General features: G+C 43.2%; 1 protein-coding gene across 4 annotated transcripts; it reads left to right on the top strand.

The window, feature by feature from the left end:
• Nucleotides 1-73,968: 73,968 nt before the first annotated feature.
• Nucleotides 73,969-143,620, top strand: F13A1 (coagulation factor XIII A chain). Of its 4 annotated transcripts, none has more exons than XM_072851373.1 (15): nucleotides 73,969-73,974; nucleotides 83,302-83,450; nucleotides 89,241-89,429; nucleotides 100,772-101,023; nucleotides 107,716-107,834; nucleotides 113,356-113,463; nucleotides 115,993-116,167; nucleotides 119,896-120,034; nucleotides 126,455-126,558; nucleotides 127,367-127,455; nucleotides 128,436-128,589; nucleotides 129,739-130,026; nucleotides 134,055-134,215; nucleotides 137,250-137,386; nucleotides 141,405-143,620. In XM_072851373.1, exons 2-15 carry the CDS (start codon nucleotides 83,303-83,305, stop codon nucleotides 141,547-141,549), a joined length of 2,208 nt encoding a protein of 735 aa, XP_072707474.1. In that variant the 5' UTR covers nucleotides 73,969-73,974; nucleotide 83,302; the 3' UTR covers nucleotides 141,550-143,620. The 4 variants fall into 4 exon arrangements, with proteins under 4 accessions (XP_072707474.1, XP_072707473.1, XP_072707475.1 ...); XM_072851372.1 differs by lacking the exon at nucleotides 73,969-73,974 and adding an exon at nucleotides 82,226-82,358; XM_072851374.1 differs by lacking the exon at nucleotides 73,969-73,974 and adding an exon at nucleotides 82,257-82,362 and having other exon boundaries at nucleotides 134,139-134,215.
• The last annotated feature ends 559 nt before the right edge of the window (nucleotides 143,621-144,179 follow it).

The raw sequence follows: 144,179 nt of genomic DNA, 5'->3' as shown, positions 1-144,179 counted from the left end.
CAAAATTATGCCTACTTCAGCCCAGTGCTTTCCAGGTATTTCCTTGTGCTTATGGAAAGCTTCTTCCTCTGGTAAGTCTTACTAAGGGACTTGTGAGGGGAGGGTTCTTCTCTCTTTTCACCAACAGATGTCATTGATGAACTCCCCCCCCCCCCCCCCCCAAAGTTTTGGGCCACCAGGCTTAAACAGACTGCAAATAACCACTACGTCAACATTTAAAATGAAATAGAGAACTTGGCTTAGGTCTCGAGGTTGAAATGAGGATCCATGCTTTGGATCATCCAAATGCTGTTTAGTCCATACCAGCATATCTGAATAGGATACAAGACAAACAGGAATTTTTATTGAATTTCATTTTTGAAAAAAATCTCATCTCCTATTCCATGGGAGAAAAAATTACAGAGGACTATTTGTTTGCAAGTCTTCCATGTCTTCAAAAGATCATAGGATAATTCAGTTTGGAAGTGATCTTGGGACATTTCTAGTCCTACCTCTTGCTCAAAGTAGGGTAGGAAATAAGGTTAGACCAAGTTACTCAGGGCTTTATCCAGTTGGGTCCTTAAAACCTCCAATGACAAAAACTGTACAACCTCTTTGGGCTATGACTCTTCCAAAGAGGTCAGTTTTTCCAAATTTTCTGGAAAAACATTGGTAAGATGAAGCCCTAGTTCAAAGGAATATGTCACATTGTCAGCAGAGAACTGTGAGCAACGTAACTATGGCTTGAATAAGTCATGAAAATGTTCTCCAGCTTTCCCTTTGTAAAGTGGATCCAGTAGCACCAGAGGTGCCAGAAAGACTGTGTCCTAGTTTGAGTTGCAGCTGAGCTTCAATGCAATCACAAGTGCTGGCATTCTCCTTGCCTTCAGCCATGGAACTAATCCAGTTCTGGAAAAAGTCACGGTGGCCTTAAAATCCAGAGCTGAACTCTGGAGGCAACATGGGGGTGGTTTTGTTAATTTGGAGTGAATGAGAGAAACAATTGCTAAAGGGCACTCTCTTGTCAGCAGCCAGTAAAGTAAGAAAGTTCAGGATTTCTGTTTGAGATCTCATGCAAAGATATGTTAATTGTGAAATTTCTTTGCAGAAGCTGCTGTAAGCTGGGAACATGGCAGCATATGCCAGCTTAGCAGAAAGATGCTACAAGTTACTGAGTTTGACCCAGGAATTCCTGGACAAAAGATTATGGCCTGCACTCTCTGGGAAGCCAGACAACTGCCAGGTTTTGGATCAGCAAAGTTCCTGAGCACTGCGTGAGCACTTGCAAAGTCCCTTTGGTGAGTCCCCAAAGTTGTCTTTGCTAAACTTTTTGTGGTTGCAATACTAGGGCCACTTCATGAGTGAATGGATCTGTGACGGGAGTGTAGAACAGTGTGGTTAACTGTGTCTAAGCTAACATCAGTCACAGAAGCTTTTTTGAAGCATCTGCTCCGAACGCTGACAAAGACTAGCTAGTTTTTTGATACGATGGAAAAGTTTCTTGTTTCTTTGTCTCTATCCCCCTTTCTATACACTTGAACTTGATGAAGCACCTTTTCTGGGTCAGCTTCAACAGGATAGATGAATTTCTGGCATTTATCTTGATGGCCTAATACCAGAGGAGAAAAAAAAAAATCAATAATTAATAATTCTGTTTTAATACAGCCCTCCTGTGTCCCTGCTCAGAATATTCAAGGTCACCGAGTGCTGTTCAAAGGCATGGGAACAGTAAAAGCTGTGCTCTGAATGCTATAATATACTGTGTGTCATTAAACTCATAGGTTGCTTTCAGGGACTCCCCATGACAGCATATAATAGTAATCTTAATTTGACATACTCAGGTTGCTTCCTTGTTAACCAAGCAAGTACAAGAAACAGCTTGTTTGAACGGACGCACGTGTTTTCCTTTTGATAATGATGCCCTCCATCAGCCTATTAATAGTAGAAGCAATGTCTAATTAACAGCTTTCCTACAGCCCCTGTTCCCCTCCAGTCTGGCTCTGAGCTCTGTCATAGTGGCTTTCTCATTTGTCCATTGCCATAGAGGTCTCTCTTTTTCTTCTTCTAGAAATAGATGCCAAGCTATTGTTCGTATTTTGGGATCAGTTAAGGAGATAAACATGTAAGACAGTCCCCAGCCTGCTGAGTTTACTTCACTCAAAGGGAGTGAAGGAGTAAAAATCATCAGAAATGTGTAAGTGACTTAGGCTCCAAATTTAAGGAGGCTGGGGTACCTAGAAGCCCAAACTTCACTGATAGTTAATGAGACCTAGACTCCCAGATTTTTTTCAGGATGCAGATGTTTCCTTTGCACTCTCTAATCACAGGACAATACAGACAAGCTTAGACTTGTCTTCCACAAGACGCAAAGCCCTTTTCAGCACTGGTTTAATTTCGTGGTGTAGACTAAGTGTTCTGTTTATTTTCTTGCTTTCAAACTGTTCTGTTATATATCCTATACGGTTCTGGAGGTTGTTCCATCTAGGGGACGAATCCTAATGATTCACGCAGCTTAGTGCATACATGGTCATATTTTACCCCTTGTTTGGGTCAACTCTCCCGCTTTTTACTTTCTAGATTGTGCTCCAAGTTTCAGGGATGTTTGCTATTTGTATCTATGCTGGTCCTACTTTTAACTTAATTTTGCATTGCTTTTTTCACTACCTCTTCCAGATAATCTGCTAGCAAAGTTGCAATTGATAATGAGCAGATAAAACCTCTCATTCTACTGAGGAACCGTAGGCCTTTATTTATGGCTTCACATGCAGAGAGCTGTGTTTTAGAACCACCAGTTTCCATGATGAGCAACTTTTTCCATGTTGACACTGCAAGTAACAGTTGAAAAAGTTTGGAGACCTTGTCTCTGCCTATAAATACACCAAATGAATCTTTTTTAGCCTCTTCTGAGGTCTTGTAACTTAAACTATGTGGTAAAATCCAACCACTGAGGATTTATGAAGCTTGGGTAATAGTAATTTATTGACTTCAGTGTTCTTGCTCATTTACAAAGACAGTCAGCTGAAGGAGAAGCATTCATACTTTATTACTCTTCCTTGAACAATGACATTTTTATTTTCAAGAATTGTTTTTCTTTTTCATTTTAATTTAAAGGCAAAACACAATTTCCTTTCATTTGACACATAACAGAAGATTGGCCTGAGATGCTTTGAATTCCTTTTTTAATAATTACAAAATTCGCTGTCCAATCTTACTTTCTAATAGCTGTAGGATTAAAAGTTGAAAAACAGACTGCTCAAGAAGAATAAAAGTCATTGCTGAGATGTCATCCTTACATTTTTTTTCTACAATAAAATAGATATTTTTGACTGCTCCTTCACAAATCGTCCTAATTCCAGTGGATGCTCTGCTATTACTAATAATACCTCAACAAAATAATAGAAACTGTTATGAGAATAGCAGAACTAATTAAACCTGGATGCCTATGAGTTTGTGTCCTGAACCATACACCAGTGCAAAACTACCAGCTCTGGCAAGAGCAAACAGCAGCGATGCTAGTCTGCCACCGAATGTGTAAGGGTTTGTTGGCTGTCTCAGGCTAGCTGGAATATATAGCATCTGAGTTTTGCCTGCTTTCCCTTAACGGAAAGCACTAATTTTGGTCTTTCTTCTCTCTCCAGCTGCCAGATCCCTGAAACTTATAAAAATATAATTATCTGTGAGACTCCAGCCCTTCTTTCAAATTTGGTTAAAATTAGCTAAAGAGAAAATTCAACTAAAGGGAGCTGACAGACAGGAATCAGGCCAAAAATACATCAGCTATCATGTCAGTTGTGTGTGTCATGGGTAGCTGTTAACTTAATACTGTGTTTCTCCCAGACCAGCCTGTGGGGATAGCTACTCCGGTGCCCAGGAGCTGTGATTATTCTGTGCCTGTTTCAGTGAGGAGCTCCTCAGAAATGTTCAGGTCCATCCCCTCCAAGAACTGCTCAGTGCTGAGTGTCATTGCACGCTCTTGGAGGGGGCTTGGAGGTTTTCCACTCCTTATGGATTTGGGGGCACAGCAGACAGGCAGGTGGAGCTGCCCCTACAGGTCTGCTTGTGGCTAAGGGCTTTAGGTAAGAGCAGCAACCAGGCTGTAAAAGTTTGGGACTCCTCTCTGGAGGAAGACCTGAGCTCTCAGCAGCACCAGCCCTCTGTGCACAAGTTGGCATTGCTCTGTTGGCAGAAATAACCTTTCTCTCTAGATCAGAGCTAACGCAGTAAGTCCCCTTGTTGCAGCTGCATTTTTGACTGTACAAGACTCAGTCCAGCTCTTATGTTTTGAGCCTGTGCAGAGTAAGGTGCTTTCAAGTGTGCAGTAAGTGCTGTATCCAAGGTACAACACCCACTTGAGTTTGGCACTGTCACCCCAATAGCATAATATCTTGCACAGGCTCTGTTCAAGAGCTAGTTTTCATTGCGTGGGGGGGTTACCAATTTTAGGCCCTACTGCTGCAGAAGACCCATATGCATGGATTTAACTTTGTGCCTGAGAGCACTTCTGTTGAAATTGGTAGGCATATTCATCTATGCACAGTTAAGCTGCATAGGTTGTCCTGGCTGGGGTCTTTCTGCAAAGTATATTTTACACCCTACGTCTGCAAGGGTACCACAGCCACTATTCCACTGGTATAAAGGAGGTAGTAGTGTTACCTGCCTTTTCAAGGTGCCCTGCAAGCTGAAGACTAAAAAAAGTATTTCTCCATTGCCCACTGAAATTTGGTGAAGAGATTTCAGAGAGCTCTAAACTAGTTAGGTGTGAGTACTGTAAGCAATATAGCTGCATTAGCACAGAGCTCAGCTGGGTAAATTAGCATTGTGCAGCATAGACATACCTTAAATTTCTGGTATGGTTTCCTCAGTGACACTTTTTCAAACTACAGCTTGAAAATAAAAATTTTTTTTTTCCCCCCTCCAAAACACTGTGCTAGGAGAGCTTGCATACATTTTTCTTTTTTATTATCTCACTATCTCCTGTTTTAAAATAAATTCTAACCCGACTGCCTCATTTTATTTCATTCTATTTTTTTTTTTTGCTTTTATTGGTGGCATCCTCTCATTCATCTGAGCCTGGATCCCCTGTAACCAAAGCTGTTTCAGCTGGGGCACGGAAAATACTGCTTCTGCATTATAAAAGCTATTGTTTCAGTTCCCTCATGATGGAAGGCTAGACATGATCAGAAAAGGAACGGAGATCTATCATTATATGCCTATATAAATCTATGCAGTTCTGATCACACCATCTCAAATAGGATGCAGTAGGACTGGAAAATGCTCTGAAAAGGGCAAGAAGGATAATAGATGCTGTAGCTTTTATAGCATGAGACTAAGTCATGTTCTTCAGTCTGCGGGGAAAAAAAGCGACTGTGGGAAGACAGTTGTGGGGTGCCGTGGATGTCTGCCATGATGACTGGCATGGAGAGAGTGAGTAAGGAACTGCTATGGGCTGCCACAATGCAAGAACACCTGGGGAAATTCACTGGGGGAAGAGGTTTAAAGGTCTTCAAGGAAGGACTCTCCTCACAGTGATTGATAAGCAGTGAAACTCATTGCCACAGCATATAGGCAAGACCAAATGTTTAAAAGGAGTTAAAATGATGACATGGATGAAGGTAATTACCTTGATAGTAGTTCTGCAATGATTAAGGGGTTTAGTAGGTGGAAATAAGGAAGGTAAGGATGGGTTATTCATCTCAAAGGGAGACTAAGAAACTATTATCCTTTGTCCTTCTAGGAGTGGTTGCTGGCATTACGGTGTAACCCGCAGGGTTATTCTAGGTACTAAGCTTGCTCTACCTGTGACAGCAAAACTGCCATTTTGCACAGTGTAAGTTCTTAAGCTAAAGCATTGAAGAGCAAGGGAGAAAGACACAAAACGCTACTGGCTGAGGTGTATTTGCTCACTCAGTCTCCCAGAGGAAGAGTAGCACCATACCCATACCTGTTTGAAAAGGCTGTAAGATAATGAAAACTGCTGTGGTGTGTCAGAGATTGATGCCTACCCTGACATACCTCCCCTGCATCCCACAGTCAGGTGCTTAGGGAATTCCCAAGATTAAAGTTACATCAGGATTGCTCTGTTTAATCAATTACAGTGGCTATTTTAGACCCTGTAAATTGGAAATAAGGGCAGGGGAAAAAACGAGATACAGCCAAGATCATAAGAACCTATATGAGACTTCAGTTCTGCAACTGTTTAAACGTCCTGTATAAGGTTTTCTTTCAAGCAACTTTCTAAGGAGATGGTGTTTTTGCAAGAGAAGTCTTGGTTCAGTAGAAAATGGACTACATTCAGTATTTGTCAAAGTGTTATATAGTTAACTTCTTAACAGGTTGTAGTTTTCCGTGGCATTTGTTTAACAGCTACGTGATGATTTTCTTCTTCGTGGCTCCACCACCCCAAGAATGTGATGAATGAATGGAGTGAAAATCATGGACTATTGGCATTTTTCCATCCTCCAAAGTGGTAGGAGACAAAGTTTTAAGCTTATGGTTGATATATGGATTTTTGGAGTTGGTTGCATATTTGGAGGAGTAAATATGAAGGTTCTGGGATCAGATAATTTCTGCCCATCTGAATGCTTATTCTGGGGCAGAATGATTACCAGAAACTGGACTGCAGGCAGTAAAACACAGGTTTCAATACACAGAGTCTGGAGTTGGCTAAAAAGATAGCGTGACTGACATAAGAAATCTGATCCCTGATCTTGGTTATGTGCGAGCAGTCAAAAATAGTGTTATTTTTGCTAGAAGAGTTTGTTCTGTCTCTGCCTTTATACCTGGCAGAGAGGCAGTAACTCCGAGGCACAAATCAGGAACTCCCACGCGCAGCCCTTGATTGCTTCTTTTTCAACTCACCATGCAATTGCCATATGTGAATCTAGCAAGTGACACTTCCTAATGTAAAGCACTATCGCTTTCCTAAAAGTACAAGCTTAAATAGACTGTATTATTGTGTAAATGAAATCAATACCAAGCCTAGAATGTGAAGAAGGATGGACTTCTAATAGAGGACAAGCGCTCTCTCCTAATAGCAAATGGTAGCTACTGATATGAGCGGCAAAAGGCCAAGAATTCAGATGTCACAGAAACCTGGATTCCTGTGTGTATGCAAAATGAAACCTAGTGAATGACATGTATATTGAAACTCTGCAGTAGTGGTCAGGTTGTCCCCATCTTTTCCTGTTTTCATTCTCTGCCTGTTCTGCTACTGAGATAGTCAACAGGGCAGAGCAGCAGGTAATCACATCTGATCCTTCACTTTTCCAGTATTTTAAGGCTTGTCTTTCACAGATTCTCTGAGCATCCCAGCAATATGCACACAACATATAAAGGCTGTTTGCAGAGAGTGGAGAAAAAAGTGAGGCAGCCTGGGAAATTTCTGTCCTAGTCTCCTCCACATGGAAACAGCAGCGCTTCTTCAGAGAACATCCAGAGCCAGCACGCACAGGCGCTGCAGGGGTAAGATAGATGGATTTGGGTCTGGATCTCCAAAGCACCAACAGGTAAATTACAAAGGGCAGAATCTTCATTACTGGTGATTTAGGAGGCATAAAGAGACACGATGTGATTTGTGGATACCAAGTGGCGTTTTCAAGGCTGACAATTAATAATATGAAATTGACTTGTAAACTGAATGAATCTGACACAGGGTCATGGAGAGAAAATTAAATTTGGAAGCACTAGTGCCATTTTTCTAGTTACTTGTGAGAAGAGTGTGGAACTGTGTTTGCAGATACCTTTCTAATTCTCTCCTTCTGTGCTTTTCTCCTGCCCTCCCACCCCAAAATTCAAGCCTTTCTTTGGGGATTTAAGTATTTAACTTCTTAATCTTGTAATTTGAAGTAACAAGACAGTTGGGTGACATTTTACAAGATGAAAACCATTGAGTCAGCCTCTCATAACTACACAACTGTTAAAATCCCCATATGACTAATCTCTAATTCCCAGCAGTCTGCTGCAAATAAAATCATATATTGAACTGTGCTACTTTAATATCCCAAATAAAGCTCCCACATGACTTCCAGTTCAGCTCAGAGCTTGGCTAGCCTAATACCATGGTGAAGTTTATACAGATCACAGACTGTATTAAATAAAAGTCTCCCCATAAACGTTTGTGGGAGATTATATTAAGATAAATAGTCTGTGAAATCTCCTTAAAAATGCAGGGTGCTTGACCTCCTGTGAAATAGTATTTAGGAAGATTAAGCCCCAACAGTACCTCTGAAAGTGTATCTTTACTCCTCCACAACTGAAGGACTAATCTGGAAAAAAGATTCCTTTGCCTATACTGGTTTTCAGCCCCATCCTTTCAAACTTGCATACAAAGGGCCCTTTGGGAAGCAGCTTTCTTGGTTTGCTCTCCAGACACAGGTTTCTGGGCCCAGGAGATCTCATTTGCTCTGATTCCTTTCCAAGTAGCTGCTCACAGGTGATATTAGGGGATGTATGATATTTGTACTCTTTCACAGTTTCTCCGTTAACTTTCAAAGTGATGGGACGATTTCTGAGTTGGAGGCAAAGGGAAAGACAGCAAGAATCAAACCTGTGCGTTTGCAAAGAAAAGATGGGGCATGGTCCATGCCTATTTTTAATGGCTTCCAACCCGGGGCGGGCAAGAAGCCGCTTCTGGGCTTCCTGGGGATTGCAAATCATTGAAGTGCAGATCTGCACAGCACAGGAGCTTTCTTCTGTGTGAGAGCAAAGCATGGCTCCTCTGCCTGCTTTTGGAGGGACAGGCAGCACCCCGGGCAAGAGCTGTGGTAGGGCTAGAGTCCTCGAGGCCCTAAGGTGCAGAGAGTTTTGGGGATGGATCCAGGGTCTTGGACATGGAGGCATTTGAGGATGAGGTCCTGGCTGGGGGAGGCAGAGCAAGCAGTAAGAGGGCTGGTACATGGTAAATGAAGATTTTGCTATGTGGCTGGCTTGCTAGATCAGGAAGTCTGACCCTTTCTTTTACCTACCCTTCAAAGAAGGGCAGTAGTACAATGCTGGTATATTCTGGCTCTGTAATATATACTGTATTTTCAAAAATGGCTTATATCTTTGCTAGCAGATGTGTTTCACTTAAACTGAAGTTTCAACACTTTGTAAAAAAAAAAAAAAAAAGAACTCAAGTGTTACCAATTACTGTGCCGAGGAAGCTTCCAGCGTGCAGTCAGAGCTGCCCTGGATGATACAACGTTAGGCCTTGCATGTTTCTCTTCACTTAGCAAACACTGCGACTTGGAGGATGACCTGTGCCACTGTGGATTTTCATAGTATTTTTATTGTGAAACACACAAAAGATGATCTCGGAAGTGCTGCGTGATGTACAGCCTGTGTGATTGCTGTCAGTGATATGTTCCCAGTACCCGATGTGGGAAAGGGAAATGCAAATGAAACATTTGTCTCCTCGGAAAAGGCTCTGAACTGCTTGAATTGGAGGGACAGGCTGAGGCTGCTCTGCAGATCAGATCTCTCCTCTACTCATGCAGCGGAGAGCAGAATCTGCCTTTGCACTTCTCGACTGTTGGTACAAATTCGTGGTGCCTGCTCGCCAGCTGGTAACATGAGTTGGTGGCTCCTGCCCTGGCCTGGGGGGGAGACCCTGCATAAAATTAATCATGGCTGCAAGCTTGGCACCTTTCAGCAGAGCCGCTATCAAGGCACTGGCTCTGTGTCCGACTCCCCCCCCCCCGCTGTGGTCCCTTTGCATCGGGCTGGTGCAGGGGGGCTGCGCAGCACTGCCCACTGTGCTGCAGCTGCTCTGGCTGCGGCGACGCGCTGCTTCGGGGTTGTCAGTCCAGCAGCTGTCGTGGTCCCTGTGTGGATGCAGACTTTTAAAAGGAGCTGCAAAATGTCAGGGATTTTACCTGTGTGACCTGCCCCTGCTGTGCAGACCGGAGTTGATGCACAGCACAGAAATGCAAGTAAGATAATGCAAATAAGCACACACACATTAGAACTTTTGCTGGGTTTAATTGCAAGAGGGCATTTATTTTTAGGATGTATGTTTATTTGTGATGGCTGTGCACATGCCTGCACGCAGTGGGCTTTCACCTCCTCGTGACAGACAAGACCCTTGATCTATCCAGGGTAGCGGCAGGGTTTTCATTCACTCCTCTACTTTGGGCTGCTATTTTAGTATTTTTGTCTTAGCACCCCACCTGGTTACAGTGCCCAGCTGGAATTGCGTTCTCTTGTGAGCTGTCTTGCCACCACTGTTCTGCAGACAAACAAGGCAGGCAGCAGGACTACAGCTTGGTCCCCATTAGACCTGGAGAATAGTACCTCTTCTCGCATCAGATGTAAAAGTCTTAGGAATCATCTTTGCCATGATACCATTCTCCCACAGAACAGATCCCAGCTTAATGGCAGTTGTAGTGAAATGCTGAGATGTACCTGCAGAAAGAAAGGAAATACTTTGAAGGCTGAAGTGACATAAATATTTTGGTTCTGGCCCTTTCAGGTTTTTACTTTGTTTTTGTCACTCACACGTTTTTCTGAGACTATTTATGCTGCCAGTGAAAATCTAACTCTATCTTTTTCTTGGAAGGTACATATAGCCTAGTTTGATCAACACTGGTCAGTTGTTTCTTGTTAGAAGAGGAATGGAAAAGGAAAACTCTTTTTTGTTATATAAAACAAGTTTTGGTGTCCCCTACCCTCTGGCTTTTTAACAGCTAAAATGGTTTAGAGCAGGAATAAATTATTTGGCGTGAATATATTCTTGGAAGAATAGTACCCTGAGGTTTCCCAAGATCCAAAGTTAGCTTTTATGTGGTAGAGTTTTATTACCTGTGCATGTGGTGCGTTTTGTGGGATATCAAGACTTAGGTCTGTGTGCACACTTCCACTTCCTAGACTCAAAGATGACAATCAAAATTTTGCCCCTCACTTATAGGCTTCTGGCTATCGCTTCTGATTTCATTGCAATTGAAATTTAGGGACTGAGTGTATTGCTTGTTGACCTCATGCCGTTGTGGCAAAAGGTGCAGCTCGTCCTCTGCAACTCAATAGGGTGCTCATGCGAAGAGTTGTGGTTCCGCTCTTAACCTGCTGCTTTGCCTACCCCCAAGGGCAGGGACCTCTCACCCTGTGGCTCCTTCTTGTCCTTCCAAAAACTAAGGACTGCCTATGTCTAGTCATGACGCTTTGCTCTAAATTGTCTACAAAGCTTGTGAAGTTAACAAATAAACAAAGCTATCGAGCTTCATGTATTTATTTTGACTATATAGCATGGACTTCTGGAGCTATGTTATTTCATTTGACTTTCATGTGTCTATTTTTAAAAAGTAAGTTTCTGATGTTAGTAGCTATAAAGAAGAGTTTGAGAACCAAAACTCATCAACGTCAAAAATCTGAAGACAAATCTCCTCAGAATTCATAATTGTTTAAAAACTGTTCTATTTCTAAAGCAGTCTGATGAGGAACAGTGTCATTAATTTTGAATGCTCATGGCTGGCGAGTACTGGTGAGAAGGCTGGGTATGCACTCCAATGAATGAGACATGGCTGAGTTTACTATGATCAGAAGATCTAGAAACATTAAGGAAAATTGCTGCATGTTTGGGTTTTATTGTAGGAAACCCTGCTATTACACTATTGAGAAGCTTTTCAGCTAATGAAGTGCGTGGGACACTTTCATGGCATCTAGCCAAACGTGTAAAATACTCTATGAGAGAATAGGGTAAAGGTAGGTAAAGACCGAGAAGTTGTTAGTCTTGCATCTACATTTCCTGGGGCAGCTAAAAGGTAGGCGAGAGATCCCCTTTTGCTCTTGCCTGTGACTGTGCTAGGCTAAGGCATATGCCTAAACAGCTCTCAGTTTCTGATATTTTTGAGCACTGCTTTTTAAAATTCTTTTTATAGTTTGCACATTCTTTTACCTGATTCTTTGCAAGCACATGGGGCCTCAAAGGCATGTAAACTAAAGCTCCTTCAAGTTTTTCATCATTTTTTCTTCAAAATAACAATAGAAAATACCACAAGGAAATCCCATCTTGTGAAGTCTTTGCTTCAACCCATTTGCTGTTTCCTGATACATTTGGTGAGGAACTACTATGAAGCATCTGATCACATCAAAGTGTGTTTTCCAGCAACATTCATGCAAAGGATCCCGAGCAGAGATAAGTGTGCCTGATTTTCTGTGCTAAGATTAACAGTGCAGAATAGCAGCCGCTCCACAGTAAAAGACTCTTTTGCATTTTTCCCACGTTTTCCCACATATCTTTGAAATGTAGAAAGTCATACTTTTGAACAAGTTGAGAGCCAACAGATATTGTAACTGAGATGTTTGAGGCCAGTGCTGTTAGAAGCATTAACCTACCTGAGTGTCAATGCAGTACTTGCTGTACACAGGTTCCATAGAGTAGGTTTTCTTAAATTTTAGGGTAAACTTTGTAGTATAGATGTAATATGGAGAATACATTATTCAGATTGATGAACTTAGTCTGGATAGCAGGATAAAGGTAGTATTAAGGCCTCAGTTGGAGGGCCTCCAAAATCTTCCAGCATGCAAGGACTAGGTCAAGCGCAGGGCAGAGGGATGGAAACCCAGGAGGGAGCTCCACCATGGTAAGTCTAGCAGGATAAAAGCAGAAAAAGAAGTGTTTTGGAGATCAAGTGCTCGTAAGGAGTGTGGGGATGGTTATACAGATGTTATCCCCTACCTAGGCTCCCAGGCAGAATGCTGAGCATGCAGTACTTCTTGCAATCTGTTCTTCTGCTCAAGAATGGTCTTGGCAGAGATGCCATAGGCACAGCATTGTATTAAAAGTAGGTGTGATTATTTCTTATGGCAATAGTAGAGCAGTAGATGTGGCAGTAGGAAGAGACACAGTGAAATGAGTGCAAATGGAAGCTCATTTCAGTGGATGTTCCTATTCCGCTGCTGCTTTTGCTGCTGGAAGAAAGGTGGCTGAGAGATAACACAGACGACACAGCAGCCTGTCAGCTACCTTTCTTCATTAACTTGGACTGCAATAAAACACAGCTTTTTAAAACAAAGTTCAAGTAGCCAGAGCCTCTCTGTGGAAATTAATTTCCTCTGGAAGCTAGTTTCACATAACTCATCACCTACTTCACTGAACATTATTCAGCCCTGCCACTGGTGACAGAAGTGCTTGACAGAGCTGCTGGAAACTGGGTCATGTGGTGGATAAAACATAGCCCGCTTTCCCAGGCTGCTTTTAGCGTGGACCTCCTGAGATCGCAGTAAATAAAAAATACCTGCAGGCCACCGCAGGCACTTTGTGCAGTGCTGCAGAGCTCATCTTTGGTCCGTGAGAGGAGGAGATCATGTAACGATATGAACCCACAAAGCAGGCATGCAGAGAAACTTTTTGCCACCAGTCTCTGTTTCTGAGCTGTTACTGTGCTGACTTTTTTTTCCTGAGTATGGGTAGGTGTACACTGTCGGACGATGCAATTTCTACCTTTACAGGCCTGCTTCCCAGGTTGGGGATGACTTTTGAGGACTTTGTTGGTGTGGTGGTAGTAGCTGCTGGTAATCGATGCCTCACCAGTCTTGCTGATGAGAGGAGCCCTGTGGGCACTGCCCCTGGGTGAGCACCCACCTATGCCTGGTTACAGGGGGAGAGGTTTTGGCTGCGAGATCAGCGGTTGCTGCCAGAACAGCCATTGCATGTCTCCCCCATAAGAAAAGGCTGTGGGCCACATGGAAGTTAATGTCCTTAAGTCTTTATTAAAAGTGCAAAGCAGTGCTGTTACAGGCTTTTTAAGTCACATCCTTTACTTGAAAAGGAACCTGCAAAGAACTAAAAAAAACCCAAACAGTGATTTATTTTTGTGGTGTATAAATATCTATTCCTTTCTCTCCCTCCCCCTCTCCCCTTCCCTTTCCCTTTTCTATTCTTCCCTAGAAAGGTTAGGAGTTTTCCCAGTTATTGTATAACAACTTGTTATCTAGCCTGTAAATTCTGGATTTCAGTGCTTCCTCTCACTGGAAGAACCAAGGCACTGAATCATTAACAAGCCTATCCTTTGTGCCAAATGTTTGTTTGTGATTAATGTTAAGCAGATTTAAAAAAAAAAAAAAAATTATCCTCTCTACTAAAATACTCATCCTGCAATTTTCTGCCACAAAAATGTATGTTTAGACAACTCTATTCATACACATTTTTCTTTTTTCTGTCAGAGTGTACTCTAAAGAATTTTTACCCTTCCTTCCTCACCACTCTGCTTGGATGCTTTCGTAGTGACGGGAGACAACATCCATGTGATCCCAAAGGTGAAGCGGCATGTTATGGCTGAGTCTTACAAACTTATATCTGCTGAGGGAGAGAGATCCTCTTCCTCTTTGTCTTCCCTACCCTTGCTTTTGCTCTCAGCTATGCATCTCGTGCTGACTCTGCAGCTTGTAAAACTTCTTACTGAACTGATTTTTGCACCTATCCTGGCAGAAAACTAAATTGCTTTTTCTGAGATAATTTGCTGCTGGATTACTGGGTTGTATCAATTCCCAGAGGCTCCCAGCAAGCATCTGAGCTGGTGGAAGGTAAGCAAGAGAACATGTCTGAGTGATGTAGGGCGTATAGGACTTCCCCCTTTCAACAGTGGCAGCAAAATGTTGGATGGTCTCAGCTGTCCTGTGCTGCTTCTCCACTGAGATGGAGTCACTCATCACTTGAGCTGTAGTAATTCACTATATGTGAATTCTCAGCCTGCCTCAGGAATGCAAGGTGGATGTGTTCACATAGAAATACTATCCTGAACGTTCAGGTGAGACGAGTGTTCCTGCTGTCTCTCAAGCCACGTTTCACCAGGATGAGGGCTGCTCTTACAGCAATTGCTCTCTGGTAGCAGTGTATCCCCTTGGTGTGGGGATTGGGAGTATTCCTTCAGGGGATTTCTCAGGGTGGAGAGAGATGTGGATTTTTTCCTTCCAGGGGTTTTTTGATAGTGATTGGTCCATGGTTAGCCTTGAGGTGATGCTAGTCAGAGGAAAAAAATGAAGAGACCTGCCCATGTTGGAAGCAGAAAATTGAATTAGCAAGTACAAATTGCAAAGGACTTGCAGAGGTATGAAAGACAATGTCAGTGGATTAGCTTCCATTAATCTTGCCACGCTGTCAGCATTTCATCTCCATTGCCTAGCAGTTACATGCAGGTGTCTCCCAGTTCCCTCAGTGCAGGCAAGCGAGGACATGGAGATCCCTCCTGGGAAATGACACCTTTGTTAGGCTTCCGTCTCAATTGGTGCTACGCAAAAGAAAAAAGCAGGAAGGGCTTTAACAGCAAAATAGAGAGCCCCAGCAGTCTGAGCAGCGTGAACATTATGTTGGTAGATGGGCACTGTTGCCTTTAATAGGTTATCTTTTTCCATTAGAAGACTGTTTAAATTTTTAAGTGGTGCACAAGCTCATAAGGGCTTTTACTGTGTGGTTCTGATTTTCATGTGGGTTTTGAATGTGTGGGAGAAGCTGATGCATTAAGAACTGCTCATGAATCTCCTCTATTTCCAGTCTTCCCCCTGGGAACTATTGATGGTCATTTCATCTTTCTTATGTGACTTTTAAGATCCTAAAAGAAAAAAAAAAAAAGGAAAGAAAGAAAAAGGAAATGGTTTTCTGGTTACTTCCCAGTGGCTGAAAACAAGAAGTAGAAAATAAATTCCAAACAGCTTAGATTCAACTAAACCCACAGTCAGAATCCTAAAAATTTATTTTGACATAAGTTCCAAATAAAGTTAAAGCCCTGGAAAAGTAAAGAAAAAATTAGCAGAAATAAATGACAATTTTTCTATTGTTATTTGGTTAAGAGTGCTTAAATAGTTGTGCTGATGCACAATATATCCAGTGATATGACTGGCTTCCAGACGGGAGGTGGGGACCTGTATTAATGAATTATGGGTCTGACGAAAGGTCATTTTTTTTTTTTTGCTATCACATAGACTTCAAATCAGTCAGTGTGTCTCACTTGCTCTTTCTTCTAATCAGAATGCTGCATATTCCAAAATCTCTTTTCCGTGGTGTTTTGCAGATGAAGTAATTTCTAATTTGCTTTAAAACTTGTTGTAGGTATGGAGAGAAGCTTAGTCGTATAGAGAAAATGCTTCTCACTTTGAAGATCTTGTTTGAAGGGCTGATGGAGAAGTGCCCTGAAATTAAAGGTATTTTCAGGTTCAGAGAACAAAGGGGGGAAGCACACAGACCCGAGAAAGAAAGGTAAGCAACTTATCTATTGGAGAAATTGCCTTGAAGTAAGTGAAATTATTTCCCCAGAGATAATTTGGTCTTAGCAGTCAAATTGTCACTAAACAAAAAGCCAAATCAAGAACAGCAAATTGATTTTGCTTCCAGTGTCTTTCCTCCATTTTTTCCCTAATTAAAAAGTGAAGAAGGATGTGATAAATCCAACTATTTTTTTCCTTACTGTTGCACTCTGCCCTGAAGAACCTCTTCACTGTATCCATTTTATTGGGGGGTGGAATGAAAGCTTCTAGGTTAAATTTTTGGAGGTGAGCACCCACCTTCAGTTTAATTGGAAAAGCAATGGATTTACAGACAGCAAACACCTGCCTCTCTGCCTATCGTTAGGGAAAGTTGTATGTCCAGCATCTATGAGAAGGGGGTCACATGCACAGATGTGAGGTGTAAGCACTCGGGTCTGTGGTTTTGGTCTGAGTGATCCAGTCAAACACATACAGAAAGTCATGGTGGGAAGGGGAAATGAAAAGCTTAAAAAAAAAAAAAAAAAAAAGTTAAAATAAAGGCGTTCAAGTCTGTTTCTTCTTGACAAAAGTTTGCGTGCGTGTCTCTTGCAGTCATCTGTTTCCTCTCCCAATACATGCACGCATAGAGACTGCATGTTTCTTCCTGCTTTTTGGACTTGCATAACTTTCCTTCACTGCTCCTGGACACCCAAAGCACTTTGCACAATACTTCCCTTTTGGCTTCATATTTTCCCATATCTGATGCTAGCGTTTCTCACCAGGTTCCTTCTTTCTGTTATTCATTTATTAAATGAACACTTTCTCCCCTGAGTTCATCTTTTTTTCCTGGAGAATGGATGACAGGGGCGCACAAAACACATCCAAGCGTTGCTTGCATGTTTGGAGAGAAGAAAGGCAAGATGCCAGCTCTAGGGGGAAAGCTCAGGGTTTGTGCTGTGTAATTTATGTTTAATGCTGCAGCAGAATCTGTTTTTTGTGTCTGGCTCTTCAAAGATGTAACTTCTGTGACATGTTTTGCAGCTCTTCTTGTGTGTGAGAGAGTAAAGGACACTTTGACTCACTTGAGATCCCTAGAAAATGTTAAAAAAAGAAAGGGAAGAAAAAAGTACAAGAAGACACACTCATGGAACTGCTGAGGTGATGTAACCAGGTGTCTTTTCATGTGTATCCTTTATTTTCCCTTCTATCTCATCAAATTTAAACGAGCTAATCCTATGAAGGATTAAAGCTGTGATGTCTTCATGCCATGTTTCAGTGTTCTGGGCTTTTCTCATGGGTTAGCATTTAAAGCTGTAATGAGCTTTGAGGTTTGGTGGAAGCAGAGGATGCAGCTATTTACGCATGAAATGGTAGAAGGTAGTGCCTTTTCCTTGGTGAAGGGATATTATTCTTACTTTCAGCCACAATGAAATCCCTTCAGTCAGTCATATGGCCCCTTAAAGCACCTAATGGGAAATGGGATGTTTCATTTGGGTTCACAGAGACCTGATTTGCTCTTTCTGGGCGTGGGGGAGGAGAGCTGATGCTGGAGGAGAGATGGCCTGGACACAGTTCCTCTTCAGGGTGCCAAAACCAATTCTGCTCTGCAGAGGCAACCTATGCACCTCTGTGTGATGGCATGCAGAGCTCAACGGTTGCTTCGTTAGGACTGCAGAGGGGCTGGCACAGCTAGTGCTCAGGCTGGGGCAGCTGCAGCCTTCTTCTACACTTGCTGTCAAAGAGAGTGGTGTTTGAGTCCAGTGGGAACAAGGAACAGCCTGGGGAGAATAAGAGAATTATACAGAAAATTAGTGGACTATTAGAGATGTGGAGGACATCATGCAGTGACCTGCTCTGGGAGAGAGCAGAAGAAACTCATGCTGATGGAAGAACCAGGAATGCTGCCATCCCGCGAGATGAAAAGAGAATAAGAACAGCATTTGGGCAGACAGGCAATGGTACCTGTGTTTTGTGGAAATGCGAAGCAATTTGCTGTGGGACTGGTTGGCTTGATTTTATCCAGGCAGGGAAGCTGGCATCTTCTGGTGGTATCAGGGTTGGGAAGCTTCATGTTGTAGCCTTCCTGTTACTACATGATGGGCTTCATGGTGTTTGCTTAGGTCTGGCATATCTGGCAAAACAAATGTGAAACCTGCATGTGGAAGATATGGGGCTTTTTGGCAGCCCTGCCGTGCAGTGCATCTGATCTCTGCCCCAGTGGTTGCCCAGTTGCTCCTCCGTTTGGCCGTGCTGGGTGCCTGGGCAGCGTGCACGGAGCAGTCCTGATTTGCCAGGCTTACACCAGGGTGGTGGCCAAGGCTGGCTGCATGCTGCCAAAGCCAATGCCTCTGGCCAGTGGTTTCCCTCTGAGTTGTTTCCAGGCCCATCATGCTAAGAGGAGAGGAAGTCAGGAAATGTGTGTGTTTGCCTGTTGTCGGTTAATGTCTTTTATTTTATAAACACCTTGGGCTCCATCCAAATCACACTGAAGTCAATAGGATTCTTTTGAGTCTGAGGAGCTGGACCTGGCCTGTTTGTAGCCACATACTATGAAAAACCAAAAAGCCAAATTCAGGGTGCATCTCCCTGGCACTCTAATACTTATTCCCATTATGCATTTCATTCAGTGTGTCTCTGCTTACAGCCATGATAATTTGGCCCATGGTCCCGGCCTGAAGCCCTTTGCAATCCAGTACTGACTTAGTAATTTCCTACTGTGACCAATAGTTCTAAGAAAACATGCTGGGCCTTAATCTGTCCTCTGTCCCCCACTGTTGGGTTTACTCTGGGTTGAGATTGTCCTGAGTGTAAATGGCAGTTGGTCATGAGGGGTCTGAACAATTCTCCATAACGAGAGATGGTTACCTCCTGCTCTGTATGGTTAAATGTTCACATAGGAAAGTCCTGGAATTGAAATCCTGTCTTCCTGCAAGTGCATAGCACAGACCTTGGCATCACGGGCTCCTTAACTGCTCCAAGCAGGAAGAAGAGTTCGCTCCTTGTTCATGGCCCTTATAGAAGCAACTTGCAAAAAGTGACAGTGAGTTCTAACTGTAGTGTACTTGCATGTCTGCCATGGAAAGGACTGGCTCCTGAAACTGGCTTTTAAAGGTCTAACTCACTCTGATCTGACCTTCCTAGTTATTTGCAAGCACAGTTTGACATTTGGATAATTAAGCACATAATTTATGGCTGAAAAGGGAGTGCAGTTTTTTTTTCCGGGGATCTGACCCAACATGTGGGTAGGTCACGCTAATAGGAGTCCTTATATGTCTGTCTTGACTTCAGTAAACTCACCTTGAATAAGGTTATAAAACTTATATCAATAAGTCTTGGCTCTGAGAGATAGCAGCTATGGACAGTCCCTACTGAAATGAGTTGGTACTGTTGTAGTTAGCGTGTTTCAGGGTGGTCTCAAAAGGGACCTGCTATCCTTTCGTCTACATGAAGATAATGCCTGTATTAAATATTTATATGGGTGGAAATATTTTCTTTGTGGTTGGCACTGTGGTTATACTCTAGCAAGATAACCCACGCAGTTCCTGTGAAACCACTGGTCTATCTAACTGACACAATATCCGCTGGGCTGAATAATAAGGATGGTCTGAATCTGAAATGGCTTGACAGGCCTTACTTTATCCCTCATGGCATGAGCACACAGCTGGGATGAGGGGATCATTTGAGGATGGGAGCACAACAGTGCAAGCAAACAAGTACCTCTGTCATCATGAGAAGTCAGGTTTCTTGGAGAGAGCTTTCCACTTGCAGAAAGCTACCTTTTGCTGTATTTCATAAGTTTCTGCATTTTCTGTAAGTTCAACAAGTATACATATGCAAAGACAAAATCAGTCCCTGCTGTAGCTTTATGGGAGCAGCGAAAGAAGCTTTCATGAATGATGAGCTGCCTGATACACAACTTACCCAGCCACGGCTGCTGCTGGCATGCGCTTACCCTTTTGTGTCAGCATACTGGTCAGTAATTGCTGCATGGCACTTGGCTGTGATATGGCTAGGACTTTTGTCTCTGAGCACCCTGGGTGGTGCAAGGGGCTGGCAGCTGTTGTCCTGCTGGAGTTGGATGTAGCAAGTTGAAAAAGAAGGTATCTACATTACACTTGTCCAGAAAAAGCTTTCTTGCTTACAGCTTTTTTTGTTGAACCCTATTCATATTAGTTTAGATTACATTTGTGCTGCTTGCCTGTTGTAAAGGTGGGGTGTGTGTGTGTCTGTTGGTGAAGGAGGGGATGGGTGACTAAAGGTTGGTTCTAAACGGGACCTCTGGATCCAAACCCCATGAAACTTTGAAGAAAAAGTCTGAGTCCCATATTGAGCTCTAGGGCTCTGGGTTGTGGCTGATGGGCAGCTCTAATGCTGGGCTACAGGATAGATGCACAAAACCCAGATGTGCTGTCAGTTTGTTTCTGAACTGTATGACTAGCTAATGCCTAACGTAGAGGCCTCTCAGACCGGCTCTATAATGTGCTGCAATCTGCTTATGAAAGGGAACTTGGAACTAGTTCTTGTCTTGGAAATGCTCTCTAGAGCTTGTAATACCAGAGCTTGCTTGGGTATGACCTTGTGCTTTTTAGAACCAAATTTTCCAAACCTCAAGTCTATTGTTTAAAAGGTGTAGATGTACTTGAACACCCAGATAGCTCACTCTGTGCCCACAGCTCAGAAACACATTCCTGTCACCACTTTACAGTAGCTGTGTTTTTCCTGAGACCCTGTAAATTTCCTGCAAGGACATCTAGGAAGATTTCTTGGTTTACTTTAGATGGTATAAATAGCCCCATAATGGCAAATGCTCTGTTTTGTGATACAGCCTTAGGCTGGCTGTTATTTCGCATGTTTCCAGTGGTGCAACTGGTTCCCCTTTCTGCATATTACAGTGAGGAACTGGTCTTGTAACATTTGCTAACACAGTTTCTGTTTTCTCACTAGGATTGTTTCAAGTGAAGGAAAAATGAGCTGGTTTAGGAACACAGGGTGTTTTCCGCCACTCTAGAGGTGGAAAAAGTTCCTGCCTTCCATAAGTGATTTTTTTTGTTAACCTGTTTGAACCTCTTTCTTGACCTGTCAGTGCATAAGGGTTAAAATGGAAAGAAAAAGCAATGACAGAACAAACCTTCTTGGCAGTATCCATTAAAGCTACAGCCTGGCCTTCTTGCAAATCTGTGCTTTGCTTTACGGGACCTGAGCCTTTACTGACATGCTGAACAAAGATGATCAGGTCAAATGAAGATGAGGCTATAGCTCTTCAAAGAGCCATTTGTTTTTCAGGGACGCTGAATATCTAGGCCTCAGATGAAGGCTATTTTGAAGCATGCTGGTCTGGAGAAAAAAGCACAATAGTTTCTCTCTTTTTTTCTTTTTTGTATATGTTTCATTTCTTGGATTTCTTATCACCTGAAAAACAGGCAACCAGCTGAATAGTATTGAATGTTTTTTAGTCTCTAGAACTGAAAACACTCACTGTAATTGATGGTTTGTTTTAAGACCACAGGAAACTACTTGTCACTATCCATTAATGAGCACTTTGCTAGCTGTTTGCCATCTTAAGAAAAATAGATTATGAAGCAGAAAACCCCACCATCCACAGTCTGCTATTTTATCCCTCCGTCAAACTAATACTGAACTAACTCTCCACATAAAGCACCATTTTCATTATCTGTGCTCACTATTTTTTCCCAGCCTCATTAAAACCTTCCAGAATAAGAAAAAATGAGCTAAATCCACAGTGAGTTCATTCTGTCTTGGGAGCAGGGAGGCTGTTGCTCCTCCTGATGGTGGCCAAGTCAAGGCTAGACCCTATTCAGTGCAAGAGGGTGAATAACTACCTTGGCACATCAGTAGGCACCTGTGGTGCAGGATTGGCTGTTTGTCCTAGCTCGTATGGGAAAAAGTGGTGGAGAAGACAGAGGGGCAGAGACATTGACCCATGCTCACAACCTGAGCGTGCAGGCAGTGTGGCAGCAATGTCATCCCCACCCAAGGGGCATGTCTAGCTGCAACAGCAATGTAAATAATTTAACAGTGAGATTTATGGGCTTCTTTCTCACTGTCGTGTCTTAGATTGTATTTAGTCACATTCAGCAAGATAATTGCCCTGAACTCATGTGTTAATGGCATGTTAATGTGTAAGAGCAGAGCTGACATCTTCAGATTACTGATTAAAAGAGAAAGCCTCTCTTCTCCTTGAAAAAACTGAAAGACTATTTTTCTCTTTTTTTAATTTTTTGGGCAAGTTTTCAAAGGCACAATGGAATGACTCTCTACAGGTTGAATTGGCATCTGTTCGAATTCAAGGCTCTTTGGCTGTAAAAGTTCATTGTTTTGCTCATTCTCACAGTAATCAGACCAGTGTGTCAGACTTGATACGTATACTCCATACAGAGGAGGATACAGCAATTGCTTTGTGAGGAGGGAAAAAGGGAGCCATTCCTTGCAGGTAACCTATTTCTTTTTAAAAATTGGAAAAATTCCCTTCTTGTTTATTTGCTGCTCTGAATAATTGATGTTTTTCTGTTTTCCACAGCCATTTTCTGACATGCAAATAGCAATTTATTTTTATGTGGGATAAATCCTTCCTGTGTGCTTCCCACTCTGTGAAATGGGGTTGGGGGGAAATACGCTTTTATCCATGAAAATACTAATGACTGAATTAAAGCATGACTCAAGTGGGCACTGTTCTAAGCAATAATATCAAAGTTGTCACAATTGTGTGTGGGCTTTAACGTTCCTGGATGGCACTTGCAATTAGTCTGCAGATCCATGAGTCAAGGCAACTGTTAAAATCTCTCTGAAACTTAGGTGGGGCCCAAATGACTTATTTTGGGGAGCTAATAGAGTCATTTGAAGACATAACAGAGAACTGACTGCTAAACAGGGCCAGCTGGGAGCATAGGTGATGTAGGCTGTTGCCTTAGGCGGCAGCAGCCTGCCAAGGGCACAGCAAAATGGTCATGTCTTCATTGCTTGCTCTGCCTCTGCCAGTGCCCAGGGAAATCAGGTTTGCTGCCGCTGCCAGGGCAGGGATCAGGATGTGTGAGATTGGGGCCAGCTGCTTTCAGCGGTCACTGCTCCTGCCTGGCGATTTACCAGCAGGAGCTGCCTGAGATGAGATGTATGGGGTCATGATTTAAGGGGATGCATTTTCCTGGTGAACGTAGAGACATAATCCTTACCAACCATGGTGGCATGTTCAAATCCTGCAAGATTTGTAGCCTGTGTGAGCATGGGTAGAGTCTCTGCTATGTCCCTGCTACCAGCCTGTGGTGCAGCCCAGCTGGAGGCCATAACCCTCCTCATCCTCCTCTGTCCTCTGAGCTGGATTTTGTACAAGTGCCTAGTGTTCCCATGGATGGGATGTGGCCACGCAGTTTGGAGCTGTGACAGCTCTGCAGTGCATGCAGGGTGGTTATATTTTCCCACACATGGTGGTATGGATATTGTCAGAACCTTTTATAGTGAATTTCAATGTAAAAGTAAATTTTATTACAGTACCTAGAATTTATGTCGTGAAGAAAACTTTATTTAAAGTTCAGGCCCCCAAAGACGTGAGTCTGAGGTTCTGGAGTCAGTGTTGCTTGTAGCTGACAGGCTCCTTATTGCTTTGACCCTCTCTGTCTACGCTGATAAATCTTGATAATTAACTAAGTCAACTATTTGACTCCCCTGTACAAAATGGTTGTCTTCCATGATCTTCCACAACATTGGGACTGTGCAGCAAACTAGAGTTAAGGGAAACCTCCTCGTGGTTTCTGGAGACAGACCCTCTGCATAACATAAGCATCAGTTCAGAGTGGCTTTCTAAAGGATGTGTCCAACTTTCACCATCTCATTTCATGACTTCTCACTTCAGTAAGGACTCTTAGTGAAACAGAATTACAGTCCCAGCGGTGTACTCGGAGGCTGAAGCAGAGAGCTAAACAACTGGGCAGAAAATGTTATGTTCCAGATGGAAAGGTGTCATTTTCTGGTAATCCTCACCCAGTGCCTACACATACTCTTCAGGCAGTTGTATTGGAAACAGTTGTGGATACTGCAGTATTGATTGGTTTCAGGAACAGAATGGAAAGTATTAACAGAATGGAAAGTATTTCTTTGAGAGTTTGAAAGCCAGAAATAATTTTGCGGTTGGCTGTAGGATGGATGCTATTACTTCTGAAAGCAGCAGCACAGGGCAGTGTGACTGGCTTGGAACAAACATCCGGGGCAAGGCTTCCTCAGGTGGTGATCTTTCTAAGCACTTCCTCCCTTTTTTCCCCTATAATTAGAGAAGTATTTGTATGGGGGAATATGTTGACCATTTTTAAACTGGATTCCACTAATTAATGTCACAACAGTCACCTGGCACTGCTATAGTGGTTTCACTGGCAGAAAGTGGTGGCAGAGTACTAGAGGCTGGCAAATACAGGTTTATAAGTGAATTTCTTCTAGCAGCTATAAAAGGTAAAGGTTTCTCCTTTGCTGTTCGAAGAGACAGCATTAAAGACAGTGTTGTCTTTAACCATCTTATGCATCTATTTTTAGATATATTTCTGTACAGTTGCAAATTACTAGATTATTGTGGCTGACCGAGAGAGCTCTCATCAGTCAGCTGAGTTGTGGCTGCTGAATGCATGCCTTCTTGTAACCTATCCCAACTGCTAAGGAAAACACATTAGCATAAACTGCTCCCTGATTATCTTTGGTGTAGTAGCCTTCATGTGGCACTTTAGATATGAAGAGAAAAATCCAGGTTGCTGGAGCTCTGTTGTTGATTGTGGTGAGATTTCAGATGTAAGTGCTTCAAATTCCCTGTATTTAAGCACTTGAAGTAAGACCTTGTTCAGTTTTGGTCCATGAAATTCAACTCCCTACTTTTGTGTATGACTGAGCAAGCCCCACAGGAAAAAAAAAAAAGAGAGAGAAGCTTTGGAAAAAATATTTCTGTAGAATAACTAAAACTTGGCAGAAATATTTCCAGGCTTTCCAGCTACATGGTTAGCTCAAAGTCCAGCACAAAAGCAGTATCTTCCATTGAGACTGTATGAAATGTGTATTAATTCACTGGTACTTCAGTAGTGAGTGAGGCAGTATATGTTTTTAGCTACATCCTTTTTTTTTTTACATAAAAAGGATCATATTTGATCTCTTCAAAATTTGGGATTATGGTATGCAAGGTGGGTTCATACTTTTAAATATGCAACTGTTTTATGGTAGGGAGTATCTGTCTCAAGGCGGTTCCTCAAGAAAGGGGATGCCTCCTCTTAAAAAGTCTGTATAATACTGATGGATGTACACAGTGCCTGCAAACCCTTTGGAGTGCTGCAGATTGAAACTTGACTGATCCTAGGAGTGAACTAGATGACTGTAGCACCAGAGGCTTCAGTACCTGATGGTGAACTTTAGGTCAAAGTGCTGCTTAAAATGAAAATCAAGCGATTTTCAAAATATATATTCCTGGCAAATAAGTTGCAATTTATTGTGTTATTGCAGAGAAAGGTACTCTCAGTAATTCTAAGGCACTGTTATCTAAGCACTGGTACTGCCACTGCATTGTCTTATGGCAGCAGGAGCAAACCACTGAATGATGAATATTTAATGAAAAGGTTGACATGTATCTACAGTGAATCATTTGCTACAGAATTGTAAATAAAACAGTATTTTTAATTCACTGCCTAAGGCTGTTTAAGTATACCATGTATGAGTTATGTCCACATGGGAGAGAAGCTAAGGTTAGGGTAACCTGGGCTGCAAATTTGGTAGCATATGTTTTTATCTGGTGAAAGTAGGAGGTGTCTGGATCAATTTTCAACATAGCTATGTGTGTGTTTGTATGTCTGTGCACTGAAAGCTAAATGTTCAGGTGTGCCTGATTTAAATTCAGCTGTCCAAACCCCTGATTTGTCCCCTCATTCTTTTCCTCTGCTCTGTGTGTGTTTGCATTAAGACAGTCTTCAGGTAGGTGGTCACACTGTATTTTCTCACTTTGGACTTCTCACCTCAGTCAAGATGGGTGGTGCTTTTTCATTTTCTTTTGTTCTCCTTTACATTACTTCATACACATCCTCTGAACCCTGCACTGAATACAGACTTTCCTCAGGGACTGCAAATACTCTGATCATAGTCTCTAAGCTGTTCATGAACGTGGGTAGATTTCTGCCTGCAGCTAGCACTCCATGAGGTGATGTGGTGTTAGCCCCATCTTGTATGTGAGCTTCTGAGATGCAGATGTTAAAGCCCTTACTGCCTGATGTGCCCACTCATTTTGGATTCTGTATCTGGGATATGGGGGACCAGAGTACTTAGAGTTTTGTTCTCTTGTATTTGCATTTAAAGCACAGCTCCCATTGACGTTCAGTGGGAGCTGGGAATTCTTATGTGTTATCCATGTACCAAATGTCCCAAACTGGACACCTGGAACATGAAACATGGCTACGTTTAGGATGCCAGCTTAGGAAGGGTCTTGGGGAACTCTGTGATGTAGGAAAGCTGTGCCCAAAGAAGGGTGAAAATCTTGTTTTCCAGGGTGGCACAGAATTGCCAGTATTACAAACCCACGCTTTCAAGGCAGCTTGGGAGACAGCTCAATCTCTCTCAGTTAAATCTGCTGTTGGAATTACAGCTTGTCCCCATGTCAGGTGTTTTGGCTGTGCCCCTCTCTCTGATGGTGACTGTGTGGGCACTTTTTACTGTCAGCCCCTCTCTCCACTGCTCAGTTTGAGGATGAGGATCTCTGGGCCTGAACAAAAGAAACTCCTCTGCAAAACCTAAAGCATTTCCATATCTTCCCTGGGGACTCCTTTCACCCTTTTACAGTCAGCCCCAGAGGTTACTATCTACAGGACTTGGCACATATAGGCAGTTTTTCCTTCCTCCTCTGCCACACTCTCCTAATGACCTTGCAGGAAGGGATTTAGGGCAAGAAGAGGGTCTCTTGGTCTACACTATGAAGTCTCCAACTCCTGTGTGGGAATTCAGGAAGGCAATCCCTGATACTTTTCATTTGCAAAGCCACCTTATCTCCAGGTTTATCATCAAAGGGAAGCACCACACCTCTCCCAGCTTCTGTGATTGTGAGTCCACAGCTCTACAGTCTGCCTGAAAAAATGGGTCTTTGGTTCTGTTTTTTTGCTCTCTGTGGTTATGTGATTTCTTAAGACTGACTTTATTCCTGAACTTGAGCACATTCCTTGACAAGTAGCCTCACAAGTTCAAAGCAATGTGCTACAAAACAGCACTACTATGGAGATCAGTATCTGGCAAGATTGACTTTTTTAAGTGCTGTAGAAAAATAACAAGAAAAATAAGCATATGCGAGACCAGAAGGCCATTTATCCTACTAGCAATTCTCATATGTGCTCACTCAAACTTGCTGTGACATACCCTGGGGACTCAGCCTAATGGTAGAAACATTAAACTTTGGCACTAAGGGAATGGACTGTGTAAGTTGGTTGGAAGGGTACCCAAGAGGTGTTGTTATTTTTGCCTATGATATTTATGGTGAAGCAGCTTCAGTTTTCTAGGAATACATCTTATTTCATTTCCTTCTGAGACTTCTCTGTTATAAAAAGTGTTGATTTAAAAAAACTATGCAGAAATAAGTAAACAGTAAATTTCTCAGAAATGTTTCCATTCTGTTTTTCCAAATGTTGTAGGCATCTAAAAATCTCACATTGTTCTGAGAGACGGAATGAAAACAGAGCTGAAGATCAGTTTGGGGTTTTGGCAAACAATACATATTCATGGGGCCAAAGAGAGTGAGAATAACTTGATATTGTACCAGCCAGGGCTCTTAGTGTGGCATGTAGACACCCGGTTTGTTAGGTGAAGAGGAAGCAGGTGAGATTCAAAAGCCAGAATTTCAGAGTAGTCTAGCAAGTGAGAAATTATCTTAAGATGATCAAATCCTGCTCCTATTTCATTAGAAAGGAGAACCCTGGTCTTCAGTGTCCCAGATGAATACCTTCATTGTTGGAACTCATGGAAAAAAGTCAGAGACTTCCCTGCCCCCACCTGCCACTGACTTGGCGTGAAGCACACGTGTGAAAAGTTTCCTCTCCTCATTTTCAGATTCCTCCTGCTTGGATTCAAACATTAAGTCTGATCCCAGATTTATTCCATTTCCCTTTCTCCTGAATTTCGAAGTCTTTTCGAGGGGGGTCCATCCCAATGTAACTGACTATCGCTTCCTCAAGCCGCTGACACAAGCCATTGCAGCGCGATTCCTTGCAGGGCTGGCTGAGCCCCGAGGGGGTGGCAGCGAGGGAGTCAGCCAGAGCTGCCTTAGACAACGCTGCCTTTGAGCTGCTACTGCTTCAGCTCTCAGCCTGACAGAGAAACAAAATGGAAATTAATCAGGAGCATGAACCAAAGTGGAGGTGCTCCTGGTATTGGTGGAAGAGGCAACACAGAGGCCTTTGGCAAAGGGTAATAGATGGCAGCTTTTGTGTTTCCTTGGTGAATGAGTCGCTGTACCTGTGCATTTTCCCTTTTTAAGCATTCACAACAACATTTTTTTCCCTGTTCGTATGACTACTTCCAAATCCTAACTTCAGATACGTCCATGTGGGCTTTTGCAAATCTGCGTGAACTCCCTTTGCTTTGCTGGATAGAAGCCAGCTTTGACCCAGCAGCTGTTTAGCCATGTTAGCATGGTCCAAAACCTGGCCTGATCTCTCTGGCGGGGTTTAAAAGATCAAGCTCAGATTTTGCTAGCTGGCTTTCTGTTATAAGAGTGGGTTCTTGTGCAGATGGATCAAAATAGAGGCAGACTGAGTGTGCAGTTACTTGCAAAGTAAGGCTGACTTTATCCTATGAATTTGCAGTACAAGAAACAACAAACCTGAATAGCATGTCAGTTCCTGACTCCATTTTTTATTGCTTCTCTTGTTCTGGGAGAGCTGCTACCTTGTCAAAATATGATATGTACGGGAGAAAATACCAAAAAGAAAATCAAGCAACATATGGGATGTTCTCATCGTATTGAATTTTGCGGTGGAAGATAGGACTGTTCCCTGTGATGCTACGTACTAGAGATCACACTGTGGTATATAACTTTAGTTTGAACTTTCTTACTGCCAGTTTTGTTGTGTCAATGCTCGAGTGCTCTGCTGAGTTGGCACCGCCGGATGCAGGTTGTTCCTTATCGAGTGCCAACAGGAAACGTTGCACCAGAAGGGTGGACACAGAGCAGGGTGACTGCTGGGTGCTTGCAACAGGAGATAATTTCCCCAGTGGCATGAGACACTGTGGTTTGTTCATCATGTAAAAAGCCCAGCTCTCGTGGCATTTTCCTCTGACTGCTAAGTCCACTGCAGAAGAGTAAAAACATGACACTTAAAAATAGGATATATCTTGAACTATTGCAAATGCCATCTGTTCTCAAAGAAACAACTGGTGGAAAAAAATAACCTTGGGTTGAAACCTTGCATGAAGTTGTCATTTAAAATAAGCGGGGTTGGCTTTGTTATTTTTATTTTTTGGAAGTGTGGAGAAAGGGCTGTTTGGCAACTGAAGGAAAACAGAAATGTGGAACTAGAGTGTACGTGTTAGACATGTAGAGAAGTCGTGTCATGAAGACCTGTTAAAGCAAACTCTGGGATCTAAAATCATGGTGACACTGAAAGGGCCCCATGTACTGTTTTAAATCAGCTCATGCAGATGACTTCAGTAAGGTGTCTGCCCACCACCAGAAGGTGGTTTCTAGCGAAAATGTCTGCCTTACGAGTCATAAAACCTAATAAGGTCTAAGATAAGACCTAATTTTCTAGTTGGGCCCAGTTTTCTGGTGAATGGTATGGCTTCCTCACCCATTCAAACCCATCCAGTCTGGCAGTGAGGGGTGGATAGCAGCTTAGGGAATACCGACTCCATCCCCCTATGCTGCTTCCAAATCACACCCAGAGGTATTGCCTGTGGGAACATGAGCAAAGTCACTCTGGCTGTTCCCAGCGGTCAGCATTGCTTCTTCTGGCCCCATCAGGGTGTGATTACATGATTGAAAAGAACTGAATTTTCACAGATGAACAAGTTGCTGTCCCCCATGGAGCTGCAGTAACCAGCCATGCTACCTGCCCCAAGTCTGATGCAAAATCCTGAAACCCCATTAGCAGTCTTGGTCACTTGTGCTGTTTTAGATACCCTGCTGCGGAGTAAGGTGGGATAACTTTAGTGTATTCCCATGATTTGCTTTGGTACTGGAGGTTTGAAGGTTGAACAGTCAGTTACCAAGCTGAGGAGCAACTCGCCTCCTTTTACGTAAGCTCATGGCTTCAGAGCATCTGTTGGGCTACTTACAGGTGTGGTAGCATATGAAATTGGCAGGCCACAGGAGTCAGCAAGCAGCCTGCATCTCAGGAGTCTTACACTGGTTACAGATCTGAAAATGGGATGCCTGCATTTCAATGAGTTTACCCGTGTTCTACACTGATGTGAAGAGCAGCAGACTTGTACCAAAGGCATGTGCCAAGAAACTGTGCGTGAGGTAAAGGGAAGGAACACCGCATGGTGTTTGTTCTAACAGGATAGTCGTGTTCCAAAAGAGTGTCCTAACCTGTCAACCTCACTGTTTTTGCTAATCCCAAGTGGGACAGTGTGGTGAAGTAAGAAAAGGGTGTCCTAATGAATAGGTTTGATAGTGATATTTCTGATTCTTTTCTTTTTTTACATCTCACAGCCCAGGAATAGCTGCAGTGATGTAATGTGCTATTTAGAATTTTTTCAAAGCACGTTTTGAGTTTGATGTCTGTGGGATTGATAATTTTACTTTGGAAATGAGTGCACCTAAGGTAAAAGGCTGTGTACGTGCATTTTCAGACTCTGTCAGTCTATCTCAATTTGGCCCGCCATACTTCCGATCCCCTTATCTCCAGTCCGAACATTGGAAGTTTTGGACAGTACTAGCTTGTGCTCAGCCTTTGACAAGCAGCTGAGGGATGGGACAAATCTGCTAATCATATTAACTGCTGTGTGGGGGAATAAAGCAATAACCTGCTTGCCAGTGTTTGGTTCTAGTAGACCTAACTGCTGAGGTTAAGACCTTTTGGTACTTGCCCCAGGGAATGAGTAATTCTTTTGTGGTGTGCTGCTACAGCACACTTCTGCGTTCCGGGGATGTGCCTTCACTGAGCTGCAGCAAAACCTCACCTCGTTGCCTCACAGTAGAGTGACAAAACACTGCGACCTCGAGGGTAAAACTCCCTGGAAGCATGAGAAGTGATGTGGCTGGCGTAGTTCACAGCGGGTGGGAGACCAAGCTTCTGATTTCATGAGTGACAACAAACCAAAAACCTCAGTTTTGCAGGAACTCTGTTTTTTTTTGTTGAAAGTAGTTTCATCATGGAACAGTGCAGCTAACTTACCAGCCCACAGAGAGAGGTAATGCTGAGCCCTATTTAAACAAAATACACCATTCTTGCAGCACAGCTTTTATTTCTAGTTTCAAGCTTTGCATGTGGGTCAACTATAGTTAATGTTTTAACAATCTAGCAATATTTCAAAAACACTCTGCTTTTGTCTACCAACTTTTTCCATCTCTTGGCAATGATGGTCTTGATCTCCCATGGCAGAAGTTCGATATCTCTCTAAAGTAGAGGTAAAATCTTCTGTACTCTGAAATGTTAAATCAGCCTCACTTTTTTTTTTTCCAGCTGTCAAACTTAATGCATTTTTAAAGCATCCTTTTACTTTAAGGTACAGCTAAAGTTGTGAAAAGTGAATATGTAATGATCCATATATATTTACTGTATGTGTATCTGTTTGTGAGAGACCTGGACTGAAAAATAAATTCTGCCACGCCCTAAATTTCATGGAAGTTCAGCCCTGCTCACAAGTTTAGATCTATCTGTGAAGTTTGTAGCTTTGTGGATCTTTATAATGGGTTAAATGAAAACTCTATTTTTAGGCATTACTAAATTTTGGCCCAAAACGTGTGAGTTGGCTCGGAGTACGTTCCTACCGTGGGCTTCTATGTCTGTGTTCTATCATGTTCTCTTCTGTGATTTCCACCTCACTTTTGCTGTGATGCCTAATATTTAAACAATTTCATTAGATACGTCCGTGTTTTAAAAATATAAGCTGCATTTTTCAGGCTATGGACCAACATGTTAAAAACCATCTGTGATATCAGTTGCTCAACTTATGCTCTCAGAAGAGTCTGCTTCACTTAAGGCAAGTGCTCTGCACTTACGGAAAATTAAGATGGTCATTAAGTACCTCAATTCACTTTTGAATATTTCAGCTGAGACTCTACCATTACAGCTTTTATTGTACCTAACCCTATGGGCTCTTTTGAAAATGTGGCAGGGTTAAGGGCTTCTGTCACTCATCCCAGTTATTTGTGAGCCCAAATGTGGAGTTAGGTAACTGATTTCAAACACATAACCTTGAAAACAGGTGATGAAAGTGGTGAGTAAAAACTAAATTAAATTCCACAGCCTGAGGCTTAGGCAAAATGTCCCTTTGGCTGTTCAGGTTAATGTGATTACCAGAGCATTCTTTTTTTCCTGAAGCATTTATTCCAGATATGTTTCTTTAGCCCTCTGCTCTGCTTGGCTAGCTGTTTGTGGCCTATCCTTGCTCTTCTGTACATAAATAAGTCGAATTGTTAGATATCGAATTAGGAATTCTCTTCTGCTATCAGAATGGTCTCTAAAGAGGGTAAGAATACTTCTGAGAAGGAAAAAAAAAAATACAGATTTTTTTTACCTTGGATTTTGTAAGCCACGCTGGTATGACCATGCTGGGGTTACCTAAAATTGTAGCCCTGTAAAATGCAGCAAAGCTGACATAAAAGTGCAGGGGGAAATGTGTGTCGCACAAAAATTCTGTGTTTACAGAGTGACCTTCTGCACTGCAGGGATACTTTAAAGAGGAACATTAAGGGTGATAAACCTTAGTTGTAGAGCTCTTCTGAATTTTAGTCCTTTTAAAGATATTTGATGATCAGTACCTTATGCCATGTGGGAGCAACAAAGGACTCCTCAAAACAGCAACACCAAATACTGCCAACTTGAGGTAAAAAATCTCTAACACGTTCTCATTTCTTGCTCAGTATGTGTTACTTCTGCCCTCAGACACTACAAGTGGTGGGCATTTTGATTTAACCATTCAAGTAGGCAGGTTTTCTGCAGGTCACTGGTGGTTTCTACTCTGTCGTTTAGTTCAGTGAAGAAAAAAACCTCCCAACCCCCCTCCCCAGCATGGGCTGTGAGCTTTTCAGACTAATACTTGGATGTACCCCTTGGCTAATATAACCCTACGTTCAGGTTCTTCAGTTGTGTCTGTCTTTCTGTCCAGAATTTGAGGACTTCAGACTTTTTCAAGGATTCCAAGTGGTTTTGTAGCCTTGTTGGAGCAAAAGCAATTGCAGCAGCAGAAAGAGCTATAATAGTTCCAACAAGACTGCGGTCCATGTGGAAACCTGGTGCGTGTCCCCTGTGGATGTGCAGACCCATTGTATAGCACCAGCGCTGTTGCTCCCAGGTCTGTCCGGGTGCATCTCTGAACATCCTGGAAGTGTTGGACTCACAATGCATGCCTCATATTGTGTACATACATGTACTTCTGCCTGGGGAAGCTTTACCCTCTGCCCAAGCTTCTGAATATATGACCATCAACAGCTGTAATTGCCTATTATAAATTTGTTTTCTCATATTACAACTGCTACAGTAACAATTATTAATTCACTGCTGATCATGACTGACTGTAAAGACTCAGTTCTTGTTTGTATGCAGACCCTTTTCTATCCGCTTGATATGTCATCATCAAGAGATAAGGCCCTTTGCCCTTTGCAAGGATGCTACAATGGGTTTTGACATACATAAGAATCAGGAGCCGAGTATCTCAGAGCGATGAATGATTGATGAACATACATTTAGTTAAAGAAGAGATGACCACAGCATTTGCTGTCTTCCTAACGCATATTTTTTTGCATTCAGAGAGTAAAATGTTGAATGAAACACGGTGTCTGAGGGCACATCTACGTAAATTAGGGCTGACAGCCTCACCTTCTCTGCTCATGTTGAGAGCTGCATAAATTCCACACTGCTCCATGCCCAGCCAACGTGGAGTATGGACAATAAAAAGTTTAAGTCTGCATCAGTCTGTGTACATGTGCCCTTCTACATTTCCCAGTTAACATCGTGGCCTGGGTTGTTCTCTTGCAAAGCTGCTGTCAGGCACTCAAAGTGGCCAGTTCTTCCAGTAAAGATTTTTAGATGCCCAGATGCTTGTCTTTTGTTAACTGTTGCTTCTTGCAATTCTGGAAAATTCCAGTATCTTCATGCAAGACTATTGACCGTTAAGGTTTGCGTAAGATGTTGAATCGTACCGTACAAACTGTCTTTGGTCATGTAAGCCCTTGGCTGTTCACTGAACTTTGCTCAGACATCTACTTCCACCAGTTTCTTTCTCAGAACTCCTCCTCAGGTTATCGCTTTGGTCAAGCAAAGACTCCAGGCTTGCTTCTGTTCTTCTAGCTCTTTCTAAAAATACCCATTTTTGTGTTTGATTAGTCTGTGATCAGTGTTCTCTGATTCATTGTTAGTACCTTGTCATGCGAGACCAGCATTTTTTTTGGCTCAGTTTGGTCCATTGCTGATAGAATACAAAAATTAACGCACTAACACGAAGCAGCTCTGTGCCGGGACTGGGATAGTCCCCACACTTCAAGTTAGTGTGGTTGATTTGTATTTTTGTAGAAATATCAGTTGAAAAATTTCTATGAGCCTTACTTGTTTTATCTCTTACTCGCTACATTCATTTCTAATGTTTTAGTTTGGATCACCTTAAAAATTCCCTTTTCCTACTGTGTTCCCAGCTTACCATGTGAGTATATCAGCATCCATAATAAGATACAAAGAGATCATTTACACACTTTTTGTTATAAAATAGTTGGGATTGTCAAATTCTGACGGTACAGTTGGTGGCTGAGTTACCAAGATAGCAAAGTTTCTCCAGAGCAGAGGTCTGCTGCTGTGCTTGGCTGATTAGCTCTTGCATTTTATGACTGCATGGTCATAGGTGAAATTAAAAAGCTAAAGGAAAAATTTCCTCCTTCACTTAGTGAGAGCTTGTGACAGAGTTAATCAGCTGCATGGAGTTGGTGCATGGAACGCAGAAGGCACAACTGCTCGTTGTCACCTTTCAGGCCAGTGACTCTGTAGAGACACAAAACGTTATTGCCGATAATGTTCCCACATTTGTTGCCATTATCACATTAGCTAACTATGCAAAGATGGTCTGAATTGTGTATGTAGTATCCTGTATATTGAGAGAAATGTCAAACTGAACAGAAACACAAAACCCCTTGTATTAGCTGATGAAGTTGCCCAAGGTTCCCAGAAGGAAATGGGAATCTGAAAGTGTAACTTACTAAGGAGAAGAAAAACCGTAGGACTCGACTCATGCTCAGCTATGCTTTACCTAAGCAGCTATTTCTGTTTCTACTTTAGTGCTAGAAAAGCAGGTTCTGGATAAAGATCTTAATTTTTCAAACAAAATTTTTTTTCCAGTAAAAATCTGTATCCTTTGAAATTCAGATTATTTGATACAAATAAAGTTTCAAAAAAGTATACAAAATAGTTTTTCTTAAATCAGCTTTGTTCCCTTCCAAATATGAATAAAGGAAATCATGTGTTTTTGATGAAGAGACGTGAATAGGGCACTTGGCTGAGGTTGAATATGGTGTGGAAGCCTATTTCAGTAAAAGCATAAGAAAAAGCGTACACTCAGCTCCTAGCCAGGAAAGAATGCCTTTACAGAGAACCCTCTTTCTTTTCAGGCTGTAGTCTACAGTTTCAGATGGTAATAATGACTTTCTAATATTTCTGGCTGAGAAGTGGAGACATTAATATTCTCCTAGAGACCTCACAGCAGTGACTGTAAATTATATGGTACTCTGGAAACACAGCAGGTGGTGTTTCCTTCCTTGGACAGTTTAATACAGGGCCTTCACCCCATAGCCTATTAGCCATATTTAACTTGTATTTTGAGTAATATCGTCGTGTCAAATAACAGTGTTATGGAAGCTGTTGCACATCTCCTCCTGGATAGAGGGCTGGCAGGAGCGTCTGTCCGTGCAGGGGAGCTGTCCCTTGTGGTCTGTGGCTTATCCTGACGTAAGGTCTGGGCTGAAATTTTCTAGGGATTTCTAACTCTTCCTAGGGATTTACCTACTGTTTTTAATGAGATTTATGAGGACTAACCCCTTCTCAGCCTCGAGAAGATCTACTCTATTGCCTTTGCTCACGGTGATGTCAAAGGTTTTGAGAAGTTTCTTTTGCTTTCTCTGGGGCCATTGGTTTGGGTGTGAGATGTTATCATTGGCAGTATGGGATTTTCTCTAAATAATCATAGTATCTGATTAAACACTTTGTGGATATTAAAGAAGGACCTTCTCTGAACGTCCTGGGTTCAATCCAAGGGGAGAACGATATGTTCAGCTGGGATGTCTGTTTTACTAGGGACGCTTCTAGGAGTTGTTTCACCTAACAGCGGTGAATAGTGATGACTGTTACTTAATCAGGACACATTAAGATACGTTTGCAGAATGAGGATATATTCAGCTGGAGCTAAGTCATTAAGTGGTGCTTAAATTCATATCACAGTCTAAAATTTTGGAAGTATCTAAATAAGCATTAAATGAAGATGCAAGGCAACAAATGTAATTTGTAAGTAAAATGTAAGTTGAGGGTTTTCTTCTGTGGGCAGTTTTTCTGCACATTCTTGCAAAAGCTGCAACACAGTAGTGTTGCCTGATGTCAGTCACCTGGTTACTGCAGGCACGGGCTAGAGCAGTGGGTGGAGGAGGCAATGTTCTTGGGTGCTGCCCTGTGCTTGGCGTGTGGTCCCAGAAAACAGTACCTAGCCTTTTGCTAGCATGGCACTCATCTCTGAGGTGGGTGGGGAGGGACCTCAACACATGTGGAAATAGAGGCATCAGAGTGCTGGGTTTGGGGGAAAAAAACATCAGAGAAATGGACGAGTTGGTGGAGCACTCCGTATCTTCTTGAGGAGCTGCTACAGGGGTGGGACCTTCACCAGTGCTACTTCTGTATTTCCAAGACCTCAGCAGCATGCCATCCCCATGGGGACAGGAAGGAGGTCTGAACGATGAAGTTGCTCAGCATTGTTACTGGTTTGATTCCTACCGGAACATTGCCTGTGAAAAACTGCATCTTCCTGACAAGAAATCAGCTGCTGCCTGAAGCGTTTGACTTTGAGATAGAGAAACCCAAAAGTTGTGTGGGTACTTGCACAGGTAAGAGAAGGGCTGATGGGTAATCACAGTCTGTGTGATAAAATAAGTTCAAAGAAAGATTACTGCAAAAAGCCTGACTTTGAACAGACCTGTGATGTCTCTCAAGCAGGATGTTCAGGTGACAGATAGTTTTAGCCACAAATTTTCTCGTTCGTGTTCTGGATCAGGTGCATTGGTTAATCATGAATGAGAACCAGAAAACATTGTTTAGAAGATCATATGTGTACTTAGAGGAAAAGAGCTAGAGTCTCTGCCACCTTAGATCAACAGCTTTATTTTGAAGTCACACAAGTACAGCTCTGTGCCATCCTCTGAAACATCAGTCTCCTTTGGCTAATCTTACTGAATTAGATAGTCTTTAATTTGCCCTCAGAAGGTATTTGGTTTGGTTTTACAAAGAAAAAGTTGGTAGTTTTGATAGATGGATATGCTTGTTACATCCCTACTTGTATGTCAGTGAGGACTTGAAAGCATTTACCCTTCTTATCTTTTACATGGTCCTGAGACAAGGGAAAAAAGATTTGTATCAAGCATCTTCATGGCTCTCAGATCTGAGGTCAATAGTGTTCCTATTTTTATTTACTGTGACATAACACTATAGAGCCATCCCAGCTTTGAGGGTAAAAACGAGGAGCCTGAGACCTCTACTTTGTCATTTGCCTCCCTGGTAGGGCAGGGCTGGGTTTCCCCATGGTCTGGGAGGATGCGCACAGGGCAATTTTCCCAGCCTTGCTGCAGTGTGTGGTGTCTCAGCTGGCAGAGCAACATGTTGCCACAGGGCAGCAAGCCAGGTCTGAGGGTTTCCATGTATGCTTTCGTTCTCAGCCTGTGCATTCATTTATGTGTGCAGAGGAACCACGGCTGAGTGCTGCACAGCGGGTGGATGTGGGGGCTCTCTGGGAGGCCACAGAGGAAGGCAAGCAGGAGCCCAGGCATGGCTCTGACTGTACACCAAAAAGCCAAGCTTCTCAGAGAGCCAGGATTTAGACCTGTGGCTAATACATGAATGAGACCAATAAATAAATGACTTCCAGCTACCTGTGATGGGCAGCAGCTGGTTTCCTGCATTACCTTGTTTTTCCACCTTGTAGTCTCTCTGCTGTGCTGCGTGCTGCTGATATCAAGGACCACGAAGCAGAGCAGGGGTCATTCTCTCAGCTAGTTGTGTTTTAAATGCAGAGAGAGAAGTTTTTATCTGTCAAAATACCTTAACTGCTTCCTGGACAGGCTCCCTGAAATGCAGGAATTTACCTTGCTTAATGCATGTGGAATGTGGCACTTAGCTTAAAATGGAGACTCCTCTTTCTCCTCAACTGGAAACCTCTTTAAAATCTCAGCACACCCACACACTGAAGGTCGGGCTCGTTTGATGCATGCCCAAGATGTCCCTGGGTGGTACAACACATTGCTGCCTCTGCACAGCTTTCCTTTTAATCTGCTGTGCTGGGCTTTCGGCAGTGAGGCTATTGTCTCTCAGAAGCACTTTACACTATTTCTGTGGGAAAAAGGGTGAATTTTAAAAAAGGACATACCGCCTGTCTATCTAAACAAACATGGAGTTTCGGTCGTAATGTGAATCTGTAGCTTTTGCTGAAGTATGTGTTGATATGGTAGATATATGAAGAGAGATATTTTTCTTTATGAAACGTATGCTGTCTTTAATTCTCTCTATTATGGTAAACCTCAAGTCCTGTTCAAATTCATATTTTGGTTATCCAGCCTACTTACCAAAAATGGCATAATGCGGAAATACAGTGGAGGCAAATTATTTTGTAGCTGTCTGGAGAGCTGTGTGGAGGACTCTATTAGCACAGTAATGATGTGATGATTCCTAGTTAGTGGAGTCAATACCTACAGGGCTGAATTATAGCCCCGTTTGATAATACCTTCAAAAAGTGGATGGAGGACCAGGAAATGCCTTTATTTGGGGGAATTTCTTGCCAATCCTCTTTGCTGGAGGAGGATGATCTTAGTACCTGCTGTTTTGACTCAGTTTCATGGCTTGCTTCTCCATAGTGCTATCTCTCTGTTGGTGTGTTTTGGCACTATTAGCTGAGGTAAATACTTTATGGAAGAGAGAAAAGGAAAATGTAGCTGCTAGGGAACTTTGAAAATGCATCAAGTCTTTAAAGTGAGTAAATCATGGAGAACAAAGAGTTACAGAAGACAGAAGTGAGCAGAGTGGAAAAAGGTGATTAATTAAGGGGTTTTATGTTATACCCAGGGTCCACTAGATTCTGACCACATCAGTTTGTCTCCCTTGCTCCTTCACGAGTCAGAATGAAGTTCAGCCAATGACTTAAAGACTTAAGAGGAGCCTACTAAAATGAAGCCTAAATGACAAAGGTCATGAAAAGAGGGATTTCTGTCCTTCAGTATATCAGGATCTCCTTTTGTGTCCAGATCTATTTCAGGTCACACCACTCACAAACCCAGGTCCCATTCTCAAGGTGTCTAATTACTAGGAATCAGTGATGTAAATTTCCTCAGTCTGAAACTTTCTTGAAACCTGAGGGCAGTGCTTGGTATTCCAAGGTCTTTGCTTTAACCTTTCACAAGAAACTCATTGTATTGGCAGTCTTTGAGTAATATCTGTACTTACACTGATTGAATATTTAGATATGTTATTGCTGGACAAAAAAAAGTGTTTTTCATTTCTGTGCCACTTTTCAGTTCACTTGCAATGGTGATCCTTCTCATGGTGGCAAAGGAGAAACCAGCATCCTTTATCCTCTTTCTCAGATAAAGAATGTCTTGTCAGACTAAAGTACTCATGAGGGAGACCCATGGTAAAGTTCCTGTTCTGCTGCTCTCTCGTGTCTTAGATGAGTTCTCTGAAAATCAGCAAATAACTGCTGCTCTAGAACTCGGGAAATCTCACATGATAAACCTTGATGATGATTTTGTCAGAATTGGCATTTTCCTCTGAAATAGGATGACCTTGATGACCTTGGTGATTAGAATATGCCACCTTAGTGACCAGTTTGGTATGTTTTAATAACAGAGCTTGTTCTGGATAACTTTTTGGTAATCTCTTATATGAATAGCTTGTATAAAGAGTCCCAGCCATAACTGGAATGCAAGTTATGTTCAAGGGGATGACAGATGGATCACAGTGCTTTTGCAACAAGTTAGAGGCAAATGTCCTGTACTCATACCAAAGCAGACCTTTGCAATCCCAACATTTACTCACCTCTGAAGAAAAATAACCATTACTGTCCTTCTCAAACTCTTGTTCCACCATGGGAGTGTATCTCTAAGTAATGCAAACTATAGAAGGTCTGAGTGTATCTTCAAACAATATCATGCAGCATTGCCCCATGGAATAGCTGTGATTCAATGGTGGCTGGTTTCTAATTCAAGTCTCAGATCTTTTAAAGATCTTGGCATCACTGAAGATGAAGGTTATAAATCATTTTGAGAGGAACACATTTAAAGTAGAGAAATTTTCTCTGAAGAGACAAATTTAGAAACATACATTTATTGCGGTTTATCAATTTTATCTGAAATGTCTGAGCATATCCCATTCAATTTCCTCTTCTTGTATGAAGTATAATCAAGAGCATTTCTTGTTTTTCCAGAAAACTGTAGCTAGATTAGAAAGCACCACTAGGTCAATTCTTAGTCTGATAATAACATAACAGCATGAAGTCCCAACGCTGACCACTGAAGTGCTTCTTCAAACATCTCTTTTGAACAGTGCTGGCTGTAATTACAATAACAATCACACTTAGAGGTCCACGTGAGGAAAATATGTCTCTGTAATAGGTCAAATTGGAGTTCTCTTTCTTGCATCTCTTGTAAATACACATTAGAGCAATAGTCACTGGGTAAATTTATTATTATGATCTGTTAGTAAGAGCCTCCAGATTATTCATGCAAATGGTGCTTTTTAAGGGCAGCCTTGTAGGGCTAGGTCTCTGGTTGACTAGATGATATTGTGTTAATGGAAACAGTTGTCTTTAAAGAAATTGCATCTCTTGGCCTTTTACTGAGGAAAATAATAGGCTTCAAAGATTAGGCAAAAAATGCAACCATCGCAATGTGCAAGACTGCACTGCTTAATATTACAGTGTTCCACAGCTGGAGAAAAATGACTGTGATGGTTTGCTGGAAAAAAAAAAAACCACGGACCTCTATCACCTCTTCTGATCAACAGTCATTTTTATAAAATCTCAGACAGGCAGAAAAGTTGTTTGGCTCTAAAAGCTGAAAGAAAATAAGTGGGTGGTGAAAAGAGGTGGCTTAGGTTTTCTAGAATTCTGTGGAAACACTTGTGTCTTAACCATTAATTTTTAAGCACCATTTGTCCAATCGCGTTGGGCAGCACCCCATTACTGACTCAATAAATGTATTACTGGTGCTGTTATGCCTCTCCAGAGCAAAGGCACCTTCACACACTTCACACGTTGGTTGCAAGTGGTGACTGTGTGACACTATCTACAGCTGCAGCCACGACAGGCTTCCCACAACTCTTACTAACATCATGCAATTCAAAAGGTATTGGTGGTCTTTCAGAAGCCGCTGTACTTCCAGGAGCAGATGCAATCTTTATCTAAATGGTTAAGATCAGCTGGGTCACACGTGGGACTAAGTGTTGCTGGTGCTAGTGTAGGCAAAAAGTCTCTGTACTTTCTCACGTCCCTCCTCTTAACCTCTCGCACTGGGTTCTACTTGGTTTCTGACCAGCTAGCTTTCTTGGTGACTCTGTTTCCTTAACTTATGCTCTTGTTTTTGGCAGATTCCAGGCCTTTTTCCTAAAATGCCTTTCTTAATATAGCATGTCACTGCTTTCCTTCATGTCAACCCAAACTCTCAGCTCTCGTGTGCCGCGTGTCCAAACTCTCTTACATCTTTGTGTTTGCTCTAGTTGAAGCTGAGCAGCAGGTGTGCCATAGGCTTTAATATTCTTGCTCTTACAGGGCAGAACTTTTATTTGGCATAGCCCACCTTACGTTACAGAGCCATTTCCAGAGATGGCCTACGTAAGGAATCTTATGAAGAATTTGAAAAAGCATTTGACAGGGTAAAGTGAAAACATTTCATGCTCTTTTGTGCAACATGTTGGACTATAGCTGCTTTTTTTTTTACAGAGAAGACGTTATTTTAAAAAGTTTTACTTTCTATATCTTTGGATACTTGTATTGAGAATCAGTCCAAAAAATTACCTGTCTCTTAAAAATAATTCATTTTGAATTTGAAAAACTATTTAAAATCCCATTTTCCCTTGCTTTTTTCCCCGCTCACTCCTCTTTATACATACATACACACTTATATAAATATGAAAATGAGAAATGGAAAAATAAGCCTGAACTGTTTTTCAATTTGAAGGAATGATGCCCATTTGAAAGGATATCTATTAAGCCAGGAACTGGTAAAAAGGAGTATTTCACCTTATTAATTCAAGTTCTGCTCATAAGAACATGAAAGGAAATATTTTTATAGTCTAGAGATTTTGTAAAAGCTTGTTTTTACAAATTCTGAAGAAATGGGTAGCACTAATTTAGCAATATTTCTTCAAAATTGAAAAGTTGAATGGATAAAAATGGAGTTATGTTATCTTTGGGTTTTTACTGTTACTTCATTTAGATATTAATATATGAAAATCAGTTACCTTCAAAAGGCTTCACAATCATTATCAATTGCTCGATTATTGTTATATTAACTATTCATTTTGGCAGACGTTAGTTATTGTCCAGTATCTTGTCTAAACAGTACCTGAGGTTATTAAAAAACAAAGCAAAACAGAGATCCAAAACTTAAAACCTGGGTGTTTTAGGAACTGAAATTTCAGTTCCACAGGGAATTCCATTATTTCTAATGCATTTGTTTGAACTTCAAAAGAAAAGCCAAATACTTTGTATTTCTTGGAAAACCAAAAATTGCTTTGTTTTCAAGTAAAGAGTGTGAAAGTATTTAGATATGACAGGGCCAAATAGATCAATCTTTTTTACAGTGTTTTTATTCATTCTGTATGCATTTACTTTTAAATTATAGCAAGTTATCAACAACATTAGATGTATGGTAATGGAATGTCCTAAATTAGGCTCTTTAAAATCAAAACTGTGTACCTGCTTTCCCAGTGCACTTCTTTTAAGGATGAGGATCTATAGAACCAGCCTGGCCTGGGACTTGATCTCACAGGTATCAGGGACAGAAAAAGGGTCTTCCCACAGACTAATGACATCTGGGAAAAATCTGTGGCTTGTAGCAGAGCAGCAAGCAGATAGCCACAGCCCTGGAGATCAGGAAGGAATTTGACATACACATGGACTCATAATATGGTCTTTAAAATGACATGTTCATCCTGAAGTAAAAGAGACTTTTCCATAGTTTGCTGAAGAAATAGCCCCACTTTTCCTGCTGTAGAGTACCTGTAAATCAGCACTTTCTTATTTCTATGTGTCTTTTGAAATTTCTCTGTTCAGAACATCCTGCGGCTGGAAAATCACAAGCGTGCCTGCAACCCTCCAGAGGAGACAGAGTGATTCAAAGGCCCTTCTTAGACTGTGATGAGAAACGGAGAACCATACTTCAGGGGTAAACTGGAGAGGACTTTGCTGCCAGCAAGATGCCCTTTGAGGTAGTTGCAGCTCAAAAGATTGTTGAAATGAGCAGAGCCAGAGTTTGACTAGAAGCCAAGAAAAAGAGTAGCTCAGGTCAGTTAATCTACCATGTTGTATGTGGGGGATCTGTGATATGGTACTATCTCTGCATGCTCTGAAATAGTGTAGTTGAAGGGATAGAGTCTTCAAACGTATCCTTGCCTGAACAGTAGCTGTTAGGGCTTGCTAGACACCACTGATGTAGGACTCGGGAAACTACCCAGAAAAACCATGGAAGTGGCAAGAGAAATAGTTGTGTAGCTTGTAGAGCTCACAGGGAGGGGTCTTTGGGGAGGGATAGGAAAAGTACAGAGAGGGAGAACAAGGTGTTCAAAGGTATGAAACAACTTCTGAAGCAGCAGCTGAATAGAGTTGGACTCTTCAGCCTGTCAGTGATGGACTGCCATGACAGAGACTGATAAAATCATAAGTCTGAGCTGAAAAACAGCAGGTGACTTCAGATTTTGTTATTATTCTTAGTCGCCATTTAGACTCCCCAAAGCCTGAGCAAGCCTCCTGTGCTTTGCATGCAGCTTTCTCAACATATTTGAGCCACAGCTGCGGGTACTTTGCAGACACTTATAAAATCGTGTTGGGAGGGGATGCAGAAAGTGGAAATATTCAAAACTGAATGGATGATGGAGCTTGGAATAACAAGCATTCAGAGGGGAGAACTGAAATCATGGGCAACACGTTCACCATCGCCTCTCCATTTTGAAGAGAATTTCAATGCCGAAGTGGTGATATTTCAGTATTCCGCTGATATGACAAAAACAAGCAGAGAGAACTGTAATTATTGAAAGATAAAATATCACGAGTAAAAAAAAAAATAAAATCTTTCACTTTTTTGGAAATGATCCCCTCCATCTTTTCCCCTCTTTCCATCACACACACACACACTCACACCTACCCATAGTCTCATAGTCTCCTTCCCCCAACTCCTAAAGGGCAAAGTCCTCAGCGGGTGATGGAGAAATTAAGAAGTCTTAGCCCAGCTGCACAAGAGGATATTAGCTGATGTCAAAGTTCTTGTTTGGCATCCCAGCAAGGGTACAGTGTTGATGTATTTCTGGAAGATACCTCTGTGTTTTTCCTTTAACCTTCTCTGACTTCTGAGAACTCTTGTGTAATTGCTCATTTCACAAATCTCTAGCTGTACTAGAAAAATTTGTTGCCCTGAGGTCAAGATTCAGTTGTGTTGTGTCATCGTTGAAGCCTGTTCTCATTTCTGGTTCTGGCAGGCTGGCTACCTGGTTTCAACGAAGGTGATCTGTGTGAACTCCAGTCCAGATCTGAAGACATAAGCAGAAAATTCACAGTGGCGAAACTGGATTGTTTGAATGCAAAACTGAACATCCTAAATACATGCCTGTAGCTTCTTCCACAGATTTTGGAAATGATAGAAATTTCTACTGAAAATTTCAGCTGATTCATAATGATTACTGCTGCACCTAACCAGGTTTGGAGTGGGTCTGCTGACTGGATTTGTTGATCCCTTGAGCAGTAAGCCTTGCAGTAGAAACAAGCAGAAAGCAGAAGGATTCTAATGGAATTTCCACCTTGAAAATTTCATTTGAGCGTAACCCAGGGAGACATGCACAGCGGTGGAGAGCCTGATCTTGCAAACACCCTAGTCCCTGATTCCCTCTATTGTATTTGATGGCACCCAGCACTTCGTACAATCCTGTGCGTGATCAGGTAGACTTGGATTTCTTCATGTCAGTAAGAGACTATGCCAGCAAAAATTTTCCTCCTGAAGCAGGCAAGGCAGCTCAGAGGCCAAAATTAATCCCTTAATAACTGAATGAAATGAAGTTACTCTTTCAACACTATTGTTACTGATCCTGTATTGGTGAAACAATCATTTGCTCTGAACGAAATGGCTCAGCTCCTTCCAGAAAAAAAAATATGAGCTCTGGAGCTGAGCTCTGCCTGCCCCCTGACATGCTAGGGTTGTTATGGTGTCACAACCCAGGGAGGAGGTAGAGACACCTCCTAAATAATTTGGTGGTAAGGAAACTGTTCTCTTATCATAAGGTTTTCCTTAGCACTCTAGAACAAGCTGTATCTGTCTGACAAATAGTTGACTTCTAGTTTAAGAGTTAGAGGCAGGCTTATATTTATTTTATTAAAATTCTTTTAAATATAGTGCAATTTATATTTCCAGTGCAGAGCTAGTCAGAGAAGGTGTGTTGCTTATGAGATACATTTATTATCCCAAGTCTCCCACCCTTGGGACATGTTAATCACATCTGGATTGAATTCACTTGGACTTTTCTCCTCTGGGAATACTGGACCACATCACACCGAAATGGCAACAGCTGGAATTACATTTGATTTTCATCAAGTATATTTGAATGATCTTATCTTGGCAACAGTATCAATGCTCCTTGTCAATCCTTCCAAAAGCAGTTTCTCCTATTGTGGTTTCATGGCTCTCTTAATTGCAAGTTAGGCTAGGCCAAGTTCTTACTCAGCTTTCATTTGGGAAAAGACTCCCAGAGAAATGTCTTCGAGAACTTGTATAAGTGAGGGCTCTGGAAAAATGTAATCCAAAAGGTTTGGTCTGGTTAAAGAGTTATAGGAAACTGCATCTCTCAGTAAACACATGCCTGTGCTATCACTGGTTTCCCCAAATTGCTAATGATGAGCTTTTTTTGCACGTCCACTGTTTAATCTCTGCCATCCTTTAAATGCCTTCGTAGGCTCAGTATCAAGCTGAAACTTCTCCCATTCAAGACCATTTACTACTACACTGCTGCTGACATTACTGACTTTCCGTCTCGCTAAATACCCTGCGTTGAGCAACACTTACATCCTCTTCTTGGGTGCTGTATTTGTAGGTCTCTTCTGGACATTACAGTCCTATTGAAGGGCTGTGTGAGAAGCCGCTGAGGAGTGTCTCTCCGTGACCTTGTAGCTCTTGAGTCCTCTGTATTTTTTCCTTGGTGGCTCCAATTAGGGTATGCGACAGCTTTTTTTTCATGTGTGCAGCAAGGACTTGTGGAATAGGTGGCATCTGTCAGGATAGAAAGGTGTTCGGCTCTCTTTGGGTGCTCCACTCGGGGTGCCCTGAGCTCCTGAGGCACCCTTAGCACCATCGCATGGGTATTTCTCAGGAGGACCCTGAAAGAGAAACCAAGACATGGCTGTGTGTTAGTCACCAGTCATGCATTCATATGTGATCTGTATGGGAAGAGTATTGATGCTGGAGTACTTTTGTCCTGTGCATGTACGTGCATGCAAACACGCTCAGTCACCCAGGGACTCCACAGTGCTGTGGTTGGTGTAGGATCATACGTATTATTTGGGCTGTGACTTTGCCAGTTGTACAGCTTATAAGCCATGTGGATTTTCCTAGAATGTAACTCAGTAGAAGTAATCAAGAACTGTTTTAGATGGATTTGGAAAATATGTTGGAACTGGTTTTATCTGTTCATAAAAACAAATGCTTTAGTTAGAAGTTTGAATTTTTAGCGTCAAAAGGTGACCATAAAATCCCAGAAAAAGTTAAATAATCTCATGACACTAAGTGGAAGACTTGGGACTTGCCAGGGCTTCAACTAAGTCCTTTCTGCTCCCTGGAAAACCTGAAAATTCCCCATATCCTTTGTCACAGAGCTCTTATTTCAGTGTGGGCAGGATGGGAAAAGAGGAAACTATGAAAAAGTCCTGAGTCTCGGGCTGGGGTGTAGGCAGCTCAGAGCAAGAAGGAGAGAAGCTTTACCAGGTAGGTTGATTTATAAATTGCTGCTGTTTGGAGTTACCTGTAGGATTGGGGTGTGCTATCCTATAAATCGCAGAGAGATGGATGACTAGACAGAGGACAGCAGAAGCCACAGGAGAGAGTCACTTATTAAAAATCTCTACAATTTATTGTGTTGTGATCCCAGCTAACCCAATGGACATCACTCTCACATGGTAGCAAGGGTCACATAATATACAACTAAAAGGTTCCTGTAAATCTGCAATAGACTGTTACTGGCCATTTTCCTCTCTGATTTACAAACATTTGCCCAAGAAAAGGAAGTAAAGCTCTTTAAGTGAAGCGCTTTTATCTGTGGCAAAATATTTTAAGAAAACATGTCGGGGGCAAGTGCTGTTCTAAATCTCCCTGGGCTATTTTCTTTCTTGTTTTGTGAGATTAGTTTGTTGTCTTCATGGTTTTTTATCAGTATAATGCTCGTGGTTGGTGTGAGGGAAGGGTCCTATGGTTAATATTTTATTCTGGCAAAGCTCAGATCAATACATTGTGGTCTCTTTTTTAAATTTAATTTTATATAGGCTGCTGCTTTTCCGGGATTGGGAATTTCCTCCACAATTTTTCTGTTTACAGGTCTTTGAAACTGATGTGAATTTGTCTCTCACAACTTTTGACTTAATATTGATGTTGTGACTTGGAACGAGAACTCTAGGAGAGGGCAAGACGAGGTGTCCAGCCTTTATTTGCTGTGCAGCCTTTTTTGGCCTGTGAGTCTCAGCTCTCGTAAACTATGCGGACTCCAGCTTGACAGGAAAGCTGTAATGCTCCTGCACATCCTGACCCCCTCAAAGAATACTCAGGAGGAGGCACAAGTAGGAAAAAAGAGTAAGGAATTTTTGAAGGGCACAAACATGTGACCTAGTTTTCACTGCCTTTGGTGAAAAGTGTTTGTCTGACTGCTTTTTCTAAGTTCATAATACTTTTTTCCATGAAGTAATGGTCTGAATTGTGTTACAGAAAATCTCTTTTCCTGATGCCTCCTTGTACACCTACCTGATGGAAAACTTTCTGTTGCAGTGTTCAGCTGACAAATTGAAATGTTTAGCAGAAACATGTATTGCTTTATTGACATTTTTATTTCAGATACATTATATTCCATTCATTTATGTAAAAGTCAAAAAGATAATGATTTTATCCAAACAGTCCTTTCAGGCTTTCTGAAAAGCATTCACATGAAATATTTATAGAGGATTTTGTTTCATGAAATATTTGGAAGTCTTGACTTTGAAAAGTTGTTTTTAAAGATTTTTTTTTTTTTGGTCTTGAATAAAATCTGGATGTTGGTATCTTGGAATTTATTACATGATGGAAAATTCATCTTTTAATTAGCGATATTTGTAATGAGGAAATTTCCCGTCTCTCTTTAATAAGAATAATAGTGTTCCCTCCAGCTAAGTGACTAAATTCCACTCTGCAGCTTTCCGGCTGTAAGAAGCATTAATTGAATGTGATATTCTTCTTTGCTTCTTGATCTACGATTATGTGTAGTCAAACAGCAATGCTGTTTTGCCCTCGAGTTGCATGCATTTTAATTCCAGATTAAATGTCACCATTCTACATGGTGACACAGAAATGTTTGTATTCTATAGGTGTTAAGAATACTGATATAGTAAAATGTAGAGTTCTGTAATTATATGCATTTATCCTGCACCATTAAATACCTAATTTCTACGCAGTCTGAAACCTGCTAGGTCTCTCAAGAGTATCTAGAGCAAGAGCTAGAAATTGAAGCGTAATACTGCTGAAAAGAAGAGATTACTATCATTACATGCTGTACAGCTTTTGTTTCACACTAGATTCTGAAATGAAAACCTGGTTTAGCTCATTTTTGGTGATGTTTCTTTTATTTTCTCCCTCTTGCTCCTTCTAAGGTCTGCAGAGTTGGTAAGACAAGCAGCATGTTGCAGAAATCATCCCAGTAAAGCAGAGGCAATACTCTAAAAAAACTTGCTTAGCTTAGTTCTTCCAGTTATATATCTGGAATATGCGTATAAATTGGGGGGCAGCTTAAAAGCTTTGCTAGCTGGTTTGGGGTGCCTTTCCTAATGGGTTGCAATCCTGATGAGGAACAAGATCAGATATCAAACTGATTGCCAATAAAATTTTTCAGGGGTTCCTGGTCTCAGGGACCACTACTGGCCTGATGCAATGATGACCCTGTGGCCCTCTGCATTGTGCTACAAGAAGAAGGGATGCTGCGGGATTCCCTTTTGCTGGGAAGGTACCACTGAAGAGAATCCCACTGTGAAAAAAACTGAGGACTGATGCTTTCTAAAACCCCAAGCAGTGTGTCTGAAGAGATTGGAAAGCTCTCAAGAATGTAGGTCTTGACAGTTTTTGTGGGGTTTTTTTCATCATAAAGAACAGCTTTGTAGTTTTCAGAGGATGACCTGCACGCAAGCAGATGTCACGAACTGGCAAATGTTTGCCTGTGACTTTCCTAGGTAAACCTCAGGCTGGGCTTCTGCCTGTGCTTCTGAAATGGACTCTGCTGGAAGAAGAGCTAAAGGACTCTGCTTTTCTTCCTGATTTTTATCTGGTTGCTGGTTTTGTCATTATATGAGGATCTTTCATGCAGATTGCACTGCCTTGCTGCACCTCGGTGCAGCAGGAAGACCAGGACAGGCTCTCAGACCTAGGCTGCTGCTCATCTTGTGCCTTGCTCTCCTCGGAGCTCTGAGGAGCAGCCCAAGAATGTCCAAAGAGTGTCTGTGGCTTCATCTATGTGACAACCTGTGTTGTGTAGACAAGCTGATGAGACTTTAAATAAATGAAGTGAGTGCAGGTAATGATTGTTATATTTAGCTTCCAAAGACCATTACAGTAAGAGCAAGATGCAAGAATCAACAGTTTTAAAATATTTATACTCTAAAAGAACACAGGTATTTGTGTGCTGAAAGGAACCGGGAACTTAAATGTTCGCTGATATTCCAGATATCCCTTGTAAGGATATAAAATACTTAACTGGAATGGATCCTGATCCTTGGCTGCCACTGAATTCCCTGGAAGCAGGTTTGAGCTTGTGATCTGGAGCAATATGCGAGGTGGGCTTTTAAGCCAGGGATAAACTGCAAATTTATCAATTTCTTGGTTTCTCTTCTTTTTCTTTTTTTCCTTGCTTCCTGACAGACTCATCATGGATAGACTCTCTCTCCCACCACTGGCAACATTAGGAGCGCAATGAAGGCTGCTCCTTCTTCAAGTCTTCTAGTAAACACAGGGATTACTCATTAGAAATCCCCTCCCCTTCTGCCCTTCCCAGTGGATCACACGCAGCACTCCAGTAGGAAATACCTCACTCTTGGAGGTCAAGTGGGATCCCATCGTTCTCATGCACGTGGCCAGGCTCTGCCCTTTGCTTTACTGTTGCCTTCCACAGCACATCATGAGTGGCCTTTCTTTTGCTCACTTCATGAATGATAGCATGATCTTACTAACAACTATGTGTGGTAACTCAGCCTGGCGTTGGTTTGTTATTTCAGTACTTACTTTTTCCCCTGCCAGTATGGATAGTCTGACAACATATTTTGGTGGTCTGTCATACAGACTCTTTTTCATGTTTGCTCAGGAGGCTAGGCATTTATTGATTTGTTTGGGGTTTGTCACAATAACAGGGGAAAAATATTTTTAACAGTATTTTGGACAATGTCTGCCTGAAAAGCTGTACAAATTGGCAAGGGGAATTAAGAGACCTGAAATAACTTCTAACTCTATTATCAGGATATATCCTAAACTGAAGGAATATCCTTTTAAATAGACTTGTGAAATCAGGAGAGAAGATTTAATTCTTTTGCATTTATAAGTAGGACTTCTTGTCAATAAAGATACGCAGTCTCTGACTTGACTGTGCATTGCTTAGGTTGGACTTGGAAGGACATAAAGGAAAAATGAGACTGTAGATGTGGACATCAGTAAAGTCTTCAAGATTCCTATTTGCATGCCTGGTAAGAATAGTACTCCTAAGGATAATGAGCAGAGAGAGAAGAATCGAGGGGAGGAGGAAAGAATATATGAGACTATTAAGGAGAAGCAGGCTTGAGAAAAGGTGAATTTGTTGATTTACGAAGGAGACCATCTTTTCGCTGAATGAAGGTAATATATAATATTTTTTTGGTTGTTTTGAAAATTGGGGTTGGGAAATTGAGGATCAATCTAGACTTATCTCTTTTTATTAATGTTATGTTTTTGTAAGAATATATAGAGATTTCTTTCTTATAATAGGCTTTCTGTATTACTTGGAAAACTATCAAGAAAAGATTCCCTGCATACAGAAAACACTTTCCGAACTCAAGGTTCACTTGGCAAGGAGCGAGAATCAACTGGTGCTGTAATGACTTCCTGATTCTGAAAAAAAATTGGAAGGGCATGGTGAACAAAGAAAGAAATGTTCATAAATCCAAGGTGTCCTTGAGGAAAACAAGGCTTCTAAAGCTTAGAAGATAAAGCAGCAAGCTCTGAGACTCACAGGGGCAGAAATTAATGGCAAACAAGAAAAGAATTAAAAGACTTCAATTGTTAGTAGTTTCAAAGGAACTGTTTCCTTTGTTTTTCTTCCCTTCAATGGGGGCTGATGTGGATCCTGGAGAACTAGGCTTAACCTTGATGCAGAGTCTGAAAAGAAGTTTGAAAGAAACATTTGTGGCTGTTGACCCAAATGATAACCTAACACTGAGCATGATGTGGCACAGAACTGATGTCAGCCCTGCAGACCAGTGCTGAATATGCCCTTATGGTCTTCACAACCACCTGAGGACACCAGAAATCACCACCCCCCCACCCCCTTCAACTTGAAAGTGATAATGGAAAGGAGAGGACATCTGGACTTCCAGAGGAGTGAAGGTCTTGATCAGTCAGTCCCTGTATTTCAGATCTTTATTATTCGTGCTGTAAGGGTGGCACTGCCGAACTGTAGCCATCTGAACATTCAGCTTCTCATCTTGGAGCTTGCAGCCTGACTTCCTGCTCTCTATAAGGTGATGCATTGCCCCCTCTCTGGCATACCTGAATACAGTGGGATGACCAGCCCTCTGGAGCTGTCTCCATTTACTGCAGAGAAAACACAGACAACTGATTTAGGCTATGCCAAACTCCTAGCTGGCTGTGGTGAGAGGAGAAGTATCCTAACCCTTGCTCACTTGAGCTAGGTCTGAGTATGACACGGAAAGAAAAAAAAGGAGTGAGGGCTACAGTGAAGGCAGTTGAGAAGAAGCTAAGCGGAAATAAAGACGGCAGATCCTTACTGCAGGCTCTGTAAGGTAAAATGCGATGTGTGGATGTGACTGGGTTAATGGCACTTGCTGTGATACCATTGCCTGCTGAAACCTGGCTATTCCAGAGGACAGCGATACAACTGGTGGAAGAGTTATTCAAGGGGCTAGCAGAGGATGATATGAATGGCCACCGCATCTCATTCCCTGGTGTCACTGGCTGTGGTGAGCTCCAGGATGGGTGTCTAAGAGAAAGGAGAGTTGTGGGCAAAGAGGAGACAGAGGTCTGTGCTGAGCAGGAGGGTGGACAGGATGAGAGATGGCAGAGTGAGGAAGTGTGTAGTGAATTCAGGGAAGTAAAAGGGTGCAGCCTTTCCTGAAGAAGCTTTCTTACAGCATGGAAGTTTAGGCATGTCCAGCTGAGGGGAACCATGTTTGTCTCGTATCAGGCCCCTAAAGTGACTTCATGAAAGAGAGAGACGAGATGTCAAACATGTTTTCAGAATGATGTGGCGTTGACATCTGGGTTATTGGGCTGAGCTCCAAAGAGCTGAGCCAGCTTCAGGAGAAAACAGGAGGTCTCTGGCTTCAAGTTCCCACTCTTTTCACAAGGGTAGCAATATATGAAGGGAAGACAGTGCTTCTCCCTGGGAGAAGCAAAATTTGGCCAACCAAGTACCTTGATGCCCTGTTAATTTCTGTCCTTTTCTTTGGCCTGTGACCTCTTCAGACAGTTGCCCCTTGAAACATGTTGTGCTGCTGTTTCATTCACTTTCTGTCCTTGGAGGTGGAAGATGCGCAAAGCCTGTTGAAGAATACATGCATTCCAGAGGTTTAGGTAGCACTTGTGAGCTCTTTGGTCATTTTTTGTATTTCTGAATATAGCTACTTTTGCAACCATTCTACAAACTGAGAGAAGTGTTTATAATTCTCAAGCAGCAGGGAGGTGGAGTGGCCAAAAGATTTTCACAGAGTTCATGCTATACTGAAATAGGCCAGTGGGAGGCTATGTTGGGGACATCTAGCAGTTTCTATTCTAATTTGGAAACAGTGTCTCTATATCTGATTGCTCTAGTCCAAAATTATTACCTTGGACAAGAACCAAGATGGCTGGTGATTTGACATCAGCTGTATCTCTGTGAGTGGAAAAAGTAGATGAGGGTGGTTTGGGCATAGCAATCCCTGAATGCTAATGAAAAGAGAAACATATTTGGTACCATTACAAGTCAGGCACTCTGAGCATTTCAAAATTGTGTCCTTTTTTATAACAATGATAAATTTGTCAGTTATGTGGGGAAACATTGTGAAAAATGAATGTCTTTTACTGCATTCAGAGCTGTTGCTCCAAATCCAGCGAGATAATGGCCAATAAAACTTTGAGCTGGGAGGTTGAGTTCTGCATTGCTAAAGCCTTCATTATGTCTGGTTTTAGAAAATGTACACATGTGCCAGAGTGTCTCATTGTTCTTTTGCTGTTTTATTATTTTGTCAGTATGAAGTGGCTCTGATTCCAGCTATGAAATGTAAGTTTATCTTATATTGATCCTGCTGTCCATGTATAGGTCCTTAGCAGCTTTGCAGGATGCTGTTAAGAGCAGTTAGGTTTTATTTGCAGCCGAACCATACTGTACTCTGTTCCCTATCGAAACAAATTGTGTCTCAGTCCAAATGTACTTGATTTAATTTTTTTTTTGTTTGCATTGTAGACGGTTGTAATTGAGACCCCCAATTATTTTGAATGCTTAGAGGGAGTCAAGAGCCAACCTACTTGGGCATCCCAAGGGGAATGTGACTTTGCGGTTCCCAGAACTGCATTGTTAAATGGCAGTCTCTGCTGTGGGCCCATAGCATAGCATCCATAGTCTGACCAGACTAGTCTTGTCTTTATAGCATAGGCCAGATTCTTCATTAGGTGTTAGGCTGAAACTCACCATTAGTTTATCTGCTGCAGCTTCTAGGATAACACGTTTCCTCTACATCTTTGACAAATCCAGTAACTCCTTGTTTGACAAAAGTTTATATCTGGCCAGGCAGGAATAAAATTAGGAGCTTTTCTATAACCAGGTTGAGTTTTCAGCACTCAGTGAAAGTACTCCATCTCTTGAGAAGTTAGTATCTGAATCTGTAGGTACGTCACATTACCAGTCCACTTGTTGGTTCTTTAAATGTTATAAATCCAATTCACAGTGATACTTCCCATGTAGTGCCTTTTTTTCTTAACTGGTGTACAGTTTAAAAAATTATATATATGTTAGCACCCTTCATCAGATCCTTGGAGGGACGGTGTTACAGACACAATGATTTCAAACAACATTGAAATACTGCAGCCTTTAGGGTTGGATATGTGAGGTCTATTTGTAGTGCGACCAATGCTGTGCTAGGAAAAATGTAACACCTCAGGCTGGAACAAAGCCAACAGACAAGGACATGTGCTTGCATAAAAACTCTACCCAGACAAATCACAGAATATTTTAAAATAAATAATGATGTGGTACTGAATAAATGAATTAAGAGACTGTTGGTTTAGCATAAACCAGGCAATGTTCTGGCAACACCAAGGGTCTTACAAAAGGCTATGAGGACTGCGTATTAGTGCAGCATCATTGATATATCTCACCAGATCCAAACTGAACTAGAGGGACTGTGCCATATACTTTCTCAGCATAGATGGAAAAATGCTTTATGAAATGATGTTTGTAGACAGCATCGAGCCTTTGGAGGGGAGAATGGGCACAAAGCATGTTAAGAGTAAGACCTTATCATTTAAGACACTATGCTGGCAGGAGAGTGGCAGGAGAGTTGGGGATGGGCTGGCTCCCACCATGCTCTGCTCCAAAGGACACCTTTCTGGGAGGACAGCAATGTATTGATTGTGGGCCCTTTATGTAAGGGAAGCTCAGTGCTGACAGTGGCATCTGCCAGAGGATCAGGAAATGGAAATTGTTATTCTCTGCTACCTCTTTACTGTCTCTGACACCTTGTCTGTGGTGCATAGTTTTAGCACAGTATTATCACAGGTATGGGGCTGTGTAATGGGTGTGCTGTACCAAAAGAATGTAGAGAGATTTGCTGTTCCCCATAGCAGGTTACAGCACAGAGGTACCACTAGGAAAACTCTTCCTGAAGTCACCCAGCCAGATTTTGCTGCTGGTTATGTGCATTTGGAGGAATGCCATAGCCTTCAGTACTGTCCCTTGGATGTATACAGCCAATGGTGGAGGATCAGACCCTTCTTTTAATCTGAGGAGTCAGAGGCAGTCAGAGGATTTTAAAGGAGAGAACTGAAAACAGAGGATTACTTTTGTTTTGTTTGGTTTTAGAGACAGACATTAAGGTTTTGAATTTGTTATATCTGGCTGTCAGATGCAGTCAAGTTTACCATGGTTAATTTTAGAGAACTAAAATATAAACCAAAATCATTTAAAGACAGAACCAACTTTCATCCTTTCCCAGCCAGCATGTTTGTAAACAGTACAGTATTACAAAGCATACTTCTAATGGTGTGTTACTGTTTCTCCTGTAAGAATGAGCAAACATTTGCACCCATGGGGAGCAGCATTCCACTAAATATTTGAAGATCAGCTGCAAACCACAGAAAGAGGTCCAGATGGTTCCCTGATGTCCATGTGATTTTTGATAACCCAGCGCACTCTCTCCTCTGCGGCCAGGGAACTCCTTCCTTAGTCTTCTGCTCCTTCTCCTACTGCTGGCCACCAGGCTACAAACCAAGTGTCCCCTTCCAGTTCACTCTGTGTTTGCTGAAAACTCTGGTAAGTCCACTCAGGCCAAGTGCTGCCAGAAGTAATCTCTCTCCTTGCCCCCTCATCCCCATACTCCTTTCTGGGGACAAACACAGCCACTTAAAGGGCTTCAGTTGCCTGTTACTGTGGCTTGCCATGTTGTACAGCCCCAGCTCAGGAAATAGCATCTGTAGAAGAGTGTCACTGAAGTCCTGTCAGATGTTTTTGGCAAAGAAGCAAAGGAGAAGGCTCAATTTGAGCGTGGGAGGTTTAGAACTTCTGTGCTGGTCTCCAAAGTCTCTCTGGGACCAGAGCACTCAAACAGGAGCCTTACATGGGGTGGGTAGGCTTTGATCTGCGTCAAGTCACAAGAGTGAGTGGTGAGAAGATGGAGAGGGCTTCAGCTGGGGGCATGCATTCTCTGTAGCTCACTGTGGGTTCATTATTTTCTGATGGGAGGTGAAATGTTCAGCCCCTTTCCTTTTCTCTTTTTGCAATTGCTTTTCCCACTGCTAAGTTACATCTCAGGCATAAAAGAAATCTTTGCGTTCCAATGAAAAACATAAAGCTTCACTCTAGAGGCGATTAAAAATGGACAAAATATTATAATATACTGAACAATATTCAAATGTTTTTTAACTTTTTCCAGAAAAATGTGTCTGCAGATCTGTGTGCCATTGCAGAGATTTTACAGGGGTTTGATCCATCAGATCCTACAGTCTACAGGGATTTGATCCATCAGACAGAACAATATAAAGACTGTTGATCTTTACTGAAGTGGTCAGAGAGTGGAAATAAGAAAAAAAGAAGAAAAGCAGCACAGAAGATAGAAATTGTGAATACACCAGGAATTTCTAGAACATTTTACACTTCAAAAATATGCACGTGTGGGTTGTGAACTGCTTCATAATTGTTATAGGACCTGCCTTGAAAAATCTGTCAGAAATGCCAAGGGACCCAGACACTTATTTCTTTTTAGACCAGACTCTGACAGTAGAGCAAACCCAACAGGAAGGTTCCCAGGAGTGTTTTATAGACATAGTGGCCACACTATGAGCACACTAGAGCACTGGTGCTATAGGTATCATTCAAGTGTCTCCAGATATGATTCTGTGCTGGTTTTGGCTGGGGTAATTTTCCTCATAGTAGCTAATATGGTGCTATGTTTTGGATTTGTGCTAGAAACAGTGTTGATATCACACTGATGTGTTAGTTACTGCTGAGCAGGCCTTTTCTGCTCCTCACCCCACCCCACCAGTGAGGAGGCTGGGGGTGCACAAGAAGCTGGGAGGGGACACAGCCGGGACAGCTGACCCCAACTGACCACAGGGATATCCCATACCATAGGACATCATGCTCAGCATATAAAGCTGGGGAAGAAGAGGGAAGGGGGGGACGTTCAGAGTGATGGTGTTTGTCTTCCTAAGTAACAGTTATATGCATGATGGAGCCCTGCTTTCCTGGAGATGGATGAACACCTGTGTCATGGTTTAACCCCAGCCAGTAACTAAGCCCCATGCAGCCACTGGCTCACTCCCCCCCCAGAGGGATGGGGGAGAGAATTGGAAGAGTAAAAGTGAGAAAACTCATGGGTTGAGATAAAGACAGTTTAACAGGGAAAGCAAAAGCTGTGCGCACAAGCAAAGCAAAGTAAGGAATTCATTCACTCCTTCCCATGGGCAGGCAGGTGTTCAGCCATCTCCAGGAAAGCAGGGCTCCATCACATGTAACGGTTCCTTGGGAAGGCAAGTACCATTACTCTGAACGTCCCCCCCTTCCTCCTTCTTCCCCAGCTTTATATGCTGAGCATGACGTCCTATGGTATGGGATATCCCTTTAGCCAGTTTGGATCAACTATCCTGACTGTGTCTCCTCCCAACTTCTTGTGCACCTGGCAGAGCATGGGAAGCTGAAAAGTCCTTGACTAGTGCAAACACTACTTAACACATTGTTGGTTTAGTTGTTGCTATCAACATTGTTTTCAGCACAAATCCAAAACGTAGCCCCATTCTAGCTACTATAAAGAAAATTAACTCTATCCCAGCCAAAACCAGGACAACGTTCCTGCTCATGGGAAGTAGTGAATTAATTCCTTGTTTTGCTTTGCTTGCATGTGTGGCTTTTACTTTACCTATTAAACTGTCTTTATCTCAACCTATGAGTTTTCTTTACTCTTCCGATTCTCTCCCCCATCCCACTGGGGGGGAGCGAGCGAGTGTCTGTGTGGTGGTTAGTTGCCAGTTGGGGTTAAACCACGACAGTCCTTTTTGGCGCCCAATGTGAGGCTCAAAGGGTTCAAGATCATGACAGGTTTGATTGGAATGTGCTAGATCGAATTGATAGCTGTTATTGCTGTTTAGCTATTAATTGGCAGGCTTCAGTGCTTGCCATGGGGCTTGCTTGCCTTACTGTATATTAGAGTCTAGTGCTCATTAGCAGCTGCTTTTTGCTTTCGCTGCTTGCTGTACTGCTTATCACCTTACTCTGCTGTGCCTGGGAACTTTTTGATAACAGCAATGGTGAAGTGCCTGGGCTGGCAGCTGGCCAGGGCATTGCTGCTGTTTCTGTGCTGCTGCACTGGACAGGCTGGCACTTGAGTCCACATGGCACTTGAGTGTGAACTCAAGTTGAAGGGACTGTGACCTGTGGATGAGTCCACATGGGAGCAGGACAACCCGAAGCATCTGTGGCTGTAAATAAGTCCACATCAGGGCAGGTACACCTTGAAACGTCTGTGGCTGTGGATGAGTCCGTACTGCGGTAGGTACACCTTGAAGCATCAGTGGCTACACATGAGGTCATGCTGGAGCACCTCAAAGCGTGTGGCCATAGATAAGCCCATAACAGAGCAGGTACACCCCTGGAGGGATTGCAGCCATGGGTAAGGCCATGTTGGAGCAGGTTTACTTCTGAAGGGACTGTGGCTGTGGGTAAGGCCATGCTGGAGCAGGTATATCTCTGAAGACATTGTGGCCCACGGAGAAGGTCACACTGGAACAGGTGCACCTCAAACCAACTGTGGCTGTTGATAAGTCTACGCTGCAGCAGGCATACCCCTGGAGAGACTGTGGTTCATAGATAAGGCTCCACTTGGAGCAGGTACACCCCTAAGGGACTGCAGTCTGTGGACAAGTCCAAGCCAGAGCAGGGGCAAGGGGAGGAGTTCATTGCAATGTTAAACCCGATGGTCTGGTCAAAAGGGGCCAGGGGTGAAGATTGTAATGGAAACATCTTTAAATTGTTGTAACCCATGATTTGAGTTGTGTGTTATGGGAATTGCTATAGCAGGAACCACCTGAACCAGTGGAGGACAAGCCTTACAAGAACAAGTGTAAGTGCAGCAGGGACCTGACCTGAGCTGGCTTTGGCGCCCAGTAACTCCACGCAGCACACCACCTCTCCTGTCCTGAGTGACCACCATAACAGATGGAGCCTAAAGCCACGGACTAAATGAACTCAGTTAACATTTGTGGACATTGTACAGACATTTTATGGGGTAGTCCATAGACTAAGGGAATGATATCTGTGTATTATATCAAAGGATGGGAAAGGGGGGTGGTGGTTAATGAGTATGTAACAGGTAGCGTGGTACCTGTGCATGATGCAAATGGTATGGAATAAGGGGTGGAGAATGTGCTGGTTTTTGCTGGGATAGAGTTAATTTTCTTCACAGTAGCTAGCATGGGGCTATGTTTTGGGTTTGTGCTGGAAACAGTGTTGATATCACACTGATGTTTTAGTTACTGCTGAGCAGTGCTTACACAGAGTCAAGGCCTTTTCTGCTCCTCACCCCACCCCACCAGCGAGGAGGCTGGGGGTGCACAAGAAGCTGGGAGGGGACACAGCCGGGACAGCTGACCAAAGGGATATCCCATGCCATAGGACATCATGCTCAGCATATAAAGCTGGGGAAGAAGGAGGAAGGGGGGGACGTTCGGAGTGATGGCGTTTGTCTTCCCAAGTAACCATTATGTGAGATGGAGCCCTGCTTTCCTGGAGATGGCTGAACACCTGCCTGCCGATGGGAGGTAGTGAATGAATTCCTTGCTTTGCTTTGCTTGTGTGTGTGGCTTTTGCTTTCCCTATTAAACTGTCTTTATCTCAACCCATGAGTTTTCTCACTTTTGCTATTCCAATTCTCTCCCCCATCCCACCAGGGGGGAGTGAGTGAGCGGCTGTGTGGGGCATAGTGGCCAGCTGGGGTTAAACCACGACAGGTTCAAATGTCCAAGGACCATCTAAGGTTGGAAACGGCAATGACAAATTTTGTGCCAGAGCAGATATTACCTCTATCTCAAGTACTATGACTAACTTGACAGAAATGCAGTCTTCTGCCCAGATCCAGTCCAGATCAAACGTGTACTGCTGAGTGCTCTGCTGGTGGAGAGTCTCAGAGCCTCTGTCGGTGAAACCCTGGTGAGAGACCCTGTTTTACTCCTCTCCTCCCAGTATCGAATATCCTAGTTTTATGTCACAGACAATAGATGGTAGAAGAGAAAGATAGAGCTGATAATTCCCTATCTGTCACCTGAAAGTTGTCTATCTGGCCTAGGGATAGTTTCTCAAAGATATGCTTCCTGATTTTCTTATGGCCAAACTACACTAAAGAGAAAGGATTTATTAGAACACAAACAGAAGAGAAGCAGGAGCATGGGGGGGAGCCACTCCAATGGGGTAACTTTCTCTTGAAATAGTGCAATTAGGTTGTGTTATCATTGGACTTTGTCATGGAAAATTAGCCTTGAAGAGGACCTTAAGAGATCATTAAACCATCTTTCTTTCTGAAGGCAAGCACAACTATATCAACACCATCCCAGATAGATATGTGTCTAACTTCTCCGTAAAGGTATCCAGAGATGGAGGCTTTAAGTTGGGGCCTCAAAGATTAAATAAGCATTAACAAGCTATAGCAATGAGCAGCTGTGATTACTAGAATTAAGCCTGTGTTCTAAGGAGCTGGAAAAATTAATCATAATTTTAAAATATCAGCGTGTAGGCTAATTAGCCAAGCCAGAAAGCTAATTCAAAATTAAGCTCTGGAGAAAGGTGAGACAGTAAATATCCTGGTCTTGCTCCCCCTGCCTCCCCCCCCCAAAAAAAATAATTGAGCTCTTTCTTTGTCTTTTATGATACTGATTTGACTAAAGATGTGTAAACATCTTAATACCTTTTGGTAGTGGGGAAGGAGGAAGAAATGCAGTCAGAATTGAAGGCATTCAGTGTTGTTTTATCCATGAGTTACCTTCTGCCTTCATTTCACATGAGGTGGAGGTGAGCAGGTGGTGTGTGGTAAGGCAGTAACTAGTTAAGGCTCTCCAACTTCTTACCTGCCTTGACTGAGCAGCTGCTAAGCTCCCCTCTATGGGTTTGCAAAAACCGCTGCTGAAAATCTGTATTTATTACTAACTTGAGTTTATCTGGTTTCAATATCTGGCCCACTGTTTTTGTCTCTTTTGTGCTTACTATGGCCTTCTTTTAGCATCTTTTCTCTCCTAAATTGCTGAGGGTTGTATGGGGAAAATTATTTGTGAACTGTAGTCTTGACTTCAGAATTGGGTCATGACTTATTGTCTGAGAATTTGGTCCTTAAAACTAAACTGTCAGCAGGAATCATTGAAATTGCTAGAAAATATGCTGTTAAAAAATTCAGTTTGTTTTTACCTGGACAACTTCTTATCAAGCTCTGTGGGGATTTGATTCCAAGTCCAGTACAGCCGAAGGAGAATACTGTTTGTACTTCAGCAAGGCTGGGATTTGGACACAAGTTAGGCGTGCTTTATAGCACAGACTTAATTCTGTCACGCACCTTCATCTCTCTCTGATGTTCGCTCCAGAGCCAACATAGTTAAGGCTACAGGGTTTTGAGCTGAGTGCATCCTTTATGGATATAAATCCCTTTTCTAAAATGGGAAAAAGAGAAGTATATTGTAACTGACAGCTCAATTGGAGCTTTGCATCTAAGCAAAACCCCAGTCCACGTGCGAGGCAGGAAGTGAATTGCAGAGCTTCAGAAATAGCACAGAAACCTACATTCTGCTTGCAAATGCACCGTTCATAGCTCCCACAGGGGCTGTAGCTCAGCCCCCTGCAACAAAGGCAGCAATCCAGGTGTGGAATAACACGTAAAAAGCTATGTTATGATATACACTCAGAATAAGGCTGCCTTACAGCAGGTAGGAAAGCTTCTAATTGCTTGGAGTATGTGTTGGAAGGTTGCCTTAATGTGGAGAGTTTGCATGGAAATGGAGCTGAGCGCAGCAGAGCGGGGCTTTGAAGGTTCAGTCTGGTCCTGTGAAGCTGCGGTTAGGTTAGGCTTGGTGCACGTGAAGGGGAAGTGAGCCAAAATCCAGCACTTTCAGCTGAGCATGGGAAGAAAGACCTGGTATTTATGGCTAATGAGAGGTGTTAAAGTAGCTCTAGGCAGGCTGGGCTCCATCCAAGAGTCTGCTTTGCTTTGGTTTTGTTTCTCTTACAATGGGACTGAGTTTAAATTACAGGGGGTCTGTGGAGTGAAATCTGACTCTTTTAAAATGACCCAGAAAAGAGGTTCAGCTGACCCTGCGTGCTTTTTCCCAGCTCCCAGAGCTGTCACTTCCTTTCTTTGCAGAATTCTGTCATTTCTAAGGCATAGTGTGGGCAAGAATACACACGTACACGATATGCATAAATGCAAGCCCACAGATTACTCTGGTAGTGCTGGCATCGCAGTATGGGACAGAGCATGGAAAGGGCCAAGGTGAAAGCAACCCAGCTGTCAAATCCTGCCCTCCTCATGCCAGTGCATGATTAAGATCACGAGCTGGATTGTGCTCTGCACGGTCTGGCGAGGGAATTGGGGTGGAGCGGTGACATGCTGGCTGCAGCTGTGGGAGGCCTGCTGGCATCGTGCACGTGAGCACAAGCACAGCGTCCCTGTTCAGCCACTGCATAGGAGCCAAGGCGTCCCCAAAATATCATGCAGGGTACAGTCTAGCCACACGTGTGTGTCATCTGTGTTTGATGCATTGCCTCTAGGGATCCCGTGGGAAGGCAGAGTCCAAGTTGTCCCACTGTTGAACGTGGGAAAGGATTGGAGGGGTGGTAGGAAGCCATGTCCTAATTCCATCAGAGCAGCACAGGTTGTTTTTTTGCACCTCTGACGTAGTTTGCTGCATCAACCGGCTGCTGAATCTACCAGCATCTATCCAGAGAGTGTTAAGACCATGGAGGATCATATTGCTTTTTTGGAAGGCATGAGTTTCTAGCACTTACTGAAAATTTGCAGATGAAATCTTAAAAATCTTGACATTTCTAGAGAAGCAGTGAGAAACAAAAGACACAGGCATGTTGATGCTATGGTATTCTGTCATCATGTTTAATGCAGTTCATAGTAATTGTGTGTGTGTGTCTGTGTGTAAATAAATGTATATGCGTCTGCTAAGCAGTTTCTCTGCTTATGATTCTAGGAGTTTTTCTTATTAAAATGAAGAAAATGTATAGTTTCATATCACCTGTATTTGCAATCCCATTGTAAAAGAAAAGTTTTGTGGTAGCTTCTGTTAGTGCACCTCAAGAACAAATATCTGAATCGGGGAATCTGGTTTATTCAGCCATACCGAACACATTTGGTTGCAATGATGGAAATTATAAAACCTTTTGGAATGTCACTTTTTATTTGCCTGAATGGAAGATAAACAAGCCCCTTGTTCATTCCCACCTCAAACAATAATAATCTAGAACTTGTTTTAAATGCTGGAAAACACCCATAGGAGGTACAAAATGGAGAAACAGAATTGTCAACTTTCCTGAATGATTAATCCTGGATTTTAAACTAGACAAACAAAATTTCATCTCAAACAATAATTTTCAGGAAATCACGACTAAGTGAGAAGACAGCTTTCCATTGGCCCAGTTTAGTTTATTTTCATCTGTACTGTATGGTATCCTTTTCCGTGATTAATCCCATGGGAGAGCTCAACGTGAAGCAGATTATGGGAAAGCAGTCTAATGAAAGTAGTTTTGCAACTTTAAAAACACAGCCATTCCCAGGACGCTCCAGGTTGCTATTCAGAGTGAAGGGAAAGGAGACAAGCGCAGGATGCTTGAGGTCTGGACCTCCACCCCCCATCAGCACCTCCTTGTGTGCTGTGCACTACTGCCATGCAATGGCAGACCTACAGGTTTGGGGGGGTGGTGGTGGTGCTACCACCCTTACTTTGGTAGAGCCACGCAAGGATATGTCTACAGCCCAGGCTACAAATGGGAATAACTTGCCATTGGCCATTTCCATCAGTAGGACAAGTCTTGTTTCTTTTCTTACTGTGCATAATAGTTCTCTCTGCCAACAGCTTCATTGATCAAGGTATAAATGAAGGTAGGGAGCTGACATTTGCTGTCCTCTCTGCAGAGAAAGGACTGCTGGCTCTGCAACCTCAGGAATGAAGGGGAAAATGAAATCGCCTTGCTCCCCTTCTGCAGAGCAGTCATTAACCTCGCTAACAGGGAAGGAGGTAGCTTTTTTAAACCCCGTGCCTGGGGGATTACACGTGCAACTACTTTTAATGTCAGCATTGATGTTTGTGAGTGAGTATGTACCCTCCTGAAAATGTAACCCGGGCGAGCAGAGGTTCTGACTGTGCATCCTAAGGGGATGAAGGAGAACAGGGGTTACAAAATAACGGCCAAAACCAGCCCTATTTATGATAAAGGAATATCTACATGTTTTCATCTGTAAATGTGAATTTCAAGGAATAGATATATATATTATTCAGTGTGAAAAATAAAAGGCTATTCACTGATGTTTTAATATTATGCCTTAATAAAATGACACTTTCCAGAGCCAGTCATGACTTTAAGCCAGATCATGGCTAAAAATATTAAGGGAAGGATCACCACAGCAACAATCACATTGCTCCCCTTCTGCAGAGGAAATGGAAAAACACTCAAACATTGCCAACCTGAATAAATTATCCAGATTATCAGAACTGTAAGGAAAGCTGTATGTAATCAGCTCTGTGAGTGTGCCCGTGAGTGTGCGCACATGTTAACTGGATTGCAGCCCATTAAATATGTATGTCAAAGGGGAGAGCTCTGAAAATATGCTCAAGAGAAAAAAATTACCATGGTTGTACCTTAATAGGCCAGCAGATACCATGCGCAGCATGGAGCTCACTGCAGCGCTGGGGGACTCCAGTGCAGCTGCTGGGCTGGGCTCTCCTGACTGTGGTGGCCTGGAGATGGGATGGACGACACCGGTGCTCTCTTGGTCTTGCTTCAGTGTGAAGCTGGGAAATGGCTGGTTTGCTCACACTGATTTGGGAGCGCAGATGCACTCTTACTCCAGCCTGGCAGTTGTTTTTATGTGTTGGATGCGGTTTGCTTTGCCAAAGAAAATAGTCTCGTTAGCCGGGGAGGGAAGAACAAGGACGGAAGGGTGGGGGGCAAGAGCAGTATTGAAACTGCTTGACTTTAAGCACCTTGTGCAGGAGTCTGCACTGGAAGACTCCTCTTGCCAGGCTGCCCGCATGTGGAGAGAGGCTGGCTTTTTTAGAGGCAGCCCAAGGAAAGGACGTGACTTAGAATAGTGGTAGCGATGTCAAGATCTTTGGCAAATTCAGGATGCATCAAAGACTCCAAAATCACGTTAGGGAAGTCCAAAACCACGTGGCTTTCGAGCACAGGAAGGCAAGGTTAGGTCTGGAGTGCAAAGGCTGTGTGTTTCCATCCCTGCTTCTCTTGCTATTAGGAAGAGCACTTGTTTAGGTGTTTGTTGGTCCCGTACTAAATCCTGGATTGTCAGCTGGCCAGTGGGCTGCCATAATTTTCTGGCTTGGGTTTCTAGCTAGAAACATCCCTCAGTTTTTCTGGGATCACACCATTTTAAATAAATGGGGTGCGATTGGTCTGTATCTTTAGCCTTTTATACTTTTCAGGCTCATAGGTGTTTTGCAAAGGAGGTGTGTGCTCCTCCTGAACAAATTTAAGACTACTGATAATGGACTTGTTTTTCTTTATTTTCTTTCATGCAGACCAATGCAGACTTAGGCTTGGCTAGATGAGCTAAGTAATGCCAGCTGTATCCCAGCCCTATCTGGAGTATCTATAGAAGGATGAGTCCAGTATATACGGTAACATTGATGCAGACTGAATTCCAGTAATCACCTGTACCTGATGGTAACGTGGCTGAAAAATGTTTAAGATGGCTGCTGTCAGAAGTGTATGGGGCTTTCTCCTGATTTGCAGTACATGCTGTTCAGAGCCCTCAGATGCCAGTGGCAGAGGGGTACATGAGCAAGCAAGAGGTTTAAGTTTGGTTATGGGTGTAAGAGCCTCTCTGGCTTTCACTGCCATGACCTCTAGCTTGTTGTAAAGAGCAGATTATGGCAAAACTGGTTACTCTGCAATATTCTGTTTTTCATTTTTTAAAGTGTAAATTTTAAAATTTGCTTGCCAATGCATTTCAAGAATCCTATGGGCCCGTCCACCCCTTGCTCTCTTTTCTGTCCTTTGCTATCTGCCACCTTGCTGTGCCCACTGTGGCTCAAAGGCTGGCAGCCTGCTGAACAGCAGAGCCTTGCCACATGGCATGTGCTTTTGGGCAGGATTTTGTGCTGGCTGGCAGTGACACTGAACCATTGCAGTGTGGAAAAGCTAACAGCAGCAGCTGGAGTTAATGAATCCTACATCACCCTGGAACAGAGACGGGAATCCCAGAGCTCAGGGGGTTTTCATGGAGGTCTGCTGCAATCTTGATGTGTGAGTGACTGGAAGAGATGAAAGCACATCTGGATGGGCTAAGGAATACATATGCACTCAAAATTTTTTGCATTATATTTAATTCAGTGCTTGCGCATTAGGTTTTTTTCCCCATCTCTTTTTAAGGTTCGCATCTTTTTCTGGGTAAGGAAAGATATGAGTGGTGCATATGGTTAGATGAATGTCTACTATGATTCTGTTATTGTGTGCTGGACCTTTAAAAATAAAGTGTTCCCCAGGCTGTTGTCTAGGAGGGATTGCTATGCATCATTGCAAGATGGCCCTTACAGTGAGTTACACACTTGTTTTTCTCTCGTGTAGTTGTTATTTCTCTCCTTGCTTGTTTGATTTAATTTGAAACAAAAGCTATTCTGGTTGTAGGCAATTTTGATTTAGGTGTTCAGGAAATGGAACAGGATTAGGTCTGTAGAAAAGATCACCGAGGAAATCCTACAAGAACAGCACATTGCTTCACCCACCATACTGTCAAAGCCAGATCTGGTCAGGACATCTCCTCTGTACTGCCCCGACCTACCTGTTAGGGGGACAGATTCTGTACTAGATGATAATCCAGGGTGATTTTCTTTCCCCTTGACACTCACTCCCTCCAAACTAAGGTCCATATATTATAACCAACACCCTGGTCTAGAAAGCTGAATGGATTCCTAGCTGCAAAACTCACGTCTGAATTCCTGATAATGAGATAATATCTAAGAAGCCACCAATTTCTTTCATCCAGATCTACTGGATGAAAGTGTCAAATATCAGAGATATATCTAGACCAGCTGTGGGTCAGATGCTTCTACTGAGTATGTATTTTTGTTACAGAATTGGCTCGCTTGCATTGTAGTTTGGGAATAAGAGACTCAGCAGCCTCTAAGCTGAACTTAGCATCATAGAGTGCCTTCCTGGGGGGTTATTTTATTCTCTTTGTTGTACCTTCCTGTCATACATGATGGGAAATCAATGATGAATAGGAGGTCCCTAATCTCCATGGATACTTGTCCCTGCATGGTGTCAAAATCTGAGTTGGCTGCTTATTTTCTCATAATTTACATATGACTAATTTACTTAGGAAGGGGAAGGGAAAGAAGGAGGCTATTTGGGGTTGAAGTAAAAAATGAGAGAAAGGAAATTTGGCAGTCATTCTCAACTGGAGCTGCTGGGAGGCCTCCAGAAGCCTGTCCTGTACCTGCATCCCCTGAGCTTGTCATCAGCTCTCATGCTTTGTTTTGTGCTCGCAGCAGGGTCTCAGGGGAACACAGCTGCTGCAGCTGCTCGTAGACCAAAAGGTGACCTTTTGAGTAGCCGAGGAATGATGCATTATTTAGTGCATTCCTGGCTAAAATGGAAATGAAATGATTTCGTGAGCAGAATGATTTGTTTGTCCTTTCACTTGGATGCATTCTCTTTGCACCACCCAATAGTGCGGCATGCATGTCACTCCTTGTGTCTTCTTCTGGGTAAATCTTTTGGTAAGACAGGTATTGCACTTTGAAAAGCACTGACTGTTAACTAGAAGGACCCTACTAGCCAAATGTAATAAACTTCCATTTAGAGGTACTAAATTTTCAAAAACCAGCTTCTATTTAAATAATGTGTAGGAGTGAACGCTTCCTGGTGAAGTGTATCTAGACTATCAGCTGATACTGGTAAGTATCATAACCAGCTGTTATTTCAACATGAAGTATTGTACTTCTTTCAATTAATCAAGAGCCTCTTGGAAGGTGCTATAGCAAGACATTGATTACGGGGATGTTTAATGAACAGAATATTGGTTATTCGCATAGACAGAGGCTTAAGCAACTGTCTCCCAGCTATCTGCAATAGCCAGGTACTTAGGCACTCTGCATATCTGTTGGGTGAAGAAGGGGAGGCAGATGGGAACAATTTTTCACAATGTCTAACTTTAAATTTCCTATGTATGTGGTCTTCCAGACAGAGATTCAAAGAACCTGAGGCTGGAGCCTACCTCTCCTGCTCACTGTGATTGAAGACTGCAGTATACTCTGCTTCAAGTCCATCTGGGCTTGGACTTTATAAATACCTTTAAAAGATCTATCTAATAGTGTTTTTCCTTTGAAGCTTCCAACACCATTTATGAAGGCTTGAAAACGGTATTATTCACGTGTTTCAGATGAAGAGAGCTGAACTGTCAAGGTTGTTACCTTGATTTGACAATAGCCAGTTTTCTCTGAGAGATGAGCACATGGAGGGACCCGGGGGAAGATCCAGTGCTTACCAGGGATTTCACTGAGCTCAGAGAGCCCTGAAACGTAGGAAGGAGAAGAAATCTGCATAAATGAAAAGGTGCCCAGCAGACTCATTGGAGAACCCAGTAGTAAAAATTCTCCATAAAACGATAGGTATCTGCTTCTATGAAATTATTTTTATTAGTAAAAGATTAGATGGGGTAAGGCAAGTAAACAGGGATTCCGTAAATGACTACAAGTGTTTCAGTTGCCTGTTTGGTGTTGTCTTAATTGTTACGACAAACAGCACAAGATGATGAACAATGACCACCTTTCTACTCAGAAGATAATCTCCCTTTAAAAAGAAAGGAGCGAAACCCATGTCTATGATTTCTAGGATCCCAGTTAATTAAAATGGACATGACTGGATAAGCATAAACAACTGAGCAGCTTTCAAGACATTTCTCTGGCATGTTCTTACTGAATCTGAGCCCTTATTTCCAACCACAGTGTCTGCTCATCCTATTGCAGCACCCTTCAAATCAGCCTCCCCCAAAGGATCCAGCAGACGTGGTCTGAGAGAAGAGCTGAGCACAAGCTGGTAGGCATTCACTGCAGGGAGTTCTAAGTGCTGTGGGATTTAGTCAAACAGCAAAGTACAAGTTTCTACTATGACTCATCTGGTGTAAAACTAGTGCTAAGTATTGTACATAATTAAGACAACATTATTACAGTGAGATAGCACTTCTTTTTTTGGCATAGTTAGTCTTGAAAAGGTGTAATGTTTTCAGCCTTCAGAGCTGCGAAGAAGATGAAGAGTTCTGATGGGAGTTCATTCTAAAAGATATCATGGCTACAGTGAGTTTAGATCATAATTTGCGTTATTCCTGAAGCTCTGCGTGTATATTTCAGTCACCTTCATGAAAGGCTGTGGTTTTTGTGAGAATAAACACAACCTTAAAGTAGTATTCATTAGATAAGACTTGCAACAATGGCCTCTGTAGATATTCCAAGGGTTTGCTGATTTTATGTATTTTATTTATAAAATACCCACGAATTACATATTTTATTTTGAGCCACATTTCTTAATGAGGTGCTATTGGTATTTCAAGTAACAGACACGAAAAATTATATTTATTTACCATTGAATGCAATAGAAAATGTTGGCAACAGTGGTGTCAGAGAGCTATAGATTCAACATTTGAACACCGACTGTTAGCAGGTACGGAACAGAAGTATTAGTCAGCCAATGGCCCTACCAATGGGAAAAGTTAAACGAGTAGGTCATTACAATTTGCCCACTTGCCCCAAATTTTTCCTACAGAGGTCCACAAATCAACTTTGCTTTTTATGAATGCATGTTCTTGATTAAAATTTATTGTGGTATAATACAAACAAATTCAGCTTATTGGTTGCTTAAAAGCCATTTATTCAGGTTCCTTGCTTCTCATTATCCTTAACTAGTGACTGCTCTTTATGGTGTTATGATATTGTTTCTGTTCTTTGATTAGCTGTCTGACTTGCAAGCAAGAGCTGGGAAATCAGACTGCAAGATGGTGACGTGGACCATTTTAAGAGACAGGACTTTGAATGAACCCATTTCCATCCGTGTATTCCAGTGGATGCCTCTGAAGCATGTTTATGCCCTTGCTTGAAAATACATTGGCTACTTCTTCAACCTAACGTTACCAACACTTTTCTTAACATTTCCTAACATGCTGCTTGTACCCCATTTTCATGCACATCTCCAAGGAATTATGCAAGTAAGACACAGGGGCTACAGAGTTTCAGGAAGAATCCCAGGCAAACAAGGCACTTGGGTAAAGGCAACTGAGCCACAGCCAGTGATCCCCTTCTTTTTGTGTGAGTTGAACAAACTATAATGTTTTACAAGTCTGAAGATTAAAAATTCCAGGGGCCTTTCTGAGAAAATGATCGTGTAATATAAAAGATAGATCAATTCCCATTTTATTTGCACTGCTGTTTTCCACATGAGTATCCAATCTATTAGTGAAGTAGTAAATGTTCCCCCCGCAACCAGCCATTGATGTTTTGAAAGGAAATCAAAGGCAGTGTAAGGTTGTTGAAGAAAATGGCTTGAAAGGAAAAGAGTGAAAGATTGTACATTCCTATGATACCTGCAAAAGTTTGTGAAGATTACAGCTGGGAGAGAGATGGGCCAGAGAGAGATCAAGGAGTCAAGGAGAAGATATCTGCCTGCAGAACTTTGTCCTAGCATGCCTTCTTGCAGGCTCACAGCCTAAAACTTTGTAGAGGTTGATCTGTTAGGGTCACACAACCAGAGTTGGAATTGCGGGAGAGGATGGATAAGCCTCAAATAGAGAGGGCACCTGTTGACCATGGTTATTACCTTGGACTTGGTACGGCTTTGACAGGATTTATACAGCTTCTGGACACGTGAGAGAAATACTGCGCACACCTATTCTTCATAACATAGGGTTTTAACATCAGCTGAGCAGCCAGGGACCTTGCTGTGGGTGCATGCTGGAATTGCCCTCCTGATGCAGTGTCTCTCAGCTGATCTGACTTTTATCTTTACTCCAACCGTGAACTCACTACGAGCACAAAGGGAAAAGTATTCGTATTCCACTGTGCACATTGACAGTAATTTTGTGGATGCAGCACAGCACTATAGAAAGAGACAGGTATGTATGTGGAGCGTTTAGAAGGCATTAATTTCTTCTTACGTTCTCCTTTTTCAAACCACACTGCAAAAGGGTACAGTGGGAATAGCAAAGGAAAGAACTTGCAGACTTCACAAAAATCAAAGCCTATAGCTTGTGCTGGATGGGTATATTTGGCACACATCTGTGATTATGAAATGACTTTTAAATTGCTTTTGAACTTCATCTGGATAATGATTCATCCTTTCAATTTCCTTTCTCTTTCCAGAACATCCGCCGTTAACAAACCAACCAGTTGTGATGTTTTACAATCCACATTTGAACCTACTTCTCAAAACATTGCACACTTCCTTAAATAAGCAATTACTCAGCTCATTTGCACAAAGATAAGGTCAGTCTTGGGATGGAAAGATGGATCAACAACCCACTTTGGCAACCATCTTTGAAACGAGTCAAGAAGCAGTTGCTCTAGAGACTTGTTAAACTGCAACATCATGTTGCAGAAATGCAACATCAACAGGCAGCTTAAGTGTTTCTGTACAAACAGATATTGTACAGCCTTCATTTGGTTGAGCTGAGCCCATTACAGGATTTAGGCATATGCCTAAAGATGGAATTACTTACACGACTGAAGTTAAGATGTGCTTAAGTGTTTTGTTGTGTATGGGCCTACACACTACATCTGTGTTTGTATTAAGAGGAAAAGCTGTTCTACAAGACATTCAAGCATTTTAAAATGTATTTTTGTTCTGAACTGGAACAGGAAGTTTTACCCTGAAATGAAATTTAGGAAATCTTTAATTCCAGAAATCTTGTAATTGAGCATACTTGAAACATTATGTGTCAGTAATGTTGAAATGCTTTGTGACATTAAGACTGAAACATTGCATGTCCACTTATGTTACTAAATTAATTAGAACCAACTGTCAACTAAGCATGCCGGGATTGCCTGGGTTGTGTATTACCCGCCCCCTGGATGCAGGAAGAATTCTGGTTTGATCTAGCTTCTTGGCTGAGGTGCCATGCTGCATGAACACTGTTGTTCAACCTAGCATTAAAACAAGGATCTTCTGTGCATGATGTAGAGCTGGACCTACTAAACCCTGCTCAGCCCAAATGGCTTTATGTAGGGACATCTCAAGTGTCTTGTACCAGGTCTTTGACACGAGTGTTTCAGGGACACAGCGCACAGACCCTGTGCTTGTGCTTGTAGGTGGTTTGGGTCTTCCTTGGCTTATCAGTTCTGGCCTGGATGTATCCAAGATGACTCCACATTGTCCAGGAGCCATGGTAGTTTGGACACAGCACAGATGGATGACCCTCATTTGCATCTGATGCCGTATGTGACAAGTGAGCCCCTCTGAAGCTGAGGGTTGCAGATCTGCAGCAGCCAGTCTAGGGGCAGGTCTGAGCTGCAGCTACTTAAAATCAAGCTGGGTCTTGGCAGAAACTTTAAGGTTCCCTTCCCTGAGGTCCCCAAGCCTGTCCTGACATAGACATCCCAGAATTCAGTACCTGGGGACTGCAGCCTGGCTGCAAACTTAAAAGTTAAAACGATCAAATCAAAACTGAGCATGTTTTGGTAACTTCTTACTAACTGTTTTACCATAATCAATTGTCATTTTCTTGCAAAATCTTTCAGTGTTGTGGAATCAGCATCTACTAAAAGGAGACCAGTGCACTGGGAAAAATTCAAGCAGCTCTGTGAGTATATATCAAGAATGATAGACAAAGTCTTGTCAGACTGAATATATAGTTTGTTCTCCCTGTCCCTAGATACAATGGCTGTTCAAAAGGGAGTAGGTATCTGTCAGTAGTCTCTGAAAGGGGCTCATACAAATCATCTGTTTCCCCTGCTCTTCAAGTTACAGTCCCTCTTCTCAGTCTCATTGCGTGATGGACAAAGTAGGGTTGACCCCTAGGCCAAGAGCTTTACTTTGGGTATGTGGGGCTGAGAAGACAAAGTGGTGCTGAAGTGGTTACTTTAGAAAAGTCTCTTTCTTTGCCCCAAACATACAGTGCATGTGGTGAAATTTGTTCAACATTGATCAAAAATGGCTTTCCCTCCTTAAGACTCTAGGTAGTCATGGCTTTGCTTTGATGTCCTGTCCTCTTCTTTTGGGGTTTAAAAATTTAAGGTCCGTGGCCTTTGTGCCTCTATCAGCTTCTGGGTCAGCTGGCCACAGCAGAGAAGTCCATTCCCATTTTTGAGAGATGTTCTTTCATCCTTTATGGCCTCAACCCCAGCAAAACATAAACCACTAAACTTAGCTGGAGCCTTTGAATATCACCTCTTATGAAAGACCCCTTTGCCCTAGCTTGGTTTCTTTCTTACTCTTTCTGTAAGAAACTAGGGCAGCCCCTAGTACCAAACCAACTGAATGCTTTGGATTCAGATGTCAGTAAGAATAGGAGTGGGAACCTGGATTGTATGTTCATAACAGACAATATGATTGTTTTTTATTTTGCTGCATTTACTGCATGTACAGTTATATTTCTGTCTGAGGAAGCAAAACGCCTTCACAGATGAATACAAAAAGATGCATGTGTTTTCCCAAGCCTGAACTCATGAGCATGTATGTACTTTACTGTAATCTGACACTTATTGTAAGAAATATATTTTACATAATTGGCAGTGGCAGCCACATATTCTGAGAGAAAAAAGTGTATTGAATTGTATACTGTGTATCACTGATAATGATTTGCAGCAGTATCTTCCATAAAAGTGAAGGATAATTTAGCACTTGAAAGCCAGGCCTCAAAACTAAAATAATCCTTTTCTTCTTCCATGCCTAGGCTAGGATTCATCTCACCTCACCATAGACATAGGCAGTGTAGACACATACGGTAGGACCCATCACCTCAAGCTCCCTTTGCAGGGAACAGGCGCTTTTAGGCCATGATTCATCTGACCTATTTACGTGTCTGCTGTAGGAGGAGATGAATCACTGCCTAGACTAGATCTGTGTGGAGGATAAAGGGAGCCTAAGATGGCCAGCTCAGATGTGGATGCTTATATGGATTTACAGTTTGAATTTAGACTTGCAGTTTGGAACAACAATTTTTCAGAGAAGAGTTAAATTTCCTAAGCCACATTTTCCTAGCAGAATGTGTGTACTAATATATATTTATATATATATATATATATATATGTTTTTTTTCTTCCTGCAACAGAAACATTTGCAACAATATCTTTTGAAAACTGGCCCTATATCCCCTTCTCCAAATGTTCCACCATCTGAAGAGCTGCCATTTTCTCTCTGTCTGCCTCTGCCCCTCTTTCACACATACAGACGTGTATACACATGTCATGTTTCAGATCTGGGCCTTCTGAATTTTCAGCATTAACTCAAAATATACTCCTCTGTGTGTGGTAGCCAGAGCTGTTACGCACAGAGAGATATATTAGCTGGTTTTGTTTTTTTAAAAAACCCAAAACAAAATACGTAAACAAAACAATCAAATGAACATTTGTGAAATTTGCTTCTGTTTAAAAATATCTTTTTTTAAATTAATATTTTCTGCTAGAATCTGCTCTACTCTGCCTGCAGCCTTGGTGTGGCAGGGCATTATAGGAAGATGGGGGGAAAGGATCTTTTCACAGGAGTTAGCAGGACTCATTGAAAGAGCTTTAAACTAGATTTGAAGGGGGAAAGGGATAAAACAAGTCTCGCTAGAGGTAATCCTGAGGGCAGCACGCCAGTGTTTGAGGGACGGTGTGCTAGCGAGGTCCTTCGGTCTGCTGTCTCAGTGGAGGCAAGGGATGGAGATCCATGCAGCAGCAAAGATGCAAGGGTCATTAATGTGTTCAAAACTATGGAAGCGCCTGAGAAGGGTCACGTAGGAATTAGGGCTTCTTCCCCCAAAAAGGTGACAGGATCTATAGCCCAAGTGAAGTGCATCTACACCAATGCACACAGCATGGGCAACAAACAGGAGGAGCTGGATGCCATTGTGCAGCAGGAAAACTGTGATATGGTTGCCATCACGGAAACATGGTGGGATGACTCACACAACTGGAGTGCTGCAATGAATGGCTATAAACTCTTCAGAAGGGATAGGCAAGGAAGGAGAGGTGGTGGGGTAGCCCTGTATGTTAGGGAATATTTTGATTGTCTAGAGCTTAATGATGGTGACAATAGGGTTGAGTGTTTATGAAGCAGAGGGAAGGCCAACAAGGCAGATATCATGGTGGGAGTCTGTTATAGACCACCAACCAGGATGAAGAGGCAGAAAAATATTCCATAAGCAGCTGGGGAAAGTCTCACAATCACTAGCCCTGGTTCTCATGGGGGACTTCAACTTACCAGATGTCTGCTGGAAACACGATACAGCAGAAAGGAAACAGTCTAGGAGGTTCCTGGAGTGTGTGGCAGATAACTTCCTGACACAGCTGGTGAGTGAGCCAACGAGGGAAGGCGCCCCGCGGGACCTGTTGTTTGTGAACAGAGAAGGACTTGTGAGTGATGTGACAGTTGGAGGCCGTCTTGGGCATAGCAATGACAAAATGACAGAGTTTTCGATTCTTGGAGAAGTAAGGAGCGGGGTGAGCAGAACTGCTACCTTGGACTTCCGGAGGGCAGACTTTGGCCTGGTTAGGAGACTGGTTGATGGAGTCCCTTGGGAAGCAGTCCTGAAGGGCAAAGGAGTCCAGGAAGGCTGGGCATTCTTCAAGAAGGAAATCTTAAAGGTGCAGGAGCAGGCCATCCCCATGTGCTGAAAGACGAGCCAGTGGGGAAGAAGACTGGCCTGGCTGAACAGGGAGCTTTGTCTGGAAGTCAGGAAAAAAAGGAGAGTTTATGACCTTTGGAAGAAGGGGCAGGCAACTCAGGAGGACTACAAAGATGTCGTGAGGTTATGCAGGGAGAAAATTAGAAGGGCCAAAGACCACCTAGAACTTAATCTGGCTACTGCCATAAAAGACAATAAAAAATGTTTCTATAAATACATTGGCAACAAAAGGAGGGCTAAAGACAATCTCCGTCCGTTATGGGATGCAGGGGGAAATATAGTGACAAAAGATGAGGAAAAGGCTGAGGTACTTAATGCCTTCTTTGCCTCAGTCTTTAAGAGACAGACCAAGTTGTTCTCAGGGTACCCAGCTCCCTGAGCTGGAAGACAGGGATGGGGAGCAGAATGAAGCCCCCATAATCCAAGGGGAAATGGTTTGTGACCTGCTGCACCACTTAGACACACACAAGTCTATGGCGCCGGATGGGATCCACCCAAGGGTATTGAGGGAACTGACAGAAGAACTCACCAAGCCACTTTCCACCATTCATCAGCAGTCCTGGCTAACCAGGAAAGTCCCAATTGACTGGAGGTTAGCAAATGTGATGCCCACCTACAAGAAGGGCCGGAAGGAGAATCCGGGGAACTACAGGCCTGTCAGTCTGACCTCAGTACCGGGGAAGGTTATGGAGCAGGTCACCTTCAGTGCCATCACACGGCATGTAGAGGATAACCAAGGGATCAAGCCCAGTCAGCGTGGGTTATGAAAGGCAGGTCCTGCTTGACCAACCTGATCTCCTTCTATGACAAGGTGACCCACTTAGTGGATGAGGGAAAGGCTGTGGCTGTTGTCTACCTAGACTTTAGTAAAGCCTTTGACACCATTTCCCACAGCATTCTCCTGGAGAAACTGCCTGCTCATGGCTGGGACGGGCGCATTCTTTGCTGGGTAAAAAACTGGCTGGATGGCCGGGCCCAAAGAGTGGTGGTGAATGGAGTTAAATCCAGTGGGCGGCCGGTCACAAGTGGTGTTCCCCAGGGCTCAGTGTTGGGGCCGGCTCTGTTTAATATCTATCAATGGTCTGGACAAGGGGGTCGAGTGCACTCTCAGTAAGTTTGCAGACGACACCAAGTTGGGTGGGAGTGTTGATCTGCTTGAGGGTAGGAAGGCTTTTCAGAGGGATCTGGACAGGCTGGATCAATGGGCCGAGGCCAACTGTATGAGGTTCAACAAGGCCAAGTGCTGGGTCCTGCACTTGGGTCACATGCAATGCTACAGGCTTGGGGAAGAGTGGCTGGAAAGCTGCCCAGCAGGAAAGGACCTTGGGGGTATTAGTCAATAGCCAGCTGAATATGAGCCAGCAGTGTGCCCAGGTGGCCAAGAAGGCCAATAGTATCCTGGCTTGTATCAGAAATAGCGTGGCCAGCAGGAGTAGGGAAGTGATTGTCTCCCTGTACTCAGCACTGGTGAGGCCGCACCTCGAATACTGTGTTCAGTTTTGGGCCCCTCACTACAAGAAAGACATTGAGGTGCTGGAGCGTGTCCAGAGAAGGGCAAGGAAGCTGGTGAAGGGTCTAGAGCAGAAGTCTTATACGGAGCGGCTGAGGGAACTGAGGTTGTTTAGCCTGGAGAAAAGGAGGTTGAGGGGAGACCTTATCGCTATCTATCTACAACTGCCTGAAAGGAGGTTGTGGCGAAGTGGGGGGTCGGTCTCTTTTCTCAAGTAACAAGTGATAGGACAGGAGGAAATGGCCTCAAGTTGCACCAGGAGAGGTTTAGATTGGATATTAGGAAAAATTTCTTCACCAAAATGGTTGTCAGGCATTGGAACAGGCTGCCCAGGGAAGTGGTTGAGTCACCATCCCTGGAGGTATTTAGAAGATGTGTGGATGTGGTGCTCAGGGACATGATTTAGTGGTGGACTTGGCAGTACCAGGGTAACGGTTGGACTTGATGATCTTAAAGGTCTTTTCCAACCTAAACGATTCTATGATTCTGTGAGTCTAAGAGGAACGCCAGTTTCTGGGAGAAAAGTACTGATGCAGAAGGAGGGGAAAGACAGACTTGATCATCTAAGAAAGGCTGCAAGTTCCTGAGTGAAGCTCTGAGAAGACAAGAGAGAGGTAATGTTGTATTATTATGTATAGAAGATCAGAGTTGAAAGAGTCTGGTTTATGGGGAGTGAGGATGATGTCGTAGCAGGTACGCTTGTGCACATGCTGTAGTATAATGTCCCGGTGCATCTGAACACCCACCTAGACTGCAAATGGCACGAGGCTAATATTTAAAAAAAGGAAGAAAGGAAGTCAGCCTGTTGCAGAGCTTTGCAATGCTCAGCTGCTGCCGAGGAGTGCTTGGTGTAGCCACCATAGTGGTAGGCAAAATATCCCTCCCATCCAGCCGTTGGCACGCAGCACAGCAACCCATTTATATGAGCACCTGGTTGATCAGTTTGCTTGTGACAGATCTTGGCACGCCCTCTCCTCTGGCTGTAAAGCTTTACTGACTCTTGTGTTTTGTGGGATTTTTTTCCCCACAAACTCTTGTCTGGCATGGGAGGATTTGGAACAGAGCGACACTGGCTCTGGTGACAACAGGAAACTGCATTTTGGATAACCCTTTATGGTGCAAGCTTTCCAGCCATTTAATGGCTTTTCTATGGGGATCTGAAGGAAAGGCTGTCCACCATCCAAAGCCCATTGCAGTGGGAAGGGTGCCCGTGACTGCAAAGGTCTTTGGCAAAGGCCATGAGCATCGGAAGGCTGCCTCTGAGAAATGGGCATGGGCTCACGGTTCCCCACAGGGTGCAGTGCAGAAGCAGCTTCAGGAAGAGAGAGTGCTCTTTCACCGGTCACCCCAGTGCATCATTCATTAAATATAAGGCCCTACAGGAAAACCAGGTCTTCGTGTTCTCCATGCCCCCTCCTGCATCAGCCCTGACGTCAGTAGTTTCGAACCATGGAAGTTAAATTAAGGCCAGTGCAGTCTAATAGGCAAGGGAGAGCAAATGCTAAGAAGTCAAGGTAATGAGAAAATACTTGCCATCTGGAGCTGTCATAAGCACGAATTTACATCACTCCCCACAAAATAAATAAATTATAGCCTGCAGAACATTAGTCTCCCTGGATGCAAAGCCCCGCTCCTGCTGCTACCGCCAAAAATTTTGGCCTCCCCACTTCCAGCATGATCGTCAGCTTCTGCCGAAAGCCCTGGAGAAATGCGCATGGGCGCGGGGAGACATCTGCAATCGCTGGCTGTTTGAGCGCAATGGCTGGAGTGGGATCTGTTCGGCTGCATCCGCTCGCTCCCTTCCTCACTCTGACGGAAAGTTTTCCTCCCAGCTCTGACAGCACCGCAGCCACTTGGGGAAGCACATGACTTCCTCGGGAGACGGCATTTCTTATTTGTGTTGCAGGCCTCCAGCAGGCATGGCACCGAGGCAATATTTATATCAGTTTTTGTAACGTCGTTGCAGCAGCTGCAATTTTGGGAACTGAAGTGCTGACTGGAAGTGGAGAGAGAGGCACAAAGCACACCACACCACATTGAAATCAGGGTGGAAGGAAAAAAAAAAAGGAAAAATCGGCAACCAGCCTCCTCCCCCAGAAAGCTCGTTGTGTTCCCGGGTGCCAGGGGTGCCGCTTGCCCTCCAGATGGTTACCGCAGGGCCCATCTGCCTAAAAGTGAGTCAATGGAAATTGCAGCTCAGGATGCCAGCAACGGGACCGGATCTCTCCCTGCGGGGTGCCTGCGCTCCGGGGGGAGCGGGGCAGGAGAAGGGGAGTCCCCAGGCTAGGTGGCTTTCCGTGCTACATGCCTACCAGCCTGCTGGGGGAGGTGGGGAGAGCTCAAGCCCTTTGGCTATGAGACAGCACAGCGTAACACTTGCGTGCAGATAGTGAGGCTGCCTCCAAAACCGCTGCAGCCTGGTGCCATGCCTGGGCAATCAGCCCTGGCAGCCTTGTTAGCCCGGCTACAATGCTGTGCTGGTGCAGCCATGCTGCTCCCCAGTCCTCAGCTGGCATCTCTGCCCCACACTGTGCAGGTGTCCTGGCTCGTGTGGAGCTACCTTGCTGTGGCTGTGGCCTGTGCTGGGAAATCCCCAGGGAACTGGGATGAGGGTCCTGTCTTCCAGATGATTTACTTGCTGCTTCCCATTGCAGGAATGTGACCCAATTCTGCCCTCTTCTGCCTCCTGGCTTGATTTCAATGGTGTTAAGCCAGCAGAGGTTTGGGGCTTCACTGATATTACAGGCCTGGAAGCCGTAGCTGGTTAAAAGAGACTGGAGTCCTCTTCACTGTGTCTCCTTGCTCTTTCGTCTACCCTGCAAATGAGGCAAATAAGTGCCCATGGCTGGTCCCATGTGTGTAAGAAGGGCTCTCCACTGCCCATGCATGCTTTTAGTAGGTGACTTGTACCTCTGCTGCCAAACAGCAGGGGCTGGCAGGACAGTGGGTCTGAATTCTTCCCCATACACTGCTTTTTCTCCACATACCTCCACTGGTCTGTGGAGTTATGGCTGACAGAGGAGGTGTCACACAGTCCGCACTTATCTTAGAGCTCGGTGGAACTGAACAAAGTTGACATGAAGCTAAAATGCTTCCACCAGGTACTGCCCCAGGCACAGGTTGTTAGGTGATACACATTTTATCATGGGCAAGAGCTGAAGGTCATTTGCCCCGGACATAACTGTTTGGTGCAAAATACCTTCACTCTCCTGAACTGCACAGGGTCTCAAGAAAAAGGTCCTCTCCACTGGGCCACCAACGAGCTTTCCATGTCCATGTTCCCCACAGTCCTCTGAAAGGACTGCTGTGAGGCACCAGGCAGGGGAACCGTCGCTGCGTCTGCCTGGGAGTGCTCTGAAAACCAGCACCTGATGTTGCATTGCAGGCACCATGAGATAGAGACACCATTAAAGACTGGCAACATGGTGAGCACGGCTTCTAGGGCTGTGTCCCTCAGAAAATCCCCTCCAGGCTCCCACTTTATATGCCTTTGTGCCATGAGCAGCTCTACTCCATCTCACTAAGAACTGAAACTTCAGTGCCCAAGCTGTTTCCTTAGCCCAAGCGCCCTGAAATGCTCTTGGTGAGTGGGGTTGGGGTGAGACAGGCAGAGAGAGGGAGGGAGTAAGTAAAGACATGCCAGCAGTGGTGGCAGATCCTTGGAGGTGGTGTGGGGAGGGCTTGGCAACCCTTTCAGCACTGTCCTATAGCAACAGGAGGGAGGAGGATATACAGAGGTTACTTAAAAGCCCCCAACTTTTTCCAGGTTTCTATTGCACTTCAGAAATTCTGCAAGGGAGAAGAAGAAAGAAAAAAAAAAAAAAAAAAAAAAAAGACTATCTGAAAAGTAGGTACCCTTGCTAACTAAAAAACTTCCTTTAAGAGCTTACTGCTATGAAGTAATTGCTACATTTTGAATTGCTGTTTTCAGGAGCTTTGGGAAAAAGTTGTGTTCTCAGCCATGAATATTTTCTTAGAAGGATGGCATGGCTTTTTCATTCTACATGCTTACATTGAAATAGATGTGAAAGCAGTTTTGACTAGCTCAAAGAGAAGTCTCTGATCAGCCTACATCTGAGATTTCCCTTAAGATCATTAGTGGGAGAGAAATAAGTGGATAAGTGCTTTTTTCTTTTCTTTTTTTCCCATGTTCCCCCCTCTCTCTTTCCCCCCCCTCTCTCTGTCTTTCTCAAAAGTGGATTTTCTGGGTGCAGGATTTAGCCCTTTAGATATTGGGTGTTTGTGTGCATAGGGACAGAAATACAATTCTCCAGTAATCATCCACAGACTGTTGTAGGCTGTAGTATTTGGGATGACTGCAGTATAACTTAGAATGTCATTTTTATCAGGGGGAGGTACTGTGTGATGCACTTTCTGGAAATATAATTTGCTATTTTGGATTCAATAATGCTGTTTTGGAGGCTGGGAGAGTTAATTTTTTTCTAGTTTTTTTTTTACCTGAAACTCCCTAATGTTTTTAATGCCCTGTTTCTCCTGGGCAAATACTTCTGTGTTAGGCTTCCCTCTCCTTCTCCCACCCCCCTTCTTCTCTTATTCATGTGTTTTGACAAACACAAAATGCCTTCCAATCCTTAGAGAGCTGTACTCCATCATTAGACTGATGTTTTCTGCCTCTCAGTTTTTATTTATGTGAGTCTAAAAATGTGTAGCTCGCTGGCACCCCACACTGTTTTTGGTTTCTCCCATCTTACATGTGCCACGCTGGCTCATGTTTGCTTTTTCCTTGCACTCTTTCTTTCTTTCATGTTATTACAACATTTTTAATACAGGATGTCTGAAGCAACGAACACCAACGAAAAGAAGAAACCTCCTCTGAATGGGAGAAGAGCCCTCCCACCAAACAACTCCAATGATGAAGAAAATGAGGTCCCTGAGATGGAGGCTTTTGGATTGATACCTAGAGGATTTAATCCAAAAGGTACAGTGTACAATTAGGACATGAGTCTATTTTTACATCTTCCTTACTCACCTCTGCCCAGGTCTGTGAATTAAAACCAAACCACTTTTTTCCTTACATGTTTTGATCTCAGATAGCTTGTATTGCTTCTCATGAAAAAAATTGCTAAAAACATCCATGTGCATGGAAACGTTACTGCAGGTTATGGGTAGGGAAGGTGAGGTGTGGAGAAGCTGAGTGACCAGTTTTCAGCTTGAACTGTGGGAGCGGTTAAAGAAAGGCAAGAATCGTTTTTCCCAGTTTGATCACAATCACATAGTCACTCTAGGACCTGCTGGCTTCAGGCATGGCTGTGGCAGCACTGGGGTGAAGGGGGCAGGAGGAGCCTCCCCTCTTAATGGCCCTGCTGGTTTGTACAGCCCTAAACTGACTGTGGAAATACTGCAAAATGCTGGCTGGCAGGGTAATCTTTTGCTAGATGTTCACTCATAAAAATGAACGCGAAACTAAAAGGAATCCCTGTATTTTTAATTATTCTCCTGTGAAAAGTGTTTTAATCATTTGGCTGGGGAGAAAAAACAATATCATGGTAGGAGATGGGCAGATCAAACCACATTCTTGCTGCCAACTCTTTGGAGTGAACCTAAAAAAAAATAGGTAAGATTTGGTTTAAAAGAAATCAGGATTGGCTCCTGAATGAGTCATCAACCAAATGACGTTAATTTTTTGGCCTATTTGACATGAACAGCAGAACTTGTTGAACGTGGCAACTCAGGGTAGCCAGATGTAATAATACTTAATGCTCATATGGGACTTTTCATCCAGCGTTGAAAGAGTGCTTAATAAATGTGGACAAGCATTAATTACTGCATTTTACACATTGGAAAACAAGCAAAGAGATTTTAAGCGACAAGTTCAAATTTTTGTTGCAAAGGATTCTTTCTGTAATCCTAATCGTGTGCCTTAACCACCCATTCTAATACACACACATTTCTTTAAAAGGATTTATTTTAAAAATGCCTGAGCAAACCAACTGGCACGTTAAGACTAGAAATTTTGCTTGAACCTTTTCAAACAACCCTGTAGCTCTGGGGCAAGTATGTGTGTTTAAATTGTCAAATGTAATGCAATACAAGTCTGGATTAGATATAGTTTCAAACCCAATATGCTCACAGAGGCTGGGGATGTGTAAGGGTGTGGGATATCTTAGAAGGAATGCAGCCTGTAGCTAAAGCCCACCAGTACCAAGAGAAAGATTCCTATTGCTTTTTGATGTTCCTCACATCAGGCTCTGAATGAAGTGCGGTGCTGGTGGGTGGGAGCCTCTTGCTTTTCAGAAATGTAATGGAAACTTAGGAATGTCAGGTCAAGTGAGTTGAGGCAGGAACCCAACATGTGCATAAGGTGATGCTGCTGGTGAGAAAAACAGCCCTTGTTCAAAGCAAGAGCTTGTGTGGCCATAGGGTAAACCTGGCTATGGGACTGGTATGGCTGAAAAGTAAGTTTGTGCATAACAGCAAAACTCTTTTTGTACAGCTGGATCAGCTCTGCTGTGCAGTTCAGCTCTGCAATGCTTGTAGCAACAACATGCAAGGGCTGACCTGAAGGGAAAGGGACTGTGGCACTGGTTCAATGCACATCAGCTGCGATCTAAGCCGGTGATACCAGCTGATGTAAGTGTGGTCCTTGGACACACTGGCTTTGGGGTAGGATGCTTAAGTCACCTGACAGACCGTGTTAAAGGTTTATAGCCCAACGTAGCTCAGACTAGGACTTACATTCAGGAGCTGAGCCTGCCCAGAGCACTCGCGGCATTGTGCTTGGGGGATAAAGTGAGGGTCTGCAGGCAGAGCAGGAGCGGCAGAGTACGACAGGGCTCTAGCGCTGTGAGCACATCCTTGCAGAGGTCTGCTTGTGCCACCTCTTTCCCCTTCCCCTGCACACCTCTACGCTTCTGGGTTGTCCAAATTTTTTGTAGTGGTTCCCACATTTCATTGCCATAACACACTGAAAAAAACAAGCAAATGCTTTTATCCCTGCTGTTACAACTGAGGTGTTTTCTAGCCCTTGGGGTAGGATTGGACACCTGCTATAAACATCTAAATGTCAGTGTCTTCACCTGTGTCAGATCATAGTCAACACAGAGCCATCCAGTGAGTGGAGGTGAGGGCACAGGCTGTCCAGAGAGGCAGTGGGTGTCACTTCCAGGGTGATCTGTACCCTTCTCAGCTCTGCTGGTGGCAATAACTGGCCGTAATGAGAGGTTACATACCAGGCTCACATCAATTAGATGCCTAAATTTAACTGAATCTTGCCCTTGATCTGTGCAGTGTAGGTGTCTACAGCTGAGCTAGTCACCCTCGTTTCCCTTGACAGCCAACAGAGAAACAGGCATTTTTAGGGTGTGATTCATTTGACCTATTTTAGCTACTACTCTAGGATGAGGTAAAACGTGTGCTTGACTAGCTCTCTGCTGACACCCACTTCTACTCCGCTGAATCACAGCCGGAGTGAGCAGCGGAGGCTGCCGGGGATGGCTGCCTCCCCAGCCCGGTCAGTGGGCTGCCTGCTGCGGGAGCCCGGCTTGCTTGCGGGAGGAGATGCTCAGTGAGGAGGAAACGCAGCCCCAGAGTGCTTCTTCAGCAAGAAGCCTGTGTCTCTGTGAACATGTCTGTGCCGTGTCCTCCCCCTGGCTCTTCCTAGCCAGCTCATCTCACCGCAATGTGTTACGAGTGGGCCTGGCACTTACAGCCGCTCGGTGGGAGGACACAGCCCTGCGGCCCCATGGTCTGCAAGCTCCCCACGCACCCTCCTTCACAAAGTGCCGTGACTCGCCAGGGAATCGTGCTTCCCCTGTTAACAGAGTGATGGGCGTCTCCTTTGGAAACTCACACTATTCCATTTGTAATCCAGAGCCCTTTCTGGTCCTGCAAGAAAACTTGATGTTTGAAGGCTATTCTTGTTATTTGAAAAACAGCTCAAGCTTGTGCTCATTTATTTCCATGCAAGCTTAATGTTGCAAAAGCTTTAAGAAAGCATCAGACTGCTGCCCCTCATGCAGCAAACCTGCTTGCACTAAACAGCAGACCAGGCTACAGGGCAAACCGTCAAATAGACCTGACTTCAAAGGAGCCCTGGATGGCCACCTGTCCCTCACAAAAAGGTGACCATTGACATGTGCAGTGCCTGGACCCTTCCTTTTGATCATGCTCTGGTGATGGTGTTAGCACATCCCATTACCCTGCTCGTGTTTTGTCCTCTGTAGTTACCATTACTGTAATTAACACAGGCTCGGTCACAGGTTGTCTTCATCTGGCAAGCTCAACGTACTTTTTAACACTGAGAGTGAAAGTGAAATATGTTTTCTGCAGGTGTGTGTGGCTGTGTTTTGACAGGAGCCATGTAAAGTCCCGAGATTAAATGAAGCAAATGCTGAACTGACGGCCCAGGGTGGCTTAGCTTTGCGGTTCCTTGAAGGGGCTAACATGCGAAGGAAGGGCAGGGTCACTGTTGCCTTTTATTTCAGAACACAAGATGAAAACACAACAAACCCTCAACTCCATTTTTATGCCTCCTTGGAAGGAGGGAGAAGCTGAGCCAAACTTACTGATAGCTTCAGCCTTCACAGAGCCCCAAGATATGCAGCTTTTACATGCAGTGCTTTCAGCCTGGGAGGGGTTGGGAGACATAACGGGAGAGACTCTCCCCTGCCCCTGCTTTACCCCATTCCTGGAAATTCCTGCCTCACATAATTTAATTGTGAGCTTTGTCGGCATTATTGTGAGTGAGCATTGGTAAGTTTTGCAGGGAGGGAGGCAAAGACATGCCCCACTTCACAGAAGGGCAAGGAGAATGATTTCTGAGCAAAACTCATTTAATGTTTCACACAATAACCATCTCTGTAGCTTCAGCAGGTGCTAAAGCCAGTGGGCATCTACAGAAGTTACTCCATAAACTGGCAAATTAAGCAGAGAATAACAGTAACATCGCCATGGGTCTTTAAGCCTGCCTCAGTATTGAACAAGGTATTCCAGCCTTTCCGCAGATTAGCATTAGCAGGAGGCAGATGGTTTTGGGTTCAGTTGTCCAGGGCTTTTTCCATGAAAGGACCCTTATCTCCCTCTGTCCTTGGGCAGTTTCCTTTCCTTCTGTTTCCCGCAGGGCAGGGCTAGGCAGATGATGGTGACAACGCACAAGTGGGACCTGCTCCTGCTGCCCTTATTTCCCCCTCTCCCATTAGCTGTCACCCAGAGCCCAGGCTGGGTGGCTTGGCCAGGGCAGGAGAAGGACCATGCTGGTGTCCAGGGGAGTAGCTGCCTGTGGGGCTCTGCTGATGTCTTGAACACGTCCCTGCAGAAGGGCAGGGCTAATGCACATGCTGCTGTAGTCTGGAGGCTACACACCTGAGAGGGAGCTGCTCTGCTGCTTGTCCGGAGCCAGCCACTATGCAGTGTCTCCCTGCCTTCAAGGAAAAGCAGAGTGCAAAGCTGTTGTCTGAGCTTCTATGAAATGGGCCGTGTTCAGCCCTCAGCGACTTGAATATCCGACTCATTCGCTGAGCGCATCATTCCTGCTCACAGTGTACTCAGTAGCAGGCCAAATTAGCCACCATCACGAGTACACACAGCTCCACCAGCTGCTGTAAATGTGCACCTCTTTTTGCCAGGCATGAGTTTGGCTCTGTCATCGTCAATAAAAAATGCAGAAATTAGCTAGTTTCTAACTGTCAGCACCTGGAAAGACAAGCTGAGAGCTGCAAATCAAGCTTTACTCTTCTGTCTCTCTCCTGGTGGTGAGCAGTAATGGTCCTCCTGGCAGAGGTTTCGTGATTATCTGCCCAAGCATGTAGGCGAAAGAATGATGTCCAGTTTGTTTTCATGTGGTTGCTCATTGTGTGAGAAGTCTCCCATTGTGAAGATTCCTGGTATGCTACAGTCATGTAGCTCCTGGTGACTGCAAGTGCCTTTGGCTATCCCAGTGCCATCCCACACTGGTCATTAGCTGAGCAGACTAACTTCTAGCAGTGGTAGGCTATAACCCTTTAGGCAGCCCTAATTTGAAGGGAGCGAAGGTTTGCCCATGCATGTTATAGATACCTACTGCTGTTTGCCTATAACTCTATGCTGTAATTATATACTGTAATGTTATATTTAGTTTTCATAAGAAGACACTAATAGCAGTGGAGGTGTACTGAGAAGCTGAGTCTAGACACATACGGTACACCAAAACCTTATTTAATACAGACAATCCAAGTTCTCAGCTGAATGCAAGATCATTAACTGCTTCTCAGGCGCTTCAGCGCTTGATAGTAGTAGCGCTTTGCAAACATTAATATATTTAAGCATCACAAAACTCCTGTGAATTTGCATTTTACAAATGGAGGGCTGCAAGAAGGGAGACATGAAGCCACAGCTGTCAAAGGCCCACTGATTGCACTGGTAAACTTGTGACAACGAGACCCAGACTTGCAGAAAGCCGATGCCAAAGGAAGGATGGAGCCCAATTCTCCTTGGGGACGTTCAGCTTTCCACCCATAACAACCTGCCCTTTCTGCAATTGCTCTCACCATTCACTAGAAGACTTGCAGCCTCTGTGAAAATGGCAGGTGGACAGGAAGTGTCAGTCCGTAAGTCCCTGCTCAGCCAGGATGATGTAAGCCCCAAACAGATCCAGCATGCTCCGTTGCACGGTATTCCTCGGTGAGGCAGCGCTGGGGAAGGGGACGACAGGGCCTCTGATGATGTTGAAATCAATATTGACATTCCAACATCCTGACTCCTTCCCTCCCTGTTCAATTATGTGTCTCCACAGATTACCTGCGTGTCGTTGACATTCATATGTTCAAGGAGCCCCACGAGATTAACAAGCAGCAGCACCACACTGACAAGTACTACAGCCCCAAGCTGATAGTGCGTCGGGGACAGCCTTTCCAAATCCAGATTGACTTCAACCGACCTTACAAGCCAGAGACGGACCAGTTCTGGCTGGAGTATTTGATAGGTAAGTGCCTGGCAAAGCCTGTGTCACGTCAGCAAAGTAAGGTTGAAGATCCTCTCATAAACAGGAACACAGCAATACTTAATGGCTGGGTCTTTTCCTGTTACAATTGATAAACCATAAAAACAGGCTTAACCATAGGCAAGGAAGTGCTTTTCTAATCAGGGTCTGAATCCTTACTTGAGAAAGTGAGCAGAATTGCTTGTGAGAGAAGGAGCAGTATTTGGGGCTTTTTTCTGTTTAGCAAGAAGCTGTACTTTATTGAGCTTTCAAAGTTTTCTCTGGTTAATTCTGTATGGCAATGCCAAAAGGTAGGTGGAATGGGAAACACTTTTTATTAGTGTTAAGGAGATGCAGGGAGGAGGACTCTGTAGTATAAGGTAGGAGAGATAACTATGTATGAACTGGGATAACAAAATGTTGAGTACGCAACAGGGAAAAATTATGCAGGGTGGAAGAATAAGGGGCCTTGCAACTTCGCAGCCTGCATTTACAGCCAACCTGGTAACAAGGGAGAAGGTTCAGAGATTGTAGCTTTGGACCAGAGACTTGCTCAGGGCCACATCAGAGGCTTTCTTGATTTACTGTAAAAAGAGCAAGAAAGCATTTTTCCTCTCACTGAGAGACCTTCATCAGAGACCCAGGTCCTAACGTACCTGTTGGCTTATTGAAGGTACAGGACTAGAGAAGGGCATGACCTCGCTAGAGAAGGGGAAAAGCAAACGACAGCGTGGGGCTTCCTGCTGTGCTCCAAAGATGGCCCCACCAGACGCTGCTCCCTACATCACAGCTCTGGGAATGCCCCAGCTTCAGCTAGAGTGATCTGGGAGTTTCCGTGTTAAGATGTCAAGGTTCCCCTTACAAACTCTTTAAAGTAGGTTGGAATTGATGTTTTAATTTACTTTCCTGAGAGATGCAGTTCCGAAATTTGTATCATTGATTTTTTTCCACTGTTGAATTATGATGATGTGGCCATTTATTAGATTTGTTGCCTTTTAAAGCTAGATGGGCATTTATCTCTTAAACATATGTGCAGTGAAAAGGTTACTGTCTGCACATTTTTTTTCATGGGTCTCTTCTTTCTAATTTAAATTAGGGTTGGGAGGCATGTTATGACAGTCCAGTGAATGATTGGCTGAACAGCCACAAGTGCCTTTAAAAATTTAATATGCATAAATATCATTAGTTCTTTTGGGATTTAATTAAATTCAAGACTGTTCCCTTAATCTTGATATGTTTAAAACAAACAGCTGTAGCAAGAAGAAGTGGAAAATGGAACATTTGTTTTTTATTGCATTGTGTGCAGTTTGCATTTGTTTTAATCAGATGTTCTATATGGGAAGAAGAAATTTAACACTTCTTTTGACATTGCACAGTCCACTTAAGAGAACATATTCACTTATTTTCCTGTTACTCTTTCCTAACACATCTGTCCATGGTTTGTACCTTGAATCTTTAAGCATGGATAAAAATCCCTTCATCCTCAGTCACAGTAGGAATGGGGTTAAATGCAACCCGAGCCAGGGGAGACTTTGCAACAAACTCAGCTCTGAATGATGACTTTGGAGTCAGCCCTGAGTCTGTGGTTGATTTCCCCTCCCCATTTTTCACTGTTACTTTCCTTTCTGTGAAATGGGAATGGTAATGCTGATGTCCCATGTGTGGGGGCTGGCAATCAGCTGAAGGAGAGTGCTGCATACACAGGATAGTACACAATGCTGTTGCCCTCCCCTGCTTTTTAAGTGCTTGCTTCTGTGAGCACCACTGCCCTCTTGCTACAAGGAATTTAGCTCACAGAGATTCAACTGGGAGAAGAGATGTTCAAGCTCCTCTTCTAGGAACTGGTTAATACTCAGTGCTCCACAAATGTTTCTCTTTATGCACATGCAGTGAAAACACAGTACATTTGTTCTCAGAGGCTAGCAACAGAAAGCAAACCAAAAACAGTCCACAAAGGAGAAGGAAGTTATCCAGAGATGATCTGCTTGACTCTTGCTACTTATCCTTTTAGTGGCAAGTCCAATGTTTAATGCACTGAAGGGGAGAAAGAGGAGATTTCTTGTACTTAGGAAAGGGCGCTGAGTGCTCAAGGTTTCAGTGCTGTGCTCTCAAACCTTTTGTCACGGGGAGACATGGCCATTTACATCCAGGTTTTTTCTGTTCATCTGCCTGAAGAGCAGGCATTCACCGCTCGTAATGCCAGCTGCCCGAAAACCAGAGCCCAGTCCAAAAGCTTTTGCCCAGGCTGCCTCTGTGAGCAGAGGAAGGAGGCAGGCACCTCCAGGTGGCAGTTTAGCCCTGCTGTCTTAAAATGGGATTAACTCTCTTCTGGATTTTTTGTCTTCCTCCGTTGACTTTCTCCTGTAGACCAGGCTCTGACTTCAAGGTCACCAAAGACAGGGGAGGCAAATCCTACCCTTTGGTACTGCCAGGCAGGAGCTACACCTAGGGATTCGCTCAGGTAACAGCCGTACAGCAGAGGCAGCTTGAGCTCAGAGAAGCTTTTTGCACTGAAACAAGGGATATGCCTCCTAGGAAAGTGCTAAATTTGAGAGATTAAAGTGATGGACACAAAGAAATATCAACAGGTTGTTGTAAAATGACATTACAGAGGAGCTCTCTGCGTGCCTGAGCAGTGGATTTCAAACAGTGCAGCAGAACTGTAGGATAAACTAGGTTGGAGGGACCTCCAGAGGTCTCACATCCAAGCCCTTGCTCAAAGGAGGTCCAGCTTGCTCAGGTTGCTCAGGACCTTGCCCTTTTGAGAATCTCCAAGGGTGGGAAGGTTACCCCAAGCAATGCGGACCAGGCTGTCCAAGAGCTGTAGAATCTTTTGGGTGTTTCAAGGTGCTATTCTCATAAAGTACAAAGATATTTTTGGTAGGGATGGCTGGCCTTGGCTCCCGGGGAATTCAGCTGGAGCTGCGAAAACTCAGCGCCTCTTTTTGCGGGGCTGTGCCTACAGTGAGGGCTGTTTATACAACAGCACTGTATAAAGCTATTCAGAAATTATTCGTTCCTAGCACTGGAAATTTCCCAGCATTGACATTAATCCATCACAGAATTTTTATCCATTAAAGACTAATTTTGCTCCTGAAAAATGTGACAATGGTAATGACTTGATCCTGTGTGTGTGCAGAACTATTCTATTTCCTTTATTCCCTAAAATTTAGTTTTACTTCTCTTTTTTTGCTCCTATTTTTGCTTCTTTTGCATCATTGAAAAGATGATTAATGAAGCAAGTAAAGCAAGCAGAGACTGCTTAAGCCTTCTAATTGATAATGAATCAAGGGTACCTGGGACAAATGCTTCTTGCATCATGTGAAACTAGGTCTGAAACACTCACAGAACAATCTTTACTAATAATTTTTTTTAATCCACAGTCCATTTAAAGACCATTCACAGAGAGTCTAGAATTCATGGGCTAAATTGTATAAACAATTATATATATGTAAATACATAAATAATTCACCCCAATCTCCTGAAAGTCACTTTTACTGATATTCTTCTGAGATCGTTCCTTATGACTAAAGTCCTTTCTGCTTTAACAGACTGTTTTCCATAGAGTCATCATCAGTGAAACTGGCTGAAGTGCTAATATGTGAATTATTATAATTCAGTTTTGCACATAATGCTTCATTAAATTAGGATCATACTTGTCTGCCAAAGTATGGAAAACAATGACTGTGCCAAAAAATCCACATGGAAAAATATCCACTTATAAAGAGTAATGGGATGTTATTCCAGTTCTCGTGCTGGACTGCAGCCCTGCCTCAGTACCTGTGGTTTGGGAGCTCCATCACCACATGTTTCCTTCCTCGCAGCCCACTTCCTGGCTTTAACGAGAGGAAAGGTGAGCATCACCCCTTGGGAAATACTCATTTTATTGGTCTGGGGTTGAGCTGAAAGAGACACAAGAGAAGTGTAGATACTGTTCTTACATCCAGTTCCCCACAGCAGGAACAATTTCAGTTTGCTTGGAGCCCCAGGGAGCCCAGAGGAGCCAATGACTCCTTCACCCACCTTGATCTCTCCTGACTACTGCCTTCGTGGTGATGGGGATACTTTGTGTTGCTCTGCTTTCCACAGTGTGGGGCTCAGCCTGTCTGAGCACAGCTCCTGCACGTGGGGCAGCCAGTTTGGCATGAGTGCTGCAAAGTTTCCACAGTCACTGCTGCACTGGCAGTGATTTCTCTGAAAAGCAGATGTATGATTAGATGGGCTTATACAGCCTTCAATCTTGCTTTTAGTAGTAGTTTCCTGTACATGGCTGTAAATCCTAGGGTGGTTGATGAGTTTATATGGTGCATCCTTACTCTAATGATATATTTCCCCACACCCTCATAAATTGTTGTATATTTATATTTTCCTTAAATGGCTTCATAAATCCATATATAATGGTCTAGCCCTAAATATTATTATGAACGTTTTATTCATTGGCATACTTCTGGAATGATCGTAAATCCCAGTCCTCTAGGCTACTATCATCTTTCCACACGTGTGCATGTGTGGACACCCATGCACCCACCCATATGCACTCCTCAGGCTTCTATAAATCATTGGATTTTGGCCTGAGATGAGAGCAGAGACTTGCTTCTCCTTTTTCTACAGTCTTCCCAGGCCTGCTCCAGAGGAACAGTTCTAAACACATGAAAGCAACTAAGAACAAAAACATGTTAGAGCTGATCCCATAGGGCTTATTTAGGTGACACCAAATTCCCACATATAGTCAGGGGGATATCTGAGTACAACTAAATAACGAGGGGTTTGATGCAGGACCCCCCTGCATCAAACCCCAGGAATCAGTGGAGCTCTTCATACTGTCCTACAGTGTCCACAGCCTTTCCCTAATTTCATGGCAGTGTTGGGACATGGGTTATTCCAGGAAGGTTGAGGTTTTGTTCCTTTTTTCAGGCAGTAAATCTGTCTTAGTGGGAAGTATTGCTACCCCTGCTGGCACCTGTCCTTCTCAGCAGCTCTGGGGGCAGGGCAGGTGGTAGCTAATGACATGGTAGTGGGACATGAGGTATCCCCTGGCACCTTGGATGGGATGTCGAGCTGAGTTCTGCCTCTTGGAAAAAGTTGCTGATTGGAAAAAGTTGGGTCTTGATTTTTTTTTAGGAGCCTTCTTGGCATTATACAAGAGCAACTAACTCTGATACTGGGGGCAAACTCTGTTGGTGCTGGCACGTAACCCACCACTGAGAGTTTATTAAATCACTACATCCCTGTTTAACAAAGAACTGCAAAAATTGAACAAAGATACAGAAACACCTGATGGAGTCCCATGGAGTCCCATTTTGAGGAAGAAAGAATAACGTATTAGCAGTAGAATACATTTCCTAGAAATTTACTCCAGACAGAGAAGACACCTGTTTGCCAGCTCTTAGCAAAGAACAACAAAATTCATTTTCTGAAGGAAGGCGTTGGGGTATTTTTTTTCCTCCCCTCTGGAATTCCCAGCCAGGCCCCGGAGGAGCAGAGAGGACTGAGTCCCTCGAGGTGCTCCGTGAATGCAGTATTTCATGCAAAGGAGTCTTTATCTTTATTATGCTCTCCTTTTGCACTGCTGCAGTAGCATCAAGTGGCACATAAAATCTAGCTGTATTTTTTAATGGTTTTAATAGCTAAGGTGCGTGACTCTGATGTGTGTTTTACAACTGTAAAGTACTAGAAACATTCACTCCTGGGACAGAGTGGTCAGATGTTAAGGATTCCTAACTGGAGCCATAATCAAAAATTATTTCAAGATATTTGTGTTTCCTACATTTCCAAGTTTGTATGCAGCACTTCTGGAGGCAATGGGATTTGAGGGTGGGAGGAACCCAGATGTGATTATAAAGCAGTGGCTTAAGGACACTACTGTTTTTTACAAAAATTTGTTTCTCCTTCTTGCTTGATTTGATTGTTTGGGATTTTATTAGAGCATCTCTTTTCTTTCTTTTTTCTTTGTTTTACTTTTTCTTTTTTTTTCCTGTTTTTTCTCTTCTTTCTTCCTTCCTTCTCCTCCTTCTCTTCTCCTCCTCCTTCTTTCTCTTCTTCTTCTTTGTTCCCTTTCCCTTTTTCCTTTTTCCTCTTCTGACATTTGTTGTAGTTATTCATGGTGCATAAGGCATGGTCCCAGTATGCTAACACCCATCCCCAGGCTGCTTGCTACAATAAGGTTTACCTCTGCTACACAGCTACTGTACTTATGGCTTCCAGCTCAAATTTATCAACTTGTCACAGTTATTATACTTCCAGGGCTGGCATTGAAATAGATTCTTTACCCTTTTTATGAAAGAGTGTATCTAGGTAAAACAAATGAACCTAACAGGAAAATTGTTAACCTTACTGTGCCTAATGTATGTCCCAAAGGGAGACAGATTCCTTGACTCCTTTAAAAAACACTCTTCTAAGGAGGGTTCCTAAAAAGACTATTGAGAAATAGCTTTGTTTGCCTCCCTCTCTTCTGAAGTATCCTACTTCCATCAGGGAGGAATGTCCTCTGAAGCTCACTATATTTCTGATCTCTGTGCTACCAGATTTTCCCTCCTCCCTGCTGAAAGTAAAACACCTACTCACTTGTGTAGGACCTATCCAAGAACACCCATCGCTCCCTCCGCTGGCTGTGCTAACAGCATGGCACTACCTCAGCAGTGGCATTTAGGAACTGTTTAATGCACGCACACATACAGCAATGTGTATGTCCACTGGGGATCAAGGGAAAAACTAAACTAGATGGAGACAGGGGCTTCCAGGGACTGGGCAACAGAGGGGGAGGAGTGTGGTTTGAGCAAGCCCTGGTCCCTGTTAGTCACTTGGAAGGAACAGCAGCAGACTTGGATAGCTGGAGGAGGAGCACTCGTGTTTTGCCAACTGAACTTGCTGTACCTATCTCTCGCTCTCCCTCTGTTGCTGTAAATGCCTCCCTGGTGTGGCAGTTTTACCCAGAATTAAACACAGCTTGCCTCCGTGCCTGACGGGCCCGGAGCTGACATGCTAAGGAGCTGAGGCATATGTTAAAAATAACTTGCTTTGAATGCATGTGTGGCCACAGTTCTGTGTTTTAGACGGCTCATTCTTTTGCTGCTGCACAAATAAGACTTTGGCAAGCTTTAACAAACACTGCACTCTGCTTTTGCCCCTGTAAAGGGGGGGGGGGGGGCATCCCATACATACCCACATCCACACGCCTCAGTCATGATGCATTTCGCCATGTAGACCTTCACTCATGTTTACTTACTTCCAAAGCCTTGTGAGGCAGCACTGAGGGACACCTGAGCTCCTTTAATAGCAACAGCAGCTATTTTCCTCCTCTTCTCCTCCATGCCTAGAAAGCCCAGGAGGTGTAGAGCAGAGCTGAGCTGCAACTGAAGTAAGCAGGAGTTTTAGGAGCTCAGCTTGGGTAGCTACAGAAACCAAGGTGGGATAAGAAAGAAGTACCAAAGGGTTGCAGGCCTGTGCACTGTGAAGCAGGGGAAATAGATATGTTTGGGTCATTAAACCTTCTGTAAAAGGGAGGTTTCTGTAAAAATAATGTCTTCTGGCAGTATCATGGCTCAGTACCTAGCACTGAAAAGCAGAGAGTTGGAGGCCAATGAAAGAGGGCTACTGTGAATTCTCTCCTGTCCTCTCCTGCCTTGAGGGTAAGACAGTCAGCAGCCCCCATTCAGTGCCTGATATCTTCTGAGCTGCAAAAGGAGCCTATAAAAAATTCACCCTGTGCCCGGTGGTAGCAGTGCAGCAACCTCCAGGCTTTCTGAATTCTCAGAGTGGGTTTTCCCATGTCCTTGTGCTGTTAGAGAGAGCGGACAGGGACATCCCAACAGTGTGATGTCACACAACGACTTTGTCTTTCACAGAGCAATTGGCTGTGAAACGTCTTCTTGTGATGGCCAAGGCCTCCTACACCCAAAGCACACGTGAGCGTCGGGGAGTGAGGCAACCACAAAGAACTGGCTGCTGAGCGTGGTTCAGGCTGCCAACTCCCAGAGCAAATCAGAGCGAGAGGGATCCTGAGCCAGCTGATGCTGCTGGCAGAATCACCCTCCTGTCAGCATAAAAAGAGTTTATCTTCTCTGCATGGGTCCTGGTCCTGACATGCACCCAGACATCCTCCTGCCTCTCCATGGGTTGGGTTAACACCAGAGATCCTGCAGAGAGTGCTCTGCCAGGTGTCTGCAGGCTTTTGGTGATGAGTCTTTGGATAACATTGCATCTTCTTCCTTAGAGACTCTAACCTAGAGAATGAAATCACCATTGCACATTATCCCTTCTGAGAAATAGTTGGGATATCTGACACTACAGATATCCCAACTATGAGCCAAAGCTGGCCCTACTTTTCCACTGCAGCCAGAAATGTGTGCTCAAGATGTAGATAAAAGTCAAAGGGCCAAGCCATCCTGAGAGGACTTCCCTAGGAAGCTGATAAACATAGTACTGAACCTATGTAAGGATTCTTCTGCCAGCAACCTTAGCATGTAATGCCAAAGTTACTCAGCTTTATAGTGCTCTAGTATCAAGACAACAGATGTGTGTGTACGTAAGACTAGTGTGGCTGGTGCTGTCAGGTGTCTAGATGTATGATTACAATTCAGCTCCACAAGCTCCTGTCAGAAGTAACAATTCCCTTGCTCTTCCATTTGTATTTAGGTTTTTGTTTCAGAAGATTGGGGAACCTGTCCTGTCTCCAAAGAAAACATTGGAAATTGCTTACTGTGCTCTTGAGGGCCCTGCCCATTTTCCCAGGCTTCCTTGTGCGTTCAAGATTTATGCAACCATCAGTGAGCACCAAACCCTGCTCGTCTGTCAGAAGCAAACGATGTTCTCTTGTATTTACTGTTTATAATGTATGCAAATTATCCTCACTTCTAGGATATCCCTTCCCTGTCATCCCTGCTATGTCTGCAGGGATGCAGGCAATACCCCAGAGCACCTTCTCCTCACAGGTGAGTAAGATAGTGCAGTGACCTCTCTCTCTTACTGCATGGGAGCAGCTGTGTGGGGCATGCATGGGCTCTGGGCTGAAAGGACCTTGCATACTCCTCAGCAGCAGCTACAGATTCTCCCTTGTCAAGCAACAGGTAGATTAGGGTGTCTTGTGGCTTTGCATGCAAGAGGGACCTTTGTTTGGAAGGGTAAACAGAGTTATGTGTATTGAGGTTTCAGAGAAGTGAGAATACCAGAGGCTTGGTACTTTGCCAAACCTGCTATGAGGTGCCGGTGAGGGGGTTTCCGTAAGGATGTCTTGCAAAGGCCTCATGGCCTCTTTGGAATACTGTCTGGTTCCTATAGGCAGATTTACTGGGGAGTGATTCTGCAACCTCCCTATGTGCACGTGGTGCACGCGGACATGGTGGTGCAAAGCCCCCACCACGGCACAGCTCCTTCTGTCCCCAGTGGGCTCCTACACTGATGTGCAGCTTCCAGTGAAGATGACAGTGTCAGTTCCTGACCACGTTAAAATAGTAATCTCTCCCCTCTCCCACCTTTCTGAAGGAGGTAAAGGAGGTATTTTAAACAGTAGCACTTGTTAACGGTTTTCAAGGATGTCAGTTCAATTACTTGGTTTGCTCTGCTGCTTTGTTTGTGTGGACTGCTTTTTTAAAAAAACAATTATGTCAAAACTAGAAGCAAAATATCAACTGTAGAGGCAAGCCAGGTCATACTCAGATGCACTACAAAGAACAAGAATATGTTCAGCTCTCAGATCGCAATTGTTAGCAGGCACAAGACTCTCATCTCTGTTACCTCTATAGGCTCTTCTCTCTAGACTGGCTTTCCTTTGATGGCTTATATTTGAAGTGTCCAGTGCTTTATCTTCTAGTGTTTTCTATTGATTTTGCTCTCTTATTCTAGTCCTTTTTTTCTTCTGTAGGTCTTTCCTTTCTGTTGTGTCCCTTGCTGATCTGAATACTTTTAATGGGTTACAGCATCCCTGGCTGACAGGGCAAAGTGGGCTATTTATGTGCACTGAACAGCTGCAAAATGGAAATTCATGTGCACCGAATGTGCACAGTAGCCCCAGATTTCTTAGAAACATGGATGTCGTGGCAGCTCACAAGCTTCACATTCAGATCTGCAGTTGTCCTTTCCCAGAACGTAGCAGTGTTCAGATCTAGGATTATCTCTACATCAGCTGTATAAAAATAAGCAAGCAGGAAAATCAACGCCTTTGTGAGTTTAATTTTGAAGTTCTTAAATAGTAGGAATGAAAAATATAGAAGTCTGTCTCTCTGTCTGCCATCGTTGCTTTTCATTACACTATTTTTGAATGAGAGAGTCTGAATTTCAGCCTAAAATATAAAACGAAGAATAGATTTGAGAATGAGATAAGGAACTCAGCCTTCTCACAAGTGTCTTTTCTGTCTACGCTGCTGGTTGGCTTCCAGATATAGTTTGGCTCTACCTCAGGCTCAAAGGGGTAGATCCTCACAACACTTTGAATCCTGGCAGTGTACATGTTTACATGTAGCCTATCCATCTAGATGCTTTTTATAGTTGGCAGAGTAAAATAGGCTTCTCTGGGGTGTGATTTGTCTTACTATGAGGTAGGCTATCACGTGCGGTGCTTTGGAGGTGTGTCATACTTTGGAGGTGTGTCATACTTTGGGACCCATTGCTTGCAGAGAAAGTTTGGCTATCCAGCCCAGATTTGCTCATCTATGTTCTGGGTGTCCAGAGTTGGTTCCCACTCTGTCCATGAAGAGTGGACACTCAGGAGGAACTGAGCATTGGGTATCTGATGGTGGACTGACTTGTATTTCCTCCATCTGTGTGGACTTGCCTGGAAGAGTGCTTGGTCTCTGCTTATCAGCACACTAGTGCAGTGAGAAGAACAAGGTTCTGCTCTGCTAAAGAACCCCAAAGCCAATGTCCATGCCCCAGTGGGCACTTGCGTGTTAGCGACGAGGTTGGTGTGTGCATCTGAACTGGGGAAGGGGCTCCTACCTAAACTTACCAACAATGTAGCTGACACCAAGGCAAGGAGCAAGCTGGAGTGCAGCTTGCTGCACTAGGATAAACAGTGGTGAGCAAGGAAAATCTGGGACAGCCCCTGCTCATGGTGCCAGGGCTACACTCCTGGCAGTGCCCAAGCCAGTGAGACTGAATCTTGCTGCAGCGAGATGGGTGAGGGTGTCTGCACAGGCTGCATACTGGGAGGTGTTGCATGTGTTCATGTGGCTGTACTGCCAAGTGACCGGGCACTCTGTGAAGCTCTGAGGGAGGTAGGTGGTTTCCGCCCACTAAAACTTGCCACCTCCGTTGAAAATATACAAAGGGATAGAGGACTGCCAGGAAATGAAGGGAGTGTCAAAACAAGGTGAACCTCTTCATGGAGTTATCCCCCCCTCTCTCTCCAGGTCGCTACCCACAGCAAAACAAAGGCACCTACATACCGATCCTGCTAGGTGATGTGCTGAAACCCGGTGAGTGGGGAGCCAAGATTACCCATATGGAGAACAACTCCATTCACCTGTCCATCATGTCCTCTGCCACCTGCATCATTGGGAAGTTTCGCCTGTACGTTGCTGTCTCGACTCCCTTTGGCATCCTCCGGACACGAAGAAACTCAGCAACTGACACTTACATCCTGTTCAATCCCTGGTGCCAGCGTAAGTACCGTATCAGAACCAACGGTTCAGACTTTCTGCTGCCAGGCTCATTGGTTTTTGGAAGGGGGTGGTCCAGGAAGGGGAGCTTGGTACCAAGGTGGTTGGAGACAAGCCAGTTTGTGTCTGGAAATTATATAGTAACTCTTCCAAGAGGCAAGTCTTTCAGGCTGGGGAATAGCCTTGTGTGAGCGGGGCTCCATGCTGCAGACCTGTGCCTGTGCTGTAGCTGCACTCTGCCGTTTTAAGAGGCCAGGCCTGCGTTTACCAGCTCGGGCAGTGTGATGATGCTCTGTTTCTCATAGTAAATATACCTCAAGACTTTGCTCGGACTTTAATAGGCATCAGCATGAGCCTCCTGCCTGCCTGTGTGTGCCTTAAACTGACAAGTCAATACAGGCATGTTTTTTTCCAGGATTTGGTGTGGGGCAGGATGTGGCAGCATCCCATACTCTGTTGAGTTACATCGCTGATTGCCACATTTAGGATTGAGCATCTGCAACCAAGAGCCTGCGGGAATTCAATGGGAGCTGCTCCTCCTGCACAGGTTGGATGCAGCCAACCTGCTGCAGCATCGCTGGTGGTGCCTTCCCACCACTACACGACATTTGCCCGTATAGCTTCCCCTTTAGTGGTGACTAATTACCAGCAACCCTGTCCTCTGTGAGGAACAGAACATTTTGCAAATGAGCCTTTTTTTATAATCCAGTGGGTTGAAGAACAATTTATTTTTTTTTAATCTCCCTGGATACTGGGTAAAATCAGCCCTTACACTAGCAGAATTGTTTTTTACCCAGTGAACTCCAAGTGTAGCTTTGAGGAGAGGGCAAGGAGGACTGGAGAGGTTTGGCTCAGCCTTCTGACAGGCTGTAGCACTGTGTCTCAGCTTCTGACACTTGTTAGGCTCCAAGTCTGGCATACATATTGCTATATATTTAGGTCACCAGCTAAGTTTAATATTATCCCATCACCCTTCCTTCATCTTTCAATGTTTTTACCAGAGTATTTACATCAAATAATCCCGTACCAAACAAGGGCCATCCTACTGAGTGACGAGTAAGTTTAGCGTTATTAATAGAGTCCATTATTCAGCTGCACTACTGTCAGTACATCGGATGATTTGTGCTGAATTCATTACTTGCCCCTGGTCCTAGGGAATATAAGCAATGATTAGCTTATGCATTATTTAGGAAGATATATGTTAATGCTGAGTAAAGCGGAGTTAGTTAAGTGGGAACAGGAGGGAAGGGCAGGGCCCAAGGTCCCGTGACACCGTGAGATACTTCTGAAAGCAGTGTAGAGGCAGATACCTCTTAGCAGCATGCTAAGAGTTTATTCTGGGAGAGGAGGGAGAGTGTTTAACAGAAAGAGAGGAATCATTGCCAAAGTTATGACCCACTGTGAGCAGACAAAACTTCTCAAGGTTTGTGAAGGCATCATCAGCCTGTCACAGCTCCAGGTAGGGAGGTGCAATTCTCCACCCCAAGGTAGAGCATCCCTTGGCTTTAGTCATGAGTGTCATAACAGCCAGTTTGTTAGCCAGCGTGGTGACTATGCAGTGGCTCAGTATCTCCTTGAAAGGGATAAACCCCCAATAAAAAGCTTCTTAAATTACCTCAGGTTGCCTCATGACTAGCATACAACCAGCAAGGGTTGCATACAGCCATAATGTGGAGAAAAAATATGATGTGGGGGGCTTGGCTGGCCCACTGTGGTGTGACTGGGACCACACAGGCTGATTCAAGGTGCTAGCCAAGGGGGTGGAAGGGGAAAATCAATCCCTTCTTCTCACCTCCTTCCCCGCCAGCTCTGTGTGCTGACTGGTCCACATCTGTTCATGGCACACGGGTGCTTTGCTCTCCTACACCCTCCCTCCCTCACACCTGAGCTGAATGGGGCCAAAAGCTAGCAAGATTAAAACCACAGCGTGGGAGCAAACCTGTAGGGAGCAAGACATGCAGCAGTTGCCTCCAGTGGCAGCCATGGGCAAAGCCGAGGGAAAAGCTCTGCTTCAGGAAAGCAGAAGAGAGTCTCTGGGCAGCAAGGGTGTGCTGCGTGCCCCCAGGCCCAGGGGAGGCAACTCAGGGTCACCCGTGGAGGACCGTGTTTTCATCTCCAGCTTACGTGTTCAGGTGTGTCTCAATGACTTCAGGTCCTGTCCCTTGCTGACTACTGTAGTTTTCATTTTCTGCATGTTTCATTTGGATTTGGATTTGGATTTATTCTCATTTCTTTCCTCCGCTTTTACTCCTAGGCGGTTTGGACTAATTGGCTCCTATATCTGCCTTTTCCCCCTTTCCTTGTGTTAGAAAACCAGGGACTGTTTCTCCACGCTTTATCCGCTGGCTGGAAAAGATTGTTCACTGGAATGACAAAAGGGTATAAAAACTCAGGCAGTTAAAGTGCAGAGAAAACAATAGCTTGAAAATCTCCTATACTTGTTTGCTGGGTTAATAGCAAAGCAGAAAACTCTGAGTGAAAAGCCTCATTAAAAAGAGAGAAGGCTGATGCCAGGAGTGAATGGGGATTGTTATAGCAGGGAGCAGAGTATGGGCTCTGTCAGTGTCTAGCGCAGCTTTCCGACTCATCATTTTGGAGAAACATCAATGTGTTGGTATGAGATTTTCTTTAAGACAGAGGCATTTGTGCCCTTTCTTATTACTTATGAACAAAACTGTAGTTCAGTTTTGACATATCTTCCCAGCCAGGGATGCGGGTTTTTTTCTGCTGTTTCAGAACAAGTTTGAATACTTTACTAGTCAAGCTACAGAGTACTTTGCTTCCAAAATTATCAGATGCTTTTATATGTCTTAATCCCCTTAGCTACATTTAAGGCTGATCACCAAGAATACTTTAAAGATGCAGATGCAGGGCCTGATCCTGCAAAATGATATACACCAGCCCCAAACATATGGGAATTCAGCAGGCTAGTGGATTGAGATTTCAGATACTCAGGTGAAATTTGCATTACTTAATAAGCAAGGTAAAGCCTGTGAGGAGAGTCAGCATCCTTTCTTCAGCCAGCTGACATAGCTGGGAAAAACAGATGTGTTTTTGGGCATGCAGAGCCCTCTTCAGTTCTGAAACAGAAGATACAAATGGCAAGTAGTTAAGGATGACTTCTTGGAGTTTAACTTAACTCTTAGCAGTATCAGACTACATGAAAGCTGAGAAGGGCTCCTTTGATCTGGATACTGTGAGCTCTTTCCAAGGAGGTGCTGAGTCCCAGCAACTTTCTGCTGTGGAACATTCAGTGCTTATCAGGAAAAGACCTTGCATTGACTTGTGTGGCTCTCTCACAGGTGGAAAGGCATAGTGTATCTGAGTAAGTTGCAGACTCTGTGGGCTGAGGTGTGCGTTTCGCTCACCCAAGCCTCCTGCAAAGAGCATTATATTTAAGAAATTAAATATATATTGCAACTTTATTGAGTTGCACATTTCTTCTGCTTAAATGTCCTAATACAGTTTGAAGATTAGTAACGTGGTTGACTTTGGACTCCTCTCACATGTTACCAGTCATCCAAATTTGGCCCAATAACATTTTCTTGTGTTTATAGCTAAATCTTAAATTTGATCTCTTGTATCATAGCTTCCATGTGGGTAAAATTCACACAGAGCTTCATCCTTCTGCTACATTAATGTAGGCAAGCACTAACAGTTGCAAGGCAGCACACTGATCTTGGTCCTGGGTGGAGTGGGTTTTGTAGGTAACTGTATTTAGCTCTTGCAGCTCTGTGTTTGCCACAGTGCTGCCCTCTTCCCAGCAAGGGCCCTGGGAGTTTTGTGGTTCTAGCAAGGCCCAGCCTTGCCCTCCTGGATTCCCACGGGAGTGCGTTGAAGGGAGGCTGGGTGCTCAGGGCAAGCCTGCTGCCTCCACCTCCACCCATCTGCTGGTGCGGCTGTGCTCACCGGTCACTGTCTGCATGAAGAAATAGTATTTCCAATTCCAGGCAGTTGCTGTGCTGGGGATGGGGTCCCCCCATACTGGCTAGGGTCCTCTCATGCTCATTCACCTTCCCAAATTGAAAGAGCTACACTGCACTCCTCATCTCTTTTACAAGGAGACTGTGTTCAGTGGGATTCCTCGTGTGCAGTACCGTCTTCACGTGACGTGTATTTTCACCTTATCCATCTTCAGAGCAGCATAGAGACTAATTTGCTTCTTTGTAGCATTGCTAGTGTCTTAGTAATTTCCCAGGATAAAAGAAGTGAGTAAAAAAACCCCTAAACTTCTAGAGAAAAAGAACAAACAAACCCAGCACATTTCCGTGGAATTCTTCTGTTTGTCAGATGTGAGCCTCTACTTGCACAAAATAATTAGGAGTTGTACTATGTAGAGCACGCTTAGCATCAAAGTAGTCACAAATGCCTTGTATTTTCTTCTAAACAGTCTCAAGGGTAGTGAAAGCTGTCAAAAATCAAAGCAGCAGGCTTCTCTGTGAAACGCAGAAGCCCTTTTTACTTTATCAAAACCCACAAATATTTTAAAATAATTGATGGAGAAGTTAATCAATTTTCATCTGATTTAGCAAAGATCATGCAATCTCAAAATAACACTAGCATCTCAATTGATACCAACCAGATCAATATTGATATTTTTAATCCCTGAAAAAAACCAACAGCTGTCAAGAAGGCATATGCACACACTCCACTGAATGCATAACTGTACAGAAGAAGGTGTGAGTTCTCCTTCTTTAAATGTGTTCTCTGTACCATTTGTATGGACATGCTTTAGTAAAATCCAAAGCTCGGTGGGAAAATACATATAATTGTTCAATCAGCAAATCAGGCAGATCCAGCCTAATGAAACAGAACCTACATGATCTGTAACATCTGCAACATTTTTAGTGGGATGTTATGCAGAACTTGTTTAGAGCTGGGAGCTGGACCTCAAAAAGTCATATAATGTGCAGTTTCATAAGTATGAGAGTCTCTGCCGGCATAAATGACTGCAGCTTTTTGATTCACTGTCAAGTTTTAATGCTCTCTTTCACCTGGTAGCCTTTGAATATGATAAACCCATGATCTTCCGCTTTGTGCCTGGGTGCAGGCTGACTAGGTCATGGGTAGTGACAAGCCTATAAAGAAACTTCTTGATGGCCCAGCCCTTAGAAGCTGGGTGAATACCACCACCCCACCAAATGCAAGAGTGGGTCTCAGACCTGCCCGCCTTAGGGAAAACCCGATAAAACCTGCTGCTTCTCCGTTTGCTCGGATTCGGACGTAGTCTGCAGAACCTGTACAGCAACCCTGTCAGAAGCATAATGGCAAGCACTGATCTCCTCAAATGCAATAAAGGCTTCTTACATCTAACACCTGCTTCCCTATCATTCCTTGCACACCAATGTGGAGGTCATTATGTTACGTATCTATGCATAATCCCTTCTGTATGTATAGAGATAGAGGTACAAATATATCTTCAGAGAAAACCAAACTTCCAGCAGGGTCAGGTGTATAGCTGAAGCCAGTGTGAGTTTTGCCATTGATTTTTTCAGGGGGCTCAGATTTTAGCTTATTTTCAGCCAAATTGCAGTTTTATGGGCAAATGAAGAAGCTTTTGAGGATGAGGTTTACAAGGAAGTACAAATCTGATTTGCATTTCAACAAAATACAACAAATCAATAGGCTTTTAAAAGTGAAATGATCCGCTAGTAATTTGTAGTGGGATGCTGAAGAAATCCACTACAGCAGTAGTGAGTGGGAGTTTTGTACTTGCCCGTATCAAACTATCAGAGGTTATCGCTTCCCTTTAATTTGCTATCTGGTACCACATTACTGATTTCCTCAAATTAATTAATTCCCATACTATTAATTGTTAAGCTGTATCTCTTAGTCTCAAAATACAAGCACTGGCACAGGAAAGAAATCCTCAACTATTCTAGTGTCACAGAATCACAACCTGCTTCATACTTACCTGTGAACGTCTGAATAGTCTCATGTCATTCAGAGTTATTTATGAATGTTAATAATGGGTTATATACATATGTGAATCATGTTTGCAGCGTGAGGGTCCATGCATATGCTCTTGACTCTTGATATAAGACCAATCTAGGGTATACCCTTTGTATATGTTTTGATAAAGATCTCTTCCAATTACTTCCAGTTTTCACTTGGGCACTTGCAATTCTCCTCATATTAGCTGGTCAGTCAAGCTACCTGGGGGAGGGATACTCCAGTCAATAACTTACGTACAGAAAAAGTAACCAAACCCTTCTGGTAATATGCTATAAAAACTGTATTCTATTTTTTTTTTTTAATGCACTACAGATTTTTCTTTAGATCTCTTGACTTGAGCTGTTTTCCATTAACATTAATAGGTTTGAAATTGTTCTTTGATCTGTTTGTACGGATGCAGAATTGCGTCATGGTGCTCCAACTTTTAAATTAGTGGTACACAGTAATCATAAAATTCTTGATAAGATGTGACATTTTAATCATACTTTACAGATCCTGAGAAAACAGGCAGGAGTTGTCAGCATTTTTGCATCTTGCATGCTTTTAAGTTGTGTATCATATTCCTAACTGGGGTCACTACCTCCTTATTCTTGCACTCTGTTGAAGCAAGTAATGCTTTGTTTGACGGAAGAGGGGTACTTTTCATCAAAGGTGACTGTATTATATGCTAAGATTTTTTATCTGTCTTATATGAAAACTAAGTGACTGTGTTAACATTTATTTTCGGTAAACTGATGCAGAGGATGCTGTGTATCTGGATGACGAAAAGGAAAGGGAAGAATACGTCCTGAATGATGTTGGTATTGTTTTCCATGGAAACATCAATGACATAAAATTAAGAAGCTGGAGTTACGGTCAGGTGAGTTATTTAGACCTTCTCTGGCTGCTCTCAGCAGGACAGCAAGTGAATTTAATTGACACCAGACTGTGGTTGAGACTGTGGGCTCTGGAGTGCATTATTGGTCTCTCCTTCAGAAAGACAACGGGCATAATTTTAAAATTGTATGAAGTGGGTATATGCCTAATCCAGAAAAGCAACGTTATATAGCTAACATTTAAAGATCTTGTTTTAGAGGCGTATTTCAGATACTAAGAGGCTGCCTGTTGAAAGTTATAATCATTAGCTGAGGTTTCCACAATGCAGCAGTATTTCTGCTGCTACGTTATTGCTGCTTCAGGATCAAACCGATTTGGTGAAAGAGTAGAGGGATTTTTTTTTTTCATTTTTCAGCAACAGGTTGTATTGCTTTTTGACTCCTCCTTTTAGTTCTAGCAACTTGATGGAAATTATTCTCATCTGCTTGGGGCGGGGGGGGGGCTTGTGTCAGCTTGTCACAGGTTTCCTATGGCAAACTGGGATTTTAATCCCAGAGTTTTAAATTTCCTTGCCACAATGACAAAGGGAGGGAACCTCTCCCTTTGCTGCCTGGACTTGACAACATCAGTCTCAGGTGGTCTCTTGCAGCCTGTGGGAAACACCCCCCGCCAAGCTGGTGTACGGTATTGGTGTGCTTTCAATAACATCAGACTCCTATTGCTTGCTTGTCTATTTTACCTCAGTCTGTTTGTAAGCACTAACCAGCCTGAAAATCCCCATGGGATGAAAGAGTTAAGGTGTTGTTTGAGAATAGGGAAAAGGCATTAATGAGCAGAATCAAAACGAGCAAAACTAACCCTAGCTGTCATTCAGAGGGGCTCCAAAGGAGTTATTGGACATGGTGAACTCTGCTCGTCTCACCTCCTGGATTTTCACAATAGCACGATTAAGAAAGTATTGAAGTATTTCCTTAATGTTATGGTGATGGATCCATTTGGTTTTCGTGGCACCTCCCTGGCACAGCCTCGCAGAAGGGGCCTTCTTGCTTTGCTTTCTTTCCCTCAGCTGAAGACAATCTCAAAGCTTGAGCTGGACGGATTGCCAGTGTACTTGCCCTGGAGAGCTCTTTGAACTCACATCTCTCTTGTTTCCTTATTTAAGGGTACAATTTCATCTTTTTTCCTGCGGCAGCACTGCCTTAGGGAGTTCCTGCCTCTGTGCCGTTCCTTTGGTTGTGTCAGCGCTGTTCTTTGCGGGGTCTGACTGTCATCCTGACGGAGATAAAAATAACCCTTAAATAAGGTGGTGGTAGGGAGCAATTCCATAAGCTGATGGTGCCTCTGATATAAGAGATGTGGAACCAGATCCTGAGGCCAAAGCTGGGTGTGCATTTAAGTTGACCAAAAATGCCCCCTCCTGGCCCTTCCTTCCCCCTGCAAGTGCTTGTGCAGCTGTGCAGTGAATCAGACTGGAGAGCTGATCTAGCTGAATAAGCATCTCCTTGATTTTTTACTTTTTTTCCCCTGGGCTATTTTTTGGGCTTGCTCTGTTCCTAGATTTGGGATTCACTCCGTGACAGATGTAAGGGGGAGGGAGAGAGGGGAATGAGTGGCTGGAGTTGGATAATGCTGCTTAAACCAGCTGCTGGATTTATGTCCTAAGATGCTAAATTTATGGCCTATGGTGGCTTGGCCTGAGGTGCTTATATTCTGCAAATCTAGTACCTTCCTGACACAAACACCAGCCTCCCTAGAGAAACTGCATTATTTATTTGGTTTTGCTAGGAGGTAGTTCTGTCTGGGGTGTTAAGGCTGTTCCATATCCCTTTGTCATGTACTTTCATTCCTGTGTTGTCTGAAATTGGAGGACCTGATTTCCACACTGTGCTGTGGTGCACTTTTTGCTATCACTTGCCCATGTGAAAACTGAGTGTGGCAGATGCATCTAAGGGGGCCCAAGCCAAGAGTTTTAATGGGATCAATCATTTTGTATGGGTGTAACAGACATCTCAAACTGCAAAGCAATGGAGAAACATTCTTCTTGTTCCCTCGCTTTCAGTGAGATGGAGGACGTAATGTTCCTGGTCTTACCCTGACAATTTCCAGCCACTAAAAACATGCATCTTCCTCATTTTCAGCAATCCTGGATGTTAAGAATAAGAGCATTGCTATGAATGAGTAAAAGTACTAGCAGCAAGGCCTATATTATGGGTATATCATACATGTATGCGTCTTGTATTTATGACATATAGCCCTATACAACAGTGTAAGTAAAAAACATAAGGCCACATACAGTCATAGAGGTGAAAGGTATATATGGTCATATACAAAAATACAGGTAGACTTGTGCATGGTAATGTTCTTAGGCTAAAATTTGCTTTGAACAATGACAGCTGTAAGCTTTAACTCAGGTTGTAAATTAAAAAGGAACATACAATTCAAAACTGGGTTACTAGTGGGAGATGATTCTCACAGCTGCTGTCTTTAATGAGCAGCATCAACATGAGAGGAGGAAAGGCAAGAAAAATGGACCGAGGAAGAAAAAACAACAGATCAGTTGAAACATGGCTGTAATGAATGAGGATGGAGGTGTTCCTTGTAACATTACTGTGATTCCTTTCTTCTAAGAAAGTGTAAATAGTGAGTCACTCAGAAAAGCCCACAGGGGATGCAGGTGAAATTTGGCTTTGGAAGAAATCTAGGCACATAGGAATTCTCTGGCTGAGAAATGTCAGAAATTGGATGCTATATTGGTCATTATACGTTGCTTTTTTTTGAGAAAAATAAAATAAAACAGGTGGGCATAGAGTTGTCTCATGTCCACATGTTGAGCTGCATTAGCTTTGCAGCCCCACTGTGCACGTGTAAGTTTACGGCAAGTGCATTTGGTCACATCAGACCACAGGCAACGTGAGATCACATCTGCCTGCAACTGACTGTGAGAAATACAGCCCTAATTCAACCAGTGCAAAAGGTGATACAGCCCCTCTTACTTTGATTTAAATGGAAGGTCATCTGTTAGAAACAGGTTAGCATGAGAGAGGACGCCCGCTGAAGGCCAGCCCGACTAAATGCATTGCTCTGTAACACAACGCACGTCTGTGTGCAGACAGAACCCCATTGCCTGTGTGTTTTCTCACACCTTGTTTTCCATCTGCAGTCTTTCCCAGGTGGCTCTGCCAAGGTTGCTTGGTCCTGAATTTGGTTTATCTTCATTTCAGCTTGCGTTGAGCAGGCAGTGCCTGTGCCTGGCCCAAGTTCTCTCACCTGTCCTGGCTGCCTGCCGCTGCTCGGGTTCGCCCGACATTTCAGGGGTGTTCAGCCTTACAAGTGCTATGTTTCTATTCCACTTCCTTCTAGATAGCATTTTCATGCCAAGAGTGAGAGCAGGAAACTGATTTAGTTTGATTTAATGTTTTTAAATCCCTGGATAGTGAAGAAGGGCAAAACTGGCTTTAGAGTTAAGGCTACTCTGCATCCTACACTACTGCAACAGCGTAACGCAGCTAGACTTCACAGCTGTCCTATCTCTTCTCCAGTTAATCCAGTTATTTCACAAGCATCCATGTCATTTTATAAATGCTAAGGTGGAAGGCAACAACCCTGATAGCAATTTCTTTCCTCTTTATTCTTCCTGTATATGCTGGCAAGATTGACAGTGTCTCATAAACTGTAGATGAGAAAGATTTAATTTGCAGGGTAAACTTCTTATTGATTTAACTCAGGTCTTAGGCACTGCTGATGACTTGAAGTGCAGAAAGCAGATTTTGATCCTGCTGAAAGTGACAAATCATTGGGCCAGACCAGAAGAAAAGTTAACTTGAAGCAGGAAGGAAGGCTGTGAGGGCCCTTAGTTTACATTCTCTGTTGTGAGGATTCTCCTTGGGAAGGAGGGTCTCTACAGCGCAGTCATTCACCTGAGATTATTTACATCACATACCAGTGGAGGGGACTGGAGAGTCTACCGTGCAATTATTCAGCTTCCCAGGGTTGATACAATATTAGGAGTAGGTCCCTGGGAAACACTGATCCCTCTTTCCCTATTTGCCCAAACACCATGAATTCAGTTTTGCTGATTATAAGGTGTTACTAGTGAACGTCTGCTCCAGAGAAAGTAATTCAATGCAAGTATGGGTGATGATGAGAGAGGTGTGCTGCCTTGGAGATGTTTGCTGAAAAGAATCCATACGGCGGTGGTACCCTGAGCAATGAGAGCCAGGCAGGCTCGAGGCAAAGGCAAAGAAAAGGACTTTCCTTGGCCAGGAAATGGCTGAGGGTGGTGAAACGTGGTGGTGCCTCCACTTTCTCGGCTTATGCCAGAGCTCAGCTGCTGCCTGGGATGTCACCCCCATCCCTCCCATCTTCCCTGCAGCATCAGCAGCAGTCTTGACTATTTGGGGCTTCCTTTTCAGCTCTCTAGCCTCACCTTTCCTTCCCCTCTGCCTCTCCCCAGGCTGCTGAAGCAGCAGCTTGGCCTGGGCTCTTGCTCACTTTCTTCAGGAGGCAAAACTCAGATCGCCTTTATCTGCCAAGGACCCCTAAGCCAGGCTGGAGCTGGAGACAGTTGCAAAATCAATCCAGCTCTAGTAGCAGCATGAGAGCAAAAATCGCGTTAGCGTGAATCATATCTTTAAGGATGCAAGCATTGAACATAAAGCCTAACACGGCAAGGGGACAAGGTCCGTGGAGTTTCTGTAACAGCCTTGAATGTTAATATAAGATTGTGTACCTAGAAGATATTTGTTTCATTAATGTGCATTTCCCTGTCTCCTACCGTTTTCCAGGGGACAGAGGTATTTTCCTTTGCTATGCAGTTTCTCTTAAGGAAAATGAAATACACCACAGGGCAAGTTCTGTGACAAATGGTTTCTGGTCTATTTAGGCACCTCTGCCCTCAATTCATTCTTGTGCTTGTTCATGCTGGATCGAAGAAACTGTACCTTTTCACTCTATTTTTGAAGATGACTACTTTAGGTCACTTGGTATTTTTGAAGTCTAAGTTTCGTAGACCAGGATTAATCTATATAATCTGCTTTTGGCTTGTCAATTTTAAACATATTTAAAAATTAATTTTAAAATGTGAGCGTCTTCAAATTAACTTTGGCAAACCATTTATTGTTCAGCTTCCCAGCATTGCATTGGCTGTGTCAGAGAGGTCCTGAAATTAACAGGTCTGGAATCTGTGAAGGACATGAAGTCCTTCGTGAGCAGACTAGCTTCTTGTAGTTATTATTATAATACCTTCTTATTTTATACTTGTTAGCACTTAAAATTTTATGTCCTGTCAGAAAGGCTGTGTTGTCATTTTAACCTTCTGGAAACCGGACTGAGATTGAATTTAAAATGACATTCTTTTCCCTCACAGGTTCCCACGTTTTTTTGCTATGCATGCGCGATTATTCTAGAAGAAAACTTGTATTTTTAAACACAGAACTTTGCCTTGACCAGCTAATTTTGAAGCTGATCAGCTATTATAACAATGAAAGATAACTTTTCCTTTGCTTTCCAGAATTAAAAGTGACTTAATTTTCCCTCTGTTTCCCCTTTTATTTTCTTTTATCTAGTTTGAAGAAAACATTCTGGATGCTTGCCTGTTCCTGATGGACAAGGCAGAACTGGAGCTCTCTGGGCGCGGAAACCCAATCAAAATCTGCCGTGTTGCTGCTGCAGTGGTATGTAATAGATGCCTAAGATGTGTCAGAAGCAACTCGTAAATCAAAGCCAGGCTGGTTTAACTGGCCCTCGTGCCCCGATGTGCTCACTCCAACAGGTGCCAGCTCAATTTTCCATTCTGACCTCTGGAGTCTGGCATTTTATTTCACTCCACTAAAGGTGAAATATTTATGTCGGCTCATCACCTTTTCCTGAGAATGGTACCTGACTGGTAGGAAAGCCACTTTTAGACATTGCACTCCAGACATGATAGCATTTCTTGTGACACTGTGCTCACTTTCTGGTAGCTGAGATCACTGAGAAAGCTATTTCTGCCATGGATGGTAAGGTGGCATGATGGGCGGAATTTGGGATGGGGAATTCAGAGACTTTATGTGGACTCCAGCACTAACCTCGAAGGATTCTTAAGACACTGCCATGGTGGATGTCACTGTGTCTGATTTTTAAGCCTGAGATGGCCTAGTCAAGCTGATGATATTTACATAAGATAGCTTGGCCCCAGAAGAAAGCACTGTGAGAGCTGTGCTCTTAAACATGGGGCCCACAAAACTTACTGTATCCAGAATGCAGGTTCCTAAAATAATCAGAAGCAAAGAATAAGGAGAAGGCTTCCCACATCTCCATTCTGTCCAGCTGCTAGGCACCAGGTGTCATGCTGTGGCTACAACAGCAGCCCCACCCCTGGTATGCAAGATGAAAGACTCATCCAGGGTGTGGAAGGCAGAGGCTGCATCCTCTCCTCTGCCTTATAGAGGTCTTGAACTGATGCTTTCTGCTTCCCAGAAGAATACCCTAGTCGTCGAGCTAGTGTCATTAGATGTTCTCCAAAGTCAGCTACTAAAATAGACTGTCTGCAAAACATGGCTGCTGGAGATGGATGATCCTTTAATCCACTTGTTACAGCATTTCTCAGGCTTTAAGAGAATGAGCTCTTTGTCTTAGATGACATTGAAATGGGATCTCCAGCCTCTCAGTGCCACATGCTGATTTTTGCATAACATCAAGTTAAATTGAATAGCTTCAGCAAGAAGGATTGAGAGCACCTCCACTTCTCTTTCTCTTTTAACTTTTTGGTTAGTTCTTTCACCCCAGACATTAGAAATATGGCTTCAGACCTTCAGATAGATGTAAGAATTGAACATGGTTCCCTCATCACTGGGCTAGTAAATGTAAAGGGTGTCTCGTGCAGGGACCCTGGAAGCCCTATGGGCAGAATAGCGCAAAGTTTATGAACCCAAAGGGGGCTTGGATATTACTTAGGTTTTGAGCCATTCAGTCATTTTAGGGAGGTGGAGAAGTTCACCATTGGAAATCCAGGAGTCAATGGACTTCAGGTCTAATCTGCAGGATTAGGCCATAGCTGGGTGGGAGTTTTGGCCGTCTGAAATCTGGCCTCAGTAAGAAGTGGCCAAGAGGTGTTGAAGTCCTGCCCATGTTCCTTACCCACATTCTTGCTCAAGATGTGATGTGGTAGAGCTGAGTTTGTCTGAGGACGTGCCCCATGCTGGGATCGTTCTGAGGCTTCCTGACATTGCAGAGCAGGTAGAGTCATCCCCTTCTTCATCTCTTTACAGCCAGAGGAGAGCCTGAAGATCAACCCACTGCCCTGTCCTTGAAGTGCCTCTTTTCTTGGCACGTTTCCCACGACAGTAAGATGGGCACAACCCCTTAACCCTTTGGTTATGACTCTGAATACTTATCTTTATTCAGTCCTAGGGTTCACAGGAAGTCGATTTTCTAATTATAAAACAGTAGTTAATCCAGCCAAAAGCTCTTAAATGAGAATTGTGATTTATTTGGCTGGCGTGTAGCTGTTCCACATTAGCATAATTAAAAGGTACAGAGCGAATGAGCTTTTTGCACAGCTTCAACTGGTTTGGTTCAAATTGCAGCTAGGAGATGTATTGCTCGTTAATGCCTATCAGTATAGCCATTAGTCAGCAAAACTCCTTGCTTTGTATAATCTTACCAGGGGAAAACTTATACAGCAAATTCCTTATTGTTTTCATGTGCGCTGGACCGAAGAAATTAGTTTCAACTCTAAAAATAACAGTGGACTGGTTCTCCTCTCAATCTGCCGTAAAACAGGAGTGATTTTATTAAAATCTCTGGGCTAATATGGACAAAAAAACCAGGCAATGTTAGGAAAGAATCCAGCTTAGTATTTCTGAGGCTTGTTTATTAGTGTATAACTGATCATGTTTATTATAAATACAAAGCAGTAAGCATGTTTAATGTTAATAAAACTTACTAAATTGGCAACATGGATACTCAGTGTGGTGATTTAATTTCACCATTATTTTTAAGTGTCTGACCTTCATTCAAAATTGTTCAGTGATGAAGAATCCATGGCCCTTAGCAAGATTGTTCTATTCATCTCCTACCTTCATAATTAAACATTTCTGTCTTACTTCTAGCCTAAACTTGGCTATATTCAGTATCTCCCATCCTATCTTTGCCTGCTGGGTTAAAGAGCTCTTTATTATTCAGTCTCTGACATCCCCAATGCTCGTTTCCTTTGTCTTTAGATCAACGCCAGGGATGATAATGGTGTGGTTGCTGGATCCTGGGACAATACGTACACTTACGGGGTTGCACCTTCAGCCTGGACGGGAAGCGTGGACATTCTCTTGGAGTATTACAGTTCTAAGCAACCAGTGCGATATGGCCAGTGCTGGGTCTTTGCTGGTGTCTTCAACACATGTAGGTATCAGTGAGCAAAGCTCCACCCTGCTATATGATTCTTGCATAGCAGAGAGAGCTTTTAGGTTAAACTAGCTAAAATACTTCCTGGCTCTGTGGTGTTCAGGAGTAAATACTAGAGATACTTAAAAATACATGGCTAAAATAGATGCTCTTTAAATAAACTTTTGGCATCTCCTTCAGTTCGGCTGCTTTTCCACACAAATCTATTAACTATTTATATGTTCAGTAAAATGTATTCAGTGACTCACAGAGGGTAAGTTTGGGAAGGAGAAAGTTAGTCTTTTGGCACACTCCATGTTTCTGTTAGGAAATCTGAGATGAACAGGGGGCTTCTTATGTAGACCTGCAACATGAAACTATTACCCAATATGGGATATGTGACGGTGTCTCTGCTCCAGAAAGGCTAAATCTCACCTACTGAGGATTGTTTCTAGCAAGACTGACGTGCACTGTCCCAGCACCAGTCTACTGAGCACTGTTAACATTTTCTATGGAGTTTGTGAGTGAGAACAATGAGGAAAATACTGGCCTGGTTTATGAATTGTCTAGTACTACAAGGTTAAGCCTAAACACACTTGCTCAAATTAGAGTTCCAATGTTGCAGCAAATGGGGTGTTACAAGTTATAAAACCTAGTAGGGAAAGCAGTGTTGGATTGGTCCCATTTTTTTACTGTCTAGCACTTCCTAACAGCAGGATCCCAGATGAACATTACTAATACACTGGAACACACTGCAATGTATTAGGACTCAAGAAAGACTCTGGGAGTGTAAAAAATGTGCATTATACAGATAATAGGGACCAGGCATTGGAAGCAATGCTCATATCAAGTGCCAATGTAGAGCCAGTCAAGCAGTTCCTATGCTTGTAGCACTGGCCAATAGAAGAAGCTGAACGGAAACTAAAAGTAGGTGTCTTTCTTAAGCCCAGATGATCTTCCTTAGAGGCACTTACAACATATGCATTTATGTATCAAACTGGGGGGGACCAGATCCCCTTAGGACCAGGGGGACACAATGGGTATTCCTGCAAGCTTAGAGCCTACTTTGCATCAAGTACTTCTCAGCCATTTCTCAGCTGAAGATCTAAGCTTTGATCCTTGTATTTAAGATGTGAAAAGGAAATTACAGAAAAACTTTCTGTGAAACCTTTCATTTTTTCATCTGTCTCAATACTGTCACATGTTGCTGTCTCAAGGAATAGCATTATACTTCTCTTTACATTATGCTTTTATCAAAAATGAAGGCTATTAATCACCCATCTTCTGCCAGCAAACATGGAAATTGAATAATTAATGACAAGTTACAAGACTGGTTCTTCACCCTCAGGCAGGGCTGGACATCTCTGCATTTTCACTTTATTTTTGCCTGTTCTGTACGTGTATGTTTCATTTTGTACATAATTTTCCTCCAATCTAGATAATTGAATTTCATAACTCATTTTGGTTACCTGAGGTAGTTCAAATGCTATTCAAAACAGTAAGGACCTCAGAAATAAAGCTATCTTCTGACCATCTAGCCTTCTGCTGGCACACGCTTCTCACAGCTGTGGCAGGGGAAGCAGTTTCAGGTTTCTCTGCTTCTCTTTCATATGTCCGGAGAGGTTCCTGTTTTGATTTGGGGAGGTGCTGGCAGGTGCTCTGTCCTTCAACACATGAAATGGTTCATTTTATTCCTGGTGCAATGGGATAATCAGCAATCACCCGCATCCAAAGAACCTGAGAGGTGTCTGCTTCCTTCACTGCCTGAGGTCGTGTGGTCTGTACTTGATGCTGCTCAGGCTCTGCACAATGCAATAGGTTTGAAAAGGCTCTTGCAAATGTTTCCTGTGGATGCAGTTCCTCACAGTGGCTTCCACCTGTTGCCTCATCTGGATTCTCTAGATCACAGACACACACACCAGTTCTCCCAGCTTCCCGCCGCACTGGCCCTGAATCACCAGTACACAGTACTTTGCCTGCAGGCCACTGTGAAACTGGGGCGACGCACTGGAAGCCTGGAGCCTGCTGTGTTAAATGGAGAGGCGTATTTATCTGGGGCAAAACTAGACTTGGTTTGCTGACTAAGTTAGTCAAGTCAGAGACCTGGTACTTTGTACTGCTGCAAGGATTGCTGAAGTATAAAGTTTGTTGAGCATTATGAAATGAAAATGTTGTCCAGTGGCTGATGTGATACATAGTCACTGACACGTCCAGCTGCTGATTGCTGCACAGAGAGAACAGCAAAGGTCCGAACAGCCGTGTGCAACTAAAAGGGTTGTTTTGAGCTGATTTTGTGTCTTTCTCAGCTGCCAATGTTTTATCATTGTGACCAGTCCAGCTTTCCAAGGTTACTATATTGTACACTCTGGATAGTCATCTGTTAAAAATGCTAAAACATTCTGAAAAAATGGTCATTAATCTTGAAATTGTCAGACAAATTATTTTCAATGAGCCCTGATGGCTCATGTGCTGGAAGCCTGGGAAGGTGCTTGAATTAAATTTAATCAATAGGTACATATGGTATTGGATGCATCCAGGTAATTTGTCATCCAGGAACTTGAAATGAATGTGTAGCGTTACACTTTATTGGAAGTCACAGTGGTGACACTAATGAATATACAAAACCCAGCAGTAGCAGCAAGGGCCGTTCAACACTGCAGCATCAGAACTATTTTTAAATAGGATTTTCAATAAAAATGTTTTCCCTTTCCAGAAAAACTCTCTGTTTTCTGCAGAACCATCTTGGCTCCTAAATTGGAAAACAGTGACCTTTTTTTAGCCGAGAGACAAAATATTTCATCTGGAGAAGCTGAGATGATGTGTCACCCTGCAGCCCCACTTCCCCCTCGGGGCCGTGCTCCATGCCTGTTTATCAGCCAGGGTGCAGCACAAACACAGAAGCCTAATGATGCACTACTGCACTTCAGACGTAGCCATAGCATTTCCACATATCCCAAATTTACCACTTGTCAAATGGGAAGGAGAGCCATCAGTGCTACATTGTGATGGTCTGAGATTTAGGGGTAGGGTTTTTTTTTCCTTTTTTTGGATCCTCCTTTTAAGATCCTTTAAGGGAAGGGACTATTGACTCCAAAATACTATTACTTAGCTATCAATACAAATTATGTAATGCAATTTGTTCAGGCTCTCTAACTCTTGACATTTCACTTGCAAATAATGCAGCTTTTCCCCCTTGTTAGCAATAATTTTCTGCTTTATTCTTTGTGTCCTCCAGATCCCTTCTGATGGCAAATGTCAAACAGGAAAACTCCAAATCAACTAAAAGGAGACACTTTCTATTAATTTTCTTTTTAGTACAGTCTCATGATTCTCCTGGGTTACTGATACTAGAAGACCTAATATATTTTGCATTTCTTGCAAGCTCAGACTTATTTTTCTGTATACATTTGGTCATGCAGTGGACCCATTGCACCTGATTTGCCCTGAAGAGCTACAGTGTGGTCACTGTGCAAGACTATTCTAAAACTATTGGTAATCAGCTGCTTAGGTTATAAACATTGTACCATTACAGATCTTGAATGCTCATCATTTTGGGATCAAATAAAATATTTAACATATTCTATATAAAGGCAGATAGGAGGAATTATTTGGGTTGATTTGACTGAGTTTTTCCATTTTTTTCTAGTTATTAATAGTTTCTCCCTACTCATCCTGTCATCCATGAGCACAGTCTTCATATTTGTCCTTCTCACTTCTCATCACACTTCTTTCTCTCTTTGCCACAGTTCTGAGGTGCTTGGGGATACCTGCAAGACTCGTTACCAACTATTCTTCTGCCCACGATAACAACGCTAATTTACGGTTGGACTTCTTTCTGGATGATGAAGGGAAATTGGACACCAAACTTACAAAAGACTCTGTCTGGTGAGTTCTCCTGGCAAATGCCTTTAATGTGTCAACTACATAAGTAGTAAAAAACATGACAGCAATGCCTGTGGTTTATTTATTTCTCTGTGCATTAAAGAACGCTGCTAGCTTATGTAAAACAGAATGAATGGATTGTTACTAGGCTGACTAATATGAAGTGCTTCTCACGTAAAGAGACGTACCCTAGGGGATCCTGCTACTAATGTTACCATTCGGTATAGTGCACATTTAAGCACACTGGAGGAGAGCTGGAATGGGTTTGTGCTCCTTGGGGCCAGGCCATTTCTAAAAATGGAAAGGGATAGGATGGGCACTTCCATCAGTCTAGAGCCAGGCTCAAAGGGACACCTCAATATCTATGGAAAAATGCCCTTCTTGTCCTGCTTCTGCCCAGTTCCCGTATTTGTAGGCTGGTTTTGCACTGTGTACATGCAGTCACTGTCGCAAATAGGTACTTTCCAAAATAAATCCAGTTCAGGTGAAAAAGAAACAAGCCAAGGTATCATACAAGTTACTGAAGTGCTATTGCCAGATTTATAAAAAGAAAACTCCCTAAGAACAAGAAATGGAGTCTATGTATCCTTTTGGAGAAGACAGTGCTCTAACTTCCTCCTCGAACACTTACTGTCTCCTGTCTGACAGGAGAAGTGTAGCATATATTGATTATGTGCTCTGTTCAGTAGAAATTATGTGTGGGTTATTGGGCCTCAAGCCTCTCCTCCTCAGAGTGAAGCAGTGAATGTGACCTCTGTATATATTCCTATATTCAGGAGATACTTGTCCTATTCAGTGTTAATATACCTGATTTGTGTCAATGATATCTTCAACTTATCAGCATAGCTGCTCATCAGCATGTTTCATTAACAACTTAATCTCTAGAAGTCTTTCTATTAAAACTGTAATCAACCCATTCTGTGGTGGAGGAAATGACTGAACCTGTTGCTGTAACCTCTTTTATGTGATTTCCATAATCTGCTACCAAGAGGGAATCTAAGGAAAACAATTAGGTTCATTTACATCTGAAGCTTGTATCACAGCATCACAGAATAGTTGAGACTGGAAGGAACCCCTGGAAGTCATCCAACCCCCCTGCTCAAAGCAAGGTCAGCTAGAGCAGGTTTCTCAGGGCTGTGTCCAGTTGGGTTTCAAGTATCTCCAAGGATGGAGACTCCACAGCCTCTCTGGGAAACTTGTGCCAGTGCCCACTCTCACAGTAAAAAAGTGTTTCCTGATGTTCAGACAGAATTTCCTGTGTTTCAATTTGTGCCCATTGCTTCTTGTCCTGTCATTGGGGGCCACTGAGAAGAGTCTGGCTCTGTCTTCTTCCCCCCGTCTCCCTAACCAGGCATTTATACACATGGATAAGATCCTATTGAGCGTTCCCATCTCCAGGCTGAACAGTCCCAGCTTTCTCAGCCTCTCCTCGTGTACAGACTCTAGTGTATCAGCCATTCCTTCCAGTTTTCTATATCGGCAAACTTGCTGAGGGTGTAGTAGGTCTCATCATCCAGGTCATTAACGAAGATGTCAAACAGTATCGGACCGGTATCGACCCCTGGGGTACACGACTAGTGACTAGGCTCCAGCTAGAGTTCACACCAGTGATCACAAACCTCTGATCCCAGCAGTTCAGTCAGTTTTCAATAAGCCTTACTGTCCACTTATCTAGTCTGTACTTCAGTGGTTTGTCTATGAGGATGTTCTGGGAGATGGTGCTAAAGTCAAAAGAGAAACCAACCCCCATGCACTGGTCTCCCCTTGCCCACTTAGTCATTCATTTCACCGCAGAAGGCTATCAGTCTGGTCAGGCATGGCTGGCCCCTTGTAAATCCATGCTGCTACTGCCAGTCACCTTGTCCTTAATATATTTGGAAATGTTTTTGACAAGAATTTGCTCTATAACCTTCCCAGGGATCAAGGTGAGGCTGACAAGTCTGTAGTTCCCCTGGGTACTCCTTCTCTTTCTTGAAGAAAGGAGTGATACTTGCTTTCTTCTAGTCCTCAGGAACCTCCCCCAGTCACCATGACCTTTCGAAGACAGATATGAGCAGTCTTAAAATGACATCGGCCAGCTCCGTCAGCACTTTTGGGTCCATCCCATCATATCTATTGGACTTCTGCGTGTCCAGTTTGTTTAAATATTCTCTAACTTGTTCCTCCTCTACAGATGGTAAATTTTCGTTACTCCAAACTTCCACACTGGTCTCAGGGGTCATGATTCCTGAGGGCAAATATTAGCAATAAAAACTAAGGTGAAGAAGACATTGAATACTTTGGCCTTTTCTTAGTCCTTTGCCATGAGGTCCCCTGCCCCATTCAGCAGCAGACCCACATTTTCCATAGTCTTCCTTCTGATACTGATGTACTTGCCTTTCTTACTGCTCTTCATGTCCCTTGACATACTCCATTTGATCTGGGTTTTGGCTTTCCTAAACCTGTCCCTGCACGCTCAGACAGTGTCTCTATATTCCTCCTGGTCACGCTTCCCTGCTTCCACCTCTTGTGCACTATGTTTTTTATATCTGAGTTTAGCTGGTACCACCTTGTTCACCATGTGGGCCTTGTGCCACTTTTGGTTGATTTCCTGCACATAGGGATGGACCATTCTTAAGCTTGAAGGAGGTGACCCTTGAAAAACAACTAGCTCTCCTGGACCTATCTTCTATCCAGAACTGCCTCCCATGGGATTCTTCCAAGCAGGACCTTAAACAGGCCAAAGCCTACTCTCCTGAAGCCCAGGGTTGTGGTCCTGCTATTTGCTCTGTTCCCTCCTGTTAGGATCCTTGGGGGTTCCCAGTTTGCTAAGCTGCATCTGGTCTCTGTGACAGGAGGACCTCAGTACATCTCATGGGGCTGGTCCTTCTATGGCTCCCAGAGCAGTAAAGGAAGTCACTCTTCTGAAACCTCCTCTGCCTATAAATGATGTGAAACAAGACCCAGTGACTGGCCACCTCACTGCTCAGTCCATATAGACACAGTAATGGATCATTGCCACACTTCAGACTTTTTCACTGTCTCATCTTTTCTTCTCTCCTTCTCCTAACTGGATCTGTGAAACAACTTTCACCCACTTTTGACATTTTCTTTTACTTCCCTACCTCTCCTTTTCCCAGCTGTTTTCCAAGACTTCTTAATTCAGTCCTGGTTTTTTTTCCATTCTTTTGGGACAGGGCCAGATCATCCAAAATCATCCTTGCTCCACTGAAATCCATATGCAACTTCACACTAGCATTTCATCCTCCCATCCTACGTTTGCTTTTCTTTGGCTTGATTACTTTCTGAACTGCATTGTTCATCCTTTTATCCTCCTGGTGCATTTATTAGTACATGATGCACATAACCCTTTGGGCATGACTTAATATATTACACACCTCTTTTCATTTCTCCTCTGTGTCCTTTCTCTTCATTACTCTGTAACACTCCATGGTAGCCCACATGCCGACTTTAAATGGCTTGTGTCTTAACCTTGATTTTATTTTTAATGTCTCTTTTATTTCTTTTCTTTTCTTTTTTTTTTTTAAGAGGACAAGCTCAAGGTATTTATGATGATTTTTTAAATGTATTTCTCACTTTTATTTATAATGTCCTGAAAACTGGAAGCAAAGCTCTTTTTCTTTATTAATATATCATTCCTATTGCCTTGTACTGCTGGAGCTGATCTGTCTTCAGGTTTTAAATACTCTCAGACTTCAGGCATACTTGGAGCCAGGATTTTTAGTCCAATCAATCTCTGAGTGTGGGGCTCCCTCTGAATGTTATCTGACATTTATTTATTTTTATTAAAGATCATCTTCTCCCTCAGGATAGGAAACAACGACAACAACAGAACATATATACAAAATTACACAGACTTTGCAAAAAGTTATTTTTATAAAGCTGGCCGGATTTGGGCCCATCAGTACTGCCTCTGTCCCCTTTCTTTGTTCTCCTTGTCTCTCTTAATGATGATATAAAGACACTTAAAGAATATTTCTCTTGGATGGGAATCAAGACTCACTCCTACTGTGAGGTCCAAGCAGACCGATGTCAGTATCTCAGCAGAAACTTGCTTGAAGTCACCTGGCCCCATGAGGGTTCATCCATGTCTAGGCCCATGGAGAAAGTCCTTCTGAGACCTCTGCTCACCCATTCACTTCCAGATCACTTTTCTCTAATTTCTCAATAATATTATCAGTGCCTGTCTCAACCTCAATGTCTGAGCTTATTAGCTAATGAAAGGGCAGCAGCTGTTTCCAGCATGTGCCTGTCTCATACGCAATACGAAGTACCCTTCTTAAATTGTCTTCCAGGCATAAAACCCACCTCGTCATCTTTTATTAATTTCCCCATCGCTTTGTTTAGTCTATTTGTAATTATCTCTGTAAATATTTAATGGTCACTACATTGATCTGTATAGCCATTCTTGCTTTCTTTAATGTCTCAGGCTTGCTGTAGAATACAAGAACTACAGAATCAGTTTAACAAATTATGGCTGGGAAGCCAGATCCTCAGCTGTGCTCACTTCTACCAGAGAGAAGTTTCTGCTACATTTTGGAGAGGGAAATGTTCCCCTCATCCTCCTTTCCTTAATGCTCGTGTGCTTTACAAGCAATGTCTTTCTGTCCATTCACATTCAATATCCTTAAGTGTATTTGTTATTTGCATGGCAGCAGACCTAAAAAAATTGCCATCCTGTTGCACCCAACACTACACCAATAGAAACCAGTGAGAAAGGTCCTGTGCCCTAGGATGAATATAGAAAATAATACAGAAAAAAAATGCATTACCTAATTACAGAATTGAAGCAGAGCTGCCATTTTCTGCACTGTTATCCCCCGCTTGGTTTTATCATCCTTTCCTCCTGCCTGCTCTTCAGGTTCTTCTCTCGCAGAACACAAAGCCAATGACACATCTGAGTTTGATTCAAAGTGAACCACTGAAGGTTTCAGGGCAGGGATTGTCTCTCTCACATGTTGGCATAACAGTTTTCAAAAACCCACCTACCACAAAGCGTGTCCCCATTCTCTGGTAGCCCTCAGCAAAGCTCTGCAAGCATGATTCAGCGTTGACTACTCTCAGCAGCATCAAAAATTCTTTGAGTGTGCGTCACTTTCCTTGAATAATTCCTTTTTCTGTAGTGCTGCTTCATTAACTCTCCTAACTGACAAGTTTTACCCTGATCCAAGCTTTCATTTCCACTTTGAAATGTCTTGTTAGACAAGCCTCAGATCCTTCCGACTCTGCTCCATGGCTGTTTTTCACCTATTATTAATGAAATGGTCAGAGTTTAACAATCCCCATTTTGGTTGCTAATATCATTGCGTGTACTAGGGGCTGCATCAGCAGCTAAACAGATGTAATTTTATTCATATCTGCTGTAGGATATGTATAATTTGCAAGCAAAATTGTCCCTTTTTCTACTTCTTCCTTCTTTTAGTTTTTGCAGTAATGAAATTCAAACACTTTGCTGGCTTTATTGCAAGACTCTCTTCCTAGACTGTCTCTTTTTCTTGCTTGTGCTCTCCCTTGAGTGCCCGTAGCATTGCAGGAAGTTACAAGATCTGTCTTTCTTTTCTCCACATCTTTGAAACATTCTGGGCAGACTGTGATGGTGCTGTAGTGTTTTTTTCTTTTCCTTAGCATCCAGCCAAGTAAGGGCATTTCAACCCTGAGCGCCTAGATGAACCAGTCTCGGAAATTCACCTTTCAGCATACTATCCTGGGCCCTAAAGGAAAGACTTGGCCCACAGTGGTTGCAGATGGGTTATATGGAAAGCTGTATGTTCTAAGAGATCTGACCTCCGTTGTTGGCATGACACACTGGGAAGACCTTATAAGGAATCCACAATGAGGATAGTCTTACAAAGCCTATGCAGGATCTTTTTCTCAACCAACATGGAAACCAGCTAAGCGTGTTTGTTTTGAGCCACGAAAACAAAGCTACACACTGTACGTTATGGAGTTGATCCTAAAATCTCCTCAGAAGAGGCACCAAAGCTTCAGTCTTAATAGTTATAAAGCAGACCATGCTTCAATGTCTTGAAGAAGATTCAAAGCTTGCTTTAGCAGGCACACTGAAGTGGAGGTGTCTGGCTGGAAAGGGGTTGTAGTTTGTGTAGCTCTTCATATACACCAACAAACTCCAAGCACTGGAAAGTTTTCTGAGACATTTGCATTCAGAACACATTAGAAGAATCAAAAAGCTTCTTCAACTTGCAGTCAAGAAACTACAATGAAGGATTGTGCCCTCCAGGTTTTAACAGATAGGTACCAAACTTTTAGACACAAAAATCTATTCTCTAAAAAGAGCCAACTTTTTCACACCTAATTGGCAGATGTTGTTATTGAAGCAATGGCAGGACATAAACACACAGGTTTGTTTTGGTCTGTATGCTTCTTTCCAAGAATTTAATATTCTGGTCTCATCTCTTGTCTAAGGAACTATCATTGCTGGAATGAAGCTTGGATGACCAGACCTGATCTTCCTGTTGGTTTTGGAGGATGGCAGGTTGTTGATGGGACACCCCAGGAAACCAGTGATGGTAATATTGCTTGAAGTGCTCCTTAGCTCTCTTTCCAACGCTTAGGTTATTTGTGGCAAACAATGGCTGACAATAACTGAGCCAGTGGGCACCATATGGCCGGTGACAACTTCTTGCACCAGATAACCACACTCACCTGTGCTTAGAGCCTTCTCCTGATTTGTTTTGAGCTCTAAAATAAATCTGTCCTTATTATAACACTGCTCATTATGCATGTGCACAAAATCATGCATGAGAAGGGCCCTGCTTGGTACAGAAGAGATGTAGTCCTCTTGCTAAAAGATGGCTTCTAAAATTTTAGAGAACCTATACAGGAGCCTGATCAAATTAATTCTCCTTCATTTTATGTCTGCAGCCCTTACTAAACTTCCTGAGCAGGCGGTAGGCAGGAGAGAAAAAGTGAAAAGCCAGTGCTATTTCTTCCCAGTCCTTAATTTTCCAGTTCTTAACAGACATTCTTAGCAAATTTGCAGTGAGATTTATCTCAGTCTGTGGTATAACTGAGCCCTCCCAAAATTATCTGGTTTAACCAAAACCAACTGTAACTGCTTTTCAAGCAGTCGAGACTTACACCAGACTTTATGGTGCCGTTAAGGTACTGAACCATTAGGTTGTTTCAGACTTGAGTCTCTGTTGTTTAAAGGGCTGGTAACAGAAATTCAGCTTTTCACTTCTCGGTCAGGAGTTCCTGTAAACTATTAAAACAGTTCACCAAACACCAAGAATTCTTTTTCTTTGAGAAAATATAACATTTTGACATGGTTTTTAATTAATTTAATCTCTCACTTTATCTCTCTTCTCCCCATAGGTATGTACAGGTGTGGCCCAGCCTCAGTTCAAGCCATTAAACATGGTCACGTTTGCTTCCAATTTGATGCTCCTTTTGTCTATGCTGAGGTACATACCTGAAAATTTTTAGTGCATTGAGTGGTATCAGTGGGACCATAGGTGAGACAGAAGATAGGGCTCCACTACAATTTATGGATTGAGAAGTTAACTTCACATATACTCCACATCAGAGAAAAATGTCATAATTATATTTTGACACGCAGACCAGTAAGCATGATATGGCGCTAATGAATGACAGAGATTTCTCTAATCTCTGCTCACCAATGTAATAAGGAGAAAAAGCTAATCTGGCTCTGATGAAACTGCAGGCTGTGGTCATTTATCCTTCCCAGACTCCAGCTATGCTGGCAAATCATTCACTAGCTCTAGCTGCTCATCTTCATCCCTTGTTAGCTGTTACCTCCTTCTCAGGCTTGCCAGCAAAGCTGCTTCTGTTAAGGCTCCCTTGCTCATTTCAGTCAAAATGGATGCAGTGATTTTAAAGAAAGAGGTCTTTGCTCACCATGTTAATTTGGACTGCAGTGGGTCAAGGAGAGCTCACATGGGTGGTTTGACTGGCAGATCTGAGGCGGAAATATCTCCATGAGGAGCGAGAGGGCCTGGTCTGGAGTTTTAACAGCTTGCGCCACCAGAGCTGGTGTGCCCACAACTGCAGCAGCTGAAGAGCAAGTCTCTTTCTAATTGAATTGTATATAGCTTAGGAGAGAAGAGAATAAATGTATTTTATCTATGAAGCATTCCCCTCTCTATGTTCTAGAGCTTTTTGGTGCAAGGAATGTGTAATCATGCTCCCCTAGTCCAAACAGTATCTCTGTAGCCTACTCACGTTTACACTGTCTGTTGTTCTGGAGCTGCGAATAGTAAAATTAATCTAGTCATTATTGTAGTATATGACTAATTTTAAACATGGAACTTCAATGCGAGTGGGACTTCAAGTCAACGTGTCATTGTTTTGAGAGGAGATAGGCTGGCTTTCCTTCCTCTCTCCACTTACATGTATCTCAATCCTTTTTCATTTAATTTTATAGGTGAACAGTGATATTTTTTACTCGAGAAGGGAGAAAAATGGAACCCAAGTGATAGAAAAAATTGACACAAGCCATATTGGGCAGTTGATTGTGACCAAGGAAATTGGGGGTGATGGAATGATGGAGATTACCGAGGAGTACAAGTTCCAAGAAGGTAAACTGAAATGGGGTGGGACCATACTGATGTAGATTTACCTCAGTCAGATCTTGGGTGGTGGATTTACAGACCTCTGGCACTGAAGGAGCTGCATGAAAAGCTGCTAAGGTGCTCTCTGGAACTCTTTATTTTGTAATTCTATCCCAGAAACACTGCAGATGCCTTCATAACAGCACAGACTTTGCTACTCAGAAATGCTTTGGACTGAGTAAGCTGTAGTGAAAACAAAAGGCAGTCATGGAGTAACTCAAAGCATTCAAAACAATTCAAGGCTTTCTGTGCAGCTGTTTAGACATTTCTTACTCAGGCCAGATGTTTGCACAGAATAAGTCAGTGTAGCTCCATTAATATCAATTACATTAGGTCAATTTATCTGTTATAGCTTGAATCTTTAAGACCAGCTCCCTTGAAAGTTGAGAAGTTCTCCTAATATTAACTTCACCACAGGAAGGTTCACTGTCCTCATTGTCCTGGTTTCAGCTGGGATAGCGTTAATTTTCTTTATAGTGGCTGGTGTGGAGCTATGTTTTGGATTTGTGCTGAAAACAGCATTGATAATACAGAGATGTTTTAGTTGTTGCTGCACTAGTCAAGGACTTTTCAGCTTCCCATGCTCTGCCAGGTGCACAAGAAGTTGGGAGGGGACACAGCCAGGATAGTTGATCCAAACTGACCAAAGAGCTATTCCATACCATATGATGTCCTGCTCAGTATATAAAGCTGGGGAAGAAGAAGGAAGGGGAGGACATTCGGAGTGATGACATTTGTCTTCCCAAGTAACCATTACACGTGATGGAACCCTGCTTTCCTGGAGATGGCTGAACACCTGCCTGCCCATGGGAAGTAGTGAATGAATTCCTTGCTTTGCTTTGCTTGCGTGCGTGGCTTTTGCTTTCCCTATTAAACTGTTTTTATCTCAACCCATGAGTTTTCTTACTTTTGCTCTTCCGATTCTCTCCCCCATCCCACCAGGGGGGAGTGAGCGAGCGGCTGCGTGGTGCTCAGTTGCCAGCTGGGGCTAAGCCACGACACTCATCCGTTCATTTCAGCTACCACAAACTATGGAAGATGCACCCTTGTGATCGGTGACTGGGCTAATGCAGTACCCCTGTTTCTCTTCTAAATGTGATTTTCATTCATTTCTAGGCTCAGAGGAGGAGAGACTGGCTCTTGAGACTGCTGTGATGTATGGCATTAAAAAGCAAACTATCCAAGATACCGTGTATCAGCCACAGACAGATGTTGACATGGACTTCCAAGTGCAAAAAGCAGTCCTTGGCAGTGACTTTAAAGTCACTATAACTTTCAGGAACAAAAGTCACAACTACTACACTGCTACTACATACCTTTCAGGCAACATAGTGTTTTATACAGGAGTCACAAAAAATGAATTCAAGAAACACTCTTTCAGTGCAAAACTGGAACCCTCTTCATGTAAGACTTGCATAGTTGTTTTCAAACCTGCTAGCTTTTTTTCTCTGTGTCATTAACTGTCACCAATGTCTCTACCCATGGGTAGTCCCAATTCTAGCAGGGGTAAGATACTCTATTGGGTGTCAGGAGGCCCTGCTCCAAGCTCTGGCCCTGCCACCAGTGTCGTTTAGAGCTGAGGCTGTTATCTTCAGGATGTTGCTCCCTGCATAATGCTCTCTTACACCAAGCTGCATGTCTGGGTACTGTTACTTTTTCTTGTTTAGTACAAAAGAAAGCAAAGGAGTGAAGTTATTAAGCTGCAAGATATCTTTTTTCAAACCTTTAGTCTCCTAGCAGTATCTCAGCAAGTGAAGGAAAGTTCTAGTTCCCCAGGGCGTCACTTACAGGGATGAAAATGTGAATATCTTGTCTTACCTGAAAGAAGCTGACAAGCTCTGAGTGGGTCCAAGTACACATCTGGCTTTGGAGAACTGAGTGGTTCAGGATTTTATATTCACAGCAATCTAAAAAGTTGATCTGTAACTAGAATGTGCAACTATAGAGCAGGGGCAGGCACCCCAAAGGTGAGTTATCTTTACAGATGCAGTGTTCACTTTTCCTAGTGCCCTCTGGACTACGGAGGGGAGATCCTGCCTCCCTCTTCTCATGAGAAAAGCAGTTCCTCACAGCTTAGCTCACATACCTGAGGGCAGGATTTTGCACTGCTCAAAATAGGGAAAAGGGGTATTCTCCTTTTTTATTTTGGACATAACCAATTTATTTCCTGTCAGCCATGGCAGCCCCATTCAGAAAACAGTCAGCAAGTGTTGAGGGCCTGCTGTACTCCAAAGCACTATGGAGCAGGCTGGCTGTAGATCCCTGGCTTCTCCTGCAAGAAGTGATTGCCAATCACTTGTTCTTCTGACAGGCCTGTGCTCTTGGGTCAGTGCCTCCAGCTCAGCAAAAGTGATGAGAACGTGCTCTTATGCAGGCTAAGTCAGAGGATCCTCTACTTGAGTTCCCTACTGAGAAAGTCAGGAGTGATGATTTTGCCTTCTTGATGCTGCTACTGGGCAAAAGCAATCTCTGCTGAGCGCAGCAGGAGTGGCAGGACTTTGAGAGGCCAAAGGATGGGCCTCTGGACCTGGGTCTGGTGCTGGATCACAGCAACCCTGGCTGACCTCTGAGCTTTCTCATCTCTCTTGTCTGCTCATCCCAGCTCAGGAGACACTGTGAGCCCTCTTTCCTCAAAGAGGACAGGTTTTGTCTCAGTGAGAAGCCTCTGTGGAATCACGGTTCCCGCTGTGCTGTGAAAAAAAACCCTCCACTTTGAGCATCATCTAAAACTGTACGTTTTGGTTTGGAGCTGATTAATCTCCATAAAGTAGGAGTCCACATACAGGGATCTACAGGTGAAGGCTAATAAAAATTCTATCTCTTGTCTATAACAAAGCCCTGACAGCTGCTTGCTGGTTCTTTTCTAACTCCCTGACTCATTTGCAAGGGGTCTGGAAATGGGCTGACTCTGGCTTGCATTGTGTTGTTCCAACACAGCCTATCAAAACACAGTGTGGGGTTTTATATTGGCTTGCATCAGTTACTAAATATTTGATCTGAAATACTGCAAAACTTTTTGGAGGCTTGGCTAGGTACAGTAAAAAATCAATTTCAACTGCTCAGTCTAAATTCTGTGCCACTTCTTTGACAGGGGAAAATTCAGTCTTACATCTGCTCTTGCATCAGGGGTCTGTGTAAGATATTACCTAAAACACAGCTTCTGCAGTGCTTTGAGGCTCATCTATCTCCTCTGTGCAAGAAATGAAATGAATAGATGATGTTTAAGCATCACTGAGCCTCATAATTCATTTTTTCTAAGTTAAGTAAATGCTTCATAAAAAGCTCCTTGAAACTGTGCTGGAAACTCTGAATTGACCGATGGCATGTGAACACAGACTAGAGAGAGACGCCACAGAGAACAGAACATGAATTTTTTTGCATGTGTACCAAAAGTATGTCCCTATCACTGCCTCTGGCCAAGGAGACATGTTTTAAGGTATTAGCACCTTTCAAGGTGGAAATTAGCTTATAGCTGAGCTACAGTCATCGACTTGTGGAGCACTTTGTCCCACAACAGGACAAAAAAACCCTCACCAGTTCTGCCATCTCTGAAGGTGATACATAAAACTTGAACGTGAATTCTTTCAGCTTTGCCTTGGAAAGGAGTTTGCGTGCGATCAGGAACGGTGTCTGAGCAGATGGGCAGTGTGAAGGGAGGCAGCATCATCATTTGCAACTGTGTGAGAATACTCTGTCAAGGGTGTGATGATAGGATACCTTCCAAGGCACTCAGGCAGAATTTGTAGGGTTCATTCATGGCAAGAAGTGTATATATATATCTGGAGGTAACAAAAAATTACAATATAATACAGATGTGTCAAAGGCATTCTTCCAGCTCATGCTACTGACAGAATGAAGCAAACTAAATTTTCAAACAGGAAGCAAATGCATGATTTTCAGAATAATGATTAAAGGAATTGTGTGGGTTGAAAACATCTTTGAGGATCTGAATAGCTTAAACCTTCCAGTGCCTTCAAAGGTGCTTTCGCATCCACTCAGTTATATTTAGTTTTCTATTTCCTTTTTAAAGGCTGTAAGGCAGCTTGGTGTTGTGTCTCCCTTGGCTTTCCCAGGTGCAGTAAGTGGTACTGGCAACTTAGCAGCACAGCCAGTGCTAAGGAAATGGAAGTCTCTTATCCTTTTTTTTCCTGTGGTGATTAAATTTAAACAGAAAAGTCCATCTTTCGTTCCACTGTAAAGTAAATTTCTCTTTGATTGTAACTAATTTATTTATTTACTTACTTACTTTACAGAGATGAGAAATACCTTGCCTGATTTATAATTTAAAGTTTGGGGCATTATGGGAAAGTCTTTTACAAGAGATACACAGTGGGGGGTTGGGGGGAGCACATCAAGTAAATTTAAGGCTGGCCTGGTAAATCCAGGTCAGGTGGTCACTAAGGGAATAGCTTTGAAACTAAATCAAGGAACTGGTTTTGATGTGAGCGGATCAAAAGAGTGAAAAGGGGTGCATGTCATTTACCCAACTGAGTTCAGTTATCTCAGTGTGTACAGTGTATGTCACAAATCCAATACAAATAATGGATAACAGTAATAATCATAGTTAATGGATGGGTGATCTTGATATGTTTACTAGGGTTATAATGAATGTTTATAGAGGCAAGAGCTCCAGATCTATATATTCTGCCCAGTCACTTAGCAGGTTTGCTTCTCTGTATCCCATTCTCACACCGTTGTTGGCCTGGGAATTGCAGTTCAATATGGTTAAAATTAATGATTCCCTGCATCTCAACCATCTAGCTTACGGGGACTTCTTCCTTCCAATAATTATCGTCAGAGAGCACGTGAAAGCTCTCTGGAGGGCATGCTGGTGACAGGAGGACCTTCTTGCTAAATTTTGCAGACAAGTCCAGTGTAGGACAAAGGCAGATAGCCAGACATGTCCTGGAGAGCAGGTGGTCTCCCAGGCAGCCTGCATGGGCTCACAGCCCCCAGTGGGTGATCTGGGGCATCCCTGGTGGTATCCCTCTGCTGGGAAGAGAGGCAGAGAAAGCACAGGAATAAAGTGAAAGAGCGAACATTTACAGGAGTGACACTCAAAATCTGGTTTGGACCTTCGTGCCCAGTAGCTATTTATTGCCAGTCTTGCTTCTCACTTATTTTGTGGTAGTGCCTAGAAACCTTCAACAGTGACCTGGGTCTGTGCTGATGGGCACTCGGCAGAGGCTGTGCACAAACCCAGCCCTTGCCCCAGGGAGCTCACAGCCTAAATGGAAAGACGTCAAGATAAGAGGGAGAATGGTGAGGTAAAGAAAGGAAGATAGTTTGGGAAAAAAAATCAAAGTCATTCTTTGGTGGTGGGCCACCCTTTTTCCAAGGCACTCGTGTAACTGGCACTGGCCGTGATGGGAGGAGGAATTAGCCATTAGATTGCTTCAGATGTCTTTTTTCTTTCCTGTTTCTCCCCTCAGCTAGCGCTTTCGATGTTGTGATCAAATCGAGTGAGTACTTGAGTGACCTGCTGGACCAAGCCTCCTTTCATTTCTTTGTGACAGCGCGGATCAACGAAACAGGGAAGATTCTGGCCACACAGAAGGCAACAGTCCTGGAAATTCCCACCCTGAGGATCAAGGTAACTCAGGGCTGGGGTAGAGGGGAGCGACCACCATGCTGCACGCAGGCTGTTCTCTACAAGGCTGTCACATTGACTTCTGGGATGGGCAGGTGTATGTGTGTGTGTGCACATCAGACCTTCAGTCTAACATGGACCTTATAAAGCAGCAGCTGGCTGGAGTGTATGAGGGTGTATAGGTATGTTATATATTGTACTGAGTGTCCCTACATTGAAGTCTGAGGCTGGCAGCATCACTGGTGGTAGAGAGCTGAAGTGATCTCAGTGGAGGAAGGAGGGGAAAAGAGCTAAGAAAGCTGGAGAAACTCAAAGGGTAAGAGAGATTACTTACTCAAGCCACTCAAGTCTTTAACTACTTCAGAAGTCTATTATATTTAAAGCAACACAGCACAGAGGCCTCTTGCTGAAGAATGAAGGACACTGCTATTGAGGTGAATTTGCTTGGAAAGCTCCTGCAGGTGTTGTGGAAAGTTCCTCCAAACGTGGATGGGCAGCATCCATTTGGGACAATGCTTTCAGGATTTCAGTGCTTTGCTGCCACTGTGAATGTACTGTCGGTGGATTTCCCTGAAAGTTCAAGCATTTCTGCAGACGGTGGCATGGTACGGTGGCATGGTACCTATGAAAAAGTAGAAGTGTAAGTTTGTGATAGGACAAGGACCCTATGTCATGTGGCAAAGGCAGGGCTGAGATTTAGAGTTCTCAGTGCATAACTGGGCATCCAAATAAATTGCCTCATTTTCAAAAGTGCTGAGCCTTCATCTGCTTTGAATGATGTTATTTGGATCTGCTTTTTCCTAATACTAAAAAGAAAAGTCAGAACACCTGTCAGGAAGCTTTACATAAACATGAATGCAGCTCCCTAAAGCTCAGGACCTTGAAAGAAATCTAAGTTTACAGACCTTTTCTTCCCTGTATATTTATTTGAACCAATGTTCATGTTTCCATATAATACTATATGTAGTAATCTGAAACAGCAGTCTTCTGCAGAAAAAGCTTTTTAAAAAAATGTAGATCAAAACTACAGTGAAGTTTGCAAAATATTTCATGGTCTGCAGAAATGTCACTATGATCTGATCAGATTATTGATATTTTAAAATAAAAGTTTTTTGGTTTACTGAGCATTCTAGAGAGGAGGTAAACAAGACAGATAAAATCTACTTCAAATACCTGTCTTCAATAACCAAATTTTGAAAGTAAAGAGTTCTTCCAATTCAATACTTAAACAGAACATCTTATACAGGATCCCAAATTTCAGCTTCAAAATTGTTTGTCCTCCCTGCTGTTATAAAGAAAGGATGTTTAGTATGAGATAGGTTGTTGTCCAATAACCATGTCTTCAAGTAAAACTGAGTTTGTCCTTTCTCTGCTTCCTTGTGATGTGTAAAAATAAGCTGAAATTTTAATAGCTGGATTTTTTTAAGAGTGTGTGTGTGTGTGTGCATGTGTATATACCTATGTATTTATATAGGAAACTTTGCTTTATTGTTTAAGAAATCTGAATAAGCTTATCTCCCTAGATTTCTTGCCAGATTTCTTCATTGAATTTGACTGGCAGACTGGAGTTCTTAATGTGACAGTAAGGGAGAAGAATGAAAAAATATATTTCCCCTCATGTCTTCAGATACACCTTTGATCTTTCTCTGTTGGTCTAAGGAGATTGTCAGAGTTAACAGTTAGGAAATTACACCTTATTCTAATTTAGCTTGAGACCAGGTTACAAAAATAAGCTCAGCAAATACAAATCATGGTCTCAGTTGCATGTGTGGGAGTTCAGGATGATTTTGAATCCCCCCATGCAACAGTGATCTTAAATGGGCAATTGAAATAAGGAGGGCATAAGACCTCTAATTGGGCTAGGACTTCCGAAAATGGCACTGATGTCTTTTTGCAAATTCAGGTGGCCAAATGCTGTTGAGAGCTTAGTTGTGAGTATCTCATTCTTTACTCCAGTCAATAGATCAGTATTTGGTGCAGAGTGATCCCTTAGACCGGAGTTGTTCCAGCTTTTTGCAGCTGTCATACGCCTTAAAAATTTGCAGTAGGGCTGCAGACCCCAGTGTAGCACTTTAAATTTATTGACAAGATATTTGTTTTTCTTAGTTACCTTTCTCAAGACCCTTTAGAGTAGTCCATGGACCAGCTGGGATCTGCCAGCCATAAGTTGAAAACCCTTGCCTGAGCCTTTTATATTCTGTACGAAATGTTGTGTTTCTAGGGGAAAAAAACAAAATCCCCATGCATGTAGTCTTTGTTTAAAAACACGTTCATTTGGAGGTGTTTTCTGGGCAGCTGTACTACCAACACTGATCTGAAGAGACAGACAGATCCCTTCAGCTGTGGAAGTCAATGAAATTACTGTTCATTAGTCTTGCAGTTTAATAGTTTAATATTTTCCAGTGCAAAATGTATGGCTTTTTTCCTATGTAAGGGTTTTGGAGGACAACTGGCTGTCAAGTCTACGTAGAGTGCATGCACAGGGTTAGAAACCTCCAGAGCACCAGAGGTGGTTGCAAGGCAGGGGGAAGATGGGCACAACACTTTTGGGGGGTGCAAGCAATGTGACCTGGTGTTTCTAATTTAAGGTAATAAGACCTGCCCTTCTCTTCTGGAGCTTACGTCCTGAGCAGGCCATGCCCTTCAGTGCTGGTGGGGAACCTGGGGGGGTGGGGGGGGGATCTGGGAAGAGAGGCCCCCTCAACTGGACTCGCCCTCAGTTGGACACTCAGCTCCAGGACTGTGCATGCGTATTTCTGGTTTTTCTATGGAAATGAGGGCCTGCCTCTTGACTTGTCATGTGGCTTGAGGGAAAATTGCAATGGGTAGAAAAATCTACAGTGGTACCTATGGTCCCATCCAATAATTTTCTTCTGACTAGGCTTTCTCTGCCTCATGCTGTTTTGCTGTGTGCTCCATCATCCCCTCCCCCCCCCCCCTTCCTTGCAAGTACTGTGTATTTAACCCTACAGATTTCACCGGGGGGGCATTTTATTATTATCAGCTTGTGGAGCATTGTCCTTTCCTTGTCTTGCAGACCCAAGGTGAGATGGTAGCTGGTAAACAAATGTCTGTGACTGTGGAATTCACCAATCCTCTGAAACAAACCCTGGAGAACGTCACGCTCCGCCTCGAGGGACCTGGCGTGCTGAGAACGATGAAAAAGGAGTTCAGGTAGGGAAGAAAGCGCAACTAGCTGGGAGTTCATCCCCTGCTTGCTCTTGCTCACAAGAGACACTTAACTAATGCCGCGCTGAGTAATTCAATTCAGACACTCTCTCCTTACTTTAAAATTCAATACACAGGGGAGCTATAGGTCTCAATAGTCAGAAGTCAGGCTATCCAGTGAGACTGTGCAGAGAGACTGTGAGAGCATTTCATCTGTTCAGTACCAGTGTTGGAGGAAGGGGTAGTGGTTGTGGGTAGTTGCTAATGCAGCCTGAGTTTACTTTTTCACTGTATTACATTCCTTTTAGCGCTTGACAATAGCACCTACGAGCCGCTATTACAGAAAGAAAGACAGATTTATCCTACACATGAAGTGTTTACTGCCACTCGCTCAGTATGTGCAAATCAAGTCCTGTGCTGTTTTGCAAAAAGGGCTTTTCTCCACTCATGTTAATCATGATTATACAAGACGTTCAGGTACCTCAGACGATCTTTGCAAGATTATGTCAAGGCATGAAATGTGTGTTGGATGCAGCAGAGCCTGCTGGGATGGCTGCAGCGAGCGTACGAGCCCACGGCTGCCCCTGGTAGCACCACTGTGCAGGGCTGCCCTGGCACAGATGCGTGTAGGGAGCAGGGTGCTCCCAAGCCTGAGGAAAAGGAAAGTCCTTCGGCCACCTTCATTATACTCAGAGTTGCACCTCATGCTGACACAGTGGTACCAGTATGCTAAGCAAGTTGTTTCCTAAATCCTCTTTTCATTTGAGTTCAGTGTTATAAGCTCAGCATTAGCCACTTCCAGGATATATAACTGGGATCCGTGGACAATTTTGCAGCCATTGCTTAGTCTTGGGCAGCCAAAACAATGTTATCTATCATTACCTGAGCTGATGGTCCCCAGATGCGTGCAAAAGGAGTTTGAAAAATTGCCTGTTCTTCAGCAGCTGCATAAATTGTCAGCATTATCTGCAGCCAGTAGGGGAGGTCTGAGCCTGGTTGTACCTGGGCCAGGGATAAAAAGATCAAAGCCAGTCTCCAGAGTGGAGCTGGATAGAAAAATGACTGTGAATGGGCATCATAGTGTGCTTGCTCTGTGCATGTGGTATGTCACAGATGCTGCTGAACATGACTCAGCACGGTCCACACGAGTTACACAGGTTGCAGCAATAGCCCTCGTTGCTGCCCAGCCGTGCCAGCCTTCCCTGTTGTTCTGCATCCTTCTCGATTCAAAAGCTGCCATGGGCTGCTCCCACCTTCAAGGATACAGAAGTTGTCAGGTGCATCAAAGGCACAGGAGTTAGAGAGAAAAATGACTCACAAAACAGATGTCATTTTCCTTCAAGTCACCATGTTTTCCCCTTTTAAGTAGTGCCCTTGGCATCATTTAAAATGGAAATGGATCAGCTTAGTCATTTTAAGATTTAACTTCTCTGAGATGAATGAAGGCTGCAGGTTTTACACATGGAGGACAGAGGAGGGGGCAGTTGTAGTTTATTTAAATAATAATCACATTTGCCTCCATGCATTCAGAGTGATAAATGGCTCCCGTGTGGTGATGGCTCAGCATATTACGCAGAACCATTCATCACTGAATTCTCTCCCAGGGAAATCACATTAGGGTAGCTTTACTCCATTTGCAAAGAGAATTAAACCTATTCTAGGCTTTTCCCACCCTTCCACTGCTTCCCTGTCCACCAGGGACTATCACATATGGGATGCAGCTTTTGCAATTCTTTGTGAGGATGAGACTTTTGACCTCTCTGTATTTGTAAGGTAGCTTTTCTGTATCACTTGGGTGACTCCACAAAACAGGTATGTGTGTTCCAGCTGATACAACATTATTTTGGGAACGAAGTGGCTTGGGGGCTTCAGTCTTGACCATTCATAAATAATATATATATATATATATATATATAGTGATATTTAGCTTTTAGCCTCAGACAGATGTCGGAGCATGACTTATGGAAAAGCCTTTGGCAGCCACAATTCCTACACAGGGCATAGTCTTTGCATGACAAATGAGAATTAACCAGGCATTGATGGATAGTGTTAAAAGGATTTTAGCCAAGTATGCATTCACACTAGCAGGTAAGTCACTTTGGGTGTTTCTACATGTCAAATCTCAGCTAGTATTAGCATTTGTAGAGAGAAACAAGTTGTTTTAGAAGTAGGACAGTAGAGAAACAGGAAAAGGTGGGTTTGGTTTCCCAGCACAGCTGTTGTCTTCCTGCACACACACACATATAGATATAAATATAAATATATATATATATATATATACACAAAGGTGATAGGACTATAAATCAGAGATGGTAGTGCTACCCTCTCTCACTGGGGCACTGTGAAGATATGGTCTGGAAACCTTCATCCTTAGAGAATCTGGCCCCCAAGTGCTCAAGAGAGTAGACCGAACCTTGCTGCACAGCAGACTTGTATAATACCTTACCTTGTATAACACCTTGTGTAGTGCCATACAGATAATCCCTTGCAGATCATTCCCATAAACTCTAAATTGAAAAAGGTATTTAACCTTGTGCAGCAATTGAAGTCATTGCTTTATCATGCTACCATTTAGTGGGCATTTGGTGAAGCAGGCAGGCCAGCTGAGGGGAACAAAATATCTTTCATTAAGAACAAAGATAAAAAGAGGGAAGACACTTGCTGGAAGCAGTCTGCACATGCTCACACCAAAAATATGATCTTCCTCTGCTTTTTCTTTTCTAAAACTGGGTACATGCCTCAGGGTACCTATGACTGTATAAGCAAAATGCAATGCAGTGCCATGTAGAGATACCTAAGCTAGCCTTTAAGGAGCTAGAATACCTCTCATTTTAGCAGGGGCAGACTTGCACTGAAACAAATATTCAGGTGGGAGGATCCCAAGCTAGCTCATTTAGAGCTAATTAAGGATTCTTGTCTTGTGGCAACTTATGCTAAGCCTGGGCAGTCATTTCTGTCCTGACTGTGGCATACATAGGACATGGCATCTGAGAGCCAAATCATACCAGATGAGAATTTGAAACAGTGACTAAAGTTTAGGCCTACTTTACTCTCACTTTATTCAGTTGTTTGCAGAATACCATAGCCATGTGAGATGAGAACACTGGCTAAATTCATAATGCTCTTACTTAATGCTGAGGAAAAGAACATTAATTTTTATAAATAGCTCCCCGCTACGCTACCTTCTCCATTGGTTCCTTTGGAGCAGCTGTATCCTGACATCCCCCAAACATAATCAATCAATCAATCAATATCAGCCTTCAAAATCTGCACACAGAACACAGTGAAAGCACTGAGAAAACACAGAAACTCAATACTTGAGGCTCTCCATGCATCTTAATTGTAGCAAAAATTGAAAATCAAGAGCAGCGCAGAATACGGTTGCTTTATAGTATGAGTTATCAAGAGGCATACATAAAGTGAAAGAGTAACTGCTAACAGCAGGACTCCCAAGAACACTTTGACTTATTTGTATGGACATGAAGAAGTCATCTGAAGTGGCCAGTGAGGAGATTTGCTGATGTTACAACTGTGGCAGAGTGGTTCAGGGTAGGAGCTGGCAGAGGGGCTCAGCATCTCATCAGTGCTGCATCGGGTTTGCATGGGAATGCCCTGGACACTTCATAACAAGGACTTATTTAACCATTTAAGGAATCACTAACAGGCTATAGACTATAATAAATGGGTAAAATGGAATTATAAAGTAGAAAAAATATATGTTAGCTATAAAGAAGATCATTCTGAAAGTTATTATGAGAGGAAGTGACAGGAGGCAGAATAAAATGGATTCATTTTGGAAATTTAAAATTAGCCTGGAGGAAAGGCTAGAAAAGGCTTTGACAGGGTCAGTTCTGAGAGGAATAGGAGATGGAGGGAATAATTTATAGGACATTTATGAGAATGAGTGAAACATAAAAAATTTGAGACGTGTTATACTGTCCACCTTCAGTTTCTCCAGTTGTGGGTCAGGTTGAGAGCACTGGCTGACCGATCACTATATTGTTACTTTTCTTTTTCCCTACAGGCAAATCCCAACAAACTCTACCTTGATCTGGGAAGTAAAATCCATCCCAAAACGACCAGGGTTACGAAAGCTGATTGCAAGCCTGAATTGTGATGCTTTGAGGCATGTGTATGGTGAGCTGAATGTCCAGATTCAGAAACCATGAACCAAGGTGCTGCCTTCATCTCTCATTTAGCTGTATATCAAAATATCATGTTGGGGGGGTGGAGGGGGAAGAGGTAGAAATCTGCTTAGTGTTATTTTGGTCATCGTTGTGCTGAACAAAATTTGATAAAGAAAACTAATTGCTAAGACTGGGGAGAGCATGAAAAAGCACCTGGATAGTGAATGATTTAAAATTAGATACATGTAATTAAAGGCAATTCTAGGCCATATTATTCCTATAGTTCACTTGTATTTATGGTCTTTTGCATTAGTGCTGCAAGGGAATCTGAAAAGCTCCTTTCACTAAAGTAGTCTGAACTTTAGTTTTAATTAAGGCCTGATATTTCACTGAAAAGGAAAAAAAAAAGAACCCAGTGTTATAAATTCTTAGACTGAATTACATAACCCTATGGTAGATCATTCAGGCTGCAATAAAAACAGGTATTTCTAGCTAAAGGGACCGCTTTATCTTACAATGTTATAATTTTCCAGTTCACGGAGAGCTCGCTTTGCTGGAAGCATCTCTCAAGATGTGTTATCTGCAGAATATTCCCAGCTCCTTGTTTCCTCTTGCTGCTTCCCTATGCTTTTTCTCCTACTCTTTCATGTGTGCAGGTACCCACACATACTCACTCCTGTATTTCATGCCCTCATCCCACCCTGTATGCTGCTGATACGCTGTTCCTCTCCTTTGCTTGATGAAAATCCAGAGTTTTTCATGCCCCTGCTCAGAGTTCATCACACCAAACTTGCATTTCCTGGTCAGTCACATCTCTTGTGTATGATGTGTTCTCTCTTCATCCTTTTCTGGCTTTTCTTCTCTCCTGAACCCACCCTGTAGCCCCATTTCCCATGTGTGTGTGTGTGTGTCGAGGGGGATCGCTGCCCCAGAGCAGTCCAGGCTCTGCCAGCTGGTAAATAGGGTGAAGGAGAGAGGAGTGGAGGGGGCAGCCTGAGGGTCTTCTTCTGCCAGCCCCACAAGCCTAGCAAATATCCTGCACTGGGGCTGGGGGTGAGTTTAGATTAAACATCTGGGGGTGAGTTTATATTAAACATCTGGGGATGAGTTTAGATTAAACCATGCCTGAAAGTTCCCGGGAATCACGGCTACTGCAGAATGAAGTCCTGTTACATGAGCAACCCCAGAAATATACAGGGACAGAAGCTCAGCTGGAAAAGGAATAAAGACGTATCCTGAGAGTCAGAAACTCCACAAGCTGGATCTGCTTCCTGCCTTTCTCGCAGCATATTCCTCTGTAAGGTGCAGTGGGGCCTCCCAAGGCATTGCTCCTCCCCTGAGGACCTTCTGGCCCAGAAGCTGCTCTGAATCTGTGGTTTCCATTAGTCTTCCATGCAGGGTACTGCTCCATCCTAAGCCATGTACCCACATTGTGCTAGGGTGGCGGGGGTGTGTGTGTGTGTGTTCATTTCTCATCTCCCCTGAAATCCTTCTTGGGATCTTTTTCCATGAGGCAAAGATGCACGTGCCACAAGCTGCGGCAACTCCTCTCCACTGGCCACAGTGTGTAAGAGCATGCCCCGTACTAACAGCACAGGTGAGCTAACTGAGCATCCAAAAAAGTTAAAAGGAGCCTCATGCTCATTAAACACTGGGGCTTTCTTGTACGGTGTATGGCCGTGTCATTTTGTGGTCTTATTAGTGAGAAAGCAAGGGAGATGACTTGCCTTCTGCTCCTCTTCTTGCCACACATTGCCTCCTGCAAAACCTGTGACCAGCTGTTAAAAATAAGCAAGTCCTGGGAGGAGCGAAATGCAGGCTGCTCTTCTGCTAAAGGATGTGGAACAAAGCAAAGATTCATACCACCTCATATGCCCCTGGATCCAAGAACACCAGACTTCTGGGGGCTTTCACTTCAGGCGTGGGCACACGCTCATTTTGTACAGCTTATGTGACCACATTAGAAACTCCGTAATGTCAAAGTCTCCCATATAAGTCCTCTGGGGTACAAGGCACTAAACAGTGTGTTCTAAATGCAAGGTGACAAGACCGGAGTCTACATCTTCTAATAAAATTACCCATTTTTGGCTCTTGCATATAAACCTGCTTTCCATTCCAGACTTTTTATATCTACAGTGTAATAAGAATTTAAAATAAAGCATGTCTGATTGCACTTGTGTCTTGTGTTCTGTATTTGATCAAACACTTCTTCTACGTAGTAGCACTATAGATACCACTTGCTGCATCTTAATTGTAAAAGTTAAAAAATTCACTTCTGAGCCATGCTAATAAAGGTGCCTTTTTTTTTTTTTTTTGGTGCTAAGGAAAAAACCCTATCTTTATTTAAACAAACAAAAAAAATATTACAGGCTCAGTTTAACTATTTGCCTTTGTTTTTCGTTCTGTTTTAACAGCTGACTACCTAATGCATTGGAGGTGACAATTTCCAGAGCACATCACACTGCCAGCAAAGAGAATCCCCAGATTCCCCTGGAAATTGCTTTAACATGTCAGACCCCATTAAGTGGCCAATATGCTCCTAATGAAACCTTACCTACATCCCACTTCTAAAGTGTGCTTCTTTCAGCTAAATATTTCAAGACATTTTACTAACAGTCGTTAAGGTGAATGATGTTCACGAGGAGACAGGAACTATATTTATTGATAGTTTA

The sequence above is a fragment of the Ciconia boyciana genome, chromosome 2 (genome assembly GCF_034638445.1).
Source record: "Ciconia boyciana chromosome 2, ASM3463844v1, whole genome shotgun sequence".
Taxonomy (NCBI): Eukaryota; Metazoa; Chordata; class Aves; order Ciconiiformes; family Ciconiidae; genus Ciconia; species Ciconia boyciana.
This window is presented reverse-complemented; position numbering and strand designations above follow the sequence as displayed.

Excerpts from the sequence above, each read along its gene's own strand:
- F13A1 (XM_072851373.1), top strand. The coding sequence starts at position 83,303 with ATGTCTGAAGCAACGAACACCAACGAAAAGAAGAAACCTCCTCTGAAT. Across the intron at positions 127,456-128,435 it reads CTCCTTTTGTCTATGCTGAG|GTGAACAGTGATATTTTTTA; the intron begins GTACATACCTGA and ends TTAATTTTATAG. Across the intron at positions 128,590-129,738 it reads GGAGTACAAGTTCCAAGAAG|GCTCAGAGGAGGAGAGACTG; the intron begins GTAAACTGAAAT and ends ATTCATTTCTAG.